We start from the raw sequence: 140,687 nt of genomic DNA, 5'->3' as shown, positions 1-140,687 counted from the left end.
ACCTTTGCTACTTGCTGGTTAAAAAGCAGTTTCTGTCTGCAGCCTAATCAGTAGGACAGATGTTGGCCAATCTCTGAGAGTCCCGCTGCCTTTTCCATAGTGACTGTATCGCTATCACTGCCATGAAAGAGACACAGTCAGTCACGTGTGAAGCAACAAAACATATCAAATACCATTTTAAAAACTAAAGGAAACATGTATCAGTTAATGTTTAATAGTTAAACTATATGTATTTTCAACTTTGATCACATGTTTTCTATATTGTTGTCCAGTTAAATTAGCAGATTCTGGTTGTTGTTTTTATGGCTTTCCTTAACATTACAAGATAGGAGTTTTGGAGAGTTTCCCAGTTTCTGAGGAAACATCTTGATAAAACCAAAATCCGACAGCCTTTCTGCAGCTATTCCAGCTTTTCTTTGTATTATTAATGAGATGCTCAATTGAGAGACTATGACAGTTTCCCAAAGCTTGAGGGGACATCTGATGTGTGGCAGCTTTTCTTGATTGACTAATCATTGAAGCTCTTATTCATTTTGTTCGCTGGGAATTAGAATCCCACTGAAACACACATGAACAGTTCATCCCCCGCAGGAGCAGGAACAAGATACAACTTTATACATGATAAATAAATCAAGTGATCAATCGATCCTCAAATAGGTTTTCACTTAATTTGAATCTATCAGTGCTTGTCACAGTGTTTTAAAGATATTTATCATTATTACCAGTTCAGATTCCCTGAGGTAACTAATGTGTTAGAGAGTCGTATTAACCAGTTGGCGGCTGGATTATTAATAGAACTGATAAATCTTTTCTTTCGAGAGCGGTTGTTTGTTTATTACCGAACACCAGGAGGGAAGTGGTTCAAAGAGCTGCAGCTAATTGAAAAAGACTAAACGCAAAGAATCGCGTCCTTCTGGGGGCTGCTGAGTCTCCACAGAGTATCAGCCACGAAGCTGTGAGCGCTGACCGGAGGGGGGGTGCAGCAGGAAGTCTCATTGTTAGCAGAGCACTGATACGACCGTGGTCCACAGAGGCTTGTCTGTCGAGTGACTCAGCCTCTTCTCGAAACGCACACGGACACAACTCCCCCAGATTTAAAAAACGTGACCCAGCCGGCCATGAACTCGCAGAACGAAGCTGCTGCAGGTGACCCCGAAGATTTGGCTCATTATTACACGGTATTACACTGCTTTTACTGCTGCTTTTGGTTTGGGCAACAGAAAAAGAGTTGAGGCTTTATATTCACTTTGGTTTTTGTCTTTTGTTTTCCTTCATTTTCATTGGCCCATACTTACTTTATCATTAGCCCATATCTACGTCAAGGCAACACAGTCCCCTCAGTCCCCTCATATTCAATCAAACTGCACCGAATATCACACACTCACAGATGTCAGTTCCCTAAACATGCTTGTTTTATAAAAAAATCCAGATTCTGAGAAATTTCTGATTCAGTTGATCAATTTGTCAGTTTTGGAAAGAACGATCGGATGTGATTTGTCATGTTGTGTTTTTCGGAACAGGAGCTGGAGAACCTGAGGAAGCAGGCAGAGATCATCCCTCAGCTCATGGCAGAGTGCGAGAGCATCACTGAGAAACTGCAGGTATGTTCAAAGCACGCAGACAATCCACATTTCTCTCTGGTGAGATCCACAGCAGAGCATTAAAGCACAGAGCGGAACAGACCCGGAGCCTAGAGCCCGCAGGAGGACGTGATGACACCACTGTCACATGAAGGTAGAGCCAGTGTTCCTTTTCATGGCTGTGCCCGGGGGCTGGTGATACAACATTCCTATCACGTGTCTCACTAACGCACATTGTGGTGACTGTATCTATTAGTAAAGGTCCACCCCTGTACAATGCTGAGTGGATTATTGCCTCTGTGAAAAGGGTTTCATTTCCTCGTGATGCAGAGATACTACATCTCTGTCGCGGCTTATTAGGTTTCGAGCGACACAGATTTTATCTGTTTTGCTGACGCTGAAAAAAAACATCTTAAGTTTGTTTTGCTTTGCCGATGGCTCCAGTGAATAAGTCTCAAAGTTTGACTTTAGGTGTATGAGATATGTCTGTGACGTTAACGTGGGCGTGAGAATCTATTGATGCCAAGAATCCTTGAACACGATGGATTCCCGCCCATCTCCTCCCAGCTCCCCCGTAACAAAGAGCTCCCGTTCTTCAAGGATGATTCCTCATTGTGTAACGTTTCAGTGAAACCACACAAGTGCCAATCCCAGCGAATGACTGTGCACCCCATTAGAGCCAAGTCTGTCATGAGGTGCATCGACAGTGACGCTCATCTCGCCCCGTTCTGACTGACTCAGAGCAAGATGGTATCATCCGAGCTGTCATGCATGTGCTGCCTTTCAAGCTGGGCAGGGCGAGCGGGGGGGGGGGGGGGGGGGGTTATAAAACCAACAGTGGCATGCCTGAAGTTCTTGTGCTTCTCAAAGCTCGGATGAATGACAGCGTGAACAGAACCGGCTGCAGCAGGAGTTTATGCAACCAGCTGTCTGAGCTGAGGAGAAGCACAGAGAACAGGATATCTGACAATGTGAAGAGGCCCGACACCAAAACTGACCCAGAGTCTGTTTAACAGGTCGTTATTTAAAGTTAGAAGTTAAGAAAATAGTTTTAATGACAGTTTTTCCTGCAGTTAGAGCTTTTGAACAACATCGACCCCCCCCCCCACCTCAGCTGGTGGTGCCCGCTCTCCTCTATTTAGAGACGACGGCACATGTGGAGCTCAGGTTTCCGACGTCAGCTGGACGACACAGTCACGCAGGCACAACACCTTTTTAGCACTCCTATTTTAAACCCCTCCCTACCGTGGCATCTTTGGTATTAACGTGTCACTTGTGTCGCCTGCAAGTCTGGATATGTTTCTTTACCGCCCCCCCACACACACACACATGAAAAAATATCATTCCTCGCTTGACATTTTATTTTCTTGCTGCACTTTGAAAGAACTTGATCATTTTTTTTATCGAAATGCTTAAACGAAGTGAAATGCATAAATCATTTTGTTTGTGAGAAGCTTTTGGTAAAAGAGTACTTTCTTTCTTTTGGCATCCCTGCTGAGATCAAGGCAAAAGATCTTAGCTGTTCTACAAGATGTCGATTTTAATATTCCTGAAACCACCATTTGATTTATTTTGTGCCCTGTAATCACTTTCCTCCCCCCCAATGTGTGTCCGCAGGCTGCAGAGACGAGGAACAAGGAGCTGGAGGGCCGGATAGAGGGTCTGCAGCTGGACATAGACGACAGTCGACAGAAGCAGGGCAACATGAAGGGCGAGCTGAAGAAGTTCATGGACATTCTGGACGGAAAGATCGACGAGCTGCACGAGGTCCGGCAGGGGCTCTCCAAGCTCGGCGTCGATAATTGAGAAAATGTGGCACGGAGCTGAAAGGGTCAGAGGTCAGGTACGAATGAGTCACTACAGTACGTCTTCAGGCCAGAAACTATGTGGCACCTCCCCCCCACCCCCCCCAAAAGGTGACGTCCACTCAGACGCTATCAGCTTTGGCTTCTTATAAACACTCCCATGTGAGAGAGAGACTGGCCGAGTGGAAGGAGGGGGGCCGGCTTGCTCCAACAAATGGCTCCATTTTGTGTGCTGGCAGAAACTCAATCAAGAGTCTCACTTACTTATCTGTTTCTTTGGGGGGGGGGGGGGTTTGGCTTTAAGAAGCTGGTGGAGGGTTCTTCGACTCTTAGGGCAGCAGAGGGGACTTAAAGGGCTAAAACATGACTGTGTTCAGTGTCACTGGTGTAATAATTGGTATTAATCCCTGTGCCCCCCCCCCCAGAGAATTTGACATGGAATCTTTCTACAGACTGTCTGTTGCCTCTCGTCTATCTCAGGTGTGTTGGAAGACAAATTGTACTCGGGAGATGATATGCACATATATAAATATATATATAAATATATAAATACACAATGGCCGTGACACAAAGTGCCTCCAGGTGAGTGTAGATCCGCCTGGCGAGGAGAAATGGCCAAAGTGATGACCATCACCATAATAATAACTTTATGATTCATGTGAGGGAAACCAAACCTCACGACTATGAAGAGATGAAAACTGCAGGCAGATGTGCCCCCCCACCCCGAGGACGTTAATGGACGTTAATCCGTTCATTAATGAAGTCAAACGACAAAACAGGAGTTTGCACAAAACTCTGGTCTGAGCAGCAGGAATCCATCATGTTTTCATAAAGAGGGAAATCTCTGTAGTTTCAGGATCCCCGTCCTGCTGTGAGTGTAGTGTAGTGTTCAAATGACTTTGTGTGTGCAGGTGTATTGTTGTCAGTTTGTAGAGCAAAGGTCTTTGTCTCCAAGGTTGTTGATGTGCTTCCTACACACTGGTTATGGTTATGGTGGTGGTTATATCTGGGTGAGGGGACTTGGTGGTGTGGACTGGGTGAACACTTAGACGGCGTGGGGGCTTTTCACTAAAACCCTGTCGAGGTTTTTGTTTTACGTATTTATTTATTTTTGGTGCCTCTCTGCAACTAGTGTTTCTAAAACAAACCAAGTAAATCAGCGTCACCTTAATCTCCACACATGTACAATATTATGTGAAACACACCAAACTGTCAGGATCCAGAGGTTTTCACAGTGGAGGGGTCGAGAGTCACAGCTGCTTCTGGGACGTTCATCTTGAAACACGTTGCGTTTGAGATCAAAAGCACAAGTTGTGGTGACATATTTAATACTGGGTAATACTATGATGTTTTTGTTTGTTTCTGAGATATTTACAAAGGGACTTTTTGCTTATTTCTCTCTGTTTGACTTTACTGTTCCTAACTCACCAGAACCCGGATGACACAACGTATGATCCTTCCTTTCTGAACCAATGCCTCTTGTGCACTTTTGTGACTCCTGTTCAATATTGTACAATAGAACTGACAATTGTTAAAATCTAGTTTAATTACAATGCTGCTGTGTGTGTGTGTGAGTTATTTCTTTTTATTAGGAATAATGTTTATCAGTCAATATCTCAAGAACTGGTACAAACATTCACATGAACTCAGAGATGAATGATTTGATTTTGGTGTTTAAAGGTCACAGGGGTCTTGTAAAAAAACTTTTATCTCATTAACAAGTAACATGTCAAACAAATCTCCAAGACTCACAGATTAATTGATGAGGTCAAATGTCAAGGTCATGTTGGAACATGATTTCTCAACTCTGTGCTTTTTATAAGACTGATGAGATTTCAGTGGTCAAAATTCCCCGTGTCTGAAACAATCATTTATATACTGAGCCTGCAGCGGTTGGTGAAGAAATAAAACCACAGCGCCGTAGTTCCGGTTCTTTTGAGTTCAAGTCTCGGGCGACAGTTTGACACGAGCTCCGCAGAGAGGAGATGGGTGGTTTCCTCTAAGCCCCATTTAGCTGCCAATCATTATTGTAGGAAACTGAGAATTTGTTCAAGCTGACAAATAAGCTGCCTGACAAGGTGACAGTCTTCAGGCGTTCTTTCCCTGGATGAGAAGCTAAGTGAGGTGGAATGATCCTGCGGCGCCAGAGCTGCGTCCCGTCGAGCCTGAAGTACAGAAGCTCCACCAGCGCACGTCTTCGCCTCTGATGTTGATTTGCATAGCACTAAATATAGCTGTAATCCTCACAGAGACGCACAGAACCAGAGCCAACGAGGTGGGACTTAATCACAGAGGCTGACGCGGATCAGTTTTAGTAAGATTAAAACAAATGAGACGATATGAGCTTGTTTGAAGGATGGAGAAACTCCTCAACTCCAACGTTCTAAGAACAATGAGAATGTAATTTTCACTTTCAGGGACCATCTGTGTGGCGCAAGGAAATTAATCAATGTCCTTTATAGACTGATTATTGGTTAATTGGCCAATTAAGTGAGTTTGATTGAAAATTAACTGTAATTGAAAAGGTCTCCAGGGTTAATGTGATGGTTTTTTCCAAATTCAACAGATTCCAAAGACATTTATTGTGAAAATCAAACAAAACGAGAGACACAGAAAGTTCCAGCTTTTTAAAATCACAGATCCATTATGAAAATCAGTAGAAATTCATTTTGAGGATATTCTCTGGTTCCAGCTTCTTTGATTAGTTGATTAATTCATTGGTACATGCGTCAATCACTTTTGAGTAAGGCTTTTCTAAGACTGATCTACAAAAATAAAGAAAATAAAAAATGTACATAAAAACAAACGCTCATCTTTTCCTTATTGTTTATTCTGTAAATAGTTTTCTAATCTGTGTAAATTTGGTCACTAAACACTGAGGGTGACGTCGGTGAAAGTCTCATATTGGCTGATATGTATTGATCACCTGATTGGTCGGGCTCGGCTCTATTATAGAGTGACAGTATATAACATTTTCAGTGTCTTGTTTGACTCGTATTCAGACAACAGAAAAGTCAATGTGTTTCCTTTAAATATCATAAATTATCAATGTATTAAATGAAAACTATTAGTGAAGCGATCATTTGCATAATCTGTATCTGGCTTTGATCAATTATTCATCTCGCTCAAATGGCAGCGGTGCAGCATTTCCTCTCTCTCTCTCTCTACTTCTTTCCGCCACACTCATTGTGTGACTGGTGATGAGTGGGCGAGTTGGTGAAACATCATTAAGAGACTATGCTGCTCTGTACGTGTGTCAGAGGGAGAAAGAGAGAAAGAGAGAAAGAGAGAGAGAGATGACACTGCAGGCCACTACCACCGAGGCTCCCTGTTACCATAGTAACTCACTGCGGAATTTCACATTGTCGCTCGACAGGTTTGTCTAAAGAGACGTGTGTGTGTGTCTTCCCTAAGGTGCATGAACCGTCCTCCGTCTGAATCACCTGGATGTTACCCAGTGATTACATCCCCGCCCCCCCGCCCCCAAACAAGAAGCAGGGGGGACGTGTGCACACACAGGAGCGGTCGAATCTTCCTCCGTTTTCCAAGTACACACAGTGAATCTGAGGTCTGAGCTAAGGTCTGATCTGAGGTCTGAGCTAAGGTCTGACCTGAGGTCTCAGGTGACACTGCAGGAGACACGTGTGAGTCATAGTGTGGGTCATGTCATCCCCCTGAGAGATGAGGGCTCAGGGGCAGTGGAGATCAGGGAACAGCAAAGACGACACGTTAATGAATGAAAAAGGAAATTCAAGTTCATGATCTTTCGTGTCTTGGTTTATTATTTAAACTCAGCAGAACAAGTGGGTTTCAGCCTCGGCCGTCATTCACCCGGAGTCGGTCTGCAACTCGCAGGGGGAGTTTCATGTCTTTGCAGAATCACATGCTTCAAATCAAAGTGCAGCGATTATTGTCATTTCCTCTTTCACCTATTTAACGCTGTTTACTGTTCAGTGTTGTATCGTGTGGGTGATACAGAGAGATGTTTGAAAAGATGGACGACGGGTCTCCACTTCCTCCCGATGTCAGGAAATTAAGCTAAAATACAAACACTGACATCTTCCACATTTGGTGTGTGATCGTCAATCCTAACATTTCATCCTGTCATTAAAAACAAACTTAGCAAAAAAACAAACACTTGAACAAACAGTGTGATTAGAACTACAGTAAATGACAGAAACCGTAAAAACATTTTTTGACGTGTATTTGGACTTTGTTTAGTCCATGACCCGGAGTCGGGGTTGATGACCTATACTGCAGCCAGCCACCAGAGGGCGATTGAGACTTTTTGGCTTCACCTTTTAGGAGCGGTCACGTCGTCCATCCTTATTTACAGTCTGTGGTGATACAGTAGAACCTGGTCCGGTAAGTCACAGGTTCAAAGTCAATAAGGTCAACAACCTGTTGAGGAAGTATCTGTCACTAAAAACATGGCTAAGCATCATCTCTCAATCTGTTCTGGCATCAGAGAGGAAGAAATAAAACATCATGTACAAATTGCAAGGAAATAAAACTGAAAACATTCATTCGGTTCTTACACAAAAAGAAAAACAGGGATAAGTGCATCAAACAGACTCAAGGAAAAACAATAACAGACTTTTAGACATTTGGGCTGTAAATAATTATCACTTCACAACATTACTCTTCTATTGTTTAGTCATAAAATGCAAAGAAAAGATACAAAGCCAGTCAGTCGAAGCCCTTGTTGTGGTAAAGTTTAAATCAACAAAACAATTGTTCGGATTTAATTACATTCAAAGTAATGAGTTTAGACTCAGCGATGAGAGACGACTGAGTTCTCGTGATAGTGGAGTCGAGGGCGATAGTGTGTTTATCTCTGCCTGCAGCACAGACCTCCCCTGCTGTGATACAGTCTCACAAAAGGCCTTCACACACTGCGCCGGGAGACACACAATCATTTCACACACCGCACCGCCGCCTGGTTTTTCTCCTTAACGAGCGTTGAGGCTCAACACCTCATTCGCACAGTTTGAGATTTCTGCAAACCAAACTGCTTTATGGGAGATTAAATTCTGATTGGCTCCCGGTTTAAGCCGTTTTAAACGTATTTTAACATCTCAGAGCGGTTTTAAAAAGACAAATGCAAATAAAACTTCAACAGACATCTGTGTTCAGGCCAGAAGAATTAAAAAGCAAGTTGAAAGAAAAGTCAAACTTTCAGTTCACACACAACACGTGACCTGATGCGAGCGCAGCCAGGACATCAGGGTTAAAGGGACCGGAACGATCCGGATTCATGATCTGACATCATCGATAATAACTAAATAAATGTGTTGCTTTTGAATACGCCAGTTTGTGCGAAGCGCCACAATGACGACGAGCCCCCCACACACACACACAAACACACACACACACTCCTACAGACAGGAGAGAAGATCTTCCCCCAGATTATGACACAGTGCAGTGTTTTCACTTCATTGTTGCAGAAGAAGCGACGCCCCCTTTATCCAGGAGCATAAATAATAATAATATAATTCAGGAGGTTTTCATAAAGATGAAAATTTGGCCGCGACACAAGGTGGATCAACAGAATCAGTAAGAGAAGAGCTTCATCAGTTCAGACCTGATATTAACATCCTGACTGATCTGATCACTAGTGCTCAGCTTTAAGATCTCAGATCAGTCCTGGGCCACATATGAAGGACCAACTACTCACATCACGTCCTCTGACCTGCAACAGTCCCACAACAAATCAAATGAATGTCTACACTTCTCAGTGATGACGCACCACAAAATCAACACTAACCATCATATGATTATTGATTCAGATCAAATCTTTCTTCACAGCAGAGCTGCATGTTCATTAATTTAACCCCTCCCTCTCTCTCTCTTTCTCTCTCTCCACCTATTTCTTGCACCAGCACACACAAACTTCATCTGTGAACTCACTCAGTAAGAACATTGTTAATCGTAAGCAGAAACGAAGTATATGTTTATTTGCATATAGAGCGAAGTGGAAGTGATCACAGGAGGTGTTTTCATCTCAGGTGTGTCCACTTGTGATCAGATCTGTGAGGACGGATGTCAACACCAGGTCTGAACAGGGCCAGTGTGTCTGTCTTTATGTGTGTGTGTGTGTGTGTGTGTTCTCAGCTGTCCCATTCTATACTCTGTGTGTCCTCTTCTCTGTCGTCCTCATCGGAGTCGGCTGCTACATTCTTCATCCTCATCATGGCGGCTTTGATGCTGCGCTCCAGCTCGTTGTCTCCGCTGCTCGGGGCCTCAGCACGTGCAGGATCCACCTACAGCACGACAAGGGGCCAGTTAATCCAGGTTTCACTCCTGTCACATGTTGGTGGGTCTCTGCCGTGTTCACCAAACATAGTGTTTTTGCAGTAAACAAACATTGGTCAGTATTGGTCTGTTTGGTTTATCAGATTTGGTCTGGGCTGTGCTCCATGTTCTCACCTTCTTCAGGGTGACGCCGTGTCGGATGGCCAACATCAGACTGTTCCTCGGGTCATCAGCAGAGGGCGCTGTCTTGCGATCAGGGACTTTTCGAAGCCGTGTCTGTCCACGCTGCAGTGAGGCCAACACTTCATCCATTGTTCCTGTAGTAAAACAACAGCGAACGAGAGAAGACACTTGAGGTGCGATGGAAGTGAATTGACTTTTGACGTCGATGCTGATGCAGCCTGCACAGAGGACTCTCCTTGTTCTCACTGGTGATGAATCTCTATTTATTTTTAACAACAAGCTTCATCCATTTCACAAAAGCTCAGAAACATGAAGTGATGGTGTATGTTTGTCTCTGGAGCCGAGTGTGTGCATCAGCAGGACAAACACTGAGGTAAATGGTAAATGGATTTGTATTTATATAGCGCTTTTCTGGGCTCGATGAGCACTCAAAGCGCTTTACAGTACAGTTCTACATTCACCCATTCACACACACATTCATACAGTGCATCTACTTGCAGCACATCGAACCGCCGACCTTCAGGTTGGAGGACGACCACTCTACCCCTCAGCCACAGCCGCAGGTAAAGTTGGGAATTTAGGACAGAACACTACGTGTACAAAGACACACACACACACACACCAAACACACACACACTCTTTCCTGTAGTCTGACAAATTCTCCACCATCTGGATTTAAAATTGACATCATCAAGTTTTTATGTACAAACACATTTGACTCTCACCTATGTTTTGCTTGAGCGTGTTCTTTGCTGGGAAAGGCGGCTCCTCGTTTTCGCTGAGAGGCTTCGGTGTGTCCTCAGGAGAAGCCTGGGCTGGAGGAGGAGGGAAGGCAGGGGGCAGTGGTGGGGGAGGTGGAGGAGGTGGCGGGGGCGGAGGCGCAGAAGGGATATTTGTTGACGGAGGCGGCGGAGCACAGTAGATTTGGACGGGCACGTCTTTCTGCTGCCGTTTCTTGGAGGCTCGATTGCGTCTGGGCTCAGGACCGACGGAGAGGGAGGGAAACTCGGACGAGGGGCCGAGGCTGATGATGGAAAGCGGCTGGGAGGGACACGGGACGAGATCTGAAGGAGACATCCTGGAGTGAGGAGTTTTCAGGATGTACTGGCCATGTCGCTTCTGGAAGAAGATGGTGACAGAGCAGAGAAAGTGGTTGTAGAGACGGTCGGATGTTTTAAACAGGTCTCACAGTCACTGAAGTGAACTGAGGTGACAGAGGCAACGTGCACAAAGAACATTAAAAACCATGATGCTGCAGAGACAGTAAATCCTCCCGAGCTGCTCCACTGGGATGTTTTAAATCAAGACACTAGTTGGTTGATCAACTTGACTTCAATATCCTTCAGTTTCTTAGAAAGATGAACATGACAGAGTCAACCTGACCGGACTCTTTCAGCAGAATGATATGACTGAAGTCTTTGACATTAAATTTGAGGAATCCTTTCACAAAATGTTAGGTGTCTAATATCAATCCATGTATTAAAGATAGCTGGTGCAAAAAAATAAATAAAAAGAGCATCTCTGAGAAAATAAACAGAGCCTCCAGATCAGACTCCCTTCAAAGAGCTAAACAGAAATTATAAATATGTGTAATTAAATATATAAATATGAATTATATCTTTAATAATGAGGTGAACGACTGTCCTGGGGTAAATCAGGAGCCTCTGGGGTAAAAGGAGGAGAAGCTGCAGGGGGGGGGACCAGGAGAAGATGAGAGAGCTTTACCTGTCTGAAGGATCGTAATCTGCTCAGAGTCTTCTCTCGCTCCTGGTCCACCCACGTCTTCCTCCTGTCCTCCTCCTCTTTCTTCTTCTCTCGTTTCTGCAGACAACAGAGGGAGACAGTGAGAGGTGTTGGAGAGAAAAGACCAGACACAGTTAATTTTGCAGCTTTTTGCGGCAGCGTCCCTGTGACGTACCAGACGGACATGATGATGCTGGTTGAAGACTTCGGAGCTCTGCTTGGCCGCGTGATGCTTCTGCCCTTGGGCATCCATGCACTGATCCTAAAACACACAGGAAGATAAACATAATATTCATATAAAAAAGGGAATTCGAATTTAGTAGGTGTTCCCACGTCCTTCGCAGTTGAGTTGTTTTTAATTTACAGTAAGAGTTTTCATTTTTTTTGCAGCATTGTTAAATAACCGGGCCTGTGACTCTTGCTCCCTGTGGATTACTGGATGGGATTGCAGGAGCTTTTAAATCAGGAAATTCTTCCGAGTTTTTTTAATCAAACAAATGAGCAGCCGGGAGAGGGAGCAGACAACTGTCAAATATTCCTAGATTACTCTGCAAGCTAAAAATAAAACCATGCCGATATTTTAAGAAAAAAAGAAATCAGAAATTTGAGCAGAGAGCAGATAAAGAGTAGGTGAAAAAAGCCCCATATTTTGTAATTGACGTTTCCCATTATTTCCTGTCTGCTTCTCACAGATCGATATGTTTGCCTTTGAAAAGCAGCAAAATGTCACTAAAAATCGATTTTAATGGGGTAGAGAATGTCTGCTGAAAAGAGAGTGAATGTCAGCGCTGCTTGTCGGTACCTTCTTGTTGCGGAGGTAAGCTCGCCGGGCGCAGATGTGGCCTCTCTTGGCCTCCAGGGTCTGTAGGCGTCTTTTGAGGGGAGTGGCAGCGGGTGGGTCTGATTGGTGGATCCCTGTGTGGACCAAGCTCTGCAGCTCCTCTGGATCCTCACACACGTCGTAGTAAACCACCTCCTCCTTCAGCTCTGAAACACGAATGCAGTCCAGTCACTCTGACAGCTCCTCAACGGGTACTCGTACAAGTAAACTGTGTTTTTATTGTCCATGAAATATGGAACACCTACACTCATGTGCCAGACAACCAAGCCAAGGAGTTGTGGCACAACAACAAAACAGAAGTCGGCACTCATCATGTTGTGTCTTGGTTTTATTGTCAAGAGGATGAGGCAAAAACTACTAAAACGTTTTCCACAGAACTTGGTAGCAGGATGGGACACAGGCCAAGAAAGAAGCCACTAAGATTTGGCTCAGATCTGGATAAACAACCGGATCAAAGGATTTTTTTCCCACTTTCCTAAACATAGCTAGATAGGCTGTTTTTTATGTTTTCAGATTTAAAAGGGAATAATTTATGAATCTTAATGGGAATAAAAATATATACGATTATTTCCTGTTGTTACTTAAAAGCTTTCTTCCCGAAACGACATCTCAACGAGGAAACTAGTGTCTTTTATCTAATCTCTGTGAATGCAGGTAACTAAGATACAAAGCTTATGGGAAGGTAGGAAGGTATTGGATCTAAACTGCACAAACTCCTAAATATCAGTCCCCTAAAGATGCCTGATTGCTTCATCAAAATGCAAAATTGTGCAAAAACAAAGGCTGGGCCTAGTTTTCAACGCCCTTATGAAACGCTGACCCCGGGCCAAGGGGCAGATGATTTATGGAATTACTAATAATTACTCACTTTGAAATATGCCACAAACTCCTCCTTTCATTCACCTCTCTTTTTTTTTCCTTTACTGGTAGAGGGCACCTGCTTTCAGTCTGGGAAATAAACCCGACACCACTCATTGCAGTGACACACACCACAGACAGGTACACACAGGTACACACAGCATGTACACAACACAGCACACAAACATCATATGTCCCATAAGGAGCAATTAGAGAAATATATACAGCAACAAAATATTTCCCCATAGTAAAACCCATGACCAGACAAACAAAAGCCCCTGAACATGATGTGATCCGACGCATCACTACTGTAATGACTCTGTGTAACTTTGAATCATGTCACTGTGTCAGAAAGCTGCTGATTCAGCTCTGCTGCACTGAAGCATTATTCTGCAAGATGTGTTTAGTATTTCTGCTTAACTGAAGCTAACAGTCACAAACTTAAAGAGATAAAAACACACAGGCATTTATAAAGGAGCAGTCCACCCAATAAAAATTCAACACACTTCCTAGAGACAGTTGCCGGGTCATGGAAGTGGAGATGTGTGTAAGAGGTGAAGGAGAGAGATGCATGTCGACTAATTTCAACAGGAAATGATTGTACTTTGGTCCAGAAATAAATAAATCCACCTGAATCATAAATAGTAATGTATAGATGAAGTGATTTACACTTTGAGGATATCATTATCCTAAGGGAACATCTAAGGGAACATCCATAAATTAAATTATTTATTTTTTAAGTGCTTATGATCATATTTATCATTTCACTTAGATTCACGGTGCAATATTCCTTTGATCTATATTGTAAATCAATAAAATCACAAAAAGACGTTGTCGTCTTTTAAAGAGATTAAAAGTTCTCTACAGGTGTAAAGTTTCAGACTTCTCCCTCCTCCTGTTCAGCAGTGAGCTACATGTGTTACCTTTGATCTGCCGTCGCACTGTGTCTATCTGAGCCATCAGCAGCTGCTCCTCATTCTTTAGGATCTCAAACTTGGTGTCGTACAGTTCTAGTTGAGTTTCGTAGAACTGCAGCTCCAGCTGGTCCACGCTGTCCGGCTGCTGGCCATCGTCAGACGCAGACCTGGAGTCAGCTCGGTGCTCTCTTCCGGACAGGCTGCTCAGCTGCAACACAAAAACAGAAAAATATCAAGTTACAGGTGGAAGTCTGTTATGTACATACTGTGAATACCCATTTGATCATCATTGAAACCTTCATACGTTTTGATCTATCTTCTGGTTTCCATTCTTTGCTTCTGCCAGTAGAATTTGTTTACACTTTGCGAGAGGGTTTGTTTTGACTGATTTCCCAGAGAATAATTCATGGATCTTGATGACAAAAATCTGACATGACAAGTGGACTGATATTTAGGAGTGTGAGACATTTGGTGCAGAGCCAAATAAATATCCAGGTTTGGCAGATTTTAATGTGAGACCTAAAGATCTCATTCTTCACAGTGGTCCTTCAAATAATCTCTGTTACACCAGAGATTATTCTATTATATCATCAGTTGTAAAGAAAATGCGCAAAAAGCCAAATTTGAGAAATATAAAGCAGAGGGTCTATGATTGAAACTTGATCTCAAACCAGCCTTAACTCTGCATGTTGATTCTCACACTGGTGGAATGAGCAACAGCTACTTATAAAGTAGAGCATTAATGTTTAATATGTAATTAATGAGCTGCGACACTCAAAGCATGTGTTATGACCATAAATGCTTTGAGTTGGGTCAAATATTAACACACACACTGTTTGAAGATGACTCAAGAGCTGCAGTGATTGGATTCCTTGGGGATTATTCAAGTATGCAGCTCATTTCAAACAAACATCATCACACACAGTAAACATAAAGGCTGTGACCTCTGCAGGCGCTAAACTCTGCTACAGAGCTCTGCAGCTACAGGAATCTGAGTCGGTGTAGTTTACTGATCTCATCATAAACACTCAGTAGATGTCAGTGAGCTGCACATGCTGATTTCACGCTGTTAGATTCTGGCAGCATCCTGAAACCTGATTCTTTAAAACGCTTAATCGGATGAATCATGCAGCCACGTGGAGGTGAAGGTGCTGAGGGTTTTTCTCTTTTCTTCACAGCAGGACACCCTACGACAGTGAGTACATTCACTACAGCTTCCCCAAAATACTGTGATCCTGACATTAGAAGTATATACACCCCTGTAGTCACAGATATGTATATGACTGGCACATTCTGAGTACAGACACACTCACTTATTCATGCATGCAGGTTTTGGGGGTGTATCAAGGGGATTCTGTGTTTTAGGAGAGAGGCTTTATAAATAGATCAAAAGGCTCCAGAAGCGAGAGATTCACATCAGGCTGGAATACCAAGTGAGCGACACACTGGGGCAAGTGCACACGTCAGACTCACAACCACTACAAGAGCAGCGCTGCCACTGGAAATAAAAGACCTGAATGACAACTCAAGCCTGGAACAGCCACAACTACGTCCAACACAACGGTCTGGAGTGCGATGACTAACAACAGCACCACAGGAGAAACTCATGTTGAAGAAAAGGAAAACTAAAATGTAAGACACACACACCCTTTCTCTGATGCCGTCTTTCTTGCGGTTGAGGCACATCTCTGTGGCTCTCATGTGCTGCAGCGTTTCTTTGGCAAAGAGGAAGCGTAGTTTCTCCAGTCGGGGAACCGCGGACGCCCAGGCAGCAGCTCCAAAACGAGACTTGTCCTCCTGCATCTGCTTTAACATCCCTGCACATGAGGGGACACAAGGGTCAGACAGGTAGGTCGGCAATCAGACAAAATCACAGACCTAAGGTTACTAGTAGTTAAATTAAAGACCCTTGTAAGATGAGTTTAATCTTAAATTGAAGTGACATGCTTTGTACGACACATATTGGAGCCACAGTTACTTACACTTCCCCATAATTGAAGATAAAGTGAAGAAGCATAAGAGAGAATAACCCTCAAAGTAGTTTATTGTCTTACAAACCACAGGCAGTGGCAATCGGTATCTTTAGTCTTCTACAGATAATCAGTAATTAGTTAAGAATTTAGGGTAATTTTTATATAAATAAGGGAAGAAAAAAAAATTACTGGGTAGAAAAAGGGTGTAAGAATGTGTATTTTGTTCTGGCTTTTTAAAAAGATGAGTATAAGATCACATATATCATTAACATGTTATCTGTCTGCAGCTCCAACACAACTTGTGACCCTCCACCACATTTCATTCCTCCTGTGCTCCGAGGAATGACAAAAAGAAAGTCATTCATAATTCATCCACACACACAAATAAGAGAAGTAAACCACTTGTACCAGCCAGTGCCTTTGAAGTCTGTGCAAAGTAGGTGACAGTGATGTCCTGGATCGAGGCAACGGCGTCTTCTGCTTTGGTCCTCCACTCCTCCGCCTCTGCCTCCAGAGCTGCAATTCTCTTAGGACCCAAGTCCTCAAACTCCAAAGTCTTCTGCCAGGAGCAAATATGTGGACGACTTTACACTCGGTGATTTAATGCACTCTTCTTACAGATAGTTGGCCCACATGCACAGAAACTTTGAATGCACACGTGTTTTAAACATTGATGCACGCCTCCATCGATGTTAGACAGCGTCTTTTCTCATGAATGTTTCAGATGTTTTTGTTGACGTCCTGGGAGAGAGGATCTCAAACTTGATTTCATTTAATTTTAACTTGATAACTATAACACTGTATCAATCACTCAGCCACCATGTGAGTGTGTCTATAGGTTTGTTTCCAGCTGCAGAGACCTTTGATTGGTGATTTTTTTAAGTGGAAGTGATCTACTGATCTATCTATCTCTAGTGTACATCAGTTATGGGAATTTCTCTTTGCAGGCAGTCCGATCTTATAGCTCTGTTCCTTTCCGAGAGCCAATCAGAAGCCACTCATTATTTCTTTATTGGGGGATGGAGTTTACTCGATTTATGTGGGAAATTATCACACATATATTATATGATAGAGTGAGATTTAGTTGAAAATCCAACTTGGACATGGCACTTATTTCTATTTGCATGTGTGGAGTAGGTTTAACAGAACTAAAGTAGTGAGTAATTATCAGCGTTTCTTTAGGGCGGTGAAAACTAGGCCCAACCAAAAAGGAATGGCTCAAGTAGCAACAACTTGGTTCCCCTGAAAAGACCTGGATCGTTTGCGAGTGTCACTGTTGTTAGATTATCACAGACGATGAAGGCACGAGTTAGAGGTTAATGTGAGAGGGAGACAGTGTATACTGTGAGCATATAAAAAAAAGAAATGGCATCCTGTAGCATTAAACAAGTTTAAAATATGTTCAGGGGCTGTAAATATGTATTTGCATAAGTCATGAGTGCCTGATGAGAATTATTCAGGATTATGATTTCAAAACAACATCATTTATCACATCCCACAAAGAAGCGTGAATAGAAGGCTGCATTTACCAGGATCTCCATCTTGTAGAGGCAGGCCAGCTCTCTCATGTCCCTGAAAGGCTGCAGCAGGTAATGGAAGAAGGTGGTGGCCACAGTGACCAGGTCCTGGTAGGCCGCGTCCTCTTCGTCATAGATGTCGAGCAGAGCCACCATTCTGTCGGCGCTGCCGTGACTCTGCAGCAGCTGTGAAAATGAAAAACACCATTACCTCGTTTCACTCTGAGCACACAGCTTCAAGCCTTTCTCTCTGCTGGAGATGATCTTTTTATATCTCAGAGGACTCTGGGAGGTAAAATACACTTTGCACTGAATTGTTTTTCATATCAATAACAGCAGATAAAATGACAATCGATACAACTTCCAAAAGCATGTTGGGCTGACGGATGACTGGTGAGCCAGAGGTTTGTGTTTCAATACAACTTAATACTGGAATCATTTCTCTGACACTCGGCCACTGAATTCAAACTATTTTGTTTCCTCACATCAACAAACCATGTTAAATCAGAGGGTTTGAAGCCCCTGCACACCTCAGACGCTGTGTGCAGCTTGTGCACGGAGTAAAGTGTTGCTCTAGGGCCCAGGGCAGAACGGGCGGAGGTAATGTCGGTTAATATGTCATGTGATCTCATCCTGTTAATGCAAAGACCCACGGGCCCATACAGTACAGACAATATCAGCTATACCTGCTCTGTCACATTCTCAAGAAAAACATTATATGATCTTAATAAAGATGTATTTTACTGTCGGTGTGTTGAATTGGATTGTGGATATGTTGCTAATGCTCTGTACACAAACTTCCAGGAATTGATTCTTCTAGCATCCTCTCAAATACCTCCTCACTCAACCCTTGTTTACTTAGTTTAACTTTTCTTGATAACTTTGATTGTGGTATTTGAATATATAGACACACACAGCAGTTAAGCAGAGTTAACCAAATACTGATGTCTGAAATTGAGTCACAACACAACAAATACAAAAAAAGTTTTTTCCTGAGGCCTTATTAGTTTCTGACTCTGAGAAAGAAGGGAAACCAGTTCAATTCCCCAAAACTACTGAACCAGATCCCACACAGGCACATATCTAATTCTATTCAATCTCCTTCTGATGACTAGTGTTCACTTCAGTTCACAGAGCAACCTCCCATTGTGACGTGAGCACTGGTTGAGCACGAGTTTGCTGTGTCATGGTTAAGTCTGGTTTCACATTTGTAACACCACTGTGTGGTGCTACTCCTGCACGGCAACTTTAAAAAGCTTACAGAGATTTCACAAGCTTTAATAAATCAAATAAATCCCTCTGCTTTTGATTAGGTGAAATATATGTTCAAGATGCTATACATTTTAAATGACAAAACAAATATCTCTATTAACTTGTGCTATGCTGTGATAAAATCAGCTGATAAAAGCCTGACATATACATATCAGTATCTTTGTTTGTTTTCTGATATGCATATAATCGATATAACTCAGGCACGTGGTTATTGATTTACTGTTTTTCCCGATTATCGAAATTTGCAACGTGACCGACCAGACCGGATTATTTCAAAATGACAAATTCAATCGTATAAACATGGCCCGGGCTCGGGTCTCCACACTTTAGTATAATGTCGATATTGATCAGGGTATAACAAGTATTTAAAGAGATTTACTTGTATACATGTACTCAGTCAACTTCCCCCGAATGGAAACTATTGTTGTTATATTTGATATGAATGAGGATTAGGAACAGAGGATGTGGCACATGTACAGATGGTTGAGCCCTAGGAGGAAAACTATCACTAGTTCTATAACTATAACATTAACTGTGATTTGATTAGATTTGATAAACACTGAACACAAGAACGAACGTGATGTGGGTTATTAGAGGATAACTGATTGAGCAGTTGTGTGTCTGTATACAAACACACGTGACCCCTGCATGTGTGTCCTCCAGCTGTGAAGCCTCTGTGGCCCACTGACCTGTCGCACTTGACCTTTGACCCGGGACATCTCCTCCTGCATAGTCTTCCTCTTGAACTCCTGCATGTTTTCGAAGTACTCGTCCACGTCCTTCTCGTCCTGGGTGAACAGCGTGTCGAGGACTATTTTCCGGCCGCAGATGTCGATGGCGGCGCTGAAATACTTCTCCAGCTTCCGACACGGGCTGTCGAAGTCCCGGCCGTCGTCCTCCTCCTCCTCGGCCCCGGACCTTCTCCGGCTGCTGAGGAGGAGCAGGTCCCAGATGTTGCCCTCCTCGAAGTCGGCCAGGTCCGGGAAGCAGGCGCCCAGGACGTCCGCCACGCAGGTGAAGTGCTGGTGGATGTGCCGGAGGTCGCTGACGGAGAAGAGTCCGGCCCAGCTCACCTCATGGTCCCCGGACACCGGGACTCTCCGCCGCTGCCGCTGGAGCGTCCGGTTGTGGCAGGTGACGGCGAACTTGGACTCGATGACGCTCCACTGGACGATGAAGCCCAGTTTGAAGGTCTCGGTCTCCTCGAAGATGTTGCTCCGGACGGCCACCCATCCCTCCAGGCTGTCCAGCCGCTCGCACTCCGCGTTGTTCATCTTAAAATCGGTTGTTTGTCACCTCGGCCTCCGAGAAGCTGTTGTTTACACCGTCCGCCATTTGTGTGACGCCTGCTGCCTTCAGGGACCGGAGGAGACATCCGGATATTCCCTAGAAGCGAAACATAAAACCACTAGACCTGAAGCTAAACTGCAATTTAAACCACTTTTAATGAAAGTAAAATGTTATATAGGTTTTCAATACTAAACAAGTATATTTACTTTAGTAACGTTACACCTGCTCGTAATCCTGCTCTTTCATATTTGTTGTTATCACTTCCTTTCTTTTCTGTTTTTAAAGCATTTTCTTATTTAATGATATGTCATTCCTTCTTTATTTCCTTTTCATTTAAAGGTCATTTTAACATGTTCTTATGTCACTTAAAATCTGTTCTCTCATTTGAATTAGATTTTTAACATGATTTAATTTGTATCTGTATTGTATTAAAAGCACTTTCAGGTGCATTACTTGAAGAGGTGCATTACTTGAAGAGGTGCTATACAAATAAAGTTTATTATTATTATGTTATTATTGTTTTTATTATTACTTAAGTGGTTGAAAGCTTATCCAGTGTGTGACCAATCTCGGTTGATTTAAGTAGCCTGAGCTTTATGTGTTGTTTTTTTATGTCCTGTTTTCAAACGTGATGTGTTCTTAGTAAATATCGACAAACTGCCATTTTTCATTTACACTGATGTATTTAGTGAACGAGCAAATACGTAGACAATCCCCGTTCAAAAGGGTTTGAATTACCGAAATGGGAATTTACGAGGAATTACGAAGGCATCATGATGGCAGTGTGTTGAACTTTAACCTTTGAGTCAGTCACGTGTACGGGGGTTTCCAGCTCCTAACAGTGAAGTAATCAACAAACAGACTTTTTTTATTCATTTTAATTTACTTTAATTTACTTTTTAAACAATTGTATCAAAACAAAACAAAAACCTCTCACTGGTGCAACGTTTTACTGAATAACTGATAATTCCCTGTGTGGATGTTTGACATTCCTGTGACAGTAATCTGAGTCCCTCCTATTTCTGTCTCTGGTCGAGGGCTGAACTCCACCGAGCAGCTGGACAGTCATGGTTGTTCACAACAGACTGGAGCGGTGAGCTGTTCAGGTAAATCCACTTGTGTTCCAGTGAATGAAGAATGTAGGTTTAGAGAAAAACTCAAGCTGTTGTTTTAAATATCTGCTGCAGTTGTTTTTACAGTATTCTGAAGAATTAAATGAGTTGTAAACTTCTGTAGTCCCACAGCCATTCTCCTCATGGACCTGTGTGAGATCCGTGGAGGACGACTGGACGTGATCACAGAGGAGGCTGAGCACCAGGAGGTGTTGAGCCGCGGGCCGAGCACCATGGATCCCCACAGTGGGGTATCAGACAGAGGAAGGAGGGCGACCCGGGACATCTCCACCTTCCAGAGGTTCTCCGTCGACACAGACGACTCCCTTCGGTTCGAGCCCTGTGAGGACAGTCCTTCTACCACCGGGGCGGAAGACGGACTCGATGATGATGATGATGATGTGTTTAAGGAGGGAGAAACCGAGGTAGGGACACTGACACTGATTTGGCCTTTTTATGAATGAATCGTGACATTTCCTTAATTTATCTGACTTCTGTCAAACCAAAACACTGAGGAGAGGTAATTCAGGTGCAACATGCAATCTCACCACTGGATGTCACTAAATTCTACACGGTGAACCTTTAAGAACTGTGGACAAACACATGCTGAGAAATGGTTTGTGTTACTGGCTCGAATGTAAAAGGGAGAGAAAAGTGGAGGTGTGACTTTGAGTTGTTTTCAGACAGAGATCGTCACGACCAGGAATCAGTTGCAGGGGAAGGTTGTGGAGATGGAGAACTTCGCAGGTCATCTGGAGGAAATCTTTCTCACTGTGGAGGTAACACATTTAACGTCCTTTTAGATTTTTCTATTTGTGCATGATGTTTTTGGAGCACTTACTTTGTTTGATTCATTGATGACAGATTAAAGATGTCAGATCTTATTTTTTGTTTCTTGACCCAAAGAATGAAACACATCAGATTCGTTCAATGCCCTCCTCGATCTCTCGCCCCCTCTTCTGCTTTACACATGACAAATGATCTAAATCTATCCACGGTGCCACTCTGATCATATGAATGTGTGTACAGGAGAACTTTGGCCGTAAGGAGCAGCACTTGGAGCAGCACTACAACGATGTGCTGCTGACGTTGTCTCAGCGATATGACGAGCGGGCGGCTGGACTGGAGGAGGAGAAGAAGAGCAAACTGGAGGCTCTGTACAAGCAGCTGCTCGCTTGTGGCCGAGCGCTGGACGCCTCCAAGGAGCTCATTGAGGCGGCCCAGGAGGTGCACCGCAGCCGGGACAAAAGGCTTTTTCTCCAGGTGTGTGTGTGTGTGTGTGTGAGTGTGTGTGTGTGTGTGCGTTTTTACCTCATGATGTCCTGTTTAATGTTAGAGATAAGTTTTGGTTAGACTGTCTATGATGAATGGAAGTGAATTACAGTTGCATACATGATGATAAATGGCCCCAGTCAAGGTTTCTTTTTTAATTAGTGATTATGGAAATGAAATATTGATGACTTTACCCACTAAGATAAGATAGGATCAGTTAATCCTTTTTAATCACACTATGGGGAAATATGCAGCAGCGAAGGGGAAAGTGAAAATAGACACTCAGTCAATATAATAAATAAGTTCATGTACACACTATAGAAAATGATAAATACAATGTAAACAGTATATATATCGTATATTGCACATATATGAAAGTGCAGAAATTGATAGAAATAGTTTATTGCACAGTTAAATGAGTGGAGATCGTCAGGTGCATTTATTGACTCTGTTGTTTAGTTGCTTTATTTTCACCTTTCTTGACAGACGGTCATGCCCACCATGAAAAGGTAATGTGATGCTGCTCAGTGAGTATTCTACATGGTGTGACACTGCAGGCTAATGTCAAATCTATAAGAAGCACAATATGTATTATTGTTTGATGGTGTTTTTTGCCTGTAGCTTCAGACTAATGGTGTGTAATGACACACATTTTAAGTGTGAAAGTGAAGTCTTCACTTTGCAAAAATCTGTTTGACATAAACTTGTTAGCTTTTTGACAAATCTCTGTTTCCATGACTACTGAGCAAGTTCCACTTACAGCGGAAGATTAGAAAATGTGTCTGAAAGCTCAAAGAAAAAGTTGATAAGTGGATCTTGAGCATTTGAGCCGAGTGCAAGCATCATTCCACGACACAAGCTTCTCTGCAACTCAGTTCAATCTTGTTTCTTGATCCTTGACCAGAATGGAGGAGTTTGCCAAAGACGAGGTTGACCTCACGTTGTCGACACGTCTCGAGTTCGACACGCCGATCGCCGACCTGTCAGACGTGAAAACCATGATGGACTCCATCAATGTTGTTCCAGGTCTGATTTACAAAGAGAAGAAGCTCAGTTTTATTATGGATAACATTGGACACGTTGGACAGTCTGTGATTACAACATAGAGGAATCTGTGGTGGTCTGCACAGGGACCAGTGAGCACCAGTGTCAATTATCTAAGTGTTGAGTGTAGAGATGAGACGATGTTGATTAGGCCCCAACAATTTAAACATCAACACTTAGACCCAGGTGACGATAGGAGATAGGACAGGACCGACTAGAATCCATATCACTGGTGGTGTTGGAGTAAATCTGGCCGGTGGATGAAGGAAACTCTCAGGAGGTAATCGTGGGGATGGGAGGTGGTGGGTTTAGCAAGCAGAAAGGTGTGTGGTCAGAAAAGATGAAATCAGAGTCATAAAGTAGGGACGTGCAGAAAATGGGGAAAGCAAAAGTGGTGCTGAAGATTAAAGCAAGAGGAAACCGCACAAATTCCACTTTAGAGGAATAATGGAGGAAAAAAAGTTATTTTGGACCTTTTGTTCGATCTCATAATTTCATAGAAATCTTGTGAGGACTTTTCTGAGTAAAATAAATACATAAATTCCTCTTTTGAGTCACATAATCGAAAGTCTTATCCTCTCATCCCTCCTCTTTAAAAATTCCAGTATTTGCACCCAAGTTGAATCAGTTCTTTCTTGACCTCTGTTCCATTTATACTCTCAAGTTTCGTGGAAATCCAATAGTTTGTTGCGTAATCCTGTTTACCCAAAACAAACTAAACACAAACCAGTGGACAGGGGTGAAGAGATGAGCTGCTTGGCTGAGGTAACACAAACACAGACGTGTCAGCGTTGAGCTCCAACTATAGCACAAGATGTAACAAATTGCTCCTCCACTCTCCTCTTACAGCTGGTTAACAATGTGTCCAATGTGCAAACAGCTCCATCCGCCCCGGTGATCAACCCCCAGACGCCCGGCTCCGCCACCCAGACGTCCCTGCGCGTCTGCTGGAGCCTGTTCTCCGACGACACAGTGGAGTACTACGAGCTGTACTACAGACCGGTGCTGGAGGACAGCACCTGTGCACCACACGGTACAACACGTGACACACACGTCTGCAGGTTGCACGTTTACACCATCTACTGCTGGAAAGGGAACCTCGTTGATGTGCCCTATGAGACATATTGTGAATATGGGCTATACAAATTGTGATGGAAATCTGGAGACACAAGAGGCTGGAAACAACAAAGTTATATACGTGTATTTAATAAGGGGCTTTCTGCAGAAGGGATCAACACACTGAGAATCCTAAGGATCTCAGAGTGAAGATAGAGAACAGTCAAATACAAGGGTTTTATTTTGGAGGACAAGGAAGTTTGCCTGAGCCATTTCAGACGGGTCCTGTAGGGTAGTTTAAGACAGGAACTAAAGCACAGTAACAAATGATTTACATACATTTCAAATGGGTTCCTTCGAAAGTCATAAATAATGGAAAGGTCAAACAGGTATATAGAAAGCTCAGTCAGGTTTCAGGTCATAAACATTTAATGTCATGGAGTCTTACACAGGTCTGCAAAAAATTACTCTTCAACTACTCTTAGTTAATTTTTCCAAAACAAGATACAATTTGATTGATTGATTGATCAATGTGGGAATCTGATTGACTGATTGATTAGTAACAGGTCCAATGAAATCTGTGCTTCCCTCCCAGTGAGCAAAGTAAAGGTGAAGGAAACTCACTGCACTGTGACAGGTCTGCTGCCCGATGCCCAGTACGAGCTGTGGGTGACGGCGACCAACACCACAGGCATCAGCCCGGCCAGCGAGAAGGCCTTATACATGACAGGTAATAGATGACCCCCCCCCCCCCCCCCCCGCACCTCAACATGAACCTGTGACAGCTGAAATAAATGCTCTGTTATCCGCACGACATCTTCCCATGTATTTCTCTCCATTCTCTCAATACCCCGGCCTCAAATGATTGATGGTGTTGAGAATAAAGTCTGAATCCTCACTGCCCCTTAGTGCCGTCTCCTCCAGTGATCAAGCAGAGGGAGTGCAGCAGCTGCCCGGAGGCGGCCATGCTCCGCTGGGAGTCAGGGAACACTAACCCTGTGGACTCCTACACCGTGGAGCTCAGTGAGATGGGGGCTGACGGCACAGAGAGCGGCGTCACCGAGTAAGAACCTTTGATTCCACACAGAAACAAAAAATCTCAAGATTGAATTGTTCTTTCGCTGACGTGAAAGCTCCAGTGGACACTTAGATGAGTCTCACAGGCCAGTGACGTTATTAGTCCCTCGCTGTCCTTTTAAAAGTGCGTTTGTGCTTCGGTGCGTCCATGAACAAAAGCCTGTGTCAGTGAATTGCTTGGGATTTTTGAAGCCCCGTGGTTTTTAAGAGCTGCTGAATCAAGACACACTCTGTCCCAGAAAGAATCTATTCTTAGCTCCGGCCCCGGCAGCACTTTGGGCCTCAGCTCAAACTCTGTCCTAACGTTTGGGGTCATGGAGTCATTCCACTGAAGAGTCAAACCATTTATTTGAAAAGATCTGTACATGTGTTTTTGCACAGAGTCATAATTGAAATTATTCCATGGTCTAAATATGACAAAGGGCCTTTGATTGTCATTATTGTGCATTTCAAGTGTTTCAAAATGGAAGTGATGTCAGCCCCTGGTCTTGTTGGTTACCCCTGCAGGTCGATAGTGGCTGTGCCCACCTGTCAGTGTCTCATCCAGCTGCAGGCAGGATGCGGTTACTTCATCTCTGTGCGAGCAGTCAACATCGGCGGCCCCAGCGACAGGAGTGACGTCATCACCGTCTCCACAACAGGTGAGAGGCAACGTGGATCAGCCTGGTCATGGTGGATTTGGTCAAAAAGTTTTCATATCCTTAGCTGGAGGAAAGAAGCCGCACGTAGCAAGTAAAAGTCCTGCATTTCATATGCGGAGGCTTGTCCTATCCTGCAGCTGATGCAGGTTCAATTCCCTCCTGGCACTTTGCTGCAAGTCTTCCCCACTCTCTCAGCCCATTTCACACCAGTGCTGTAAAGACATGCCCTAAAATGTATATATATACATGAAGATATATAAATAGTAAAAAGTAGTATCTAATTCTTACAATGACCTTTTACCTGGGCAGGTACATTCTTCCGTCTCCTGGAAGACACTGCTCACCCCTGCCTGTCCCTCTCTGAGGACGGCTTCACCATGTTCTATGGAGACGAGGAACTCCCCATCGGTGCAATGGCCTTAGACGACCGAACCTTCACCAGGTAAATGAGAGTTGTGAGATCTCCTTTTTTTAATGATTAAACATTGTGTGTGACATCATGATGTGTGTGTGTGTGTGTGCAGGTGTGTGGCTGTGATGGGAGATCTGATTCCAGTACGAGGGAGACACTACTGGGAGGTCGAGGTGGACGATGGGACGGAGTTCCGGATCGGAGTTGCATACGAGGACACAGATAGGAGCTCGTACCTCGGAGCCAACAACACGTCCTGGTGCATGAGACACATCGTCACTCCGTCCAGGTAACAGATCAACATCTGTGGACGTTCAGGACGTTCTCAGAGAAGCCAGCTTTAAAATCAGCTCGACAAAATTCAGTTTCATAATTTATGAATAAGGTCTTATGAGTTTTTCATTAATCAGTTATAAAACATGCAGTTTGTACTTTTCTTTGAATCCCTTTTTATTTGTGGAAAACACAAGGATTAAATGTTTTCCCACAAACCAACATGACTTCAAACCCATGACATTTTTCCGTAATATTGTTTTTTGGTCAATTTCATTTATCAAGAGTTTGTGGAAAACGGAAATTAGAACCACAATACTTTTCTCCAAATTGGATTTCTTGAAAGAATAAAAGATACATTTAATTAAATACTTTTTACAATAATATAACTCCACGTTAAATGGCAACAGTTTGTCGAGAACTAAAGATGTATTAAGTTCAGAACACTATTTCAACAATTGTTTATTCTTGTTTGTTTTGCTGAGAAAGACAAACTGGTAAGTCTCTTTTTCACAGAACTGCATAAACCCAGTAGGTGCAGAGTTTTCAGTCAAACTGAATTAGCTGAGTGACGCTCTCAGGGACGACGACTTCACAGAAACTGGGCCAAGACGGTATTTTTAGCCGGAAGGAAATTATTCCTTTCCTCAATAAAAAAATCTAAGCCCGTCTGAGACAGACACACCCAGAGTTAAGAATACTTTACCTTTAGTGTTGCTATGACAACTCTTCTTGGAAAAAAACAGGACATATGAATCGCCACATTTAGTAAACCATGTTGAGAAGCCGATCACACAAGCCCTGACCGTCCTGACCCACCTTCTTTCCCCTTTAGGCACAAATATGAGTTTCTGCACAACGGCTGGAGTCCTGACCTGAGGATCACAGTGAACCCGGAGCGGATAGGGGTGGCGCTGGACTACGAGACGGGGACTCTGTCCTTTTTCAACGTGGCTCTGGAACAACACCTACACACCTTCAACTGTCACTTCCAAACTTATGTCCAGCCTTGTTTTAGCCTGGACAACCCAGGAGCGCTCACCGTCCACAACAGCATAGAGGCTCCCCAGTACATGTTCACCTGACACAAGCCATCTTAGCTAGACCCATGATGAAATGAAAGCCTGGAAGGAAGTGCAATAACTCTGGTGATATATTTAAAAATAAAATTGTGACATCCCCAATAAAGAAAAGCCGACAGTTCATTAAATCAGCTTTTCATCTGCAGCAGAAATGGTGTGTGATCCAGAATAAAGGGTTTTCAGTTTTTATTATATTCCATGGGAACAGGCAAACACCATTTTCCAAGATAAGAAAAAGTCTCACTGAATTTTACAATATGCTCTTATATCATCAGTAACTCTGCAGCAAGTGTCTAAAGGAGGAAATAAGGTGCTGGCTTAACAAGATGCAATGAAAAATAAAAAAGATGTTTTAAGAGAAAATAAAGTTTAATATTTAAAAAGGAAAAATCCACCATGAATAGTTCCACTGTTGGCTTCTGATGATGTGCTTCTCTGGACCCATTTGTTTAACGGAGTGGCGAAAACATCAAGACAGGAACACAGAGGGGATTTGTATTCTCTAAAAGCAAATCCTCAAGCTCCTACACGACATTCAGCCACAATGTGTGCCATTTGGCCACAAAAAAAAAAAAAATGCACATAACAGCGTTGTAGTTTACAGGGCATCTATATTTACATTTGCTATGTGGGTGGATATTTAAAAACAACTTTTGGCTAAAACTTGTTCACACCAAATGTGTTAGGGATCAAAGAGGCATTCTGAGAAGCTAGGAGAAAACAAATTTAACAATGTGCACAAAGGAAATACAGGACAAGAAAAGTAAAAGCCTTATGAGTCCAGGAAAGCAGCAAACATCAAAAGCTGTTGCCAATGTGTATTTGTAAGTATCTTCAAACAGCATACAAGTAATTTAAAACTGAACTGGAACAGTACATAATCATCTATCAACCACATGCCGGTCTGTTTTCATCCATCCACGATCACCATCAATCAGGATCAGGCACTCTGTTCCTTTATTTGAAAATGATGTTTGTGTTCACTTTTCCATGTGTAGGATTGAAGCGTGTCTTTCTTTGCAAGTCGGGTCCATTATCAGGCACACATTTTCAGCTGAAGCCATAAATTCAGTCAATGTTTGAAACGGTAGAAGTGAGTTTTCCATAAGTGAAGGGAAATTCGTGAGAAAGTGCGCCTACACCACCAAGTGAGGGAGAGAGTAACTTATTGTCGTCATCACCATGTTAACGATTATTATTTTGGTGATTGTGTCATGCATCTGTGATGAATCATCTCAGAATTTGCCAAATCCTGATCTATGCCATATTTGCAGCTTTAACCTCACAAAGCGTCTTCATTGATGTCTGTGGACAAAGTCACACCATACATTGCAAACAAGTGGGGTTTAATACTTTAGAGAGAAGAATGAACCGTTATCTGCTTGGATGGAAGAAAATAACATTTTACCCAAAGAATAAAAGCAAGCCCCCAATTTGTTGTAAATATGAAAATATACTGGTGTAGTCTTAAAACAGAGCATGATAACACAAAGGTGGATTTTTCCTTTAATGGGGTCTGGGTTCGAGAACTGCAGACACATACTGACTGTAGAGTTTGTCTGAGAGTATCCTGGACTGTGGGGATGGGGCAGGGTAAGTGTTAGGAGTTATCACTCTTACTGCTTTGTGTCCTCTCCTCCTCTTCATCAGAGGAGTCGCCTCCATAGGGCACAAGCCCAGACGCATCTGTGTCCACTTTTGACTTCTTCTCACACACATCCTCTTGAACACCTGTAGGGGCACAATAAAAAGAGAAAGAAGAGACGAGTAGAAAGGAGACATGGGAGAGACACAGGGAGGGAGAGACAGAGCAATGGAACCAAAAGGAAACCATTGAGGAGCCCCATGTTAGCGGTGGTTTTTGAGTTCGTTTGATCCACAGCCAGGGGAGAGAAGATATCAAATCAAACGGCAGCACAGCACACATCCAAAACAGGCACGTCCGGGGACACATGTTGAGAGAGAAAACAAGGGAAAGACAAAAAACATATACAAGAAGACTGTGTTAGAGGGTTCCACCAGCGGAGAGATTCACACAGGTCTCCCACTCCTCCCCCATCCTCCACATGGGGGGGAGATACCATTTTATGCAACAGACACCAGTAATCAGGCTCAAAATATTAGGACATAAACAAATGCATACCCATCGGCGCGGTGTTGCCGGGCAGAATGGCTTGATGGTCTGTCTCTCTCTGCCTTTTGCGTTCAACGGGGGCAGGAGCCACAAAGACCGGTGGTGGCGGCGGCATCAGAATTCTGAAGAGAGAAGAATGTCAGAAAGAACACGACGCAAGATCTGTGAACATACAAAAGGGAAATTAGATCTATTAACAGACCTTTCTACAGCTTTTTCCTGTCGAGCACTGGAGGCAGGAAGTGCAGGCTCCTGAGCAGGACCCTCTACAGGGCGGCTGGTGGGCTGAAATGAAAAGTAAACTTTTAACTTCAGCATGTGAAAACTCCAGTTTCAAACCTCAAATGCTTCCAATTATTTGAAAGGCTGGGTTATATTATGTCTATTTTCCATTTATCCTCATCAAAACCATATTCTCAACTTTGTTCGCTGAAAACCCTGTTTGAACTGTAGTCAATGTCCTCTTGCATGTGTGGGGACAATAAAAACTGAAGAAATGAACCAGTTGGAACCAATGTTCCTTTTACTCCATTTAAACTCGGTTTCTGTTTGGAGTCCCAAAATAAGTAGCAGCCAAATAACGAATAACTCTCAAACTACATATATAGATAATTTGTGTGGTGGAGCTTGTATTAATTAATGTATCAGGGACTTTTAAAGACAACGGTTAAGTTACAAGCAAATTAATTATAAAAAGATAAATGTAGATAATTTTGGGCTAAACCATCAAAAATGTGTCTTCTCAGAGACAGGACAGAGTGGTGATGTTTTGAACTGAGCCTGAATCCATGTCCGTGGTCCCAAAAAAAAAAAACTGAGACATTAAACAAAGACTTGTTTAATGTGCTTTTGCATTATGGACAGTAATTTGATGGTATGACCTTTATGTAATTTGAGACTCAACTACTCTAATATAAGTTAGAACGAGAAAATGCATGTATGACAGACAAACTGATAACCTTCAGTCAGGTGTGCGAGTGTTACTCTTAAGCTTACATGCTCCTCCTCAGCTGCCTCATGGAACTGACGTTTGGGACTCTCCGAGTCAGGCGGTGTCTTTAAAGGTTCTTCGGGCTCCACTGTCTCACTGCTGCCAGGATCCTGAAGTAGATCAAATCCAACAAACACATACACTGATGCAGGGTTGTGAAAAACCTGTGATATTTGTGCACAGATTTAAACTGCTCTCTATATTACGCGTGGCAGCTTTAAATCAATTACCTGGACGAGATAGGGATGTGGTTTCCTAGGACACACCGGATACTGAACCATTGCCTGAGAAGATGGAGGGTTTGTCGACATGTTAGAATGACTTGGTGGACCATTTGCATTACTCCAATAACCACGGTCTCCTGGATACGCTGAATAGCCACCAGCATACCCATTTGCTGGGTAGTTATACCAGGACCCTTGGCTAGAGTAATTGCTATTAGGGGGATATCCATGTGCTGGGTATGCTGAAATGAAAGTACAGAATGTGGCGTTAACAGCATGTATGCTCGATAACCGGGTGTTCTGAATAATTTGACCAACTATTGCAACCTATCATTGAGCCACTACTGATGTCAAAGTAGGGCTGGGCGATATATGTATAACGATATTTTTTAATCTCCTTTAAGTAACTAAAATGTGATATTCATAATCAAAAGTCCCCAGGAAGTGGCTAAGCTACCGTACTTTTAAGCTTGTAACACGATGTAAAGGACCTTATTTCAAGTCAATTAATGTCGGGGCTTGCCTCCCGATCATTGAGCATCGGTGGATCATAGCGGGAGCTCTGTTTGCACTGTTCTTCAACAAAGTCACTGACTGGCTGCTTCACGTAGCCGCACCTCACCCACACTGCCACTCTCGCTGGAGTGAATACCGGTCATGTTCATTTGTAAACTGATGTGTTCGGTTCAGCATTCAAAGAATATGAACAAACTGTCAATCACCGTCTCTGAATGCTTGTCAACTCGCTGGGGCTTGTCTGATCATAGGTGCGTGAGAAGAAAAACTCTAAGAGCATTTCATGCTTCTTAAAAACAGTCACTTGAAAATGTATACTCAATGGTCACGGTAGTCATTTTATACATGGCACGTGGTAAAAGTAGTGATACATAGAGTGTATTTGATATATCGCCCACCCCTACGTCAAAAGTTTGAATCACCACAGGAAGAATGCAGTCTGTTAGTACCTGGTTAACTGGGCACCCTGTTGGAATTTGCCTGTTCAGATACAGTGTATGACAGAATACTCACATTGTGTTGAGCCGGTGGCCGTGTACATCGACACCATTCGGGTATGGTCGTCTCTCACCTGAGGGGAATACCAAAAAATGTTTAAATACCTTGATGAAATCCAAAAAGACTTAGTGAAACGCCTTAAATTATTGAATTGTGGGTAGGTGCAGAGCACGCAAAACCTATCTCTGAAGATCAGGTGGTTCACGCTACCACTTTCTTTTGGAGGTGGGTATCAGTGAAAACTACACACTTCAACAGCTTCACTTTCTTTCACCTCCCATTAGACTTTGATTAAATGCCAATCAACTCCACAAATTTATGATGACAGTTATCAGAAACTTACAGTTTCCAGAAGACTTTCAGTGAGTTTCTTGGCTGCGTCCAATCCAGTTGCATTTGGGTGACTGGAAAACAAGTTAAATTTGATGAAATACATTCAGCAAAGGTCACAGAGACTATCAAGCTTGAGCATTTAGGTTACTTCTTCAAATCACCCATGATTCAAATCATTTTCTGCAATGAATGTCATGAGGATATTCACAAAATAATTAATTCATGGCACATCTTTTTTTTTTAGCTCTATTCCATATATTGTTCAGGTTGGCCCTGTGAGCAAAGTCTTATTATGGTTGTGATTTAAACACGTTATCTAAGCCTCACCAGCTGCTCGATTTAAATTTATACTGAACATCTAAAAAAATAACTGGATTAATTTACAATAATTTTAATGATAAATTTCCCCTGAAGGAGGAAAATTTGGGTAAGGGTTAGATCAAAACTTAAATCTTAACTAGTTTTAAATGATCATAACAAGGAACCTGAAACATTTGCAAAAGGAGAGTATTTAAAATGTACAAACCTGATGTAAACATAAAGAGGCTCAAAAGACTCTCGTTTAGATGCTTGTTCAATGTAGCCAGATCCTTTTCCCCTAAGGAAGACTCGAGCCCCCGTCTCTGTCTGGATGTGACTCAGGTAGGAACCTCCCGGACCTTCCACCTTCTCATTCACATTAAATGAAGGCAACGTCTGGTCCAGACCCACAAAGATCTTTGTATGCACAAAACTCTGGATGATAAGAAAAAAATGTTTTTATTTACTAACAGATCCTGCATGTTTTTGAATTAAAATCTAAGGTTAGCTATTAGTAAAACTATTTGTGAGCAGATGCAGTTATCCAAGGATTTTCACTATAGACCAGGGATGTTCTATCTGCTCTTTAATGTGGGAGGTGGGTATCAGTGATGGCAACATGGTCTTCACTCGCCTCACTTTCTTTACCTCCACTTGTAAACTGTAATGCAATTATAAACCCTGTGGAACTGATATTAAACATGAGACCCCACTATATGCGCGTTACTTTGAGTAATTATTTTATGTGGGAATGTTTCAAATCCTGATAAGAGCTTAACATATGTTAACTTGTATCCCTGGTGAATTCTGCGACTACCTTACAATACACTGAGAGCAATGAGGAAATCACCCACTCAAACAAATTCCCATTTATAGGGCCGGCCTACAATTCTGCGTAGGAGCCTTCACCTACCCCCGAATAAGGAGCTGAAGGCCGATGTCCTGGCACTGAGTTGGCGTTTGGCATCCGTGGTGAAGAGGAGATAACCGGCCGAGGGGGCTGAGGGTAGAGTGTGAGCGCAGGCATTACCGGCACCGTTCGTCCACCTGATGCTGCTGATGCTCTCAACAGGTCCTCAGAGATGATCTCCTTTATCCTTATCACAGCCTCTGATTTTAAGAAAACTCAACTCAGATGTCTGATACGTAAATTTGAACAATGACAGATTCTGCATATTTAACATTAAAAAACTACGCCACTTACTATTAACGTTATCTTGGGTCCTTCCCTGGACATGCAAATACAAGGGTCTGTGTCTAAAAGAAAGCAAATCAGAAAATGCACACATTTTTTTTCCATTACAATGTTGTCCCATACGAACATGCATTTTATTTGATGACATTGCATTTCTAGTAAATTGTTTGGAATTTCTTGGCAAGAAAGTAAGCAACAACACATTCTTGTATAGCTATAACTAATCCAAACAATAACATACGTTACTTTACAACAGGTCTCTAGTCTATTATCTAGTGATGTGACATTTAAATTTTGGATAACTACTTTTGCAAGGACAAGATCATGTCTTAATACATACCCTACTCCGTGTCCCTTTTCAGTATCACTCATGAAATGGCCTTTTGTTGAAACGACTGCTCCACTACACTTCCGGATCTGAAAAGGGTGATAGAAACAATAAGCAGTTTTCTCCAGTAATGTGGTGTTTTAAATAATACACTGCCATGTTAATTTCTCACTTACCTCCTCTTGTGTTTTGCCTTTAGTAAGAAGGTCGCGACAATTTATCGGTACATCATTTATGTCGACTTCTGTGACTACCATCTCTTCTGTGTGGGTTGACACAGGCACTTTTCGAGACATCTAAACATGGGAAATTATAAGGGACACTGTGAGTACTCTAATCAATGTAATGCATAACCAAGACTTTGCTGTTATCTGTAACACATGTTCAAATCTTGGGCACCTTTGCAAGTAATGGAGGAGGAGTCAGTAGCTTTCCTTTTGCCATTAACATGGCATTTATCTTAGCAGCCATGGCTGCAGCCATCTCCACCCCTCCCTGAGGCGCAGGGTTTTCTCCCGTTTGTTGGGAAAGTGTCGTAGTTGAACCAGCGGTGCTGACAACTCCAGATAATGAGACTGGGTGGGCTGCATTTTCACTGCTTCTCACGTCTACACTCTGTTTAGGTACTGTCGTCTGATCCCATCTACTTAGGCACCTGAAAATAAAACATTTCACATGAGCACATTACACAAATTTGATTTACTAGCAGTTCCTGCACATTTTTGAACTAACATTTAATACGGTTAGCTAGTAGTAAAAACAGATTTGTGAGCAGATGCAGTTATCCAAGGCCTTTTACTGTAGACCATGGATGTTCTATCTGCTATTTAATGTAGGAGGTGGGTATCAGTGATGGCAACATGGTCTTCACTCGCCTCACATTCTTTACCTCCACTTGTAAACTCTAATGCAATTATTACACAATTACTACACTCAACATTTATGAGTTTAGTATCTTGCCAAGGACACTTCGGCATGCAGATGGGAAAGAGCGGGGATTGAACCCCGAACCTTCTTGTTTGCTAATGACCACTCTACCCCCTAGGCCACACCGCCTAATTATAAACCCTGTAAAACTGATATTCAACACGAAACCCCACTATATGCATGCTACTTTGAGTAATTATTTAATGTGGGAATGTTTCAAATCCTGATAAATAATGCTTTACATGTGTTAACTTGTATCACTGGTGAATATGCAACTACCTACCAATCGATTTGAGTGTAATGATGAAGTCACAAGCTCAATAACTTAAAGACAACTGACCAGTCCTTAAGATGATTAGTTGAATCTTATTGAAAACGTAGGACAACTTTCTCATGTCTCAACTTTCCTCAGTAACCGCTGAAGCACTAAACTGTCGTGATAATGGAAGTGGGGCTACAGATGTCACGTGTTGAGCTAGTTTTACAAGCTGATGTTCCCAAACAAGAACATTTGAGGAAACAGACAACCCTGCTCACGTTGTGTAGATGTTTTACTAAACAGTGCGCCATTTTACATGGGAACCACGGGTACACGCTGTAGTTTTTTTATTTCATTAAATCTCTATATCAAAGACAACATCCTAAGTTGTTCCCTCAATCACCAGGGATAACGGTTAACGGTTGATTAGTTATTCTTAGCTAAGAGAGTTAGCCTGTTCAGATAGCTGCCGCTGCACAACACTAAGCTAATGTAGCTAGCCTAGCAAGTTACAATCTAGCTTGAGACTTTCCTGTTTACGGCATTTTTAGGGTTAATCTTATGTTTACTCAAGTGTCGGGTTATTCTGATGACACAACCATATTACACAACTGTTGTTGACTTTGAGGTGCAAAACTCACAACACGCGGGCTAACATATTTATTAGCAGGCCGCGGCAGTGTGTGCTAGCTGCTGCTAAAGCTCCACTGAGGCTAGCATTAGCTTAGCCGGCCCGTAAAAGCAGCAATCGCGTTACCGAGCTAAATTGAAAACAGACAACAGTTAAATGACACTTACGGTGTTTGACCAGTCATTCCCGAAGACATAGCACCACTCTAGCGGTTCTGCAGGGACATAAAAAACGTTTCTAGTGGAGTTGACGGTGGTGGACGACGGCCGCCATAAGTCTAGTGCTCTCCGGCGACTTCTTGTGACGAGTTGTCGCGATGTGTGACCCTACGGAAGTGACGTACTTTCCCTCCTTTTATGTAACACTGCGCCTCAGCGTCACCCGTGTGGGTCGTTAGGAAATAGACGAACTCAGTGTAAACAACATGGAACTTAAAGCGATGCAGGATTTCAAGTTATCAGCAGGGAAATACAATGAGTTCATGGGCATGACCTTAAAGCTACAGACAGAACTAGTTCATGAAACAAAGATGTCTGTAATTCAGAATGAAAACACACATCCACACAAATGTGGCTTTTTAAAATAGTTTTAAAAACCGACCACTTTCTTGCAACATTTTCAAGCTGAAATAATAATGCACTTAGAACCTCACTGTTTTAGTTCTGTTAATCTTAAATAAAGTATTATAGAAGTCCATCACATATTTTGTATATAAAAACCTTCATTTTCAATATAACCAAGCATTCTGTGACATGAATCAACATCTGACATGTTTAATAAAGCAAACGAATGAAAAAGAGTTATGAAACATTTTTAATTATGGAGAGACCTCCTTCCTCACATGTGCATTAGAAGAGGCAGCTACACGTACCCAGGTGGCCTGTGTTTGATTCAAGAGTCAAATGTGATGCTAAACACACACAGTTCAGTCAGATTTAATGTAAATGTGTTTTATTCTAGTAGTAGAATTAAATTGACACGTACTTTTTAGATAAACTGTTGTCAATGATATTGAGGTGGAACAACTCTCTGGTCCAGACCACATGTCCCTCACCTAGGAACTCAGTACGTGTGAAATGCCACTTAATGCGTCATTATGAACTGGTTTGGCTAACAATGGCTTGCTGGCTAACGTCAACAATGATCCTGTTAAACTGGAACATTATCAACTCAGATTACTAGGGTGTGACGTCATTCCGAGTGCCGAGCCCTAACACGTAATGATACGCGTATTTAAAGATGGATGATGAGTGTTCACTTTCTCCCAATGTACAGAAATAAAGTGGAAATATCCTGGATACGAACGCTTCCATCTTGTGCATTTGGAGCCAGAGTCTGTGCAGTAGCGATGAAGGTGTCAAGGTATCGTTGACACACGGGGCAGACCAATCTTGAGTGAGTCTCAACTGTCAATCATGACGTTTGACCTGTTTTTATGGCATCAAATAACATTATGATGACGATGATATATCAGTATGATAAGAGCTTCCTAAAATGAGAAGCCATCTTTGAGAAAAATGTATTTGTTTTGGTCCATTTCAAATCCATTAACATGGAGGAGGCGGCCTTTATAACCAATACTGCAGCCAAAACCACTCGCTCATTAACTCCTCCCAATTCACTCTATGGAGCGTTCTATGTAATTAGAAAAAAAATAACTGGGGTCATTTCCTCTGTGTCGATCTTTGTTGACGCACAATTTAAACATCCCACATCAACATCAATTGGTTCATATCACACTGGGCCTACTTTTCCACATGAATAAACAGAAAACATTCAGAGGCTGCAGCAGCTTTCAGTTCTTTTCAAACTAGGCTTCTGCCTTCCATCGAGTCCCATCAGAGGCTTTTCTGTCATAACCTCTCATCTTAGAACGTGAGTGCAACGTGTGATATGTGGCTCAGTTAGTGACCATTGGTTGAACACTAGTTTTAAATGAGGCACGGTTGGAAACAACGATCCCACTATAACAGGCATACATATTCTAATTTCACATTCAAAGAGCCTTACAAATGTCAAACTACTCACTATATAGAAAACTATAGAGTGAACTACAAAGTGAGAAGTGAGTGATTTCAGACACAGCCTTGGAAATTCTGACGTAAACAGCCATGTTCATTTCCTGATTGGTCCTTATCTGTCACACCATTTCCTTCCCTGGTTTTTCGTGCTCTTCTCTCTCTCTTATTTCGATGAAATTAATATTATCCGAATTTCCTTCAGGGGAAGTTCCAAATGGACTCAGGATTGTTTTAAAGATAGAAAATTCCCCAAAATTTGCACAACAGTTTGAAGAGCAGCATGACAATAGCTTTGTCTAACCACAGGCCTTGAGAATGCGTGGTGGGCTGGGGGGGTAGCAGCAGTCTGTGTATGCTTTAATTGTTTTCAATATGTTTAAATGATTAAGGCAGAGTGATCTGGAGGTGAGGAATAAGGCTTTTCTTATCCCCGTTTGGTATTATCTAGCATTCTACCACTGCCTGAAAAAGTTAGCAAGAGGAGTGGATTTGTTCAATGTTCAATATTGGTGATATTGAAATGTCCCATTTACAGTACGTACAGACAACAACGTAAAATAGATTCTAGGCTTGTAAAGAATGGGTGAGAAAGATAAAAATAAGAGGACAGACACAGACTTCTTGCAGGAAATAGACAGCAAACTTATAATTGACATTATTTTTATTTTTCATTGAATAGTTTCTAATTTTTCCGTGCCTTCAGACCAAGATGTGAATCAGAAGGAACAAACAAATCCCCTGATCGAGTGTACAATTCTGTCATAAGAGAGAAACAAAAGATAACCATGGTCTATACAGCTCATTAACCATCATTTTCTTAGCTGTTATGGCATTTATATACTGTTTTAAAGAGGACATATTCTTAATAAGCAACAATCTTTAACATATATTAGTATCCTAATCTGAAACCAAACTTGAACAAAAAGCTGTTCCCTGGGTTTGTGCATAAGGGCGTTGGACAAGTGGCCAAAGTAGAATGATGTTTGATCAGAAATCAATGCAAGCTGGCCTCCAGGAGACTGCTTGAAGACAGTGATAGACAACTCTGCGATCCACATCCTTCCTAACCATTCAGTTCTCTGTGTACTCGCTGTGTGGCCATCCAATTCACAGGTACTCAGATAGCTAGAGTGGCTGATCTCATTTGCTGCAAATCCAGTGTAAAATTCATTGTCTATAAAAATATTGAGATTTACTTGAACATAACCTTCTGACTACGTTATAATAAAACTCCAGATGTCCGTTGCGGTTGCACAGTGGGATGTACTGTATAAATATTGTATAAAATAAGGCAGTCTTTTCAGTAGGATAAACCAGATACAAAAATTTCTGGGAGAAAAATTGTTCAAGTCCAAAATGTTTTCACATATTTCTGCTGTTGTCAAATGTCAAGCGGTTTACAGCATTAAACCAAGAGTAAGGGATTGTTGCCACACACACACACACACACACACACACACACACACACACACACACACACACACACACACACACACACACACACACACACACACACACACACACACACACACACACACACACACACACACACACACACACACACACACACACACACACACACACACACACACACACACACACACACACACACACACACACACACACACACACACACACACGATGATCAACAATAACAGCTTATTCTCCAATGCAACATCCCATCCCTGGACAAATCACTGAGACTTAGACATTTCTAATATTGTTTACAGTGCAATACAAAAGTGTTCATTCAAACTGGTACTGTACTTTTGATAAGAAAATAATGTTTAATATGGTAATGCTTCATATGAATAATAATTGTAAATTTTTGATAGTTATAGTAGTATTTGTCTTTGTCATCAGCTTTGGCTTCTCTTTCTCTTTTTTAAATTCATGTTTTGTTCTTATTTATTTATCAACTAATTCATTTATGAATTTTAATATAGAAAATATGGAACATCTACGAAAAATTAACATACCAAATCATCTGTAATTAGTTACCTATGATCATGATGTTGAGGTTTTCGTCTCTCACCAGTGGCCCAAAGTTAAGATCCACTCCCTGACACAGAAAGAAAGCATCCCCCCCATATGTCTGTGATGACAGCTACATGTCAACTTAAATGTGTTTCTGAAGGACACGTGAAAATATTGCCCAAAACAAGCATTGGAGTGTTCTTTCATGGTGTGGCCTCCAGGGGCAGAAGGAGCAGTCCTGCCTTGCTGCGAGCACAGGGATGAGATCACATGTGATGATATGGCCTGACAAGGACTGGACACAATATCCAGATCAAGCTTCCATCCGCTCTCCCCTTCTTCTTCTTAAACAAACAGTTTTTACTTAACAGCAACTTCACAGGCAAAGAGGAGAGCCCACTTGGTGATTATGGGGACGGATGCTTTGCCAAAAGGTCTATAAAGGACCCTCTCTCAGTTATGTCTCTTGAACAGCTACACTGTGAATGCCTGAGAGGCACAAGAAGTTCATAAGGATGCTGTTTGTGTCCGTGTCTGTTTGTCACAGTTCTCATCTGACAGGGCCGTAAAGCCAGCAACGTTTACTGCTGCAACTGCCCGTAAGGAAGTCCTTCTGTGGTTTTTCTGCATCGACGGATGTGTGGACGCTTGGCGTGCTACAGAAGCAGGAGAGTGAAGGCGAGGAGGCCCTTTTGGCTGGCCGGGCTGGCAGGGGGAGAGAAGCCCCAGCAGGAGAGAGGACAGCTGCCCCGGACCGCAGCGTCCCAGGGCTGAACACTGCTGCGCCTACTCTGGAGGCGGTCGTAGGCTGTGCAGCTTTCTGTCGTCCAGGCCTTTCCAGTACTTGAAATTGTTGTCCAAGTGCTGCATTAGATTGGGGAGGTCTGCAAAAGCTGAGGAGAAGAGATAAGAAGTTCAATATGAGATTTATCACTTGTTTTAAAAATGTTCGAAGGACATTATGTTTTAGTCTGTTTGTTTATTGGTCAGTTAGTTAGCAGGATCCCCCAAAATCTACTGAGTGGATGACCACCGAAACCCGATGGAAGGATGTGGTGTGGGTGCATCAGTCAAAAGTCTCTCTTTGAAATGCGTAATAACATAATAACATTTCCTCTTTCAAAAATGGAGGAAGTAAAAACTAATAATTGTTGTTGCAGTGTGCACTTCTCTGCTGTGTGGTCTTACCGTCCCATGCATCGAACATGTCCGTAATGAAGTAGTCTATGAAGGAAATCTGGGACTTCGGGATGCTACAGGTGTTTCGGTCAAACACTGGCATAACCACTGGTAAACCTTGTCTCTTCTCTTCGTCCGTCTGTAGCAGAGACGTAAGGCACGAGTGATCATCATGCACAGTAATACATGCAATAATAAAGGACAAAGAAACACAGTGAGGCTGCTTGACCTTTCTCCTCTCACAACAAGCAACTACATTCTTTCTCCGTACCTGTGCAAAATACTCCTCTGAGATGCGTCCAGCCCACTCTATGCAGAGCTCCTGAGGCCTGCATGGATTAGAGATGTCCGCACACTTGATCAGCATCCGCTTGATAAGGATACGATTCTCGGGAGTTGTCAGAACGCCCTTGACAGATTCCTCGTCACTGTTTGCCTTAAAAAAAAAAGAAGAAGAGAAGTAAAGTTCTGCCTATTAGTGGCAATAGACAGCTCTTTATTGGAAAAAATCAGCTGAATAGGTTTAAAAATAACTGAGCGTGTCTGTGCATGAACCCAAATGGGGGGGGAAAGCTTGCCACCGGCATTAGATAATGTCTTAGTTTCTTAATGTCAAAGGAGAGTCTGTCTTCAGTGTGTGATAGATATTAGTTACACATGTAAAAGAGTCGAGCATGCGTCATGCAGTCACATGATTTGAAGGCTATAAGAGAGAGACACTTTAAGTGAAAAAAGAAAATCTGAGATTTCAAATAAATAATTTTAGGCTATGTGTCGTCTTAGAGGAAGAAAATCATCTGATCAGCCTGTCGTCTGCGTTAACAACAGGAAACATTATTACATTATCATAATTATCAGGACTTGAGCATGAAACTGTCTACTTGCCGGTTATTTCCTTTTTTTTCTTGACATATTGTGACTGTTTCTGAAATAAATTATTTCTCGTACTATTATTCGTTTATTTTCATTATTTTATGACTTCTTTCTCATTAAATTACAACTTCTCATACATTCTATAAACAAACAACCTAATCATGTGTTGTAAAAAGGACAGAAGTAAGATTCCATGTGCCAACGTGACTGAAGTTAACTACACAATTACACCAGATATGTGACAAAAAAAAGCTACAACTCTTTATCAAAGCTTTTACCTTCTTTTATTGACCTTATATCAAACTCATACACACGTGAATGTTTAAGGCAGTGATTGCACTCAATATAAAAACGTAGGGATACATCATCATCGGGGTAATTTATTTGTATTATTCCTGCCTTTAAGAGGCAAGAGCAATTTTAAATGCCTGTGTTGAGAATTCCTCACAGAGATGAGAAAGATGTTACCAGGTTGTAAAATTCTCTCCCTGCAAAGTTATTTGTGCCCAGGCAACAACAGACCACAAGTCCCCTGCACCGGTATCCCCATCTCCAGAGCTCAAACACTATTGTTGCACGTGAAGTGTGAAGTAAGTGTGATTCAACAGCACGTGACACCAATGACAAGACAATGTTTATATAAATGTGTTTATATGAATTATCTAAATGCTCCGGTGTTTCCTTCTTGCTCTGACTCAACACTGATCTGTTTGCAGACATTTATAAATACTATTTCTACACAGTTAGAAACATTAAAACAGTTGAATTTTCATTTAGTTTGTAATCTCACCCCGTTCTCATCCAGAGCAGCCAGTGGCTTGTTGATGCTGTTGACAAATTTGTTAACATGTTCAAAATGTTTTGTCATCTCCGTGGCGAGCACCATATCAATGATGGCCTGTCGTAGTGTTCGATATTCATTCCTAAAGAGAGAGAGAGAGAGATTGACAGACATCAGATGAAAGAAGGGAGTAAAGGCAGGCGAGAGAGAAGAGAAGAAAGAGGGAACAGAGAGATGACAGGGTGGTAAATAGCACAGAAACCCGTGTGAACAGTTTTCCTCCTCTGACTGCCATGACAGTAGCGATGAATGGAAGCTTTGTTCACCTTCCCCCTCTAAGGGGACCAGCACATGTGAGCTTTTCTGCTTTGGGACTCAAATCACATTACTACCCAGCCACTGTCAACACAAACAACACACAAACAACACAGTATTTACGTGCTGTCTGTATCATAAACTATTTATCATAAGAATTGCAATACTTTAAAACAATTCCAAATAGAATATGGAGCTGCAATGATTAATAGTAAGAAAACTGATTAGGTAAAACAATGTTGATAACAGTTGTTATTATTATTATTATTAATAACAATAATAGCATTATTCAGCTACACTGAGGCAACAGATCAAGCAAAACAATACTTTCAATCTGCTGAATGTGTTTGTAAACTTTTGAAGAAGCTTTGGAGACCATTGGTTTAGATTGTTACTTCAAATATGCACATCTGTACAATAGTATTTATTTCAGACTTGAAGCCACACACTAGAACTGCTTTCACCTAGTTTACAGTTAAATTTGACTCCTGATTCCGTGATCTTCAGTTGGGCAGATAACAGAAAATGACAACTCTCAGCTTTTTTCCAGGAGACCAGAAGTCGCAAATCTCCCACCTTTCAATGTTCTTGAAGATGTTGCACTTATCGTCTCTTGTGGTGATCTGGAAGGCCAGTGCTGCATGGTGGCTCTCTAACACAGCTGTGTCATTGTAGAGGATGGCGAGCTCGCTCCCCGCGTTGCACAGGAAGCTGTTGGTGCGGCCCGGGTGGTCCACATCGTGCACAGTAGCAGCGATCAGGGCAGCCACCTCGTCAATGGGATCCAAACTTTGCTGTAGGTGCAGATGACATGAAAAACAGTGAGACAGAGAGGATGTTGGGGAAGAAGAAGCAGTGGCTCTGTCTTGTGAAAGAGAGTTGTTATTAAATAATACGATAGTCCAAAAAAAATGTTGCCCTTATTTTAGCTGCATTTGCAAGAGATGCGGATTTCCTTCAATTTCCAAAAGTATGGAACTAATTCAATTGGCTGATAATAAATGGTTACATATCATTATACGTTAACATTGCAAAACACTTGCATAGAGAGCAAAAAGATTTGCAATTGCAATTGTAGGCATCATGATCATAGATTAGGTAATTTATTGCACGCTGGATAGTTGTGTCACAGGGGTGTAAAAAGTACAAACATATTAGCAAAGGAAACCAAAATAAATAAAATAAAGATCATACAAAATTATTAATAATTCAAATTATCTCCAGCAACTGTTTGCTGTCTGCAGAGTTCAGGGATCCATTAACCTTGGGTGATGTAACTTCACAGTTCGCTGGCTAGGCCAATGAAAGATCCCTACACTGAGATCAGAAATAGACAGTTTGGTAATCAGCTTAGCATGTGTAGGCCCTCAACTGCTTGTTGAGCCACTGACACACTTGGGAAAAGATCACGACTCTCAGGACAAAGTCAACTCAGACAGGACACCTGACAAGTCAAGACAGAGCAGGGAGCCACGCTCCATAGATAATCGATAGAAATCCAAACAACAAAACACTGTATGTGTTTGGACCCTCAAAATGTTCAATGCCACGTACTAACCCATATAACAGCCAAGCTAACTTTTTAAACCGCTCTTAAAAAAGCTAATAATGAGAAGTAAGCGACAACATCATAAATATTGTGGAGTCATTTCTTGACATTTTCTCAATAATTAATCCCAGATCTAGGGAATACATTTTCAGCAATAAAATTGAATTATCAACACAAAATATCCTGGAAACCATAAAAGACCAGTAAACATAATAAAAAAATCATAAAAAACATGAATAATCTTTTATCAATTTCATTTCTGTCCATCAGCTAATTTTTCTTTTAAAAAAAGCAAGATTTATTTTGTATTATTAGTGTTGGTGAATTTACCTTGACCCTCTCCTTGCTGAGGAAATAGGCTGTTGCGTGCAGGACATCAGCTGCATGACTGGAGTTGTGGTAGGAGTTACTGGAGTGGTAGTTAGCTTCAATCAATTGTAGCCAGGAGCGCAGTGTTGCTTCAGGGCAGTTTAGGAATTCACAGACCCCAAAGCGGGAGAAGATCTTCAGGCCCAAGTAGGTCAAAGGCCTGCGGGAGGATCCAGCACAGTAGTTTAATATAAACTCTCATACCAAGCGCTCCCTCCATGCAAAATAAAATTTGACACAGTCCCTCTGGTCTGGCCATAACAGTGTTGTTGCCTCACCGTTTCATGGTTGCGGCCTCCAAGTTGAAGACGTCAAAGTCCCAAGAGTCCTCAATCTCCATGGTTTTGGCGATGCGAGGGGGGATGTCATTTATGGACAGAGGAGTTGTCAGCTGGCTGGGGATATGGTGGGCATCTGTGACCAAAGGAAGAGACAAGAGGAGGCGTTCACATAAGAGGGGGAAGTTAAAAAATAGTTGTTCCCTGACTCTGGATGAATTATACAAGGAGAAAAAAACAAACCGAGCACTTCATATCATCATGCTTTATGTAAACTTACGTTTTGTGGAAAGTATGTATTCGTTTCCTGACAATCTGCGTAAACCATCCTGTGAACATGGAAGAAAGAAAAAAAGAGTGAGGGAAGGAGGAAGCAAGTGTAGAAAACTGACTGACCACATACAGTTCATTAGTTCACCATTATCCAACACATGTTGGTGTTAGGAGCACGGACCAAAACAAACACAGATTTAGTCACAAGTCAGGGGGGAATTCCAACAGAGAAGTACTAAATAAAACATTACTTAGAATCCACTTCTTAAACATTTAAAATTGGACTTGTGGGGGTCAATGACGTCCCAAAAGCTATAACTTGAATCTAGAAAGCTTACTTTGTAATGATTTTCCCATAAAACACAGCCATTCTGACCTGGGTTTTAAATATATGAATTGGATTTTGGATCTCTGAATGCATCTGTGCATTTTGACAAAGTCACACAAGGAAATTCGTTTGGACAGAGGCAAGAGCGGAACAAATCACAACAGAATAAATAAAAAATAAATGTTCCTTTTATTCGAGATGTGGCAATATTTTGGTGGCTCTGTTGACACCACATTTCGTTGCCCCACAACAGAAGGAGTTTAACACATTATAACCATATTTATGAACGGCAATGGATGAGTCATGAGTGAATCCAGAATACAGGCACATCTGTCAGATAATCTTAAATGTAATTTGTCTCTGGGCATCTCAACACCCCAGTAGTTAAACAACACTTCTCACTGCGATCAGTCGTATTTAACAGCGAATAAAGAAATGGGATAGTAATGGGCTGAACTTTAGCCACACTAGCACTTTGGCTAGCAATGTCATGATCCTCGGAGGACCATTCTTCCTCTAGCGCCACCATGAGGCAGTTGTGGTTTTGAAATATGGCATTATTCACATTTATAAATTAATTCTCCTCATAGGATGAATCAATGACCTCGGTGACCTTAGTCTTCGTGCGATTATCATTATCCGTGAGCTATTATCCCTGTAATTATGTTACCATATAACTAGCTTTTGTCCCTGTGCGTATGTTAGCATGTAACTAGCTGTTGTCCCTGTGCGTATGTTAGCATATAACTATTTTTGTCACTGTACGAATGTTAGCATTATACTAGCTATTATCCCTGTAATTATGTTAGCATATAACTAGCTTTTGTCCCTGTGCGTATGTTAGCATATAACTATTTTTGTTGCTGTAAGCATGTTAGCATTATACTAGCTTTTGTCACTGTAAGCCTGTTAGCATATAACTAGCTTTTGTCCCTGTGCGTACGTTAGCATATAACTCTTTTTTGTCACTGTAAGCATGTTAGCATTAGACTATCTTTGTCACTGTAAGCATGTTAGCATTAGACTAGCTTTTGTCAAAGTGAGCATGTTAGCATTAAACAAGCTTTTGTCACTGTAAGCATGTTAGCATATATGTAGCATAAATCTGTCTCTGTAAATAAAATGTTAGAAGCCCACAAACATGGAAACATAGTGCGCATTGGAACCTCCACTTCTCCCAAACATTTTTGCCATTCGACAGCTCAGCTACTGACAGACCCATATCATGCAGCCATTTGTATTTTGGGCGTCAGCGGCACATGGGTGTGTGTTGCGAGCGGGTGAAATGTTTACCTCACAAGTGAAAAAGGAAGAGCAGACGGGCTCATCTTTGACCCGAGCATTGTCTCATGATGGCGCTGCTTCTGTACACACTGGCTATTTTAAGACTTTCTCCCCAGAAAGATGACAGCTCCTCTCCTAACGCCGACCGACTCTTCGGAGTTCAGAGCTCGCACACCTCACACCACGAGCCGAGAAATAACAAATGCAAGCAGGCACCTCATACACCAATTTGATCGTACGTAAATAATCCTCTAACCCCAAAAAGGAAACCTCATGGTTTGTCCCGTTTCATCAGCCTCTACCACTAGAATTACATGTGACACCTCTGTGTCTCAAGAGAGCGCATGTATAAGTGAAGCCGTGCTTATTCATCTGATCCAAAGAACAGGATGTTTCCAGGCCCGCGGAGCCGAGAGGAAGAGGTTCATGTGAGTGTGAGTGTGTGCAGGGTGAGGGGGGGAGAGAGGGGGGGGGGGGGGGGAGAGGGGGGAGTCGGGGAGGGCGGGGTGGGTTTTCCTCTCCAGCCTACAGGAGCACAAAGAACAATCTAACACTTCCTTTGGGGTCGTTGCCAAGACTGCCAACTTGGCACTCTTTCTACTTCTCTACTTCACCATTGCTGTCTGTTAATCCCTCTCTGTCTCTATCTCTCTCTCTCCCTCTGAAATAATCCTCACTAAAAAAGATACACACATTACAGCATCTCCGTTTTCTTTCACGGGAGTCCATGTAGACCCTCGTGTTATCAGCCCCCCCTGAAAATGCTCCCCATGCGAGTTATCACATGGGAGTCGCTTCCGGAAGCTGTTTGGGTGTTTCAGACCCAGGCCAAGGACCCCTGTGCTCTCAGGGACCCGCCGCTTACCGTCATCAGCCCGCCCACGAGGTCGTTCGTGTGGGGGTCTTCATCCTTGGTGCCGAACTGCGGGGAGTAGAGCTCAGTGGTCCTCAGGATCTCCAGCACTCGGTCCAAGGCTTCTGCTACGGGCATGGGGCTGCTTTCCTGCGCTGCATTGATGATGTTGATTACCTTGAAAGGGAAAAAAACAAACTTAATATTTATTTGCACTTTTTCAAAAACACCAACAAGTGATAGACATATAAGGGTGAAGCATTTACTGAACCAACGAAGAGACCGTTAGCATAGTAATGAAAACTCGAAAATGGCGGCAACAATAGACTGTATAAAAAAATGAATGATCTTAACCATCTTGATTGCCCACTGGTGGCTGAATGAAGTATGGGTCATAAACCCTGCCTCCTCCGTGTTAGCGGAGGGGACAAGGAACCAACTAAATAGTCACATTTTTCTCAAAGATGGTTTCTGTCGTTCTAGGCATCAGGATGTTCAAGTGTTCATGTCTGTAATGCGTTTGGTTTGAATTATGTATTTGATGTCATGCACACCGGGTGAAACGTTACGATCGACTGCTGAGTCTAACTCACGATTGGTCATTAACATGTATCGACAGGACCTTGATTCCAAGGCTGTTTATCTCCATAATTACTGCACAGACTCCAGCTACAAATGATGGGAGGAAGTGGGAATCTATCAGAATATCCTCAATAATTTACAATCTGTTTAATCTGTGGTTTGTCAAAGTGATGTCACTGCAACAGACCCTCAGAAAATTACTGCTCCTGGTTAAGAAATAGTAATATATTGAAACCATGAATCGTAGTTTGAACACTTTCATTTTTGTACGAGGTAAAAGATGAGATAGCATGTGGTCATTGTTGAGCATTAAAATGTGTTGGTTTGAAATTTTATATATCCAAACTTTCAAATGATTTGTTGAAAGAAGTGGCAGTTGAATTAACTGAGATAAAAGCATATTACATACTCTGTCTCTAAAAATAAAAATATATTTATTATCTTAAAATATTTCTCTCAATGTGAACTTGGTAGTGTTAACAATGGGCACCTATGGCGAGGTCATCAAGCATGTGCAAGAAAACAAGTTCTATGCAACTCATTTCCACACAAACAGTACCAGCAGTTCTATCAGTGCTTTATTCTAGAGAGGATGACGCCTCCAGGGACTGACTACACAGTCAAATGATAGAACAGAGGAACTGCAGTGTGTCATATGACCCGTCCCTGGGGACTTTCTCTGTTTCCGACTATCCACGCTGCAGACTGCATTTAACCAGTGAAACAGCAGGTTATTCTGGTGCAGCTTGCTTTCCTGTCTTGTTGCATGAAATCTGGCGTTTTATCAGCTGGTCTCCTCTGGACATGGTCTGCGTGGCCTGTGACTCTGCACTCGTAGCTGTACAAAAAGAGCTCATGGCGATTTGTGGCAGGTTTATAACCCAGAGAGTTTGGTCATGAGACACAGAGCATCAGTACAAAGAGCCGATCACATGATGGAGGATGATATGGAAGGAGATGAACCAACCTTGGTGATGGGAGCTTCTATAGTCATGGAGTGGATGCGGGCCATTGAGGAGTGTCGTCGCTGTGAGCTCCCTGAAAACAAGACGTGTTATAAACTCAAACTTTGACAACAACAAATTAAGCCTTTAGTTTCCAAAGAGTTTGTTGTGTGTGTGTTTGTGTCCAATCAACACTTAAGGCAAACAGACTACTGGGAAGGTTTCACAAACTGGAAAGAACCACCAAGACTTTCCATCATCTATCTCCCCTAACTCTCACCATCGCTCCCCCGAGACGTTGTGGACCTCACGTCCAGAGAGCCTTTCCTCCTGTCTTTGTGCTTACTGGATTGGATGTCTGGGGAGAAGAAGACGATTTCCATTAAGACATACAAACACAAACACAGTTCAAGTTTAGTGACCGGCTGTCACTGGCTCCGCCCCCACACTCTTGTACTTGGAGGAATGGGAACAGCAATTTAAATCTATCTATTTCCTTTCTATTACTTAGACATGTTGTGGGCTTTTAAAGCATAATGCAGGTGTTTTACTCAAATTTTTTTTATCTCAACAAATTCCATATTAAAAAGTGTATAGCCTCACCAATAACTAACCATCCGTGCAGCATGAGGAACAAAGAATCTTCTGTGGATTATAAATCAACCATAATTTTCTTGACTTTCTCTGCCTTAATTTAGACTTTAGATCACATATGGCTCCGACCAAGACAACTAATTCCATGTGTGTGATTTGATTTGAAGGGGATTTAATGTTGTAAAGGGATTAACATAAAGTCATGAAACGGTTCTCTTATTAATTCTTTATCTGAGGAAGCACACAGCTTGGGACAGTCTGTACATTGTACAGTTCAAAATTACACAAACAGGGTTATTTCTGTTTTCTTTCCAATTTCTGACTCTGCTTGTAATAAAGTAAACTTAAAACTTGCAATATAGAGACAAATTCAATTAAGAAATAAAACCAATTAAAACACCAGTCACTTTGTCTGGCCAGAGGCAAGTAATATAAAGCTGGTGATACAGTCTTATAAACCAAAAACAATGTTTAAAAGTGATTTTAATAAGCTCAGGAAAGGACACGGTCACAGCAGAGTTATGATCCCTGTTGTAGAGGTATGTACTCTATCGAGTGTGTTATTCTAATCTATAGGCGAGGAAATACTGGACAATCTTTGCCTTTATATGGACCAGAGAGAATTTCAGGTTGAATCTTACCTGTCTGAGACTCTGCCTGCACACGTTCACCGGGTTTTTCACTCTGTGTGAATAGAGAGGAAAAGCAAAAATTCATGTATTCAGGCCAGAAAGCTCAAACAACTCCATCTAGACCTGGTGTTAACATCAGACCTGAGTGATCCCATCACTACAATTTCTTTATAAATACATTTTAATGTTTCTCAGTATCCAGACATAGAATTATCTGTGGACACAAACAATACAATATATCTTCCCTCTCTCCAACCAGTCAAACATCTGGTTAAGATCTATATCCTGCAAAGTTCATATAATATGATACCATCCTTTACCATTTAAAATAAGGTAAGAGTATTGACAATTCCTTATGAGTAAAGTCTAAGTTCATCGTAAAGCTACGTGCATAGAGTTGCTGAGCCTGTCCCATCTTCTCACAGGAGACACATTCGGGACGTATTTTGTGAACAGACAAGCTTAAAGCTGTTGTGATGGGAACGCACAGGACCAGGTCAGAACAGGGCAATTATCAAATCAGCAAAAATTGAAAACATGTCTCACCTTATTATTATCATTTAAAGGCCTGTTGAAAGACACATAGTGTCTGATTTTTCTGTGAAAAACAGAGAAGCTTATTAGTAACCATGACAAAATAAAGGGATATAAACAACCAAAAGAGTTCCTTAGTTCTTTACTGTGACTCACCCTCCCTGTCCAATTACAGGTGTGATCTTCACATTTTGTTGAATGCTGTCTCCATTCTTCTTTTTGGCATAATAAATCCCCTGCCACTCCTGCAACCATAACAAGACAGAACCACAGGGGAGGAAACATCATGTAAAGATCAGGAACATATTTATAAAAATCAACAAAATAAAAGTTCTTAAATTGTCCTAAAACTCGGTGTGGACGCAAATCAAATCAAACTTTATATTGTAAGGCACATATACACAAATAGTAGTGGACTGGCTGTAGCGTGGCAGCGTCTGTGGTGCAGGTCAGACCCTGAGTGTTTCATAGAGCACCAAGCAGCTTCAATGTGAAGGGGGAGCGCTCCTGGAGTCCGGTGCCCTTGTTTCATGTCCCCCCCCCCCCCCACCTACAGACTGCTATGGCAGCTTAAAAAGAACCTTCCTGCTGTTCAACCGACTGGGACTGACCTTCGCTCTCTCTGTGTAGTAAGATTACAGTGCTGCCATCAACCGCTGTTCTCATTCACATGAAACAGAGCTGCCGGACGGCCGCTGGTGCAGAGTGACAGCACACATGGATGCACGTGCTTGCATGCAGGCACAGACACAAAGGCAGCAGCAATTTTCCACCAGGCTTACAAGACTGATCTGATTGTGAAGCGGTAGACTACAGAGACAGCTCTGTTATTTGTCCAGATTGTGTTTGTAAGGAGATCTTTTACCATCTCCGCCAAGGAGGTTATGTTTTCCTCAGGATCCGTCTGATCATTAGCAGGATTATACAAAAACCATTGGAGTGGATTAGCACATAACCGGGTGGAAGGATGTGGCAGGGGTCGGGGAAAGAACCCATTCAATTTTAGTGCAGATCTGGATAAGGGGGCATATCCAGGATGTTTCTTTTACTTTATTTAACATTGCAAGATTGCATTTTGCAACATTTTGTATGATTCCTCGAAGAATAATCAATGCATCTTGACATGTTTAGGGGATTGGTATTGTGTATGTGTTCAATATGGTGGAGATCCAAATCAAAATCCAGAATTTAAAATGTGGTTTCATGAAGAGCATGTTGGGCCTTTGTAGAGTTATTGGGCTTTTTGAGTTCAAGTTCTTAAATCATATAATTACCTGTATGAGATGATTTAATGAATGTTTATTACCTTTCCTTTCTGTATGCAGGAGTTTATTGTTTCAAGGAGATCAGGCTTATTCTTCTCACTTTTAGGCACTTCTATAATTTCCTTCCCTATTAGCTCGCCTTGTTGGTAGCCCATTATGGACTCGTAGGCAGGGTTCACGTACTGTGGAGGAGAGGCAAGGAGAGAGTTCAGGCACTGAAGGGTTAATCTGCTGTTGAGAAAATCTATACTCAAGAGTTCAGACACAGATAAGGCGATGACCTCTTGCCGACCAAGAAACTGTTTTCAAAGAAACGGATACATTTTTAGCACATTTCATTTTTACATGAAAACATAACATGATAAAGACAAGCTACAGGGGATTTAACAAAAGGAGCCATTCAGAGGGACGGAGACCGAAACTATCAATTCTTGAGATCTGGGGTCACAAGACATGAATGAACAGAGGGAGGAGGGGGAAGGGTGGTGGTGGTGGGGGGAGATAACTGTACACTACAATAAACTCTACAAGAAGTATGAAAATCTGTAATGAAACCTACTTGAATTACTTGATCTTCAGAAGTGATCTCTATGGCCTCCTGGCTTTGTTCTAGAGCTGTGAAAATAGCATTTCCAGCCCTTATGCACGTGGCGAGAGAACAGAAAAAAAAATTAAACTTTGCAACAGTGTCCAGCATCGATTTATTTACATACAGTATATAAGGTGAGCTTATATATATCCATCTAACAACTCCAGAAGCCCTTGTCTCTCTGTGGCTTCTCAAGAACTGTTCATCTTATCAGTTTTGCACTTGACATTGTATTTCTAAAGGCCCAAGGAAGTGCAGCGTCGTATTAACTGTGATTTGTGATACATACAATAGAAATAACAACAACTGATTCTCCAGTTCTGGGCCTGTGTACTGAGTCGAGCTCCATTGATCTTTGAATAAACAGCTGAATCGGCTCTTTGTGCAGCAGTGGAGGCGAAGCGTCAGGGTTTTGCGGACTCACTCTCGCAACCGCTCTTTATTGACTGTATACCTCAATTACTGCAGGTCATTTTGACAGTTTCAGAAAGAAATGTGCAACCAGCATCCCCACAGGCCAAGCAAACAGTCCCGTTCAGAGAATGAACACTGCACTAGAACTTCTTTTTACAACAGCCAGTATCATCGATACAGCACGACTCACCTCAGTTTGAACTGCGCCCGCACCTCACCGTGCTCCAGCTGTAGCAGCTCGTTGTAGCAGGCCATCATATTTGCATTCTCCACATATCTCTGAGGGTCAGAGGGCAAAACCAAACAACCGGGGTCAATCAACGACTCGACTAAAGTAATTCACAATTTCAAATCAGTGCCATGACAGGATAGGTTAAAACACAATAAGTAACATGGCCAATGCAACGGCCTCCTGAGGAAATCTGTTGTCCTGCGTTACTTTTCGTGACGATAGTCAGGATAAAATAAAATGTACGCAGGAACGCAGGATACACACACACACTGTTTCTCACCCTATTAAAGCCAGCATTGATCAGGGGCATCACAGAGGCTTCTTCTCTGTCTGGCCTTAAAAAGAGAAAACATGTTAGCACCCAAACACTGACATGACTAATTGTTTGGAGAACATCAGCGGGTTAGACCATATGACATGCTGCAGGCCTACAGAGCTCTTAGTCATGCATTTAAAATTCTAACAATACTCCAAACCCTTAAGCTACTGAAAAAGAAAAGAAAAAGGCAGTGATGTAGAAGGGGGGGGGGGGGGGGTCGGCGAATTGCACATACCTTTTCACAACGGCGACTATCACAGTGTTTTCTGAAGAGTTGACCGCTCTAATTGACCTGAATGTAAACAGAGGGAGCCTTTTAGCCAGTGTGCGGGCCGGTGGAAAAGCCCGTAGCATCAAATCAATGTATTTTTCAGTTTTTCACGCTTGGATTCTCCCAGGCAGGCAGAGCCCAGTGGTGCAGCTCTGTGAGGAGGCCTAGACCTCTGAAAGAATGCTGTGTACAGGGCCACTCATCCGCCTGTGGTTTTCCCCAGCCAGTGGTCATAAAGGGCCTTTAGTTCCCCATCTGAGCTTGTGCGTGTACATTGAACATATGGATTGGCCAAAATGAATGGGGTTAACATACGCACTGGGCAGGGCAAATGAATGTTTGTAAATGTGTTTTTGGTTTGGGCAGACGCTAAAGATAGAGTTGGTACGGGCAGGCACCCGCTCGTTTCTCATTGACGTGACTTTACGATGGAAGCGAGGCAGCCCGAAGTGAGGCGGCCATTTAGCCCCACCGTGTCATAATCACACGTGTTTCCAGATATAATGAAACGCATGAAAAGCAGGGCTATAATCAGTCCTATCGAGATCATCTGGTTCGGATTATGTCATCAGCCTTTAATAACAGTCTCTACCAGAAATTCAAATTCAATTTAACTGTGTCCGTTACATTAGTGACTCCAAACCAGGGGCACTTAGAGACGCAGCCGCAAGGAGCTCCATACAAAGACAGTGGAGCAGTGAAACTCATTTGAAAATGTCATTAAATAAATATATCCAAGTTTTGAGTCAGCTGCACAGATAGATAGTTAAAAGTAATGTATCAATAATAAATAGTTAAATAGTTAGAATAAAAGCAATTGATCGTTTGTTAAAAAAGTTACAAATAAGCCTGGTGGACAAAGGCATATATAACAAATAGTAATATTAGTAGATAAAATAGTTGAAATAGTTACTTTCATCCAGTTTAACTATCTCACTCAAGTAGTTTGTAAAGTTAAAGTAAAGTTTAATGGATGAAAGTTAAAATTGTAAAAAGCTACTTTAATGGATAGAATAGTTCAAGTAGTTAAAAGTTATGTTAGTGGATAACATAGCTAAAAGTAATATATTGCTCTAAAGACATTGTTTATGTAGTAAAATCACTGATATAAATTGTTAAACTTTATGGACAAATGGCCATAGCGTTCAGCCTTGGCTCATCCAGGTTTGTAGCATGAAACCTGACCCCACTGACCTCCAAGCAGGACACTGACACACTTACAGTACATTTCAGCCATATGAACTATATTTAATTGGACACAAACACTTGTAAACCTCTACACTACTTCATTCCAGAGGTACAACTTGAAGTGCGAGTACATTGATGGTGAGAGAAGTCACTTACCGGCATAGTGCTTCAGCGTCAAAGTGTCTGGAATGTCTGTGGTCAATGATGACAAGGTCATGATGCTTCTCCAAGAAGCATTCAAGAGCCGACTCGGGTGTTCGCGCCATGCTGCACCTGAAGTTCGCCTTCTCACATGCCCAGCAGAAGCCATTACTCTGACTGTCCTCTTTGGCAAAAACTAAAAGTACCTGCAAAGACAAGAAGTGGATAAGCACACATACAGTATATATTTATATATCAGTCTATATCAGCAGATTTATATTTTGAATTTCCTCTTCCAATGTCTTACTATTATTACTACTGATAAGTAAGTCATCTAAATATTAGTTAAAAAGATCTTTACCAAGAGTCACAATATCCAAGTGGACAAAATACACTTAAAACAAATGAAAGAACAAACTGAAGTTATATGTCATTTATTTCCATTGCTTGACTAAGGCAAAAATACGCTTATCTGCCACAAGAATAAAACCAATCCAATTTAAATATGAAAACAATCCATCAGCATTTCCCAGAATCCAAAGTGAAATCAAACTCATATGATATACACAGAAGAACCAGCAACGTCCGAATGAAATTCAATTTTGATATTTGTGGTTATTTTCTTTTAACGTAAATGCAACTAATGTTATTATTGCATAGATAATTGGTTCATCCACAAACTGTGCACTAATTACATGATTGTTGCAGGGGCAAAACCTGCAAAGCCCCTTGTAGATGTACAATAATTTTGTATTTCTTAAGATTTTGTGAACATCTACCTGCCAGAGAAATTATGAATGAATTTATGACTCGTGGGTCTGGGTTTGCAGGAAATCATTTAATGCACAACATACGAGAACTATGAGGCTGATATGTTACTTTAATCTGATTTGGAAAACCGACAAAACAAAAAAAAAGCCACACCCACTTTAAAATTAGAAAAACAGAGGAACGAACCACTTTTGACATTTCTGTAGATAGATTACTTTAAAAACATATGTTCCTTTATGTAATATGTCAGTGGCAAAACCTGCATGTATATAAGGACTCATTGTTTGTATCTGTGGAGACTCTCAGTCCTCCAGGTCATGGAATCTTCAGAAGTTGTACATAAGCACACATCATGTGTTACTAGAAAAAGTTTCAGGCTTTTGTACTAGAGGTGAAACTTCTTCAAGAAACACAAGCCACAGGCGTGTGTCTATGTTCACTTCTTATTTAAAACTTCTTAAGACACATTGAAATGTGTTTCTGTACAACATATGAAAACTATGAGGCCGATACGTCGCTGTAACCCGAGTAGTGACACTGGTATAGCCTCCAGTCTGTGCTATAAAATGAGCGAAAGACAAAAGAGAGCAACAGGAAAACATGACTTGGATTTGCCGGGTGAAGCTCGGAGTTGTCAGCACGTCATCTGTTCGTTCGTTCTCACTTGCGCCGGTCGTACTAATCCTCCCGCAGCGTGGGCTCCGCTGTGACCTCAGGGCTCCAGTGGACAGGCCCTGATTGATCAGGCTCGGCTCGCACACGGGGCGTGGCACCGATCTTATTGTCCGCAGCCGTGATCTATGACACGATTAGGTGAGGTGGCCTTGACTGGCCGGGGCCCCTCCCACCAGTCTGTGGTAGAAAGTGCTGCTCCTGCCATCAAACCAGCCATTGAGAGCAACATTCGCTCTCCCTCTCTTTCTCTCTGCCAGCACACTTTCATATAACCCCTCACTTGCGTAAACGCCGGACCAGAGATTTAGGCCCACCTCCAAGAGCTGTGCTGCACTGAGAGCAGATTCATGAGTCACCCTCAAACAGACGTCATCTCCCCGACGTTGGCAGGAGGCAGAATGAACGTAAAGAAGAAAAAGGTTGTTCCGCAGTTTAAAGTTTGCATCACACCTGTAAACTGGAGGAAACTAGAGCCACTGTCCCTCCACACAATCAGGGAATAGAGAGGATTGATTCATTCTGACGGTTGCTGTGGATTTATGAGAGAGGGGTCTTACTCATATTCCAACATTTTCCCTACAAGCTGCAATAAGTATCCCGGTCATAAATACATCACAGGTCAGACCTGCAGCTATGTTTGCTACGCACAGGGAATTAGATCAGAATTCCACATCGGGATGTTGGTAGAAAAGTCAACATTCCAGCGGAGGTGAGGGAACTGGGACATATAGGCTGAGATAAGGTCTTTACAGATGCCGGGTGCACAGACTGGACAGATCGCCATCACTCAGTTAAACCACATCCAGATGGAGCAGACAAAACATGGAAGATTTGAGATAATGTTTTCTAGGTGCAGATCTTCTAAAAACAACAAAGACAGAGGCAAAGTTTACAGGAGGGAAAAAAACACCTAGTTGGAGGGGGGGTAGTGAGCGTTTTTTGGCAGTGTGCGGTTGTTCTGTCTAGAAAACATCATTGTTGAAAACAGAGAAGGCCCGGCCAGATCCTGTGAGCCACGAGAAGAGAGGAGGAGCGGAGCGGAGGAGGGCACGACAGGATCAGCTGTGAGTGACAAAAACAGGAAGGGCATATCTCTCTACCTCGTTTTCCTACTGTGGTCACACTGGAGCGCATCAGACAATAAAGTCCACTCTCTGCGCTTATTATATGAGGCATTAACTTACAGGACGTCTGAAACAGTACTTTTCTCAGAGTCTCTCACCATTTATCATTAGTGTTATACTAACTATAGCAGTTTCTGAGGTTATATTTGAATAAAAAAGGAGCTTTAGGGACACCATGGACACAGGTATCACCAAGAATTGTACTCAAACAGCTCATACCTCCACCAAGGCCAAGCAGTTCTCTTAGATTCAAACATGCTGCGCTGAATTCTTATGGCACTTACGGATATCAGTGCCCTTAACGTGCCAGATTTTTAAAATCTACATCCACGAGTTACTCCCTGTGACATTTGAGGAAATGTCATGTTACAGAAACTGAAAAATAAATTCCTGGATCCGCTCGTTGATTTGGATCTGCACCAAATTGAATGGGTTCTTTCCAGACGTACCACATCATTCCACCAAGGCATCATCCATACGTTTTAACACTTTAACAAAATCTGTCCACACAAGCTTTTTTAAACCCCATCAATGCTAACACATCGGAAAACACAATAAAGCTGTCTGCCATAATTTCCAAAAATCTGTTTTTGCCCGTCCAGACTTCAACGCCGCCCCAGAATTTTCAAACTGAAACGAGGCCGGCAGCATTTCCAAACTTCTCCATATTTAGGGGCTTTACTTTATGTGTTTTCAAACGAAAAGTGTAACACAAGTTTCGTGGTAATCTGTCCAGTAGTTTTTGTATAAAGTAACACACGTGAAAGGACCAATGAAGGCAGATGAAAACACAACCTTCTTGGTGGAGTTACCAAGAAGATTGTTTGTTATTGATTGTGTCATCTGTAAAATAACGGACAATACATAAAAAATGCTGATCAGAATCTCTCAGAGTCAAAGATAGCGTCTTCGTTCTAGAACCAGATGAAACCAGCCAATGCTTTGTAAATTTTGTTTGGAAATATACAAACAAAAACTGATTCATTTGCAGTAGGGGATAACATCCTGGGAAATGAGATGAAGCCAAATTGTTGCACATACTCAAAATACTTTTAAACACTTTGCAAAGACTCCACGTTCTCACAGCAGCAGCGGATGCCAGAGGAACGAGCTCAGTACCAAACTGCATAATGAGCCATTGAACGTCAGAGAATGTCCTATTTGCAGTGACGAAACTGGTCCATGGATCCTCTGTGCACTTCTTCCATAACGTGCATTGTTCATTATGGTATGTTCTCGGTCATAAATGTTTTGCCCTGTTGCCTTGACAACCCGAGGCGGCATCGCACACAATGCGTCCATTAACAGTTTTTTTTATTTTTTCTCCTTTTCTTTGAATGTTTGCATGAAGCCCTTTTCCCCCTTTAATCTCTGTGCTAGGTGTGGTATCTCTGAGAAGTTCAAGATTAGGTCTGACTGCAAACAAAAGGAGGTGACGTTCTGAAACGCCAATGCGAGAGAAATGCCACCAAATATTGACAGTCACACCGAGTGTAGCTCCGGGGCTCAGCTAAAAGCCCTTCAATGACACGGACGAAAACATTTCACCGCGGCACTTCTGCTGCTCTGTGGAGAAAGTCTCATTGGCACCAGTCGGTCACATGCTCTGCATTGTTTTACCTGAAGTGGGTCTTTAAATAACTTCATTGGTCCAAATTGCACCTCCGTTAATGTGGTCTGAAAGATAAGAAGAAGAAAAAGGAGGATTAGATTAGAACAAAGCAAATTTCATGAACATGACATTTTATCACTTACTTCATGGTTTGTGTTTGCACCCTTGTGTTTTTAACACCTTGTGTTTTGTTGACAATACTTCTGCCAGCACACTTGATGAAAGTGACAACAGTAAAACGGATTATCAGGACCATAATGTTGTAATTAAACCAGAAATGGCTTTTAAGGAAATAGCTCTCTTGTTATATATTAAATCCCTGGTTCACTGCACCTTATGATAGTGATGCTACTCGTGTTAAGCATCGGTTTCACCCCGGAGAAACTTCTCATGATCAAACCGTGAAAACCTCCTATCAGAGAAATCTGAACAGACTCCAGTGGATTAGAGGTTCCTGCCATGTCAGAAAGACTATCAGTGCACAAAAAGAACCTCTGTATTCAACCAGGTTTCCCATCTGGAGTGTCTGAGACCCCAAACTGAGGTAAACACATTGTTTTCTGAAAAGTGTCATCAGTTTAAAATAAAGTTTATAAGTAATTCTCAGAAAATGTACAAATGTCACCACGCTGATGAAGAGTAGAACCGCAGAACTAGATCCTCTTGCTATGTATTGAACCAAGAATTAAATAGAACTTTAATTTTCTCCAGAACTGTGACTTCAACTCCACAACAATCAAAATCAAAACATTATTATATTGTACTCCACTACATTTATTCAGGAACTTTAACATACATACTATGTATTATTTCACCATTCCAGATTAATAATACAAACTGGAATCAACTAATAAATGATTGGAAGATAGTGTCACATCATTTCTCAGTTGAACAACCTGGACAAACCGCAACCACCTAAATGTGCTTATATTGAAATATGTGAATTATATGAATTATACGGTGAACATTATTTAACATTACTGATGTTGTTTCATTTCCCAGGCAGAAATTTACAAACTACACAGAATAAATGAATGAAAATCCCCCTAAATACTCATCAGCTTAAAAACTTAACAATGTTGCTTTCAAATGATCACAATCAGATTATATAACATACATGTGAGTTAACCCTCTGATGTCTAATTCAACCACACAGTAGTATAGTGGACAGGTTTTCGGCTGATTACACTTTCCCTCCATGAGCTTACTCTTCTCTGTCTGCAAATAATTTAGCTTCCTTCCTGCTAAATGCAACCCAGCTCAGGGGTTAGTCACCATAGCAACCCAGTCCCCTTGCGGACCGCCATCCCTCCAGAATTCCTCTTCTCCGTAAACAATCTACACATGTGAGGAGGAATACAGGGAGGAATTTCAGAGCGTGCCAGGCGGGAGTAAATCACTTCTTGCTAAATTGTAAGCCTTTTAAAAGCTCCATAGAAAAAACAAAGGGGTGGTGGAGAAAAAGAAAAAAGCTGATTAGCCCTCTGCCGCGGACGAATTGACGTCATCATGACACTAGGCCGTTTGTTGTAGTCGTCCGCACACAAGGAGCGGGGCATCGGGAGGGCCACAAGCTGATGCTCTGTGATCATCTGATCTTCCCCAGACACGAGGACCTGGTCGCATGATAGGCTCATGTCCACTGGAGAGACAGTAAGCATGTGTTTGTGTGTGTCTGTGTGTCTGTGTGTCTGTGTGTGTGTGTGTGTGTGTGTGTAGCTCTATAGAAGGGACTAACATATGCCGCACACTAACGCTCTTCCAAGACTCAACAGGGCCTAGTTTTTTTTTTCCTGTTGTCAAACCTGATTTCAGTTACTTTGACCACATGTGCCAGAACAAATAACTGAGCTTTATGAATTTTGAATCGGGCGTCAAACCATCCCGTGTATTTTTCTGTGGCAGGGAAACAAAACATTCTCTCTTCTATAGACGACTGCTGAGTAAATATCATACTTATATATATATACACATTTTTAAAAGTGCTGTTTCCACTGTGAAGCCAACGTGCTGCTGAACTAGCTGAGGTCAGGGTCTAAGCGTATGGAGTTTGGCCGCAGAGCAATGGAAGCTCGCTGAGGGCTACAGCACGGAATCCATCCTCCCTCTCTACCTGACACTGACACAACCAATGCAACTGCAGCTAAGATTGTGTAACTCAAATAACCACACACACACACTGATACGAACACACACAGGGCTGAACCAGTTTGCCAGCATCTTAGGGCAACGTACTCTTCTTGTACAGTACGCGCATGCACACACCGCAATGAATCACTCAGCCGAGCATTTGCATCCCACAAACATCACGCTGGCACTGAACCAGAGGCAAACAAAGCAGGGGAAGTGAGTGAGCATGTAGGCCAGGCAGGCGGGCAGCACTGACAGGGTGTGTGCGTGTGTTGTGTGTGTGTGTGTGTGCCTACGTAATCTGCATCCCGCCCTCTTGCTCTGCGCTGCCGTGTTGTACCAGTCACACTGGGATCTCTCTCTCTGTCTCCTTCCACCAGCACAGGGCCACTTGTTAATCGGACGACAGGTTCACCCAGTGCAGACACTCTGCGTAGAGGTCGGAGGTGAAGGGCGTGAATTCAGTGAAGGCGGGGCAATAAAGCTAAATCAATGATTATCGTGATTATTATTATTTCTTCAATTGAGACAGCAAACATTACATCAACATGTTTATGCATTGTGGACAGTGAGGAGGTATGAGACATAATTGATCTGCCTCAGAATTATAAAATGTTCTCTGCTCAAAAAGAAGTGTTAAAAGCCAAAACCTTCACTCGGGGGGGAAATCTATCGTCTTTAAACACAAAATAATAATCATAATAATAGTATTATTTTGATTATTATTATTATCGCCAGCTCATCTTGATGTCACTTTTTGGCCTACGTCATTTATTTGTTGGTTTTATTTTGAATTATTTATCTAGATTGGAAAAGTAATATACTGTATGTCGCTAAAAGTTCTCAATTACTTATATGTATAATTTTTGGTCATATCGCCTCGTGATGAATCAATGTAAAACAACTAGTGAAGTTTCACACCCTCTGTGTATTGTGTACATTAACTCCAGTGTCAGTTTATTAGGTACACTGAGCTAAAAACAGTGAAACAGTTCTCCAATGAATTCAAACCTTCATGAAGGTTACGGTGTTCAGTTTGTAAATGGATTTACGCTGATTCTACTTTATGTTAATTTCAGAAGATGGGGTTTGTGGTGCTGCTAAATTGTGTTGCCTGAACCATTTGATCTAAGGGGCGGGGTCAATAATATAAACACCTCTCAGTATAACACAATGCTGGTTACAAAATGCCTGGAGCCTTCGTGCTCAATGCGAAAGACGCTATGATGTAAGTTCTGACGTGAGCATCCATCAGCCTGTGACAGAACGGTGACTATAAACCGGCCTTCAGGGTCTGAGGGCCCAGGAGCTGCTTGTTTGATACTTAGTATGTTGCTGTTATGAAGGAATTTTAAATCAAAAGTTTGAGCATCATTTCCTTAAAATAACCTCTGAAATCAATCTCTCGACATGAAGTGACAGCCTCCAGGCCGACAGCTTCAAACTCTCCACTGACACGTCTTCCATGTGTCTTCGTGGTGTCTTCAGTCATCTCAAGTCGGGTCCAGGACAGCCTGCAGGCAATACAACCAATGTATTTACATAGCAGAGTTGCCTCTGACCCTGTATCCTGCTTCCAGTGTATCCGGCCCTATAGATCTCCTCCTCCTCCTCTTCTCCAGCCCACCAGCTTCTCTGTCTCACACTCATTGGCACAAACACGCACACACACATGTACACTGGGAGAGTGGCTTTCCACTAAAGTGAAAAACAGGAAATTGGATGACATTGTTCGGTGCGCCGACGTCAGCAGAGAGAGATAGAAAGAGTAAACAGCTTCCTCCACCCCAGAGCTGGGACCAGGATGCGGAGAATCTTGGGAGGCCTGCCCTGCCCATGCTTCTTAGGAGAACGTGCACGGCTGCCCCCATTCACTAACAATCCACCACATCACTCACTTTGACACAGCTCTCCGGCTGACGTGCGCTCTCCCTTCCTCCCGTGCTCAGATCCCACTCCTCCTTCAGCTGCCCAATATCACTTTATTCCTACTGTAAAACTTTCTCCACAAGCTCTCAAGGAGAATATTGAGAGATGTAGAGCTGATCAGGTGACAGCAACATGAGCCACGGTGAGCACGTCTTCCTGAGAAGAAGCCAAAGTGTTCTTCTCACTACTAGTTGGTGTTGTGTGTTTGTACGTGTGTGTGTGCGTTCCTTCTAAAAGTGTGAATCAAATGGAGATGAATCAATGTTCTTCATTAGGTCTGATTAAGGGCAGCCGTCCCATCCACATTATGTACCAGACAGACAGACAGACAGACGGACGGAGGTACAGACAGGAAGACGGACAGACTCTAAACTCTCACACACACTGGGCTAAGTGACGGACTAAATGGCACAGTGACACATCAGCCTCGCCACACGCTGGGGCCTCACAGATCGCCGGGCTCACTGCCCATGCTGTGTGTGTTACCTCCAAGAGAATAACTCACTTTCATGTGTGGCCACTTACATTCGCTGCCCATAGATCTGCACCGAGGCCCTCATCGATAACAATGGGGTTTCAAACCTGCGACGGCTTCTAACGCCGACGGAATCGATGAGCAGTCTGGCACCTCACCCAATCCAGTTAGAGTCTAACGCTTTCTTCTTTTAAAAAGCTCTGCATATTATTTATTGGGGTGAATCAAGTGCATCATTATATCATAATCTTGGAAATCTCTTCGTTCACGGGCCCAGTGTGAAGGTTATTATGGAAAAGGGACAAAGTGTTGATTATGTGTTAGAATTCAGATCCTAATGCGTTGGTGTTTTCTATTTTATTTATTTATTTGAGTTATATCTCAACAGGGATTTCATAACACAACTTATTTTACATAAAATTGAAATAGTTTATTTGTAAGGGCATGAAATTATAATTAATGGTCTATAAAATAACATGAACCATAACTGTAGGCGCACAAACACACACACATGCACACACGCACACAATTAATCTCAAACGACAGAAATCTACAGTAACTCATTCATCTAAATGCTGAGGCTCACACACTTCAACGCTCTGCCCTTGTTACATTAACTTTGTTATGTGCATGTTTTATCTGATGCTCACCATATCAGTGTCTTTCACGCACTGTGGAAATAAACAGTGTTTAAAGCGGTTTCTGAATTAAAAACGAGAAATAAATGCTGTGAATTCTGCAGATAAAAAGACAACACATCGTTTCCCCCCCCACCCACCACCATCCAAATGAAACACATGAGAGAAAAAAAGTCTGATTGCAGTCTTTCCATTTAGAGAAATAACTGCAGCCATGTGTGTTCTGGCTCTGTCCACATGTCTTATCCATGGTGACCAAGCCTGCAGTCAGTCAGGCAGAAGACTTTAGTTGAGTCACTGGCATGGCTGAGAGAAACTAGGCCACCGTGGATCGGTTTGTCCCAGGACATCCTTGCTTTCGCTGCATTTCTACCTCTCCCTCCCTCTGTGTGTGTGTGTGTGTGTGTGTGTGTGTGTGTGTGTGTGTGTGTGTGTGTGTGTGTGTGTGTGTGTGTCTGGTGAAATGCACCACGAAGGAAACACCAGCCCCCATGCAACAAAAACTACGATGTCCTCCAAAAAGCTACAACCAATGTTGACTGAATGTTCTCATTGTTTAACGAAAATCAGTTTGACAGTATATTTTGAAAGTTGTGTAACATCAATTATAGTTTATTGTTGTTGTCCAGTGTGTTTGTGTCAGATGCAAAGTCACAAGATAAACAATGGGCCTCCTTTGACTTATAATTGTTCCATAACCCTCAGATTTGAAGAGGCTTTGAAATCAGCCACACAAATGGTTATATTTATATTGTAATATATTAAACCAATAAAGTTTAACAGAGTGGTGGACAATAATATTCTAGCAATGTGGATTTCCTACAAGCTAGTGAACGATGTTATATCTATATATGATCTCAACTGCTTTTCAGAAAAATGTGTTTTATTCACAAAATCAAGTAGAAGAACTAAACGACCCACAATCCTCAGGTGTAATAGTGACGGCTGTGATTGGTGGAGCTCGCTGTTACCATGGAACCGTTTACCTCAACCGCGAAAATCAATGCCCGCTACGATTGGATAAGCATTACATTACATTAGAGCGACTATGATTTCTCTTTCTAACATACTGTTAGAATTTATTGTCTTTCCAGCGGAGCTTCCAGAGAACGCCCTGACCTTTATCTCTCCTACCTCACCGGCGGAAACGCAAGCCAACGGGTACGCACAGACACACACACACACACACACACACGCATTTTGTTAGACATGATGAAAAGAAATTCACTACAACAAGGTTTAGTTTAGGAATCGTTGGAAGTCATGGAAAAGAAACGTGTGCACAGTCTTCTTCCTTTACCCTTTCTTTCATTTTCCAGAGGTTATTTTTGCTCTGGATCTTTTTGTTATGGTAACAATTGATCTGGTAACTGGTCGCTCTGGTTCCAGCCTCAAAACTATTCTCACAAAGATTTTCTGATTTTTTCATCACCTTGTTCTCTCAAATGTCCACCATGCCAAGGTTTCCTTATTTCATTTCAACCCCCAAATGGCAAAAATCAGCCCTTTTTTAAAACCAAATTTAGAAGATTTACAAGAAAATCCAGAGCATGAATATCCCTGCTGATGAGGACACCAGGCAAATACAACAACAACAACAAACCCAGGGAATAATCACACAAGTTGCCACACATTGGTGGTCTTGATGTTCCTCCTGGGCAATAAACTCAAGATGAGTGAGATAAATCAAAGACGGAACAACAAATTTATAAAAATATCCTCCAAGGCTGCACAAACAATTATTTTCATCAATTAATTTGTCGGAAAAATATCAAATACTGCCCAAAAAAATTCCAGAGAGCTCAAGGTGACAGCAGCGAATCCTCCCATGAGAGAATTATATTATAAGTTTATTTTCAGACCTTATTTCATCAAATCCTGCAAAAAAAACTGAGGTGGTAGATGAACACTCGGTGCCTGAACCCACCAAGGCCTCGTCTCTTCACTGCGCTTAAACCAAGATTGTCGCCACACTATATCGACTGAAAATTAAGTCACATTATTTAAATTGCTTTGAACTACCTCTTATACGCGCCGCCCTAAATACATCAATTTCTAATCAGCATAAAAGTGCATGCACATGCACACATACGCATTTATTGTCTTTCGAGCAGAGCTTCCAGAGAACGCCCTGACCTTTATTCTGTCTGCAGTGACATCTCTCCTACCTCACCAGATAGTGCGGAAACGCAAGCCAACGGGAATGCACACACACACACCCGCACACACACGCAGAGGGAAGGCACCGAGCAACTCACAGGAGACTGAACTTGTCCTGGAATTCAGGCCCAAACGCCCTTGAATGACGTCCGTGGTTTAAAAATACAGAGTTTGCAGAAAACGGAGAGGTTACTCCATCCTTGGTGACCTGTCCCTGTTTCTCACTGGTGCTCTGCACCTTGCGAGCATCGTCTCAGACGTCACACAAGAACCATCAGGTGTGCGGCCTCTCTGTCTTTTACAGCTCAACACCGACAAACAAAAAAACATGTTTTTGATACCTAAGCCTTTACATTCATGACAACACACACTCAAAGGAGCCGAGTATGGCCCAATAATTTATTCTGCTCCTTCAGAAAAAAACTCTGAATGACGTGTTCAGAATTCGGAGAAATAAATCCATGCGTTTGGATTACATGTACAAGCGTGTGACATTGGAGTACATGCTGAATTCCCTCAGCTCCTGACACTGCCTGCCTGCCTGCCTGCCTGCATACCCTGTGTCCATAGTGGCGCGAGTGTGTATGTGATCTGTGCGTCACTGTGCCAGTGAGAGTAACTGAAGCCCGGCAGTGAAGAGGCTCCTGCCAACAGGCCGAGTGCTGAGGGCTAGCGACTGTGCTTAGAGCCCTCGCCTGCTGGCCTGCAGGGACAGGAGATGAAGAGCAGGGGCAGGAGATGAAGAGCAGGGGAAGGAGATGAAGAGCAGGGGCAGGAGATGAAGAGCAGGGGCAGGAGATGAAGAGCAGGGGAAGGAGATGAAGGGAAGGGGCAGAAGAGCCATGCCCTCATTAAACGTGGAGGGAACCCACAAGTCTGGTCGCTACATTGAGCATATAAACTAACCCCCAAATGTGCATGTGTAGTTTAAGATTAAGATTAAAATGCATTTGTCCCAAACACATGTACAGACATGCAAAGGCACACTCATGCAGGTAGGGAAAATTAACCTCTGCTTTTGACCCATCTGGTGCAGGACACACAGAGCAGTGAGCGACCATGTACGGCGCTCGGGGAGCAGATGTTGGGGGAGTAAGGTGCCTTGCTCAGGGGCACTAGACAGGGTAGGGAGACTCTTGGATTTTTGGACAGATCAATCCAGGTTCGTCTTTAGTTGTCTCTCCGTGGAGTCGAACCAGAGACCTTCTCTGCCCATAGTCCAAGTTTCTGCCACTAGACCACCGCCTCTCCGCCTCTTTAAATTGAAGTTAGTACACAAAAACGTTTACGTGCTCTAATGTTGAGAAAACACATCACTCTCCTCGGACTGTTCATTGCTGTAGCTTCTCTTTTCAGCCTCTGTCTGAAACACTTGGTTGTAGCTCCCGTCTCTTTAAGACCACCCTCACAATAAAACAGGCTGCTCTGATTGGCCAGCTGAGTCACTCAGAAATGCTATCTTTGACTTTGTTGACCTGACTTTGTTAGGAGGCCTCTCTAGACAAGCCGTGTCGTGGATTATTTCAAATGTGGGCCACCGTGACGTCACATGACATCATAATGGTATGGAAGGATTTCTGACTGTTTCAGGAGCAGTGTCTTCTGGGGAGAGGAGCTGCCTTTAATGCAGATTTTGGGCTTTTTGACTTTACCAAACTTTTATCAAAAGTAAAAAAAAATTTAAAAGAAGGACAGAGATACTGAAAATAAGTCTCCCCCGATGAAATCACACTTTTGGCATCGCTCCAGAGGCTGAACTGAGAAAAGTTTGTATTTTACCACAGACGCAGATAACCATCTTTTCAAATTGGTTATTTGCATACGGTCACCAGCTACAGCGACCTCAATATGACCATGAATCTAGTTTTGACTTTTGAATCTGTGACCTCCTGAGCCTGGTGATGTACGGCAGCATCCACAAACTGCAGATTAGAAAATCGGCAAAGTTAAAGAGCTAATCCACGTATTTTGTGTTGAATTGGGAGTACGAAACTCCAGAAGGCTCCTTCCAGGCATGCTGACCAACCCATATAATCATTTTCAGTGGCCGTTCTCCGTAACTAGCACTAATGTGAGTAAATTAATTAAAGACAGATCCACAAGAAGCTGAGCACTTTCTCCAATGTTCACCTTCAAGGTATTTCTGTCCTTATCCAGATTACCCTGAAATCCCCATAAGACCTGGACAATCCTAAGCTATCCAGGGCTACGGAGCAGCCCCTCACTAAAACCTCCTCCTCTTCCTCGGCCCGCAGCAGCCTTTGTCAAACACCCCTGCTACTGTACTCCTACTTATTTGACTGCTCCATTTTATTCACACCTGTTCCTCTCCCATTTTACTGTACCAAAGCAAACCAAAGAAAATTTGAATTACGTTCAATAAATGCTTCAAACCTGTTTATTTCTGACAGTGTCACTTTCACTGTGAGGGAAGGGGCAGTTGATCGGGTGACTGCGGCTCAATTCCTCCTTCCTCTCTTAGCTCAGTCATTCCAGGTACAATCAAAGGCCAATAAAGCAAAAGGAACAAGCTAAAGGAGCTTGGGAAGTCTGACAAGGACACTGCCTGCTGGTCCAGTGACACTGCAGTGCACTGTAATCTTACCAGGAACCCTTCCACTGCAGTCACCTCTCCTCCCGAGTCCAGCCAAATACAACAGAACAACAAACTACACAAGACGACTGTCTGGCTTGAATAAGAGATCATTAGTTGACACTAAATTTGTTGCCAGAGCCACACACACACATCTGAACAATCTTAATTACCTCACCAGCTCTGAGGCCTAAAGAAAGGATTAGAATTAGCAATATTCGACCACTACGGCCACACAAGCCCGGCTCTATCTGCGAGGCTCCACCCCTTCACACGGCAGCTTAGATGTTTTTGAGAATATCAGAGGGCGGTTCTCAGGGGCTCTTCAGATGGGCTGTGAGGGCATTAGATAATAACACTCTCCCCCCCCCTCACCTGCTATAACAGGAGCACTGATGTCACCGTGGCGTGAGGGATCAGTGAGTGACACGAGCTGGAGCACCGGGACGGAGCTTGGCACACAACTATACTCTATTTAAACACACACGCAGACACAGACACACCAGTAAACAAACACACACACACACAGAATGAAGAATGGGGATTTGATGACTACATGTAAACACCTTCAGGAAAATTTGAAAACAGATTTATCCTGAATATTTGGCGAAATATCCTGTTGCATTATTAAAATAAACAGATTATGGGCATCAAATAAATACTTACAGTAGTAAGCAAAACAGTAATAATAATAATAATAATAATAATTTGAAAAAAGTCACATGACCATTAAATGATGTCATAAATTATATATATTTTTTTACTATAATTACATTTATTGATGTTTTAACCTTTTGTGACTCACGTCGTGACTGTTAATAAAAATGCTATACAAATGAAGCACATCATCATTAATATCATCACCTTACCACCTTAACATAAAATTGAAATTATTTTAAAATTTAATTAATTTAAACACTCATAGATGTTATTCCCCTTAACATCCCAGATTTCTTTTTCATTTGGCTGAGATCAACAACCTTTAAGATGTCATACCTCACAGAAGAGGAACAGTGGCTTGTCATGAAGACAAGAACCCTGTGGAATCTTTTTGTAGAAGTCTTCTAGCATAACTCCCTATCAAGACTACTGGTGGAGCCTGTTTAAACTTGGACAGAATTAAAATCCAAGTGATCGATTTAAACTTTTATGGAAGTATTTTTGTTTTTAAGGTTCTGGTTGGAGCCAGAAGCAAACTACAGATTCATCTAGACCTGTGGATCTCAGTCGGGGGGAAAAGGTGGTTAGAATATATCAAAGGTCCAAGTGTTACCGGCCAATACATACACATGTTCATTTAGACTTGAATTTCATGCTCGAGTTACGCAATTCAGACTGGCCCACTTCCTGGTTCTTCATCTAAGCTACAAAGACCATTTGCATGTCACAGCCAAACGGTCTGGACTCCTGCTGCAGTCCTGTTACAGCTCAGTTTGCTTATGATTATTTACTTATTGGATATGATGAAGCCTGGATCGAACATCACAACTCGGCAAAATCTCAAAATAGCTGAACAATAGGGGAACAAGTCAGACTTTATTATAATAATTATTATTTTTAGGTGAAAATGTCAAAACCTGAGTTGCTGCACCCACACACACTCCTCACACTACAAAAACAACGAGCACCATCTGCCTCTGTGAAGATCTTAAGGGACGTATCAGCTGAGGGTACAGTGGATCTTCAAAGCAAGAGGTAAGACACACTCCAGAGAGTTGTGCGTCATCGCCGTGTCCATTAAAACAAGGAAGGAGACAAGCACGGCTGGCTTAATGCGTTGTTCAGCAGGTGAATGAGTGTCTGGCGTGTTTACTACAGCCAATAAGCTGCAGGCCTGTTCACTTAAATCCAGCGAGGCTCGTGTCTGTGCTGTGCTTCTTTAGCGAAACACAAGAAGAGGCATTCAAATGTAGAGGAGTCGGAAAAAGATCAGCTGACAGTGAAATACCATGGGGTTTATATCTTAACACTCATCTATCACTTTTTGGTTCTTTTGTAAGTCTTGCCCCCAGACGGGGGGGTCTTTCAACATGCTGAACTGTACAGCGTGACGGAGCGTGAAAATGGCCAAAGTACCGCAGTAACCAGATGCTGGCAACATGGCTGTTAGCATTGTTAACAGTGAACCGTGCACGGCGGCTAGGAGCTGTCCACAGCCAACATGATGCCTATTGACACATCAACACGAGAGGGGGAATGACTCTCAGATGAACTCTGAACAATGACGGTGTGTTCTGTACATGATGTTCTTTTCAACAACCACTCCTTAAGTGTAGCATTAATACCTAAAGAAGTCTTAGCGTAGAGGGTATGATATCGCTGCATTCACATGGAGAATTCATTTGAAAGTCCCACTCTGGGGAAAATCACATTTTGTGATATCAGCAGGATATGTTAACATGTCCCCCTTGTTCCTTTTATATGATAAAAGACATAAATTGAGTGAAATGAGCACTGGTTCTAGTGTTTCCACCTTAACCAATGCCAGTCTGTAAAAACTGAATCCGATAGCCAGGGTTTGTGATGTCACAAACCTAAGAAACCAATCCTGTCAACTCTTGGGTGTGGCTCAGCAGCTGGAGGTTCCCCAGCCGCAGGTGAGCTGTGAGGGTGAGGAGACGGGGAGCAGGAGAAGCAGGAGCGCGGGGGGGGGAGGAGGAGGAGATGGGGAGCAGGAGGAGCAGGAGACGGGGAGCAGGAGGAGGAGGAGACGGGGAGCAGGAGGAGGAGGAGACGGGGAGCAGGAGGAGCAGGAGACGGGGAGCAGGAGGAGCAGGAACCCAAACTGAATTAGCATATTCATAGATCTCAGTCACGACGCAAGGAAGGTGTAGAGTTACATTTAAGCCATAAGGAGTATTTTTTCCTGAAAAACCTTTTGAATGTGTAATTTTGAGGAACGAAGAAGGGTTTTACAGGGTGTAATAATAAACTACTTTAAATTGTAAGGGTTCCAATTGGAGCAAAACTGTAAATCAGAGTATTTTCAGACTACAGTGACTAGGTTTCCATGGACACCGATATTCAGACTGTTGACCTTATCCAGAGTAAGACGTACTTTGATAATGCTGTTAACATGAGTTGCTGTTAGAATATTCCATTCATCTTCCTGTTTACATATTACAGATCATAGTCTGTTTATGACGCACATCGTTAGGAACAGTCCACACTCACTATTTCTATTATTGCTTATTCTGAGTAGCTCCATATTCAGGTTAGGATAATAAGATAAGTTAGGAATAAGTTATTTAGACTATTGCTTAAATCAGATTAACATTAGGATAGTCAGTGACTCCTTGTTTAAGGAATAGTTAGAAATTAAGCTCCAAATTACTTTGGTTTCTTCCTGAATATCGGATTGAAAATATGACATTACACAATAATACACAGACAGAGCAATGCTTTACTTCAATGGCACTCAGCTTTAATGTAAAACCACGTTGAAACCACTCACAAAGACCAGTCCCCTAAGCATGGCTGATTGGTTTCCATCAAGATCTATGAATTATTTTCCAAGAAATCAATGAAAATGTTGAAAAATGCAATGTTAAAGAAAGCGGAGAAAGGAATTCCTGGATCTGCCCCCTGATCCAGATCCACACCAAAATTCAAAGGATTCATCCCTGACACGCACCACACCCTTCCACCAAGTTTCATGGAAATCCATCCAGTCAATTTTTTCTTGTCTAATCTTGCTTACAAAAAAAACAAAAGGAAAAATTTATTAATTGATGATTGGCAAGACGGGGCCGCCTTTTACATAAGACCGATCTCTATGAATTATCACCTCCCTGTTTCTAGTCCAGTCAGATTTTAAAAGTCTGTGCTGCACGGAGCAGGAAGCTGCACTCGCACACACACACACACACACACACATCAGTAGCATAACACAACATAACACAACCCTGTGACGCAACCTCTCCCCCCTGCAGATTCTCACAGTTTAGAGACCACAGAGAATTGGGAGAGACAGTCGAGGAGCTTAAAAGGCCACCGGTGGACCTGGGCCCACTCACATCTACATTCCTGTGAGCTTCTGAGACAGAACAGAGAGCCGCGGCAGCAAAGTAAACACTTGTAGCTCCTCGTTTCGGGAAGAATACAATTTCCATAATCTCATGAAACTATCACATGCCGACCTTATGACATTAGATTCTCAACCTGAAGGGGGAGCGGAACAAGCTTTGGATGTGGCCCTATTTGTTAAGACCATTTCAAAAACAATGGGAGTGTCTGTCCCACAAGCACATGCCCCCCCGACTGACAGCCCATAAGGGAGAAAGCTCTCGGGGATGAAGACACCCGCTGTATCTGCACGCAAGGTGACAAAGGGATTTCTTATATTATCCTAATTTGATTTCTAGCTTGATGCTCAAGAACAAGATGATCCTCAGAACAAATAAGTAAAAGGCAAATAGAAATGTGTATAAGCCACGTTAACACATGACACCATGAACTCCAGGACATCAATAAGTGGTGTGTGGCTGATCCGCCGGCCCCCTCTCGCTTCCGCTCCTCTCCTTCTGCTTATGTGCCGACGGAGATAAATGACATGGCAAAAAAAAAATTACCCCTTAACTGCCCCTGCAGACACTCCAGACAGGAAGAGAAAACACGGGGTCACGCTGCAGCTGACGTTTTGTATAAATAAAATATAACAAACAGCTAAAGTCACATTTAAAGCCTAAATCCAAGTGGTTATTTTCATTGTCAATGAAACGTATCCGTATTTTAATCATTGTTTGACAGTTTGGGGGACAGTTTTCTTATCCACTCTTTTGACAAGAGTGAGATTAGAGGATCAATGCCACCTTCCATTAAATTATGAAGCAGAAGATATCTTAGCTTAGCACCAAGACTTGAAACAGAGGGAAACGGTTAGCCTGGATTTCCTGTGGTGTAAAAAACAGCCACATTTCGTTCAGCTAGTAAAATAAGCAGGTAAACACACTACAACTTTAATATAAGCCCATGTGCCGTTTGTGTGCACGTCCACAGAACCAAAACTTTGCCCCGGTGGGAATTAAACTACCAACTACGACACTGTTCCAGGGGTTGGTGCCATTCTTTGAGCCATAAAAGGCCCTTGTACGTACAGACATGACATCCTGAACAGATAAGAAGAGTGCGTCAATTGATGCAGAGGCAGCTGTAAAGACAAAGACAACAGCCAAGCCATTTGAGTCGTCTCACTGAATGTTGCACAGACGGAGACGGCTCCTATTGTGTATTAAATCATATATGTGATTATTTGTTTAAAGAAACGCACGTCAGATCAGTGGAGACAAATGGACAAACTTCACAGAGGAATATCCAAGTTTTTATAGAATAGAAACAGAAGGTTAAGAGCAAAGAATATCTGATAGGTCAAATGAAAGAAAGTGAAAGATAGAGAGAGAAAGAAAAAGGGCCAATATCAGTGGGGCTGCTCTCAGCCAGCAGGAAAAAAGCACAGTGGATTAATTCATCACCATGCTAAGCCTTTGCCCTCCTCTGGAATAAATTACCCAATGACTCTCAAGTTAGACTAAACACACAAACACACACACACACAACTGACCACAGAGTGTGCACAAAACGGTGGGAGACAGTAAAAAGACAAATTGTGGGGGGGTTGCTGCCCAGGTCATCGGTGTATCATATCTTACTATGGACAAAAAGCAAGATGGACTCAGCAGATGAGTTGTGTGTTCGGTTCGGAGACAGTTAGGACGAGTGTTTCCCGACTGAGGCTTCGGTCTAGAACAGCAACCTTGTGTACCCCCGTCACTGCTGGGGAGGGGAGGGTTTAACGTGTGTGTGTGTGTGTGGGGGGGGGGGGCATGAGGTGTACGGCTGGGTGATTCCACTACTTGTCTCAATGCATGCAGAGGCTGGAATTAGGCAGCGTGATGATACGAGTCTCCAGATACTTATGAGCTTAGCACCTTTTATTGCCCCTTTTCCACTCAAGAGTAAAAAAAAAAAAAAAAAGAAGGTAAAACTGATTCTGCATTTGCGCTTCAGGAGGCGCTGGTGCTGGTAATGTGTGTGTGGGGGGGGGCTACTTGGTTTCCTTGAGTGGGGGGCAGTCAGACGGGGAAAAGTCAAGGACAGATAAATGCTGTTGTGTTTGGCTGAGGTCTTTCTCTGTCTCTTTGGACATACACACACACACAAACACACACTGACACACACACACACACACTGACACACTATCGCAGGACCTTGTACTTGAGCTTTATCATCCCCAGAGCAGCCCAGATGGTAACGCACCCTTGACAGAGACTCACATCACACTCCCAAACTCAGAATCCCCAATCTTTCTCACAGTGTAGACGCCTGCACATGTTCGATTCCCGTCTCACTCTCTGTCCGAGTGTGAAACAAAAGGACGTAAAGATACAGCACGCCTTTTTGTTTTAAGGTTTGCTTGACGCTAAACTTGTGCAGTTTGCTGTAGCTGCCTGTTGTGTGTAGATGTGGGTGAGGGTTATTTTTATCCTTCAGGGAATGAATGTGTGTGTGTGTGTGTTTGCTTCAGAATCACAATGACACAGGCCTGGGCACATACATGCACAAAAAGACTAAAAAACAACTGGAGTAGCACCAACAGACCCCTCATGAAACTAAAATTGAATTCACTAGGTCCAGATTGTTATTTGGATCTGCACCAAATTGCAGACACTCATAAATACAAGTCAGATTTTTTTAAATCAAGATCCATGAACTATTCTCTGAGAAAATCAAAGAAATTGTTTTCACAAAGTTAAAGAATGTGATCAAAGATTCCTGGATCCGACCTCTGATCTGGATCAACACCAGAATGCAATGAATTATTTCCTGACCCATACCACACTCTGCTGACAATCAGAGGTAGGGGTAATTAGACACACACACACACACACAAACACACTACTTGAGATGATCTCAATGATTATTTTCATTATTGATTAATCTGTCATATATGTCCTCATTTTCTGGTTGAAAAACTGTTTTTTATTTGTGAATTTCAGACATGATTTCCTGAAGCCCAGATTGAAATCCTCAATTGTCTAAAACTCAAAAAAATATAAAATTTATAAATCATAAAATGCAGCGAATCCTCACAGTTACAAATCTGGAGCCTGAGAACGACTGGAATTAATACTTAAAAATGAAATACTTTAAAATAAAAGATTCCTTTTCTGTTTATCAACTCATCGATTAATCAAGTCATAGTTTCAGGTCTACTTTCTGGTGAGACTGACGTGGGGGGGGGGGGGGGGGGGCAGTCGCAGCTCTGCTCATCAAAGAAAACAGTGACGTCTTTCAAAGTCTCTCATAATCTAAATGAAATGAGACATTGGAGCTTTCATCTACGACATGTTCCTACGCGGTGTAAACACACGATTCCAGATCGAATCCAGACACGGCTCAACGAGTCTCCGACGCATCGCCACAAGCTGACGTACTAACGATTTTTCTTTGCCTCACAGAAAGCCCGGCCCCTCTCGCTGCGGACGACCACAGAGGATGTTAAAGATGACACCTTACGGAACAGGGATTAACCATTTCCAGCTGAAGGGAGACCATTAGTCTAACTCAATCAGGGGACTAATTCAATCAAAGGCACAGTGGGCGTCTTGACATGGGGGCATCTGTCACGCTGACTTCTCACTGCATCCTGCGGTGACGTTCGGCCACAAAATCCAGACTGACAGAGGCCGTCGGATCGCCTGCGGTGTGTCGGACGCGCGCTCGAAAAACATACACAAAACATGCAGACGCACACTAATACACTACTGAATTCACAAGATCACAATTTTTGTCGTGCGTTTTCTGTGTCTATGAAGATCTTCGTGCCAACATTGCAGGACCGGCTCCCTTTGTTTTTTTATTATCAATGAGATTTCCACTCCATTATTCTTCATTTAAATATGAACTGATCTCAAATCAGCGTGGCTAAATAAAATAAACGTCTGTTAGTCTGAATAACAGTGACAGGTAGTTTTGATGTGCATGTGTGTGTGCAGCTTCTTACACGACACCTACATGAATAATCATCATCTTGATTAGAAACACAAATTTAGCTGCTGCACAAAAGAGGGAGCAGCACATTTTGTTATCCTCCGTTGGCGTCACTGTTTCTGGTCAAATACACAAATGGAACCATCTTTTTTTATGCCATGATGCCACAAACTTTTCCTCTTTAAAAGTCCTTCTCCATAACTACTCATATGTCTCATAGCACTGCAGGTTAAATGTTTCTGTAAATCCCTATGTCTAAATTTATGCACGAGGCCTCGATAAGAATCCCGCAGGACAGGACATCCTATTGAACAGCGTAAGTGGTGGAGAGGTGAAGCAGAGGCCAGAGCATGAGTGAGCCGAAAAGGAATCGCGCCCGACAACAGATGTCTGTGCTTCATGCTGAGATCTTGGCTTCTATAAAAGTGCACGGCTCCAGCGGCAAGATCGCACACAATGACACACACACACACACACACACAACGAAGCTGAAAAGTGGGTTAAAATGTTTGTCTCGTCCCGACGCTTACGTAAAAAAAATCGCAGGTAGAGCAATACCTGAGGTTAGCGTGGAGGCCCTTGACCCCGTGACCTTCCACTGAGAGTGTGTAGCATGGCCTAGTTCCTCTAACAGAAGAAAAGCAGGAGAGCCGTCCTTGCAAGCAAAGTTAAAATGAAAGTAAAGCATTGATTTAAATCGACTTGCCTCTGGAATTAAATACTCCGATCTACAGACCGCCGATTCTTGGGTCTCTAATTTTCCGATTAAATGTGACACACAGCTTACACACACACACACACATCTTTGTGTTCTTTGTCTTTTGCTTGCATGCAACTCAAACACCTCACACACATATATACACCGTTTTGTTCCCGTGTGTCTGTGAATGCAATCAATGTGTAGGTTCGCTCACCTTGCAGCTCGGGGGTTTCAGGGGTAGTCCCGAGGCAGGATTTCCTTGATGCTGAGTGGTATTGGTCTGCTGGGGTGAGTGGGAATCCTCGGACTCTTTTCCACTGTGGTAGACCACCCTATCAGAGATATGAATACTTGAAGCACAGCCCATGCTTCAACCCACTTCAGCCTTTTTTGTTTTTTTCTTTTGCTTCGCTCTGCAAGTGCTTGTCTTTGAGTGTCGTTGGCCTCTCCCCCCCGCCCCCCTAGCCCAACACTTTCCTGTGCAGTTAGGGTCCAGTCAAGGGTTCATATCGTTCCGTATATACATGTATAAATATGTGTCATCTAGGCCACAGCAAAGCCGGTTCTCCAAACGCTCCAACACAAGGCATGAATAATATATCTATCTATCCCCCACCCGCCCCCCCCCCCTCAACACCAGGAAGCTGATTTCCTCCCTCTTGTTTTTTTTTTTTTCTCCTTCTTCCTTTTCTTCACATGAAGTTAATTGGAGGCTCTCTAATCACAGCGGCTCCCCTTCTCCTGGAAAAACTTGGATCCTTCAGCTCAGATCCCCCACGGACGACTTCATCCCTCACTCCGGCCTTCTTCGTACCACATCACCGTTTTCTCCTCAACTTATCAAGTACAGGCCTTAAAGCACACACACCCACACACACACATGCATACGTCTACACACATGCACACACACACTCACTCACACACACACACCATGCAATCCACCCCCCTCCTGCTCCAGCCTCATGCAATAGTTTTATCCATTTTTTGTGTCCATGAAGGCTTCATGTGTAGTCGTCCTCCCCCACCACCCTGGAGCCATCAAATATGATGCTTCTTTCCCCTCTTTATTTCTCTCTCTCCCTCTCTATCAATCTTTTCTTTCTTTCTTCTTCTTCTTCTTTTCCTGACAATGTGTGTGTCCACTTCAGCTGCAGACACGGGCCACAGACCGGCTCTCACCACACTTCAGCTCCAGGTTCATCATCAACAGGGTGAAATATTGGCACCGCAGAGACACAGTGGGATTATTCCTCTGAGGAGCATACTGCCGCGTGTAGTCCGACGGTGCTGCCCGGGGATCAGGCCACATTCACCGGTGTAAAGCAGCGGTGGTGCTGGTGGTGCTGGTGAGATCCTGCAGGCTCCATTCAGGCATCCGCTGACCGGTGGAGGATGATCCGCCTGATATAAGAGCTCCAGACCCCGGGGTGCGTCACTAGACTCCACGGTTCCCTCTCATCGCTGCTGGGAACACTGGGAGCATGAGGGATGTAGCGGCTGTGGCGTGTGGAGGTGCCACCTCTGGACAGCGAGAGGAAAATCTACAAGACAGAGAAAAGGGGGAAAACCAGACCCGCTCCGTGTCCGCAAGTTTCGGCTCCGGAGCCGGGGACGGCCGGCTGCTTCGAGGCTGACGAGGGCGGAGGTGTAGCGAGGCAGAGCCCGGCTACATAATGCAGATTCTCGGATGTTTGTCTCTTCTCTGCCTTTTTCTGGCGTCTGCTCCTCCGGTTCTTCAGCGCTGCTTGACAGCGGCACATCCAATAAAAGCACCCGCAAGGATTGACCTACAGCCTCTACTGACGTCAATGCAAACGAGCTGCCGGCAGCCAATCAGGGCCGCGCCCGCCGCCGCTGGGCGGTACCCGGGTTTCCGTGGGAACTTTGAAAACAGGAATAATAAAAAAAAAAAAGAGAGAGAGAAACAGGACAGGGGGGGGGGGAGACAGACAGACAGACAGACAGACAGACAGACGGAGGAAGGGAGGGAGAGATGGAGAAAGGGAGAGACAGACAGACAGGTAGAGAGAGAGAGAGAGAGGGAGGGAGGGAGACAGAGGGAGACAGACAGATAGAGAGACAGAGTGAGATAGATAGAGAGAGTGAGAGAGAGAGAGAGACAGACAGACTGAGAGAATAGAGTGAGAGAGAAAGACAGACAGACCAACACAGAGAGAGAGAGACAGAGTACTTTTATGATATATCAAAGGGTTTGATTAAAAAAAGGTTTAGAAAATGATTTTAAAAATTAAGATACATAAAAAGATATAGGAGATCAAAAAATAATAATAATAATGAAAAAAAATTGAATCAGCCGATACTGACAATTATCACAAATAGATATCAGACACATTTTCCCAAGGTTCAATGTGTTGCTTTCAAATATGTTGTCAACCAACTTAGTTTGTGTGTTCAGCATCTTACTTTATACTTATTTGTAAAGGGACTGATTGGAGTATGAAACAACTCAATACAACAAAGTATATAACTGAAATTAGTACTTATATTATATAAGTGTGTATGTGTGAACAGTAAAACCCATTATCGCACTTCAGCCATGTATCTCACCTTGTGTAGTGTCATGAGCTTGTGTGCACACTGTGTTGTGGCTCACAACTCGTTCAGCTGACTCAGGGAGTCTGCTAACAGCTCAATGCACGTCAGGTTCAGTCCGAGCCTCAGATCCGGGCTGTAAACTGTCCTGACTTCAGTTGTAGAGGGTAAACAAAGCTTTCTGTATCCACCATAGCCTGTGGTCCTGTTCTGTGCAGTTATTAATGTACAGCGGGAACACGCAACTCCCGGAGATATACCTCGAAAACAGTGTTTCTGTTGTTTTCCATCATATGATCAAGTAAAGAGACAAAAAATAAACTCTATATGCTCCCAACACGTCACTCACACCATGTGCACTATAGATCCCATGACCTCCACTGCCTACACTGTCTTCTTGTACTGGTTCAAGTGGATTGTCCCCCCAAAAAAAGCAGAATTAACCCATCTGGCACTTATACCAACATTTAAAATGATGAAATACACATAAAAACATCCAAGTGTCTTAATCATAGTTAAATCACCCTTTTCCTTGAGCCCTGTGTTTGTTTATGACTCTTCCCAGATTTGTTTTGAGTCCTCAGCCGGTCAGAGACTTTTGTCAGATGAAAACAAGTCCTGTTTTAAAAGTCACTTTTCAGGTTTCTACTCACTTAAACTACACGATTTCCCTCAGCTCCCATTTTCACTTGTTCAGGAAACATCTTGCCTCAGAAATCACTCCCAACAAACACGGAGGATTTCAGGAACAGCCAGTGTTTAGATCCTGGCTGAGATTTGATTTAAGGGTAAATGCAATTCACAAGTAAAACACCTTCGATAAAGATCCTTTTAATCTGAATATTGAGACCAAGGTACTTACTGAGCACAACGTTAGTGGGAAAACAAGCCTGTCATTGTCTCCTGGTGGACACATTGTGTCATGTTGTTTCCAAAATAGCACAAACTTAACACATGTTGTTGTTACCAATCAGCCGACCTGATGTATCTGCTGGAGGCCAGTACCAGCCCATGATGTTGCCCTGGAGGATTGACCATACAGTGCATGTGTGGTGGAAGTGCAGCACACGCTGGCGGCGTTGTGTCACCTGACGCCGGGGGGGCAGTTCAGTAGTTGAGAGGAGATGCACAGATGCGGGGAGCGGATGTCTTCACATGCTTCCATGAGCAAGAGGGACAGACATGATTGTTTTCATAGAAAGAAGAGACGTTGGTGTTTTTAAAAGGGATAATCCGGCATTTTGCACTTTATACAAAGACAATAATGTGTGGTGTAGACTTTATCATGTCCAGAACTGCTGCATCATACATTTACCAAGATGCAGCGGTCATATCCTTTCATTCTCGGTTAAACACCCATATTGTAATTCAATGCCCCAAGTTCATAAGGCAGGCGCTCTGTCCAACTTCTGATGTCCTCCTTCTCAAAGGGACAACGTCAGGGTTGTTTTCTTAGACCTAACAAAGGTCCTCACAGGCGGAGAAGTCCTCCCATGTCAACTGACCTTTCTGTGTAAAGCTGGTGGAGTTCCCCTTTAATGTGTGTCAAATGAAGCCGGTGTGTGTGTGTGTGTGTGTGTGTGTGTGTGTGTGTGTGTGTTACCTTTGAGAACAACAAGCTTCAACACGGCTGCAGAATTAGCCGTTCATATTGCATGTGAACCAGCAACCTTTTCCCATTAAAGACCATTATTGATTTAATACATCAACACTGATAATATCACAATGCTTTGTTGATTTACCGCCGACAATAATCTATAAATCACAGCCTCAAATCTCTTTTCATTAGAACTAGAACAAAAATAGTTGAACACAAAAGAATCTCTAATTGTTGCGTCAGTGACGTGACAGATGATGGATCACCCTCAGGTATTTTTCCAGTGACGCTCGCTGCATTATTCATGACACACGTTTACAGTTTGCCTTATTTGCACTTCTGTCGATTACGTGTGTTTGATTATCACTGTACTTTGTGCTGCCACGCTCTTCAGCTCCTCCCGTGCAGGTAATACGCTCAGTCGACTGTCTTATCTGTGCCATGTGTAAACTTGTCTTATGTCAGTAGGGCGTTTCGCATCTGTGTTGTCTTTACTAATACGGTTCATTTATAAGTGCTGCTTAAGTCAATAGGTCCCGTCTGAATTCTCTTTGGAGAGAGACTATACTGACAGAAATGTCGGGTCGGGCGTCGGCAGGTACACAGATCCATGTACCGATCCGATACCGCGTCTTTAAAGTCAATTGTTTTCCACCCAGATAAAAAACTGTCTATCCCCAGATATCACGTCTTTGTATCTCTAGAACAGCAGCAGCCTGGCACCAGTTCAAGGGCCATGTCCTTCGGAGGACGGCCCTACGGAGAACACCTCCTTCGTGGGCCTGGTAGACTGCCAAGGCAGAACCGGAACCGTTTGATCTAAAGATGGTTTCTGTGGCACCTCTCTGTTGCCCTCAGTCCTGTGAACTGCAATTTTATTAATTTGGTCATTGAGCTTTTAATGAGTAGAAGGTTTTAAGGCAATATGCAAAAGAGGAAACACACATCCGCCTTTCTTTGCAACATTTTCACATCAGCAGGTAATTCACCAAAACAACAGGATAATACAAATTCAAACCTATTTTCTCAGCACATTGTTTCAATGTCAGGGATTCTGAAGCTTCTCTCACACCTCAGTGTAAACGGATAACTGGTACCGATGCATCCTGGGAGTAGTTGCCTGTTTTAAGCAGCCGAGTTAGGATATGGTCAGAGTGTATGAAGCTTAGGTTCACTGATGAGAGTTCAGCCCTGGTTAATCTTCCCATCCTGGTTCACCTTCCTCTTCGGACACATGCACCACCATCCTGTCTGTCTGTGGCCGTCACAGGAAACCGTGGAGTCCTGGAGAGAGAGTCTTTTGAAAGGAGCTGCTGGAGAAAGGCAGCACGATGGAGCATTTGGCGGCTGGAACGCACAACTTTGGTCAAGGTCTTCTTCCATGTAGAAGGTGATCGTTTTAATTTGAGAACAGCAGGAGGGTTCACAGCAGAAAGAAAACGACTATTAATCCAACTGTTATAGATGAATAGAAACTGAATCAAGGAATAAACTATGCTGCTGGAGGTCAGATGCATTTTTTTTATTTTATTTCATTTCTGGAAATCACATTGCTACCCCCCCTCTCAGTGTCTCATGACCCCCTGGAGGGTCGCTGCCCTGAGCTTGGGAACCAGTGTCAGAGCTGCACTCAGCACTCTCACTCTAATACAGTGGTTTGTGTGCGTTGCCTCCAACAGGAGGCGCCAAATAAACAATTATCAGAATCAGAATCCAATTTAACACCAAAAAGGGTTTTCTACATACAAAGAGTTTGCTTGGATGCTTTGATGGATAACAAAGCTGCAAAAAATAAAGTAAATCAAGAAGCAAGTACTGTCGACCAAAAACTATACATTAAAATGTAATATATTAAAGTAAGTATAAAAATATATCAAACAAATATAAAGATGTACACCTATATGTTACATTTTATGACAATATTTGTTAGAGTTTAAAAATCTGGAGTCCGAAAAATATGTTAGAATCTTCACAGGAGACAATGTATAACTTTGGGGGGTTAATACAAATGTTTAATGAAGTGTTTGTAATGGTGATGTTTCATTGTCACAACCAAATAAGTTTAGTGGTATGAGGTATTGTGTTACTCTTAACTGTCAACTGTTATAAAATCATATACAAAAACGTATTCGTAAAATATATTGGTGTGAAAATAGAAAGTCAAGTTGTTTGGAAACTGTCAAAAGGCAGCAAATTATTAGATTATGTGAAATTTTAAGAAAAATATTACAATCAATACATTTAAACTTTTAAAAACTTTTAAAACAGTCTGGATCCTACATGATGTCCCTGGTGTCAGTTAAACCTGTGAGTTGTCGACAGCTCAGCGTCTCCTGACACAAGCCAGAAAACCCAAACTGTTTCCAGCCTCTATCAGGAAGTGTCTGCACACACTGTGCTCACAGTATCTCAGATCATGGCCATGATCCAGTGCAGCGCCTCCAGTCAGGTAACAGTAGAAGAGTTCAGTGTTCACAGCATTTAAAGGAAGACTGAGAGTGAAACCTTTACTGGACTTAATCATCCCATAATCAATATGTTTCCTTGTTTTAGTCATGTTTACTGCTTTACATCTTATGTGGCCAGTGTGTTGTTTAGCACTTTGTAACATTGTTAAGAAAGTGTGACATCAATAAAGTTTATATTCTATTTCTTACTATGTTCTTATAGCTTCTAAACATCAGAAACCAGATTTTACAGTCAGATTTCAGTCAGACAACTCACGTCGAAACAATTACCGCAGCAGTAGAACGGGTTTAGTGTTTGACGTCTAGGCTCCAACTTAATCACTCCAACGTATGATTACACAGGAATGATGAGAGTGATGAGCAACTACTTGTAATGGTTATGGAGAGCGAGGTCGGTCACATGATTGGAGCAGCGCAGCCCGAGTTGTCCTCCTGAACTAGCTGAGAGGCGTCGCTCCATTTGTTTCTCACTTCGTGGTGCGTTTTATTTATTGATCCTAAATGTTCTCAGCAGAGGATAAACAAACAGCACTGACATAAACATTATTCCAGTCTTGTGATGTTACTTATCTCGCAGTCCGTTCTTGTACTTTGTGCCTTGATGCTTTAGCAATTTCCAATGTCCCTACATGAGATCAATATAATTTATCTGATCTTCTATTTCTCATTGACTTTATTACCATCACAAAACAAAATCAACATATTTGCAAAGTCCTTGAGACACTTTTATTTAGAGTCTTGTGTGCACCCTCTGAGGGTCCAGTAGCATGTGATCATGTGATCTGCTCTGTGATGCAAAAGTAGGCCTCTGTGCAAACCAGGGATCAGTGAGGAGAAGAAAGAGTGAGGTGCAAGCCAGCAGCTGGGGAGAGGAGCGACTTTAGGTGAAGTTTTCCTTCGATTCACAGTGTGATTCTGAATTCTGTGATCAACACACAGGCCTCAGCTACAGCTACACAGGCAGAACAACGTGGTTAGGAAGTGGCTCGTGGGACCAGTCAGACAGTTTTTGTCCCATTGAAGTCACACGGGTTTGAAAGAGGTTCATCAGGATGTGGACATTGTGAATTCAGACAGATGCTTCAAATGTCCTCAAGTTTCTAGGACATAGATGTCTACTATTGGTCGAACTGCAGGTCGCTGCAGTAAAATGCTTAAATTTGAAATCTATAATCACAGCAGTCCGACAGTCTCCTTAAATTTAATCAAGCTGCGACCGATTTAACACACTTGTAGATATTGGTTCACTAAATGTGCCTCTTTGTTTTCATCAAGATCCATTATTTCAATCATAATAATCCCTTCTTATTTCTCTGCTAAATTTAATTAACCAGCAAAATCATTATTTGATTGGTAAAGATCAATACATTTCAGGGTGCTGTTTGTTGATTCGACCACTAGATGGCAGCAGTCAGTAGTTTTTTTGCACTACCTCACTCATTTTATTTCTAAGCATTTTCCAATGTCACTTATTTCTTCAATCCTTATATTGTTTTGTTTTGACGATTGAATAATAACAACAACAACAATAATAACAACAATAATAATAACAATACTACTACTACTGCAACTACTATTAATAATAATGCTACAAAGGGCTTCACAACACAAAACAAATAGTTAAAATACATATTGAAGTACCTACATAATTATGGTAATAATAATAATAATATTCATATTAATAAAGAGGAAATTATAATTATAACCTGGCCCCACAAGTTAATTCAGGACTATGCGATTTACTATTAAATATATTGAAAATATTAAAATACTAAGAAAGTAACATATAGTAGAATAAGTTGAAGGCACAGACAGTAAAGCGGGTCAAACAGGGATGTGAACTGTGTGGGAAGATAATCTGAAGATTCTATAGTGAGTGGTTACTTATCAGCGATATAAGGTTTCGAGTTAAACTATTTTATCACAATGTTTTAAATTGAAGACTATTCACCTGACTGACCTTTCACCTCCACCACAGTGGAAGTGAAGTTCACACAGTATTGATAAAGATGATTTGGGGATTTGATTGAGTGAAAATAGCCAAATTAGCCACAAACCAGACATTCCATTTTTACAGATAAGATCCTCGTGGAAATTCCTTATTCGCCTGAAACACAAGTAATACATTAACAAAGCAGTTCTTTTTATCTTAACAGTTGAGTCAGTATTTGCATTAGTCTGGTTTACATAATAGCATATGAGCTAAGGTTCCTCCCACTGACACATCAGCCTGGTTAATGTTTTGCAGACACAAGGTGTGACGGTAAATCTGGTGCCAGGTGAACAGATCTCAGCTTCCCATGCTGGTGTGACCCTCTGTCTATTGTACAACAGCATCCCATCATGCATTACTGCTCCACCTGTGTCTTTAACATGCTCTCACCATATAAAATCAACACACGCTGCTAAAATAACTAGTCTTCTTACACCTAAACCCTCAGAACTCAATTCTAAGGCCACATGGTAAAAAAGAGCACATAACTCATCCATTGAAGGACACAGGTACAGGTCAAACAGATGCACCCGGGCCTGTTTCTCCAAAGGCCACATACCTACAGCCGCAGCAGCATTGCATACGACATGTTCCTGCAGCTAACCCAACTTTTCCCTGTCAATACAAGTTATATACTGGGGGTACAAGTATTTGCTCATCACTATCATCATTCCTGTGCAATTATATCGCGAAATGTTTGAAAAAGTATTTTTGTATCGTACATTGTCATATTGACCCTGAGATAAATAGGCGACCTGTCTAGAATGTACCCTGCTTCTCACCGGGGGGGATTGCTGCTCTGCCGAGACCCTCAAAGGATGAGTGGTAGAGATGACAGATGGATTTTGTTATATTGAGATGTAGTGCCATGGATCTCACTACTACACTTGAGATATTCATAAACTGTGAAGATATGCAATTTGTGCTTTACAACGTAAATTAATCAAATATAACAATTAACATTTACAAAGACAAATTCACAACCACAAAAAATATGTTCCCAGACACAACTGTTTTTTAATAACATTTAATAATGTTGCATAATACAAAACATGACTTTCGTTCCCCTGCTGAGCCGCTAGCGTCCCTTGAATTTGTGGTTTTAACATAAATCTCAAGGCAGACTTCAAGAGGCCAACATCTACACCCGACTGTATATACAGCAAAATTAATCATCAAACATTCACCTTCACAACAAAACCTTTTTCACTCTTTTAGGCGTTTTTTTGCTTTGCACACACAAGCAGCCAACCAGTTCAGTGAGAAAGACTGTCAGCATATAACTGGCCCAGATTTGTAATAGGAGAAAACAGCAGAGGCAAAAGGTATACAACATCTGATATGGACCGCATACTTTTTAAGTAAATATATAAAAACACCAATTGTTGGGACATCCAATAAAGAGTATGAAAAATATAAATAGAACTTTGTCCGTTCAATCAATTCAAATCTTTACAAAATAATATACCAGCGATAAGAAATCAAAATTGTTTCATGACCTACAGAACAACTTTTACACATTTCTTCAAATAAAAATAAAATACTTTGGAAGAATTAAGATGTCCGAGTTTTGGAGAGGAGGCAGCGTCTCTCCTCCTGTGCCCAAGTTCGATGACATTCACATACCAAGTTGTACCTTGTCCTCAAAGTTGTGACTTCACAATAGCCAGGCCAGAAATGCAGTTAATATTGAGGTTACTGACTGAAGTATTCGTTACTGTTGAGCATATATTGAATATATCTGAACAAAGCTGTTTGCAAAGGCATTTGTGATGCACAGCGATGTCAACTCAAAACAATTCCTACACGTTCATTTGGGACGTTACGAGCCCGTCAGGGGCCACCTGCCAGGATGAGATGCTAACGTTTTCAGCTGGATTCATTCATGTGTGGACGAATATTAGTCTTTGAGTTGCAGCAGGTGACACCCCCGAACATACACATTTTAAATGTTTGAAGGCAGGGGTGTGGGATTTGGAAACAGTGGTTTGTTGTATCGCAGAGCGGGATACAGAACAACGATAGCCTGACATTAACTTCGACATTGAGTTTAAAAGTCCGAACAGAGGCTTTAATCTTTAAAGCTCAATAGAAACTGCCTATTTCTGGCAAGGCTAGTGGAAGTAGGACTGCAGGGTACCACGGCGGCGGACATCGGTTGTCCAGCAGTGGAAGCCACCACCCAGGGAGTTGGCATGGCGAATGTTCACCTTTATGGTCTTGATACCTGCAACAACAACAACAAAAAACATGGAGTAGTCGTTCATCAGAAAACGTCCTTCAAAACACAGAGAACATCTTCCTACTGATGAATAAACTCACCAAGATTCTCAAACATTTTCTGAATGGTGGTTTCATGTTTGTCAACCATCACACGCTTCTCGTCCAACATCAGGACATTCATGGACAGCCATTTGGAGGACATCCACAGTGGGTGGTCTGCACAGACAGGGGGGGGGGGATCTCTGTGTTAGGAAGACTTCTTGATATAGGAGAGGAGGAGTTTCAGTGTCATTTACTCACCATCAGGCATCAGAGGCGTTGGAGGTTTCACAACATTCCAGCCGGCCTTCTTGAACATCTCAATCTGAGAAGAGAGAGCGGTGGTTGAACAGGAGATAAGATAATGGGTCATCCCGCTCGGGGGCAGCACCTGAGGTGAGGAGTGGGCTTTGTACCTGGTGACACGGGCGATCCGGGTTGGACAGCACCAGTCCAGGCCCGATGATGTTGAAGGTGGCGTCGATGTGCATGGGGTTGGGATCTTTGAATGAGATGATGTGGATCTTGTAGTCTGATCCCAGGTGACGACGCATCCATTCGATTCCCATATAATTTGTAACCTAGGAAATTTACAAAAATAGATGAAGTTAAACATGCTCTGTGTGTTTTGACGCAAATACTTCAAGTAGGTCGACTTCATACCTGACTCCTCTGCACAAAAATGTCTGTCCCGGCTCGAATGAAATCAGCAGCGTCGAAGCAGGGCTCGAACTCAGTGGTTACAAACTTCCCCTGGGCGGCCAGCTTGTGTCTGTCCTCCACCGTGCGAATAGGGTAGTCCTGAACAACACCCGTAATAAGGATTTACACCATAGCAAATAGTATATATGTTTTGATGCGGGTTGACCGAAGTTACATTGAGGCCTTACCTGATCGTACAGCTCGTCAGACATGGTGGGTTTGGGAGCAGTGGTCCATTTAGCACCTTTACTGAAGTATTCCTTCATCAGAGGTCTGTAGGCCCGGTACTCGAAGAAGCGAGATCTCCAGGCCATAGGAGCCTCGATGATCTCATTACCCACAACCAGGAGGATGTCTCTGGGCATGGCAGCGTACAAGCCTGCAGCAAGGAACAGGATTAGTTCACACAGAGTATCTCATTGAACACAAAGTCGAGGAATAACACTGATAAAAGTGAGACCAGCAGTGGAAGAAATAGTAAAAGTAAAAGTATCAGTATACAATATAGTAATGGACCATTACTATAGATGTATTCACAAGTTAATGTTAATTTATGCTACTGAATATTTATATTGTGTTTTTTTTCCATTATTTATGTTACTAAATGGTATTTTTGTGATTTTACCTTTCGTGACAAACCTCACTCTCCACAAACATCTATAATACACACGTCTTTTAAAGCAGCAACAGGTGGAAAAAGTGCAACAGGGCCTCTTTTACCAAAAGCGACATACCTGCAAGTATTTGCTCATCACTCTCATCAATTCAGTGCATTTATATCACGGAATGTTTAAGTTGGAGCCTAGAGGCCAAAACACGAACCCTGTTTACTGCTGCAGTATCTGTTTCAATGTGACTTGTCTGACTGAACTTAACACGATGAAAGAAGACACTCTTTTGATATAAAAACGATTGAAGTCAACTAAACTAAACCAAACCACACTTCTTTTATGCTTTTGTTGGTTGAGCGGAAAATGGAGTAAGTACAATACTGATTGATAAGATGTGGAATTGAAGTTTTAAATGTAAAGTAAGTAAGTAAAGTACTAAGCACAGAACTTTTGACTTGTGACTTCATGGGATACTGGTTTTGAGTTGAGAGATACATTTTGATAGTAAAAGTATACTTAAAATAACCACTGAGTAACAGTTCTGATTTGTGTATAAATGTGTTTTTACCGGAGGATGAGAAATCGGGGGTGGTGTAGTTCATGGACCAGTCGATGGGCTCCGGCCTCCTCACATTGACGCCTTCATGACGCAGAATATTGCACATTTCTTCAATCTCAGCATGAGCTTTTTTCAAGTGGTCCGCAGGAAAAGGTTGGCCCCCATACTTCTGGAAGAAGGGCCAGTTCTTCTCATATGTGTTAGCCTGTGGAGAGGGTTGCAACACTGCGTCATTCACATTGTGCTGTTAAAAAATATATGAAATAATGTGCTAGTAATTTTTAACACTGGTGCTTACTTTCACTTCCACAGTGAAGGGAGGGACATTGGCATTTTCAGCACGACCCACAATCACCTCCTCCAGGGGGTCCCATTCATTGAAGCAGCTGACGGGACAGTCCTGAGGCACAAGCTCAGTAACATGCTCCTCTTCTGCTGCCGCGTGGGACTGAACAGCTGCTGCACTTGAGGTGCTCTGGAACGCTCTCTGCACCCATCCAGTCACAGAGCGGCCGAGCTGAGCAGGAAGAGGAGACATGGATCAGAACTTTTAGTTTTAAAAGTATTCTGGAGCAGGAAAAAGACTCAAAGGAAGAGTAACATAACACATATCTGAACAACAGCTGTAACTTGAAACATGAGAATTATTTAGATTTTAAAAAAATCATCTTTTAGCATTTTAAAGTCTGTTTACAAACACATGTGACAACATGTAATTGCTGGATGTTGCATGCAGTATTTTTCCTTTTAGTGGCAGAGATTGAAATTCAAAGTGATAATGGGACAAGGCTGTGTGACCTGACAGGACAGCTCCCACCATAAAAGGCTAATTCGAGTAACAAAAAGCTCAGTGATCTTAGTTTCTAGGCTTGGTGCCAAAGTACACGTGTAATTAAGAAGCAGTGTTATCTGCAGAGATACAGGCGCTGCAGTGCCTGAGTATTCTGCTGTGCTCAGGAGCAGCTCCAGTGTCGCTGGGTCTGGGAGAGCATCTGTGCAGAACAGCTGTTCACTGTCACTCAAGGACCACAGCACCAAAAAAAACTCTCTGCAATTAGAATCCCAGCAAACGTTGCAGCAATTTGACAGAATCCATGTTTTAAAGTGTCTGTCATTTCTCTTTTCCCTCAGCCCAGACAAAGATTTTTCTTTTTTGCATTCTCCTCAGTTTAGAATCTAAATCACACAAACAATAAAGAAATAAATGAATTGAATATATCTAAAGTGGAAGAAGCAGCTTTAGATGTAGATATTTTCTTTATTCACCTTCTCTGACATGTGCTTTTTTTAAACCACGAACTAACCAAAACTTCTAAATGAAATAAAAATAACGAAGAGATTTAAATGTTAATCCAACATAATACCAACCATGGCTCCAATCAGATGGGCAGCCTCGGCCCCCCTGCTACCTCCTCTCAGACACCTGACTCGCAGCATTGTCCGATGTAAAGGTGATGATGGTGATGTTCAGTGAAATCAAACGGCGGCGTAGGACCTTCGTTTTTACGCACGAATGTAGCCGCCGGCTGAGCGGAGCCTCCTTTATAGGCGCTGCTCTACGTGCCTCGGAGATCATTGGTCGGGCCCAGGTTGTGGGGCAACGTGACTGGAGGAAAAAGCGATTCTGAAACACAATCCCTTACGCCAGCAAATTCTTATCAGCTGGGCTGTAAGGCCTTGAGAGATTTTACCGAGGAGAAAAATGTGTCAGGAGCTGGGAACATTTATATTCGACAAAAGACATCAAATAAAATGACAGAATATAATATATAGCCTACACACATACAATGGAAAAATATAAACAATATTTTTTATGTTTTATCTGTTTGTACTGTCGTTAAAAGTCTCTTTACTGTGACAGTATAAAGAGATAAACGATGACAAATATTGGAAATGGATTTTCTTTGGTTTGCTGCAGCAAATAGGATGAATTTGTAAAAGTATGTAGTCATTTCATTTACATATTTGAGTCTATGGCTTGCACATATCTTTTAGGGTATATTATGTTCTATATATTTTATTTTTATACTTTTGTATTTATTCTCAGCACAAACATACCAGCGCAAATAGCCTAACGTACAAGGTATTAAAACCTTTCTAAATAATATTTCACAATAAAAGGCCAAGAATAAAATGTATATTAAGAAAAAAAAGGAAGCTACTGAAATAAAGCTAAATAAGTGGCAGCTCTGCAGACTTATCTGTGTCTTGATTCTTGCTCACCCGATGTTTTCCAACACAACATCATTATCAGTACAATATTGACATCAGCGTGTTAGGGGAAGAGTGAACGTTGCTAAAGGAGTTGACCTAATCAAAGAGATAGGTGGCGTGTCTGCAGGCTGTAACCACATGCTCCGCTGGACTGTGCTCGCAAGTGTTTCACAACCCAGGAGACCTCAGTGACCCCTGACGTTTGCCCTTTTCAGAATCAGAATCAGGTTTATTGGCCAAATAAGTTTGCACAAACAGGGAATTTGACTCGGTAAAGTGGCTCTCAGTTACTTACAAAGAACACACATAGCAAAACAAAACAAAGCAAAACAAAACAAAACAATGCAACAGTCCGAACATTGCGACGGTCTAAGAAAAGAAGTGCAGGTGTGCATATTACAATTTTCCAGTGAGTGTGAAATAAGTAAACATGATTAAATATAATTATATATATAATATAATATAATATCATTTCGGGAGTAACTGTACAGTGGTTATTATAAGGATCCTGAGTTATTGCACAGTGCCACAGTGGGTTGGCTGTTCAGAAGGGAGACGGCGAGGGGGAAGAAACTGTTTTTGTGTCTGGTGGTTTTGGTGAACAGATTCTCTGGCTAATACCCCAGGTTCCACACGTCCAGAGGATGCCTTCAGCTCCCTGCAGCATCATTTACAGGCCTGACAATCACTTTATGGTTCCAAGGAAGGAGACAGAGCCGACTAGTGCTTCTGATGTAACTTTGGAGAGGGAGTGGGGCCAGCTGTTTCACCTTGATTCCAAGCTTCATGCTAAGCTAAGCTAACCCTCTGCTGACATCAGACGTCAAGCTTCTGGTCAAACCCTCGGCAAGAGGAACTGAGCGACTTCCCAAAAATGATTCAAGGCCCTTTATCATGTCAGTTGATATCGAGCTGCAGTGGTTCAGCTGATTGTGGAGCTGAAAGAGCTGCAGACTCAAGTATTAGTTCCCAACACTTGTAGATTTCAATCCAAAGGGGAAAGTTTGGTGACTTTAAGTGACTTGAGATGTGTTGAATTAACGTCCCTTTTTACATGTTCACTAAATAAAATAAGTTGTGCATAATAGCAAACTTTGCAGCGTGTGTTTTATTTGGTCTTTCATATCTGCACACGCAAGATGTAGAACTTCACATTTGGACGAACCTCATATTTGGTCCAATACAACCAGGTCTGCAGGGACTAACAATGAAATGACCATTCAAACTCCTTCAAACTGAGAGGCGAGGAAAACGAAGCTGAGTCAAAAAACTTGTCAGCCTGAGTTGAGAAAATAAATGTCCTAACCTTGTTTTATTAAGTTTGACAAAATAATTGTATTTTATCTTATGTTCAGATTTTAACAATTTATTCCGCTAGGGTTGAGTTAACTAAAGCAGGAAATTGTTTTAAAACGCACTAATGTACTAATGTATTCTGTACCTGCACTGATTCTGAAACTGACACCAACACAAAATAAGCTGCTGTATCTTCTGTGCAATTTCTACAAGTAACGCAGACAAGTAAATGTTGTTCAGAAGCCACAGAAAGTTTCATAAACGCTAAAATAATGACCTTCAGATACTTTTATCAGTGACAGTCAGTTTCGTTTTAAACGAAACACATTTCATGAGAAACTGAGGTGATGGACTTTGAATAGAGACAAAGAAAAGAGTGCCACCTGCAGGAATATGAAGCTGCTTCAAAAGAACAGTCAGAGAGAAAAAGATAAAGAAATAAATAAATATAAATAAAAAACAAAGAAATGGGCATACACTGTGTGCAAGTGTTTCTATTTGTATGTATTTATGCAAATATAGTCAATTATAAGAATTGTCCTGTTTGTAAACAGTGTGTGTTCCCAAGAACATTCACTCAAGCTCAGTTGAACTTTGACGAACTACCCTTAAGTTACGCCACGGTGGACCACGGTGAAGATTTAGCAATAAAGACATAAAGTAGTAATAGAAAATTGAAAAACATTATTGTGGAGGAAACCAGTGATTCCCCATCTTGTTTGGCTCTTGACCCCTTCACAACAAAGTGATGTCTCGCTGGGACCCGTCATCATGTTTCAGCAGATCGACCAAAGGGACATTCCCCCCTCTGAACTTCTCACATGGCTTCATTTTGTTTGGGGCCCAAACAGGTCGTATTATGCAACCATTCATAAAAACGTATTCTTGATATTCTTCCAAACTAAACCAAACTAAACTGCCACGATAACCCACATTTTATTAATGGATCCTCATAACCCTGCAGGAGCTGGGGACAAATGGTTCAGATTTGAGAACATGGGAATACAAGTGTTTTCCACAGAGAGGGAAGGCTTATATTAAAGGTCTATAAATAGGTGAATAAGACTCTTGTTACATTGATTCTGTCATTCTAACTTTTTGGAGAGATGACTCTTCTGTAGACGAATAAAAAGGGTTGCAGAGCAATAACCCAGTTTTTTGGCCTCATGCACAAAACTGGCCATGTATATTGAATGGTTCACCTCATTTACCCCTGAGATTTATCTTGCACCTGGACTGAATCACGTACGTAAGCTGTGCGTGCCTAGCAATGATAAGAGAACCTCAAAATGCTATTTATGTCAGCTTTATTGGTGAAACTCTTTTGGTTATCTGGTCGTCGACGAACAGCGGCTCCGCCTACTGCACCAACTGACCCCGGACCAGCTGCAGAGTTACACCATCATTCATCTTAACTGCCTTTTGCAGCTGACTCGGACACTGTAGATCTCAGTGTGGCTGAAATGGTTCTCAGGTTTTCTTACATCTTCCAACTACGTTTCGCTGTAAAAACCCGTTTTTGATCACTGAGCAATTACAGATTTGATTCAAACCCAAATCACAGGTCCACCTTTATTCAACTCGACAATCGTCAGATCTTTATCCCTCTCTGGCAGAGGTCAGCCGGTTCAGGGGAGCTGGATTATGGGATGGCTTCTAAGAGGTGGCACAGAACTGTTCTTCTATCAAATGTTGCAACAGCTGTCATTCATGAAAAATCATTCATGTGCTGCTCTTAAGCTGTTCTTCTCCATGTATGGTAGTTGTTTTTAACTATTGATTATATACTATTGACCCAACACTTGGGTTTGCACATGTTGTTATTTGTTGACTGATCTGGGTGTAGTCATAGTCCACACTCACCAATGCTGGATTTACACTTTAAACTTTCACTTTTTAAACGGTGCAATATCTATTTCTGCCGGTGCAAATCATGGCTAATGTACAATACGTTCACACTGTTTATATTCTGTTTACAATGTATATATTACATCTGCTACATTTATATTTTTCAGATTTCCTTGCATATATAAGTATTGCTTTGACTGTTCTCATTGATGCTGTAATACAGATCAGTTCCCTGTTGTGGGACTGTCTTACTTTATCTTGTCATTTTCTGCATGTACTTGTACTGTCTAATAAAGTGAACATATTTAGAAGGAGGCCTCCCCTTGCATTATATGTTATTATATTGTTATTTGAACATTTTCAATGATTTTTTTTTTTTATCTCTGCAAAATAAATCATAACTAAAAAACAAAATCTTCTTCCAGAACAAAACAAAACCTTCTTCAGTGTCTTCATCAGTACAGAGGTACTGTAGGCTACTGTCTCCTCAGCTGCTCAGCTCCAAAACAAACTCCTCCACCCGAACCTCCACTTTTTCCTGTGACTTCTGTTACTCCGGAGGAAAATGCTCCGCCCCACTCAACGAAATCCTTATGTGCAACATTCCCCATTTTGCAGCAGCGTGGGCTTCACTTTATTTGGACGGGATCTGCAGCTTTTAAAGGGGGAACCGGGATGGATTTGTACGTCGCTTCTGTTTTATTTGCAAGTGTCCTCATCGGGCCGCTCGCCATCAGGACTTTCTGCCCGTATCTGTGGAAGGATGTGCAGTATTTCGGGGTTTTGCTGCGGATCTTGGTGAAGTTCGCCTCCAGGCGCAGGAGGAGACCTCTCTTCTCTGTCTTGGACCGTTTCTTGGAGCAGAGCGCGGCGCGCGGGGACAAACCCTTCATTGTGTTCGGGGAGGACACTTTGTCTTACTCGGTCACGGACGCACGGAGCAACAAAGTGGCCAACGCTCTGCGGGCCCACCCCGGGTTCAAGGCCGGAGACACCGTGGCTCTGTTCATGGGGAACGAACCCGCCTTCCTGATCACCTGGCTGGCGTTGGCTAAGCTCGGATCCCCCGTGGCTCTGCTCAACCACAACATCCGCACCAAGTCCCTGCTGCACTGCTTCAGCTGCTGCGGGGCCAAGGTGCTGATATCTGCCCCGGGTATGAAGATCAGTGCTGAGCTATTTACTTTAGAGATTCAAACTTTACATGAGGTCCCCAGGGAGCTGTTACTACACTCACACCGAGGTTTACACTGATTTACACTGCAAAACTAAAACTCTAGGTGTCTCAGTCAGTTTGACCCCAGTCCTGCCTAAACAACTGTTTAACAGGGAAGAGGAGTCAGGCCACTTTGAGAATAAGTTCAAAAGTAGACAATAAAGTTCAAGAGTCAACAACGAGGTATCAATTTATCGAGAATGAAGTCGTAGAGTTAAGAAATATGGTAAAAATGTCAATAATAAAGTTGAACTGTTGAGAATAAACTTGAAGAGTCGAAAATAAAGTGAAAATTCAAAAACATATCCTTATTAAATATATTTTATATCTCGACATTCCAACTTTACTCTGGACATTCCAACTTTATTTTCAGCATATTGACTTAATTCACGACTTATTACGTTATTCTAAAAATAACGCCTGATCCTACTTAAACTAATAAGTCATACTAATAATTTCTCACGACTGACCCTAATAGTCTTCAGTAGTTTTAGATGCAGTCACACAAGTTTCTTACTTACTTACTGTCCCTGCCCACACTAGTAACATAACAACTTGCAAGGTTTTGATTTGCTTCCCTGTGACTTCCTCTTTTTCATATTTCACTGCCAACATTGTGTTCTGCTGTGTGTCCCCCCCCCCCTCCCCCTCCAGAGCTGAAGGAGGCGGTGGAGGATGTGCTGCCCACGTTGATGGAGCAGGGCGTCACCGTCCTCCTGATGACCAGACACTGTGACACGCCTGGAATCGAGAGCTTCTCTGACAAAGTGGAAGAGGCGTCGGACGACCCGCTCCCTCGATCCCTCCGATCTCACATCACCTTCAAGAGTCCTGCAGTCTATATCTACACCTCTGGAACCACAGGTACCTGAGTGGTTGTGTGTTCGCTTTTCACTTTCACACGACAAATCTCCTTCAGTTTTCATTAGGTGATCTTTGTGGATTCCAGGTCTCCCGAAGGCGGCTGTGGTCAATCAGAACCGTCTCCTGATAGCTCTGGCGATTCTGTCTTCAAACGGCGTAACGTCCAGGGATGTCATCTACGTCAACCTGCCTCTGTACCACACAGCTGGCTTTCTAATCGGCTTCATTGGCTCCATTGAGACAGGTGAGACGACTGAGTTGTAGCTTAAGCTGTTATCTCCAACCGGAATTCCTCCATCCATCCATCCATCCATCAATCCATCCCCATCATTCGGTTGTGAACTTAAAGGGATAATTCACCAAAAAATGAAAATTCCCTCATCATCTACTCACAACTATGCCGATAGGGGGTGTGTGAAGTGTTTGAGTCCACAAAACACAGTTGGGTTCTCAAGGGTCAACAGTGTTGCAGCCAAATCAAACACAATTGAAGTCAATCGCTCCTTCAGAGATAATAAAACAACAGCAAAAACATAACATGCCTCCCCACTGCTTGTGTGGTGTCATCCAAGTGTCTGCAAAACCCCGCCCTTCATATTCGACTCTTAACAAGGTCATTCACACCATGTATTAAGCCTCAAAGTCCAGAAGTGGCTAAGCTAGCGGAGGTAGCCACAAGATGAGGCACCAGAGGGTCAGTGAAGGCACCTCGTTTGAAGATATCAGAGGACATTTAGGGTTTAAAATAATTTCTTACAAACAAACAGATTTTCTTATCATGTGTAAAACGTAAGTATTCCCATATTTGATGTACAATTAATAATCTGACTGGATTTGAATCAGCTATTAAACATTTTTAGTGATGATGAGAAAATTAAACTATTAAATAACCCCCTGTTACAAGTGCTTCTAGAGGTTCTCACACATAAACTGCAAAACATATAAAAACAAAGTCTTCTTCACTCGTCATGTTGTGACGTCCCTGCTCCTCTTCTCCCTCTGGTTTCCTCTCCCTGGGAAACTGAGAGAAAGAGTCTTTTGTCAGTTTGAAGCAGGACTCTGAACAGAGCCTCGTCAAACAAGCCCAGATTACCTCCACTTTCTGAATGCTTCAAATTAGGTCGAAGTTCACCCTGCTTTAATGGGTCTGTGTAAGCAGCCTGACCCGCACACACACACACATGTTGAGATATCCAACACAGCACCAACACAATCACAGTGCTGTTGTGTAGCACATGTAAGTGAATTACTTTTGGTTTAAAATACTAATGCAGCGCCCGTTCTCTCTGTAACAGGCAGTTTGCTTTTCTCGTGGTGACCTGCAGTAACTGAGCTTACATATTAATCCCCTAACAAACAATGCCGTCTACGACTCGCTCACTTAAAAGCCATCAAATTCAAACAGAATTTTTCACAATCACCTTCCTTTGTTCTTTAGCCCCTAATCACACCGTCTGTTTGTTATTGTCTTATTTTGAAGGATCAACCATCGTCCTGAAGAGGAAGTTCTCTACCTCTCAGTTTTGGGACGACTGCAGGAAACACGGTGTGACCGTCGTCCAGTACATCGGAGAGGTGATGCGTTACCTCTGCAGCACAGCAAAGGTAACATTATTCCAACTGGCCTCAGTGCTGCAAAGCCTAAATCTGAGCAGTTGTACAATATAACAGAGCAGGGAAAGTAGGAATAACATTCGTTTATCAGATTTTGCTCCCATTGTGCTACAGCAAAGCTTCAGCAGCTGCATGTTTGTCATGTGACGGCTACAAGTCTCAACTGAAACCCAAACCAGGGTCAGTGGTTTATGGTTCGCAGGAGGTTAATGTGACTCCCCCCCATTACAGGGCCAGGGATTTGCAGTTGTTAGTTGTGAAGGAGCTGTTGAACCTGGTGCCTCATATTTAATGATGTTGACATTCTTATTTACTGACCTTTATCTATTCATTTAATACCAGGGTTGTTAATCACCTCTGCCAAGGAGGTTATTTTTTTTCCCTTCTGTTTCTCTGTTGGTTGATTTGTTTGTTTGTTAGCACGATTAATCAAAAACTACAGAGTGGTTTTGCATGAAACTTGGTGGAAGGATGTGTTTGTTTGTTTTTGGGGTGTGGATCCCTTAATTCAATCTTTATTTTAACTTTGTAAATGACGTAGGGACCTTATTTACAATAAAGCAGTGAACAGAAAGTAAACAAAACATTCCAAGAAAACACAAATAAACAGTCAAACTTGCCAAATAGTTCAATCAAGAGCAAAAGTCCTTTGGAAAAGTTCATAAAATGTATTTTAAAGGTAGAAGACAGTAAAGGAAATCTATTAAAACAAATGAATGAACCAAAACAAGAACAGCTTGATGTAGAATAAGGTGAGATTCAGAGAGAGGTCCAGATCTTGGTGCAAATCCAGGAATTCAATTTTCACTTTCACAAATCAGGCCTATTTAAAGGGACTGATTAAATTAAAGAGGACTACTGGGCCTTGGCCAAGGTACGGACTGTGCTCTAGTGAGTGCCCTTTCAGTTACAAGAAATATTGAAGCTCAAACATGGTCACACAGGATCTCTGGCAGGGGGCTGGAGTCACTGTTCCTCCTCTTTTGCCGTCCAAACTTCTGTAAAACCTCTCGGCCGGGGCGGCGGCACCGGGAACCGGCTGCAGCGAGCTCCCCTCGACACAGATCATCTTTGCAGTTATCTCCTGTACATTCCCACATTGCTGCACAGCTGGCTCACCAAAATAGAAAAAAATCTCAACTATCATGTTCCAGCCTTCTGCGTCAGTCTCTGCAGGGGTTTGCACACGGAGGAAACAGGGCTGCGGACACGTGGGAACATCAGCCGTCAAACTTAAAAATATTCCAGGTTACGAGACAGACTCCGAACTCGTGACGGCTCTTGAAAACGCGCCAGCCAGATTTGGGAGTACCGTAGACATGCTGTCGACATGTATGGCCATTCAGAGTTTCCAGTTGCATCACATGAAGTGGGTCTCAATTTACTGCGTGACCCTACACCGGCCGGAGGAGGTGGCCCGTCTGTATCTGGTCACCTCTAGGAATAGATGCTGGCCTTTACTTAGGAAGACCATATTGAGTAACTTGGCAACTAAACGTCCCTGGAACTAGTATTTTACTTTATGGCCACATTCATTACATCAGAATGTACGTGTTACAGCATTTGTATGGTTTTTCGAGGGATGAGTGTTTTTAAGAAAGTACCATCGTTTGAATGAGCTAATCATTACATATACAGTAGACAGGGGTTAATCGTCCTAATATTCCATTTATCAAATTAGGTTACTGATGTCTCTTATACAAACCTTGTGTGTTTACGTTAGTGTGATTTAAAGCAAGCACTGTATTTCTCAAGGTACAATGTTTGATACATGAATATTTTTCTTTTTTTATATGAAAATGCAGAAAGACAACGACAAGGACCATAAAGTCCGACTGGCCATCGGTAATGGAATCAGGGCTGACATATGGAGAGAGTTTCTCAGCCGCTTTGGCAACATCGAGGTCCAGGAGTTTTACGCCTCCACTGAGGGAAATGTGGGATTTGTCAACTATGCGGGGAAAATTGGAGCCATCGGACGTGTCAACTACTTCCATCGGGTAAGACTGAGATCATCCAGATACAAGAAGAAAAGCATGTACTTTCTGTGTGAATAGATTTACCACCTTTTTTATGAAGCTGTGTGTCCAAGTGATGTCAACTCAGCTTCCAGCTTTTTTCCCCTGAGCTTCCAACGGCATCTAATGGTGGAGCAGGGAACAGCTTCATCCATGAGATGTGATGGAATGCTCTGAAGAAGCCTTGAGTCCAGACTACTTTACAGCTTGTACCAGGAAATACATTCTGCATTGTGCTTGTTCATATCAACAATATTATAACAATATGCAGAGATTCTCTTATCACTGATGTTGTACTTCCTCCTGTAGAAGCTGTTTCCCTTCACCATTATCAAATACGACACAGAGCGAGATGAAATCGTCCGAGATGCTAATGGCCTCTGTGTGGAGTCGCCCAGAGGTGAGGAAACAACAGTTAATAAGAAGCATAAGACTATAAATAAAGATGGACGACATGTATCCAGTTATATCCCGGTTACAAGCGCTGCCATCTTGTGCATTTAGATCTGTGCAGTAGCGATCGGGCAATGGAGCCAAATCAGCGAAGTACCGCCTACATAAGCGCTCGACCAATCCCGAGGCAGTCTAGGCTGTCAATCATGATGTTTAGCCCCACTTTAATTGCATCAAATAACTAATTAAGACCAAACTTACCTCGAAAAAATAACTACTGAACATACGAGTATGATAAGAACGAACTACAATGATAGAACCGTCTTTGAGAAACACTTATGTGACGTATATCTCGACTGTTCAGACTAGTCCAATCCACTAACATGGAAAAGGATTATCACCTATACTGCTGCCAGCCACCAGGGTGCGATCAAGGTGCTTTGGTTTCACTTCTCGGGAGCTGTCATGTCGTCCATCTTTATATGCTTGTTGTTTGTCACCATGACAATTATATTGGGCATTGCATCATGTGGGCGGGGTCTATTTACCAACCAATCCATGGAGTCCATTGATAGCTACTGTCAGTAATGTCTGTGACTTTTTCTTCAAGGTGAGACAGGACTGCTGGTGTCGAAGATCACAGACATCGCTCCTTTCGTCGGCTACGCTCAGAACAAAGACCAAACGGAGCGGAAGAAGCTTCGGGATGTTCTGAAGAAGGGAGATCTGTACTTCAACAGTGGAGACCTCATGAGAATCGATGAGGAGAACTTCATTTACTTCCAGGATCGTGTGGGCGACACGTTCAGGTACAGAGCGTCTGTGGAGTTCGTTTTATACAGAATAATCACATATAATTTTACACAGAGACTCTTTGGCTATGAGTGGTCCTGGCTCTTATTTTACCACATAGTGTGTTCAATATATTAATAATAGTTGTTTTTTTTGTCACAGTTTTTCCTTTTTATTTCCTTCATATTTGATGAATAACCTCTTGCTGTTAAAGACACAGTCCATTATTGTTGTATAGACAAAACATCTGCACTTTTCTTTTAATATTTTCTAAAAAGCTCTATATTTTTGGTTTATTTGATTTATTATTGGGATTGGACATTTTTTAATCACTAATATATATTGTCTCTTTTGTTACACAACACTGAATAATTTTCCTAGAGCTTTCAATAGGAGGAGTTTTATTATTCTAAAAAGTGCAGATCTCAGACATTCTTATTAACACGGATCTAAATCTGCAGCAGTAAACACTTTATACACAAGAGTCCTTTGTAAAAAAAACTTGTAGTTATGGGCAAACTTGTACTTGTTGCACAGTCATGCTTTTCTCTTGTACATAAACAGCTTTTGTTTCCCGACTTGCCCTGAGCTGCAAAATGTACTTTACCCTCACGTTCCAAAACCCCCAAACCGATACAGAGTTGTGACCTTCGTGCACCCACAGGTGGAAAGGTGAGAATGTCGCCACGACCGAGGTGTCAGACATCTTGACCATCAGTGACTGTCTCACAGAAGCCAACGTTTATGGAGTCCAAGTGCCAGGTGACGGTCATCTCCTCTCTACCCTTCACCACACGGGGCTTTTAAAACGAATATCCTGACTTCTCATTGGCAGATCATTAAATGTGGTGATAAATCGGTTTATTATAACAAGTGCTTTGTCTTTTTGTTTGGCCATGTAGGGCATGAGGGGCGGGTAGGTATGGCAGCTGCTACTTTGATGGAAGGCACAGAGTTTGATGGAAGTAAAATATACAACCACGTGGTCAGCTACCTGCCCTCATACGCCCGACCTCGCTTCATAAGGATTCAGGTAATTTAACTGGGGCAGGCCAGGGGCATCAGATTGAAATCCACTAGAGAAGTGCTCATTCTAAACATGCCTGTATTTATTTTCATACTTTGTCATAACTTCAACATAAAAGCATTGCAATTCAGCTAGATTTTTTTCAATTAGATAAATTTGCTAAAGAGGAAGGGATTCTTTGAATTTTTGTTGTTATGACAGAGATCAGCTGCTATGACACCCATGAATGTATTAGTTGTTATTGCTGTTGCCGCTGCTGTAGTTAAACAAAGGATATAGAAGTTACTGAGGAATTTGTACTTTTCTCTCATCTAGAACGCCGTGGAGGTCACAAGCACCTTCAAGCAGCTGAAGGTGCAGTTAGTGGAGGAGAGTTTCGATCCAGGACGTATCCGGGACCCTCTTTATATCCTCGATGATAAAGAGAAGAGCTACGTTCCGCTGACAGAGCAGATCTACAGCTCCATCACATCAGGAGACATCAAACTATGAGCAGATGTGGTCACTAACCGACTTTTCCGACTAAAAAACTCAATGCCACTCATTGAGTTTTTTATAATGAACTTACAACTCAGGGAACAAACCTCAAACTATGTGTATATGTGAAAAATATCAAGATATAAAGACCATGTTTAAAAACAGTACACGAGAACCAGGCGTTGAGGGTGGATTTGTTAGGGGTCAGTCTCCAGGAGGAGGAGGGAGTTTGATATAATAATAATAAAAATAATAACATTATTTGTATAGCACTTATCTAAACAAGGTTACAAAGGGCTTCACAAAAACGTCCATGGCAAAATTAAAATGAATTTGTAATAAATGATATTCTGTCACAACTAAATGGGCCTAGCTGTTTTAAAAAGGTGCTTCCCTTGGTCCAGTTAAAGACCATTAGACCTTCTCTCACAGAAGAGTACTTGCTTTTGAGGAAAGATGTGAGTGACATGTGATTCCCGGGTGGAGAACCGTTTTCGTATTTTTAGAACATCTCTCAGGGGCCAAAGATTACTGAACAATAATCACCTACAATAATAACCTGCTTACACACACTAACATCTGGTGTTTGCCTGTAATGGGAATTAATACAATCAGAATTCACTCCCGGATCGATTGACTCTGCAGTAAAAGTGGATTTTTATCAGCTCTTTTCTTTATTGTGGCTCCGTTAATTTCAGCAGATTTTTGTTTTGTAATCAGAAAACCAAAATGAGGAAGTGAGCTGTTTCCAACTGTTTCAACTCTGAACAGCGTTAGATTCATCCTCGGTTATTTTGTTTTTGCAAATCATCCCTATTTCTTTTATGCTGAATAGGATTAACGGCTGTCATGATCCTGTTTATTGTTTCTGAGTTATTTCTATGTCTGTTATGAATTTGCCAGAGGCCAGATGTAGTGGACTTAGGTTACAAAGACCAAACATTTATGGGGAGAGCGTGGTTTAGGGGATAGAGCGGGTGTTCTGCAACAAGAGTGTTGCTGGTTCGAATCCCACTCTTTCCCATCTGAAAGCCTAAGCATGCCTAAGTTTCTTTGGCAAGATACTGAACCCCTAAATGGCCCCTCATAAATGTTGAGTGTACTAAAAATGTAAGTCGCTTTGGACAAAAGCGTCAGCTAAATTACATTTAATGTAATGTAATATTCCTGTGCCACTATTTGTACATAGGAATTACTCTCATGAACATTAGAGTGTTTCCGGTTGTAAAAAAGTTTTCTTGTGTTTAGTATTCTCATTTTATTCATCATATAAACAATACAGAGACACAATTTCAGGTTTGACAATTGTATAAAAAAAAACACTAGATGGAGACACATGCCATCCGAAACTCTGTCCCTAGGGGAGCTGGAATAAACAGCTACAAACGTTACACTGGCAAACATGTGGAACAAATTAATGTGGACACTCTAACATTTAGTTTAACATCAAACTGATTGAATGATCTTGACAGATTAGTCTCCACTCCACACATTTTTTTTATGTGACAGCTGGGACCTGCTTCCATTCCTCCTCAAGATCCCAGTTGCTGAACCCACAGCTGCTTGATGAGATCAGGACTGAGTCAGACACGGTTTTCACAGAAGACTGAAAGTATTTCTTAGTTGGAAGCATATTGTCTAAAAGAAATATCTCTTTGGTGACAGACTAAGATTGGAAACTGAGATGCTCAAACTTTAAGAAAGAGAACCAGACCAAAAGTACACAGAGGAAGTTTGCATGTGCTAACATGGATGGCAGAGCCTTCAATGATTAAAACGTCTGGTTGTTCAGAGTTCATTCAGGGGAACAAAGTCCTCATAAACTGCCGCAGTTACAGCAGGTGAGGTGCTGTGAGGATCAGTCCGTTCTAATAAGTTACAAACAAATGTCACTTTTTCATTCAGTAAATAATTATGAAGAAATCCCAAGAAATTATGACGCACAGCATAACAAGACAAAAACTGGCTCAGCAGTCTGCTCCAGTCTACTCCCCTATTATTCATTGTTGTTAGTGAGTCCTCCTCAAAACCTGTCACTTTTATATTGTTTGTGTGCAGAGCTTTTTATAAACAGTCCTTGGTGCAGAGTGAAGTTAGAAAACGTTGTGTTCATCCTACCGGGTTTATCTGCAATAAAGAGTTCTATAGTCAACGTTTTTAATAAAATAAAACTATATTTTATTTTTTAAAGGTTGTGTGTGTGGCTTAAGTTTGCATCGCTTAACTAACTGGTGATATATATAATTTTTTATGCATTACAATTTGGCTATACCAGAGGTCTATTTAGCAATTGACGCAAATCTGCTGACCCAATCTTTTCAAAATAAAAGCTTTGCAATTCAGCTCCATATAAAGCTTAAAACCCCCAAAACAAGCGTTGTGCTTTTACCCTGAAGACAAATTGATGAGAACAAGATGCGATTCTAGGAATATTACGCAATGGCAGAGGGGAGCACACACTGCACCCGGGACTGTCTGCGTGTGTGTGTCAGTCCAATACAGTGAATACATTTCAACTTTTTTCTAATTCCTGTGAAACTGCTTAGAAACTTTGAGTCCAAGTGATTTGGGTTCCTCTTACGACACACCCTTCTCTTGTTACTCCCCTGCAGAAGAAATCAGCCCAAAGTTCAATAGTTGTAAACCGTAAAACCAGATCCAGCTGATCTTTGCGCAAGCTTTCCAGGACTCTTTGTGGAAGAGGGGGGAACGACGCGTTCCTGCAGAAAACTAAAAATGCTTTTATACGCCATTTTTACGTTTTTGGCAATTTGGCCCTTTTTGCTTTTCGCGAGGAACCGATACATTTGGGCAGATCTGTGTTTCGCGGTCACCTCGCTCCAGATCGCGTTACGCATGAGTCGGATCAAGAAGCAGAAACCTTTCCACAGCGTTTTGGACCGTTTTCTGGACAAAGTGGCGACGCAGCCGCAGAAGAGCTTCATCGTTTTCGAGGGGAGCTCGTACACGTACCGTGAGGCCGACAGGGAGAGCAACAGGCTGGCCAGGGCTCTGCAGGAGCACGCCGGCCTGAAGGAGGGGGACACGGTGGCTCTGTTCGCGGGCAACGAGCCGCACTTCATCTGGACCTGGTTGGCTGTGACCAAACTGGGCTGCACGGCCTCTCTGCTCAACTGCAACATCAGGTCCAAGTCCCTGCTGCACTGCTTCTCCTGCTGCGGGGCCAAGGTCCTGGTGGCTGCTGCTGGTGAGACGCACCGACCCCCGTGAGCTGAGGACATCTGTGCCACTCTCTCTTCTCTTGTTTGTCTGCTGCTTGCACTGAGAGGAAAACGTGTCATGCAAGCTTATGATGGCATTTAAAAGGGATAGTTCTCCCCCAGAAAAGGAAAATGCACTGGTTATCTACTCACTGGTATGCTGATTGGGGGATGGGTGAAGTATTTGAGTCCCTAAACCACTTTTGGAGTTTCAGGGTAGAAAGCTTTTCAGCCAAGTACATGCAGCACAGTTGAAGTAAATGGTGACACCTTTTCAAAATGTTAAATGCATCCATACTGCTCCTGTGGTGTCGTCCACAATTCTCCAATGCTCGAAACAAGGTCATTTACACCATGTGTTAACCCTAAATGTCATCTGTTTGAAGAAGTGGTCACCAGAGACTTCAATTGTATTGGATTAGGATTTAGATGAAACATTTGAAATAGAGATCCAATGTGCTTGAAGACAGTGCTGTTGTTGTTGCGCCCATAAAGAGACAAACAATGTGCTCCGTCAAATCTGTGAACCAGTGGAGCCAGTTTAATCATATGTTTCGTCATCCATGATTTGAGCTGAGTGTTTTATCTGAGTCATGCCTGACACTTCAGTGAAATCAGTTGAGTACTTTTTGCGTTATCCTGCCACCAAACAACAAAGACGAGAACATAACGTCCTCTGTGGAGGTTACTCTACAGTATTGTAGCAAAATGTTAATTGATGAGCTGAATCGATAAATCCAATATATCTGCAATAAGCTGATCTCAGTGGATGTGTTCTTCATCGATCCAGGTGAAGTTTATGAAGAGCAACTGAGAAGCAGCTGAACTCCTTGTTACTCTCACTCAGTCGATTTCCTCTCACTCCCTTTGCATTCTGTGTCTCAGACCTACGAGGGGCCGTGGAGGAGGTGCTGCCCACCCTAAACCAGCAGGGGGTCCGTGTGTTCATCTTAAGTGAGGAGTGCGATGTGGAGGGCATCGAAAGCCTCTTGGATAAAATCCAGCAGGCCTCAGACCAGCCTCTGTCCCCTCAGCTGAGGGCCAACGTTACCCTCAAGAGTCCTGCGCTGTATATCTACACCTCAGGAACCACAGGTGATCTGAGGGATTTATCTCACCTTGAAACCTTATCTGTGTTAAAAGCTTAGGCCTTGAATGATCCAATCACGACAATAAAACTACAGTGCTTGTCTTTTAGGGCTTCCCAAGGCTGCTGTGATCAACCACGATAGACTATGGATGACAGCTTTCATTCACACTATTTCTGGCGTTCGCCCGGACGATATCATCTACATATACCTGCCCCTCTACCACAGCGCGGGCTTTCTGATGGGACTGTGTGGAGCCATAGACCAAGGTAATCCAGTTTTTCCCATAAAACACTTAACAGAGTGCTGCGCAGAATATTCATAGAGCTACACAACATGGTTTATAGGCCACGTCCTGTTGATGGCGTTGAGGTTGTTTTAGGTTAAACTAACAAGTACATGACCTGAAGTACGCTCTGACTTTTACCCTCTTTGTATTTCAAAGGTCACAGGTTTGCAGCCCTCACTGAGCCCTCAGCCAGTGTTTAATAGGTCATATACTGAAGTCTGTGTCTCCTTGTTTTCCAGGGATCACTGTTGTTTTGAGACGTAAATTCTCCGCCTCCCAGTTCTGGAACGACTGTAGAAAGTACAACGTGACCGTCATTCAGTACATAGGAGAGATTATGCGCTACCTGTGCAACACACCGAAGGTAAATATCACACAATAAGTTGTGTTGCTAATAGTATACAACTGAAGCATACAGCCAGACTCCCTGTTCTCCTTCACTCCTCTCCTCTAGAAAGACGTTGACAGGGATCATAAAGTCCGATTGGCCATGGGGAACGGGATAAGGGCAGACACCTGGGAAGAGTTCCTGCAGAGATTTGGGAACATTAGTATCATAGAATGCTACGGAGCGACCGAGGGAAACGCTGGGTTTGTCAACTACATTGGAAAAATTGGAGCTATTGGCAAGGAGAATTTTCTACACAAGGTAAAAAAATAATATTATTTTATTAACACAGTAAGGTGAATGAGTAAATTCAATTTGTCAATGCCCTACGTTAAAGAAAGAGAAGAAAGATGTTTGGATCTGCTCTCTGATCCCGATCCAAATGTTAATGGGATCTACGCTGACCAATATTAAAGGGAGAGGGGTGATAGAGGTAAACATATTCATTTTGAAACTGTTTTTCAGATGGGATATAAATATAAACTCATAAGGTACGATACAGAGAAGGAGGAGCCTGTCCGAGACGCCAGAGGATTCTGTATTGACGTCCCCAAAGGTGAGCCAATCCTCTCCAAGCACATATGGACCTTTTTCTGACCCTTTACCCTTTTCGACCTTTTTCACCTATACGTATTCTGAGCTTGATGTTTTCTTCCCCCGCAGGAGAGACCGGTTTATTCGTGGTGAAGATTGGAGAAAAAACGCCTTTCATCGGCTACGCCAAGAACACGCAGCAGACAGAGAAGAAGAAGCTGAGGGACGTCTTTGTGAAGGGCGACCTCTACTTTAACAGCGGCGACCTGCTGAAGATCGACAACGAGGGATTTGTCTTCTTTCAAGATCGTATTGGAGACACTTTCAGGTCTGTGGATTAAATGAACTGAACTGAAGGGCACCCAGAGGAGCACACACCTCTGCCAAGGCCCAGCAGTCCACTTAAATTCAGACGGCACCATATTTCACTTACTCATATAAACTACCAAACCATCCATCCTTTATCTTTACCGCTCATCCTTTAACGTACAGTCAATTTAGAGTCTCAGATGAACCTAAATGCAATCTGTATGATTTTAAACTTAAATTAAATCAAGCTGAATCAAAATACGCACAATCATAAGTGTCAGTTGTATCTAAGTACCTGTACCTGATTATCTTCATCAAGATTAAGGATTTATGATCCAGGAAAAATAGCAGGGAAAAAAGGTTTAATAAAAATCCTGGATTGCGCCACCCTGATCCAGATCCTCACAAAAATGCAATGGCTTGTTTCCTGACCGATACCACATCCTTCCACCAAGTTCTGTGATAATCCGTCCTGCTTGGGCTCTTTAACTTTGGAATTATAGTTCTCACGTGTCTGTTTGGACTGACTTCCTTTTTTGTTTTATGTCCTACTTATTCATTTGGCCTGGTTTGTGTTCATGTCCTTGTGTTTCCACTTCTCGTTTGCCTGGATGTTCTATTATTTTCTGTTTGCTTTCTTTACTTTAGTTAGATTTCCCCTCTGTCTGTTTGTCTCTTGCCTGCCTCCAGCCATGTTCTTTTTTGTTTACTGAACTGAATAGGCTCTGTCTGATTGACTGAATTTCGGTGGGTCTCTCAGTGTCTGTTGCACAAAGATGCAAAACACATAGCCCACATTATACAAAAGGCAAAGCAGTGTAAATCCAGGAACTGATTACCCTTCTTACACTGCTGTACTAGTTTTCAATATTTGATTCCCTTGTCTACTCTTCAGTTGTTAAAATTATGATTCTTCATTATAAATCTTTATTTCACTGTTTTTTACAAATGAAAAAAAGTATATTTCCTGCTTGTATCTAATTAATCTCTGTTCCAGTTCCAAAGCAAAACACCAATTATTCTAAGAAGTAAAACATACGATATATAATGTGCTGTCATCTCGTACAGGTGGAAAGGAGAAAATGTGGCGACCACAGAGGTGGCAGATCATCTGCTCATGGTGGACTGCATTGAGGAGGCTAATGTCTATGGTGTGAAGGTGCCAGGTAATAACTACATCATTAGATTTATAAAGGACATAATCATTATACCTGATAGTGTGAAAACAGGGATCTCAAAAATACAAATGTGTAAAAGCATCAGGATAATGATCCTTTTAATCTTTTACATGTCTATTAATCAACTACTGCAATCTTTTTTTGAATTGACTTTGCCACATTACGAAATACAGAGGTATTTATACTCTCATCCTCTTTTTTTCCTTTGACCTTGACTGATAAGGACATGAGGGAAGAATTGGAATGGCTGCACTAAAGCTGAAGGAAAACATGGACTTTGACAGCAAAGCCACATATCAACACGTCAAAAACTTCCTCCCAAGCTACGCAAGGCCGCGCTTCATTCGCATACAGGTGAGCTGCTGCTGGATTTAGTCTTAAGGTTATAATAAAACAAATAACTGTGTAACATCATTTGACCTTTTATTTTTGCTCCGGCAGAATGCACTGGTAGTGACTGGGACATTTAAGCAAATGAAGGTGAAGCTTGGGGAGGAGGGCTTCAACCCCGCCCTCATCAGCGATCCTTTGTTCTTCCTAGAGGACAGTGAAGGCTACGTACCCATGACTCAGGAGATGTACAGTTCCATCGCAGAGGGAAGAAACCGGCTCTGATGACCTCCAGCTTTGTTATTTGACTATTGACTGTCAACATCAAATGGCACGTTTGATCGTTTTACTTTTTGTAGGAGGCCAAATAATGCTAAATAACCTGTTTGTGAGCAATACTGTGACATATGAAAATTGAGTTCTTGAAACATTTCTAGAGACATGTTTGTGTAAATTTTAATAAAGATTTTGAAAACACAAGGGACAATGTAAGGTAGTGATCGTGCATTTACCGAGAAGCAACTGCACCGAAACAGCGCTGAGTTGCTAGGTTATAAACACAGGATCTGAGCTGCTGTAAACTGAGGACCCTTACAGGAGCTCGGGGGCTGAGGCGGTTTCCAGTGGATTCGGAGAGGGAGCTGTGATGGCTACGGGAGAAATACAGTTCATTCTCCTGCAGCTCGAGGAGAAGTGTTTTTGAGCGACTTGTGAAACCTTCAAGGGGCAGCACAGCTGGTGCCGACCGCACTGCACCCACGGGTTGCAGAAACTGGGCACGCTGTAGAACTTTGTCAGCTTCTTCAGGACTTGTTTACCCACAAGATTTGAAGGCATCTCTGGGATCTTGTACATGGCACCGGATCCTGTTGTGGCTGGCGTGAGGGGGCCCCCAACATCTTTAAGACCGGGCCGAGTGTCGAAGTCACAGCCAGACACTGTGCAGGTGTACGGCAGAGGCTCGCTGCTGCAGCTGAGAGAACGCATGGTTCTCCTGGGTCGGTTCCAAGCCTTGTCAATCCACAGCTCCACTTGAGCTTTGTCCAGCCTGGACGCGGCGTCCTCCTTCTCATCAGACCTGGTGGCCGTGTCTGGGTCCTGGTTCGCTTCGGCCGCAATCACCTCGTCTTCCCCTGTCTTTGGTTGGTCTGTGTTATTCAGACCCTGCTTCTCCGCCAGAAGGGTGGAGGCCATTTTGGAGATGACACCCCAGTCCTTCAGGATGTCCTCTGCGGTAGTGAACTGTGAGGTCACTGTGAAGCGGATGATGCGTTTGGTGTGAATGTCTGCGGGGATGAGGTACATGCTGCCTGACCGGGTCAGTCTCCTCAGCAGCTCCTGGGTCAGGGCATTTCCTCCCTTGAAAAAGAAATTCACAATATATTGCAGGGCCAAACAAACCAAAGCTATTTCAGTGGAATCAAGGTTAAACCTATTCAAGTAATTCACCTTTGAACAAGGTGTGACTGGACCATTTGTAATGATAAGCCAGTGAAAGATATGTTGCTCAACAAAGAGAAAACGTTTTCATAGCTCACTACATTGATATTTCAAAATGGTTTTAAATACTTTCAGACAGAAGACGACCAGACCAAGGTGCCTCTCAGCCGGAACCTCGAAATGTGGGTCACTCCTGATGTGAGACTCTAAGAGCTTTGCCATCTCAATCCCCTGAAACAACACAGAGAAAACACACATGTAAATTCTGAAACTTCTGAAACACAGGATTTATGAACTTAGGGTATTAACATAATTTCTCTACAGTAAACAAACTTTGTAATAATTCCCTTGTTTGAAGATGTTGGACTTCTGCCATAAAACACTGTGAATAGAACTGAGCACCACTCACATGTCTGATATGAGCCTGCAGGTTTTTCAGGCCGAAGGAGCGCATGACAAACCAGAGTTTGAGGGAACGGAAACGTCGACTGAGGGGAATTTGCCAATGCTGAACAACAGAGAACAACAGAGAATGTGAAGCGGTATGAAATCGAAACATTTATAAATAGCTTCATGTTTAATTTGGTGAAGACTTGCACCATGAAGTCAGTGGCTGCCAGGGAGTTTTCATGTCTGAGATAAACTGGATCAACACTGAAGGTCTGCTGCAGCTTGAATTTATCTTTCACCCTGAGAAAACAAAGTTCAACCATATTATTAACCAACAGAGATTTATCCATTACTGATTTCACATCTACGCTCATAGATAATGTTTATTTGTTACCGGCCATTTTCAAGACACAGATTTGGACCTGTTCCTACTCACCAAAAAGCCGTGCAGTCGAAATGGACCATCATCCACTTGGAGGGGTTAAAGACAAACGAGTGAGCAAACTCGATTCCCTCCAGCGACCAGCGCAGCTCGGGACAGAAGTACGCTGAGCCGGCATACGCAGCATCAACGTGGAGCCACAGAGCCTCTTCTGCACCTGGATAAAGGGTTTAATAATGCTGTGTTACTCACAGAACATGTCAATGGAAGATAAACAATGTTTTACTTTAAATTTGAAGACGTACACACTGGTCCCAGTTCAGACAGCTTGTCGAAGGCGCACACTCCTGTACTTCCCAAAGTTGCACACAGCTGAACAGGACAGAAAAATGGTTTTAATAAGTATTTGAAAACATACACTAATGATGCCTTTTTTTAGTTGTTTTCGTGGTTTTGCTTTTTCCTTGCAGTGGTTGATCAACAAAAAGGGCTCGTACGTTAATGTTAAAAGTCATTGCATATATTCCCCTTTTAGATTTTTAATAAAGTTTACATTTATTGTTAGGATAAATCCATCAGGATAAGACAAATGTGCAAAAATTACAGAAACAAACTCGTAAATATTCAAACCAGGACGGGCCACACCCAGTCACATCCACAAGTTCCCCACTGATGTCAAGTTATATACAGTAAACACTAGCAAAAGGTATACACCTACCCATGTAAAGCTTCACACATTTACGTTAACACGCCCATACACCTACACATAAGTTATAAATAAGTTCCTAACACACAAAATAGAAGTATTCGGTTATCAGTTTGAAGCAGTAGCAGGTTGTTACAAGATGAATAAAAAGAAGTAATAGATCTGAGAGAGCTGGACAGTTTATTCTAATCGGAAAATATGACTTTAAATTTAAAGGCATATTCTCAGATATTCCGGCCCGCCGGCCTCATGATACCCATCCATCCTTCAGCGTCACTTACGCACCATGAAAGGGACCAGTCCCATCCTCCTGTCTTCCTGTATGGCTTGTTTCAGGACGTCTCCTCTCAGAGACAACTGCTCATCCGTGGGCAGGAACCTGATCTTCACCAGAGTGATCAGACCGGCCTTCTCCACGGAGGAATGGGCCTGAAAAAGCAGTCAAATCAATCAATCAGTTCCACTTCATCGGACTGACAGGAAGTTATTGTAAAAGAGGCGGTGGCACTGACCTGATCTGAAGCGTAAGCCACCAGTCGGGCGTTCAGGACCGAGTCGTCCACGTCCTGGTCAAGCTCAGACTGCAGTTGCAACAGTTTGTCCTTCCTGGCAGCCAGCAGAGCGACGAGGGTGCTCTCACTTACTGTGCTCTACGCAGAGGAGGAAGATAATGAGCTCCCAGTAACCACAGACACTACAGTATGAAGGTTTCTAAAAAAGAGATGAAGGTGTCAGGAACCTGCAGTATGCCTCCACCTCTGCTGTCAGGATGGTGATGCAGGAAGAAGGAGGGGAGCCCCAGTGCTTTACACAACCAGTCCATCACATGCATTTCCAACTCTGTGCACGCTGGGCTGGAGGCCTGTGCAAAACCAGCACACACACACACACACTCATCATTTATACAAATCAATTCACTTTTTATTTGTTTAGTGAATCGTCTGTGTCAAGGCACATTGCATAGTGAGGATAAGCCCTTTCAAAATTACAGATAATTTCAACCCAACAGTTTCAACAACGAGGGAAACACACAAAAAAACTATTTTTATAGGAAGAAGCTTCGAGCAGGGCCAGACTCAACGTGAAACCAGGGAGAGAGGAAAGGTGGATGGAAAAGAGGGCAGGAGAAGATACAGATAGAGATATATGTTCTTACTTATGGCAGTATATAATAATTATTATTTAAGAACAAGAACAAGAATAGTTTGATTATAGTGTTAGATGATCTGGATCCTGCAGGTCTGGAGTCAAAGAGACAGAGAAACAGAGAGAAAGGGGGAGAGAGAGAGAGAGAGAGAGAGAGAGAGAGAGAGAGAGAGATGTGCGTGATTTGTGTGATTTGGGAAAGTCTCCTCACCCAGGTGAATCCCACACAGTTGATGGCGTCGGCCAGCATGTCCCCGAGCATCGAGGGCCACGAGGTCAGACTTGGGTAGTAGGCGTGCATTTGAGGGCTCTGCCAGTGAACCACCTGCAGGGGAATAAAAAGATAAGTAAATAGATTGCTTGCTTGCTATAGATTAAAAATGGCTGATGATAGAAACTTACCCCCGGCATGATGACTTTCTCGATGTCGTTGAAGATGCTCTCCCAGTCCTCGGGCTCTGAAGGCGCCGCGTCAGGGAGGAGCTCCCTCATGTAGCCGGGCTTCACATCTGGAATCACCCTCCTCTCCCGGATGGAGCCCAGGTACTGTGTGATGTAGTCCACCAGCTCCTTACCTGGTCACAAACAGACACTAGAGCAGCTCAGATGACAAATGAGAAACTGAGTCAATGAAGTCAAACAGAAATCTGGAAGGTTACCTCTGCGATTGTATTCCTCAGCCTGCATTTTGTTTGTAAGGATGAGAGCTTGTGGCCGCAGAGATGCTTCGTGTGTTCAGAGGCATAGATCACAGACCTATATAGACCCTGTTGAGTGGAACACGCCCTGAAGTGCTGACGCATTTGAACCTCTGAAGAAATGCCCCCCCTCATGTCCTTTCCGTCATTTGAATTGTTCACCCACTCATTTCACATTTGTTGTAAATATTTACTTGCCTTCGTTGGTAATGGTTTATTAACTCATATCTCAGTGGTATTCTTCTGTGTATACCATTACAGGTGTAAGTGTTTGTGTATCAGTTCCCCTGCACATGAGACAAATACTTTTGAGGCTGGAAAATAAAGATTTATGTATGTATGTGGTATACATGTAATAAATATGTGTATATTGATATTTTGATATGAGACTATGATGTGTATTTAATATGTTTTGTGTGATTATGATATTTTGTATATTTAGATATGTGACTATGATGTGGATTTTGTATTTAATTTGTTTTATGTTTATTGTTGCTTCTACTTAAACATAAAACAAATTATGTTTACAGAAATGTTATTAACATGTACTGTCCCTGTCAAATAAAGTAATAAAGTAAGAGTGTCTTTCAGGATTGTTAAAAGCTCTTTATGAATTAAAATGTGTTATTATTGTTATTATCACAACATAATGCAGCAACTCATCATTTATTTCTCAAATGCAAAACAATATTTTACAATATAAACTTGCATATAAGATGTACAGTCATATTTTGTAATATTTTTTGCTATGTTTCGTCAATTTCTTAGATAATTATACTGTGCTGCTGTAATAAAGGCCTATTGATGCATTATAGGTCATTATAGTATCCAGGCCTCAGGCCCACCGCAAAGCAATACAGGGGTGGGGGTGGGCAGGGGTAACTTTAAATGTAACTTTACACTTCAAAACAAATACTAACGCAATCTGTACTTTTAGACCAAGGATGTAATGTAATTGCGGTCCCACTCCTTGTTTGGGAATCGACTGGATTAAACCACAAACCTGGATTAAAGAGCATAAAGCTCTCGCTCCAATTCAAAAACAAAAATTCTAAAACACTGATGCAATATACAAAGTGTGATTTTAAATGTGTGACTTTTATTAATATTTAATAGGAGTACCTGCTTCACTATCACTAAAAGATATTGAGTTAATTAGTGAGCGTAGGGATGAACAAACCTAATTTTGGGACTTTCCTCAAATCTTTCTGTGTAATTTTAGATGTAATGATTAAGTGACCTCTCTGGGTGTCATACAGATATTTAAATTAAAAAGTAAAAGTAGAAATCACTCTTTGCCGGGATGAAAATGTGGAAATCACACTTGCTTTTCGAGGTAGACATGTCTCGGTCTCCCTCTCATCCTGCCTCCATGCTTTACAGAGGGTGACTGTTAAACCAGTATTTGCATTGGCTGAAGACTCTTTACTAAACAAATGAACACACAGTCAAAGGTAAGAGGATGATGAGGACAAACACATCTATGTGACGGCTTATCTCTGCCTTTCAAAGCCCAACAATAACAGGAGCAGCACCTGGACTGTTCACACACTCTGCTCTTTGCCGTGCATTGTGCTCGACGTGTGCTGAATCCCCTCCGGTCCTCTGGGGGAAGCCAGTGGTTGGACGGAGAAAATCCAAGGTTAGTTCAAACACGCTGAGCACACAGCGGTGCCGAGAGAGATTTAGAGATATCGATTCAGTGAAAGTAATAAAGTTTAAGACATTTGAAACATGGATTCCTATTCATTATTATTAAGAATTCAGATAATAAACGTAGAAGTTATTACCTCCACCACAGTGGTTATGTCTTCGGCCATCCTCTGTTTGTCTGAGCATATTTCCATGAAACTTGGAGGACGAATGCTGTGAGGGTCAGAGAAGAACCCGTTTATATCGGTTTAGTTCATGATCAGAATTTTTTTTCACTTTCTTAAAAGAAATTCTGTCACAGTTTTTTCCAAGAAATAGTTCTTGGAGCTTGATGACAAATTTCAGGTTCATTTATGACACTGATATGTGGGTGTGTGAAGTTTGGTTCAGCTTGATTGAGTTAAAGGGCTGATTGGCCTTGGCGGAGGTGTTTGCTCTGCTGAGTGATAATCTGGTTTATAGGAAGGTTATAAAGTAGTAAATGTGTGTTACTGCAGTTGAATTGATTCATTGATATACACATTCATTCACCACCGTATCACATCGTGTTCCTTTCATTGAGTTCAAACTGTGACACGCAGACTTTTGATGAAACTGAAGGCAGGAAGCCTAATGAGTAATGGTACGTTTGTGTGTATGTGTGTGTGTGTGTGTATGGTCTATTACACACAAGCGTTACGTGACGTGGAGCAGAACACACAGTGGCTATTGTGCTCCTTCTGTGCCATTACGTCTTAGAGTCAGATGAAAGGAGGCTTAACGGTAATTTGTGCATTTGGAGCTTGTGACATCAAAGTCCGAGTGCTTCATGATGGATCGTGTTCTGTTGCTTTTATTCAAATGAGCTCAGGATATCAAAATCACATCAGCGTATCACAAAGAAAAGCCCTTGGGCTTGATAGTTGAAGCCAAGAGTCAGAAACAAAGAGGATTTGGACAATTAGTTTGACATGACAGGAGCAAAGAGACACACTCAATAAAATTTTATTTGTATAGCCCATATTCACAAATCACTGGTTATGAGACTTTCTGTAAATCAATGTCATTTACAATGTCAAAAGTTATATCACTGAGAACAACTGCCAGCTCTTTTGGTGTGGTTATGCACTTTGTCCACATTGTGCGTTTGAAAGAGTTATAAACAAAAAAGATGATAATTAACATATCTATGCAATTTTAAACAGATTTTTCTGGATACTGTTCAAAATGTTCTGTGGTTTGTGCACACTTTGAGACTTTTGTGTGTGACTGGGCATGTACTTTCCGTGTCTACATGGGTTTTTATCTGGGTATTCTGGCTTTCTACCCACACAGTCCAAGGATTTGGTTAATTAGAGCCTCTAAATTGGTCGGGTTATGAATTTAAGTGTGAATATTGCATGATACGGTGGTGACCTTAACCCAATCTCTCACCCAATATCAGCTAGAATTTGCTCCAGACCCACTGCAACCCTCAAGAGGATAAAGAGAATAGAAATACTTCATTACAGATGAACACACGGATAAACACGCAACATCTGGACAACAAACAGCATCAGAATGACACTCGAGACAAAGACTTGGAACAGGACAAAACTATATTTATGCACCACATTCAGTGGTATTGAGTAAACAATGTAAAGAACTGTCAACAACATGCAGGTACAGCATAAAGGAGATATGTGCCATAGGAAGTGGGCAAGGCCATAAAAAAGATAGGGGTGATATTGTTTGTATAGCAAAAGCAATAAAGACCCTGTTTAATTTTTTAATGAAAGACGTTGAGTCTAATTTGCAAATCATCCAAAAAAAAGGCTGTTAAAACTTTGAATGTCTTTAAATTCTACAGGATATTTATATGATTATATGGATAAAGTACAACACCCCTGGCTTGTATTTTTCTGTATGGTATTGTATGCAAACCCAAGTTTTATTGTCTATTGTTCTGTTCCTCTTTTAAAATCAATTTAAATAGTAATCAAAAAAGAAAATAAGACCATTTTGAAAAAAGGAGTCAAGGTGGAAGAAATCGACATCCAGTAGGTTGCGGTGTTTCAACACGAAGGACAGCTGCAGCCGAAGCTTAGGAAAGAAGAAGAGGAAGGAGGAATCAGGAAGTAGCTGTCAAAAAGTAGCTTAAGGGTCAGCAACGCATCAGTAAAAGGTATTTTACGGTGGTGTCGTTATTGCGTTAAGCAGGTGACCTGTACACGCATGACTACGCGTTATTTCTGGATGATATCTCTCCTGGTGAACGCAATTAGAACCGCGACTACCTGTGCTGTTGTTAAATAGCCCACAGGAGCTAACTGTGACGTTTAACTGCGTGAGAACCTAGCATGCTAACTTACCGAGCTTGTTAGCTACAACGCTAACATTTGATTCGCTGTATTGTGTTTATGTGAGTATATTATGGTTTGACCTGTCACTGGAGTCTGTTGCTATTAAAAGGTTTAATTTAGTTTTCCTAATGTTGTTGACATGTCCTGCTAAGGCTAACTGCAGCCACAAGCTAACTGGCGTTGGCTAATGTGCTAACAGTCAGAGCTACTTGGTTAAATCTGCCTTATTATCGCTGTCATGTTTTCATCTGAACGTGTATCATTCCTGGTCTTTTCTATTTCGATGCTGCCTGACAGTGAACCTCTCTTTTCCTTAACGCAGAGACTTGGTTGATGATGTTATGAGCTAAACACTAACTCAATGCTAATGCTAATCACTGGTGGATGGGATTTACAGCAGGACTACATGGATTGTGTTTGTTTACCTCATCGTTTCCAGAGATGTCCGGAGCTGCCGCACATCACTGACCTGTTGCCCGCCTGTGACCGAACACAACCGCCAAGATGCCTGCCGTGTCCAACGGGGTCAGAGACCTGTACCTGTCCACGTCTCTGGGAGACCTCAACAAAAAGGCAGAGATCAAGCCGGACAAGACGAGCACCAGGAGGTAACGCTGGGTCTGGGTCTATACAGCTGGGCGATGTTGCTAATACTGATATCAGGATAAAAGATATTTACTCAATTGATAATTTTCATGTGAAAGACAAACTTATTTAGTCTAAATTAACAGATTAACTGCTGCTCCGGAGTGAAGGTTGTCGTTTAAACGCTTCCTTATTATCAGCCTCCCTCTTGGCATGTGGAATGTTAAGAGCTCAAGAAAGTACAGAGTCGAATATTGTGCAATTAAGGCACATGATATGTTCAATATTGAATAAACATGCAACCAGCGCACCAAAGGCCAAATGCACAGTGCACTAGCTTGACAAATCGGAGGTTCTGTGTTTTACTTCCTCACTATGCTCGCTCAACGCATAAACTTTATACCCGTATATATACATGAGTCTTTGTTATATGGCCATTGATAAAAATTATATTGTTATAATTATTGATATTATTTTATTGCCCAGTCCTCTGGTAACATCAGTGTCGCTGCTTTTCTAGCATTATTAAGTGAAGGGAAAGAGATTGTCCAGTCAAACTTGAACAACCTCATTGTTATGGAAGTTTATTTTTAATTATCTGTGTTGCAGCTATGTTCAGAGTGCCTGCAAAATCTTCAAGGCGGCGGAGGAGTGCCGCCTGAACCGAGATGAGGAGAAAGCTTATGTGATGTACATGAAGTATTTAACAGTATATGACATCATCAAGAAACGACCAGACTTCAAGGAGCAGCCGGTATAGTATTTAATAATTGTGAAATTGAAATTTCTTCAGCAGTATTTCTATTGATGCAAGTTATTTCTAAGAACTTTTTTCTATTCCACAGGACTATTTCATGACCATGCTTGGGCAAAACAGCTTCAAGAAAGCCATCGAAGAAGCTGAGAAGCTAGCTGATAGTCTTAAACTCAGGTTAGAGGCTCTGGTTATGCACCTCATTCATGTATGAGTAGCAAGATAATCAGAACATAAGTGTGTATCTTTTTAACTCATCAAATCCATAAATCTCTAAATAGGTATGAGGAAGTGGAGGTTCGTAAAAAACTGGAGGAGAAGGAGAGACAAGAGGAAAAGAAAAGAAAAGAGGAAATGATGGAGAAAGATGGTGGTCGAGGGTCTCTGAAAGCATCATCAGCAAACAAGAAGGACAGCAAAAAGGTAGCAACATCCTATCAGGAATAAATGGTCATGGTTTGTGAGTAATAAAACAATTTTTTTTCAATTTAAAGGAGGTTTACTTTAATTTAGTTGTATATTATTTATATATAATAATTTGACTAGTTGATTTGAATTTCAGCCAAGTGTTGTGATTATCAGGCTTTTTCAATTGAGACACAGTTAAACCACGAAGCCCATTTGAAAGTCACATAGTACTGTCAGGATTATATAAACGTCATCATAATAATGTGTTTTATGCAAGTGAAAATTATGCCAAGTAGAATCAATCAAATCAATATTGATTATGTATTAAAAAAATTGTTTGAGCATCTATTTCTCATGTCTTTACATCAGATAAAAGGAGAGAAGAATGAGCTGAAGAATGCAACCTCAAAGGGTAAGCAGTATAAGAAACAAAAAGTTTGGTAAACATACTTCTGACATATTGGGGAAAATCATCCTAAAATCAGAGAAATCTCAAACCATTGGAGTCTGTTTTGTATGGTGTAATATTTTGAAATTATCCGACAGCTGCGGTGCCAGCTGGTGGGATCACAGCTGAGAAACTGTTCCACATGATGAAGGATCAGACGATTACAATAATCGTGATGGATGCTCGCAGTCACACAAACTATGAGGAGTCCCACATTCAAGTCCCAGTGCAGACCTGCATCAGCGTGCCTGAGGAGGCCATTAGCCCAGGGTGAGGATGGGGTTTGGAGAATTGGTTTCATGATTGTTTCACCTGACACTTGCTCTGTAATTTCTGAATTTCGCTTTTGGCTGATAATAGTTGTTTATGTCTTATCTCTTTTCCTTTCATAAATGGTTTGAACGTCTAAACCTGACCTTCTGAGCTGCATTCATGACTTTTCAGAATCACAGTGACTCAGATTGAGACAAAGCTACCGGATGTGTCCAAAGAGCTTTGGAGGCAGCGAGGATTTGTGGATTATATTGTCCTGCTGGACTGGTTCAGTTCTGTCACTGACCTTAAACTTGGCACCACCTTGAAGAGCCTCAAAGATGCACTCTACAAGGTCTGTGTGTGTGGTGTTTTTTTGTTGTGTGTGTGGTTTGACATTTGTGGACTTGCGACTTTCGTGTGACTTTCCCTCAGGATCCACTAATGTGTTTGTGCACTCAACAGTGGGACAGCAGGACCATCCTGCGTAGTGAACCACTGGTGTTGGAGGGCGGCTACGAGAACTGGCTGCTGTTTTATCCCATGTACACAACCAACGCTAAAGTTCGGCCCCCCAGACAGAATATCCCCAGCACCCTCCCTCAGTGTGAGTATCACAATCTTTATTGACCCTGGTCAGAAGTAGGACTGATGTAGTTTCTGTGAATAAACATGTGTTTGCTGGTATTGACTGTATTTCTGAACCCGATGTCCTACACTATGCTTGTGTTTTGAAACTGATCCCCTTGCTTCCTGTCAGTGACGCATCAACAATCAGCTGAGATCTGTTGGCAGCATTTCAGAGAAAAAGGCTTTGGCTCACACTTTTGAGTCTTTATTTTTTCGAAGTACTACATGTTATTTTCATTTTTGTATTTTATTTGATGTGTAAACAGTGAACTTCAGCTACCCGTCCCTAGAGGAACCAAAGCCTCCATCCCCGACTCCACCAGAGCCTGAAGTCATACACAGGCCTCCGGAAGCCACAGGTCCTGTGTTGGTGAATGGTGTGACACCAGCAGATCCCCCAACATCTAAAACCTCCATGGTTATCGACGCATTACCGGACATTGTCGATTCTCATGTCAATGCGTCCACTGATTCTGGTCTGGACCTTAATAAAAAGGGCCCATCTAGCCAGTCACCTGCATCAGCCAAAGCCTTTCCACAGGTATCTTATCAACATTGATGACTAAACCTTTTGAATCATACAAAACGTACTCAAAGAGTGTCTAAACATCACTCATGTTATCGTTTACCCTCTCATTCTCTTTTCCCTAGTTTGACCGTGCCAAGAAACCCTTTGTCCAGGTGTCAGACGAGCCTAAGCCCAGCCAGAACGGTTCAGCGAAGGACTCCAGCCTGAATGGCCCAGTTGTCCCTGACCGCACAGTCAAACCATCCTTCATGCCTAACAACTCTCTGTCTAAGGAGGAGCAAAGTCAAATTCACTCGGACGTGGTGGCAGTGATGGAGAAGGCAAAGCAAGAGCAGGAGAAACGCAACCAGGTGCGGCGTTTAGAGGAAGAGAGGCGGGAGAAGGAACAGAAAGAGAAGGAGCTGAAAGAAAGAGAGGAGAGTGAGACGATGAAAAAGGAAGAAGATGAGACGAAGCATCAGGAGAAGAAGAAACTGGAAAGGCAAAAGGCAGAAGAAGAGGAAGACAAAGAGAACAGGACCTGGGCAAAGGAACCGAACTCTGACACACCCTCGAAGAGTATGTCTCTGGATTCACCTGCTCCCAACCACCTTGTTAGTGAAATTAAGGTGAGTCCTGGTTTCTGTCAATTATGGTTCACCACAGAGTCTTAAAGGCAGCTTAAGCATTTAACTTAATCATGCAACAGGGATAATATGAAACCCCTAATTTCCATACGTAGTGTTTTAGTTCTGTGGCAAAAAGTAAACACATGAAATCCTTTTGACGTCATGTAAACAATAAGACCACATAATCACATCTTGTATAATCAACATCCATCGAAATTATCTCAGGAACTGAAATAACTTTTTCTTAGTTCTCCTTTATTTAGAAGAGGCAGAGGACAATTCTTTATCAGACCGTATGATGTAACAATCTCTTTATACCAGACATTTGCATGTTGTGTGTTTACATAATATAATAGTTCATTTTATTACATCACATGACTTTCAGTGGCTCTCTCATCAGCCCATGTTGTCCCGCTGCTTCATCCTCTCTCTCTGTCTTCTCCTCTGGGAGTCATTAAAACGACATTAGCAGTTTTCATCACTAACATAAATGCACGTTGAATGCGGTATAGGCCAATATTAGTTTATATTTAACTTTAAATAGAGTGTGTTTGTGTGTTTGTTCCACAGAGGGAGCTCCTGACTAGAGCACGGAGTGAAGAGATGGGCAGGAGTGTACCAGGCCTTCCAGATGGCTGGATGAAGGTACCACATGTTTAAATTGAGAAATAATAATTTCCCTCTGATTGTTAGTTTCCACCTAATGTTCCGTTGTTTTGTTTTTCTTCACAGTTCCTTGACACTGTTACTGGAACATACCGATACTACCATTCTCCAACCAACCGCGTGCACCTGTACCCTCCTGAGGTCAACGTTCCACAGACCCCACCCTCCACTCCGCCAACAGCTAAACAGAAACCGCCACGACTAGCTGAGCAGGATGCCAAAACTGACGGCGAGCGGGAACAGTCGAAACTGAAACGCTCCTACTCCTCCCCTGACATCAGCCAGGACCTGAGAGAGGAGGCCCAGAAGAAGGCCTCCGCCCCGACCGTCGCTGCGGTCATACCCACCATCAACAGAGAAACCAAGTAAGGCCCATGTGTGACTTCTCTATCCCATCAGACGCTGCACTGATTGACCATAATAATAATAAACCTCTGTACATTATGTTATTATGAATCTAAAAAGACCTCTGTAAAAATATATGATTGACAGATGATTCAACTTTTTTTTTAATTATTTAATTGATGTATTATATTTGTTTCTGAATTATAATTTATTCAAAATATGTAGTGTATTTGTTTGTCAGGTACATTTTGTATTACAGAAAAAGAAATGCATTAGTTTGTTGTTTGCAAAAGTGAATGGTTGGGAATTTGTAAAACTTATTTTGTTGGTTAAGTTTTGTTGTGAATTTATCTCCATAGAGGAGCAGGTACAGCTCACAACATAATCATAAATGAGTCATTTATTTCAGGATTTTTTTTTCTTTTTATTGGGGTCGATTTTTAATCTTCTTCTCACTGTGCTAATCTTTGGCATTATAGGTCGCTCTCACTGTTGGGATTGTTTGCAGGTTAATGATTTATGATAGATGTCTAGATGGTGAGGACAAATCTGGACTCTTGGGTCGTCATACAGGCGTTAAACTACTGTATTTCAAAGTATAGTTAGAGTCTGTATTTCGATGCAGGTTAAACGAGAGTAATATGTTATCTAAGCGCCAAATTTAGATTTGCAAACATATACTAATGTGCACTTTGATCGGCACTTTATAGATTCAGCCTTAAGTCTATCTGGGATTTTCCAGCCACTCTGATACCTAGACAATGTCCTATTTCTGAAATCCATTGGAACATCCAGTGCTGTAGTCTTTTCATAATTAATCCTAAAGTGGTCGGGTATTCTCTCTCATTGTTCTGTTCTTTTCTCTAGACCTGTCAATGCTAAAGTCTATTCTAAAGTGGAGATAACGCGGCCGTCAGCTGCCAAAATTCGCAGCCTGAATCCTACTTTTGGAGGTCAGGGCACGTCACTGACTGGCCTTCGCAACCTTGGAAACACCTGCTACATGAACTCCATCCTGCAGTGTCTGTGTAACACCCCGGCCATGGCTGAGTACTTCAACAACAATTACTACATGGAGGACATCAACAGGTCAGGGCCCAGAGAGGTTTGAATTACTTTCCAATAAAGAATTATCTGTGAGGGGAGATGTTCAACATATCTTGCTCTGATGTTTTCCTCTGCCAGGTACAACATCCTTGGTCATAAAGGGGAGGTGGCAGAGGAGTTTGGCGTGATCATGAAGGCGCTGTGGTCCGGTCTGTACAAGTGCATCAGTCCGCGTGACTTCAAGATCACCATAGGGAAGATCAACGACCAGTTTGCTGGCTACGACCAGCAGGACTCCCAGGAGCTGCTGCTGTTCCTCATGGACGGGCTGCACGAGGACCTGAACAAGGTAGCGTGCACACTGGTTTCTAAAGTAACTAAAGTCCCCATAATATCTGCTTGGAGCTAAGTAAACTAATACTCACCCTGTATTAAAAATAAAATGTTACTGTAAATATGAAGTAATTCAGTCCTCGACTATGGCTTTTTTGCCTTCTACCACTTCTGTATGTTGTTGCACATTTGCCTGTTAACATTAAGGACTTAGTATTATTTTCCCTCTTTCTGTTTTTCGCTGGGTTTCATTTTGATGGCAAATTAGAGAGTAAGTAAATAGCTGTGTGTCCTTGGTCCTCCTGCAGCAGTGTGGTGTGTCTGCATCTGTCTGGTCTGCTGCTCCGTCAGAGCCTCTGTGCATGTAGACCCAAGACGTGCCTCATCGCCTGTATCGACTGATCGTAACCGGCTTCATGTGCATCTGAATGGGGGAAAGGACTTTATTCTATGATTTTAAAAAACACTTTACTAGCTTAATATTTCCTTTTTTCTAACTTTCAAAGACATTTTTCACAGGGAAGGCAGTTAAGCTGTTAGATAATTATTCTAAGACCAATTTGTTTTGCACACTTTCAAACATAAGGTTGAGGTGTGTAACAGCCATTGATGTGCATTTGCCATGACACTCTCTCCATCTCATCGCGTCCCTTCTGTGTGATGTTCAGACCATCAGGCTGCTCCCCCCCCCATCTCTGCCCATTTTCTGTCCTCTTCAGGCTATTTGATAATTAATGAGATATTAATTAGCTGCTGTCTTTTCATATCTCCCTGCCTCTTATACTGAGAGTGAACTGACTGGACTGCATGTTAATGAAAGGAAACAAGATTAGATGGATGTTGAATACAAATTTGTTAAACACACATTATAGCACTACAGTTATGAGCAGTTTATTCTGTATCTGCCGTCACTCGTTAACAGAGGCTTAGCTCTCACCTAAAGCTGCACCTGTTCCTGTTTACCATCTTGTTGTCTTTCCGTCTCTGGGTTCAGGCGGACAACAGGAAGCGGTACAAGGAGGAGGAAAACGACCATCTGGACGATCAGGCGGCAGCAGACATGGCCTGGGGCAAACACAAGCTGCTGAACGAGTCCATCATCGTAGCGCTGTTCCAGGGGCAGTTCAAGTCCACCGTGCAGTGTCTGACCTGCCATCGCAAGTCACGGACATTTGAGACCTTCATGTACCTCTCGCTGCCTCTGGCCTCCACCAGCAAGTGCTCCCTGCAGGTCAGACAGTCATTAACCATGTGCATCACAGAGTGTGGCAGGAGCGTTCTGTTTTGAAGTTTCTGAAAAGCTTTGAACTTGTAAGAAGATCGTCATTTTCTGACGACACTTGAAATGAAACTGTACAATCTGAACATTGTTATAATGAAATGTTTGCTGCTTCTTGGCAGGATTGTCTGAGGCTGTTCTCTAAGGAAGAGAAGCTGACGGACAACAACAAGGTGTTCTGCAGACACTGCAAGGCCCACAGAGATTCCACCAAGAAACTGGAGATCTGGAAAGTCCCACCCATTCTCCTGGTGCACTTAAAACGGTCTGTTTAACTTTTTTAAATCCATGTCTGCAATTTTCAGATAAAATGTTGAGACTGAAAGATCCAAACTTTAATCCTGACTTATATCTGTGATCTCCTCCTTTGTGTCCCTGCAGATTCTCATATGAGGGGAGATGGAAGCAGAAGCTGCAGACAACCGTTGACTTTTCTCTCGACAGTCTGGACCTGTCTCAGTATGTTATTGGACCCAAACAAACCCTGAAGAGATACGGCCTCTATGGAGTTTCTGTAAGTAAAAGGGAAATTGTTTTTTTTATATATAGAATTTTATTTTTTTATAAAGAGAACAATGAAATGGGATCTGGGGCTAAATCATCTTCCATGAAACAAAATGTAAAAGTAATAAAGTATTTTCTAGTTCTTTACTTTCTTCTTTTCCTCTGCCAGAACCACTACGGGGGATTAGATGGCGGCCATTACACCGGGTACTGTAAGAATGCCACCAAGCAGCGCTGGTACAAGTTTGACGACCACGAGGTGGCAGAAATCTCCACCTCCTCTGTCAAGTCGTCCGCAGCTTACATCCTGTTTTACTCCGCCCTGTGATGAAGCTGTGGGACATGAAGACAGAAAACTGAAGCCAGATCAGCGATGCTCAAGCCTAGAGGTTGTTAACTTTTTTCGTTTTAAAATCACAGCTATGAGAACCTGGTGCACGTAGCTGCGGGTTACCTCGTCATGCGTGTGAGCGCAAAGACGAACTCGAGCGAGTGGCCTTGAGATGCCGTCTGATCGGAGAGCGGCGTGGTCACACGGTGCAATGCTTCAGCTACTAATGGACCTTTATAGCTGTTTAAAATGTGCTATCTGCTCATATTACTGATCATCTAGAGACTAAACAGATGCGCCCATACTTTGGTAGTGTTGTTGTAGCACTGACATCGGGATCAGGTGCTCCTCAGTCTCATTTGCGTTGCACAGTGTGGAGGGACGGATCACAGAACGGATCCTCAGCTTGTTCTGTGAATCCAGTAGGGCTACAGTTAGATGGCATGTGTAAAACCTGACAATGCTGATCTTGCACATTCGAATAATGTAAATACTACTTGAGGGTGAGGTGAATATTTGTTAAGTGACCAAATTATGATTTCTTCTTGAAAGTAGCAGCCATTATAGTATCAGCTTATTCATACAGACAACCCACGTGTTTTAGGGGTTTAACTCCATAGCCTTCTGATGCTTAACTTCATCTTGAACTGTAAAAGACTGTGAGAGTTGAATTTTGCATTTTTTCCTAAAGAGAGGAGGGAACTGAGATTGTTGCTTATTCATATTTCTCCCCATTTTGCATTTACACATTATGCACTCAGTTTTAAGTTGTTCATGTAGAACAAACTGTTTAACATGTGAAAATAAACCCCTGACCCAGAATGCTTTAAGCCACACTGATGCCGAGGCCTTGTCCGTCTCGCTCGGTGCAGCCAGTGACGGAAAAAAACCACCTGCTGTGAAGTTTGTTGTTAAATTTATTCTCTGTTTAAACACACTTATCTCTTTACATAATTATAATCAAACACAAAAAACATATAGAGGAACTATTACTAGGATAAGTCGGAATCTTCCTTGGCTAGTTTTAAAATAACACTTTTGTAGGAGGCTGGATTTTGATTCATCTGATTGTCTGTGTTTAGTACAGACTCTGGAGAATATGAAGACTTGAGGCTTTCATTCACTAATATTCATACGTTTTTAAGTATCAACATTAACTGACAAACAAGATTAAGCACAGATTATATTCTTCTTTTTTTTATTTCCTTTTCTTTTTGGACCGGAGATCTGAATTGTCAGGATTTGACTCGACTTCCTGACCGACCGTATTGTTGCCTAGCATGAGATCATAATGTTTTTATTTGTACATGTTGATTTTATTTCTCGATGCTCATAAAACATTTGTTTCAGATATAACGATTATATTAATCTCATATGACTATTTATTAAAACTGCTTCAAATTAATGTTTGTGTGTGTGTCAATGCATGTCAGGTTGTTTTCATAAAAGTATGTGTTGAACGGCAGAAGACGAACCCTGATTCTCATCTTGTTTTCCTGCTGTTAGACATTACTGAACAAAGAATAATGGCAGAACACAAGTCGATGTAAGATCTTCTTTATTTGATGTACAAGGCAGGCAAGTGGACACTGAGTTGAAGTTTATTGATGAGGAGTGGACTGAGAGGTTAAAATCTTAAATGATAAAAAAAAATGTATAAGTCCTCTACTGGATGTCGGCCTAATAGAGTCCATGGATCTTTGGATTGTGGAAAGGCTTGCGACTGTAGAAGAGCAGGTATGCATTTGGAGACTGTAGGAATCCGTCCTGGACCTCTCGGACCGCTGAGTCGTCAAAACAGTGCCAGCTCCGGGTCAGGGTGCTGTGGCACAGGGCCGTGTAGTGACCCATGTTCAGGTGACCTGCGTGGTTCTGGAGAAGGAGAGGAGGAAACCACGGAGAGTTCGAACAAGCTCAAACACATTGCTTCGCAGACAATTTCATACAAATATTATATATTGCTGTATTTATTCATAATTCGAATTACTTCACTCAAGTTTTCATTTTTGGTCATTTCATTTTAAGCACAGTATCATTGACAAGGCACAAATTCCATTGCAGACAAGATGTTGTGTTACAAACTGTAACACAACACCATCCTACTACTGGAAGGAACACCCTGGGGTTGTGCGCCTCTACCAACCAGTGCAGTTTCCCACACTCATGATGTCACTGTTTGAGTCCAAGTAACATCTGGTCATAATTTGAAGACATTCTATAAAGGCAGACTTGAGATTTCATGTTCAAGAGGTCAAACGCATATTTGTGAGATCAACGTGACCTTTTACCTCCAAAGTCCAAGTGAAGATTTGGACCAAAGTTGAAAGTAGACTTTGAAAGGGTTTCTGAGATATTGCAATTGCAAAGCAGAAAGCTGTGTTTTGTGAGGTCACAACGACCGTTGTCAAGATGTTGTTTAAATATCGAGTTCACAACAATGGGATGGACAGACAACCTGAAAACATGAGGCCTCCAGCCACTGACTTTAACCAACATGGCAGCTAAAAAATATGACAACACTGTGGATGGGGGTTCTACACAAACAAACCAAAATGAGAACCATTGACAATAAACTAAAACAATTGTGCTAATGTATCTGACCAAGTTACTTTAGGACTGAGGCTGTAACATATTGCAAAACTACTCCTTCAAGATTCCTTCCAGACGTTATTGGTTAATTGACGTTAATGCTGTTCAATTAACAGCCAAGTACTATTTCAGCTTTTAAATGTTTTAATAAGCTGGTAGGGTTCTCTGTGTGTGTCTGCATGCGTCCGTGTGTGTTAACTCACCACGACAGCATAGAGGTGGTATGAAGAGCATGAGGTGTGTTGTACTGAGCTGGACAGAAACTGAGTGAGATCGAGCTTCGTGGGGAAAACAACATTCGTCCTCAGCTTCACTTGGTTCTTCCCTTTACACCCGAACCTACAGAGAAGAAACACATCACGCTGATTTTCAGTGGGTGTTACAGCCAATAATACACACAACTTTATCACAACTTTATCACAATTCATGTTAGTGCATTAGAAGTGCATGACTGTTGTTGACTGAGGGTTAGTTACTGTGAAGGTCTCTTACTTGATATTCATACGTACTAAAGTAAGTTGATGTGCTTGGCAGTTCAAGGGCCAACACTTCAACTCTCATTTAAAGATGTGTGATTAAAAATTAAATCAGATAAGTGCCTTCATTTTGTTTTTATTTATTTCTCACCTCCTGTTCTCTAGATAACTGTTTGATTTTATTTTAATATGTAAACATATCAACTCAATCGTTGCACATTATCAATATTTACAAAGACAATATAGTTCACAGTAACAATGAGTATATCAATTCAAAATAAATGAAGATCCCTTGATGTTCCTTTGAACCCACCGTTTCAGGTGGAGCATCAGGATCTCGGGCGGTTTGTCCAAACACGTCAGCACCTCCGTTTCTCTCCTGAGTCCACACGCGGAGCACAGCATGGTCTCTCGTCCGCTCAGGACAGTCTGCTCGAAGAACAGGGACAGGCAGTCCTGCTCAACACGGAGGCAGAGGGAGGGTGATGGAAACCACAGAACAACAAGGCCAAGACCAGTTAGAATGTGACATGGACCCAGTGATGTTTTAAAGAGGAGAACTGATGTTGAAAGGCACCTGAATGGAGCACCTGAGGACGTCCGTGGGGATGGCTAAGGACAGGACGGTGAAGGCCTGTGTGCTGTGAGCCTGCAGGTTGCAGTGCGTGCAGAGGGTGGTGTAGCTCAGCTGACCCTCGAACAGATGTGACACGATGGTGGAGTCATCGGCTGCAGTGGTGCATCTTCTGCTCTGGTCTTTTTTCATCCGTCGTTTGTGGCGCTTTGCCACCTTGTAAACCAACACAAACAAACACCGATTTATTACCTGCGTCAAAGAGGTTAGGTTATCTATGTTTGTTTGTTAGTTTACAGATTTACACTAATCAACAACCCGATTTCAATGAAATGTTGGTGCCGATCCCGGAAATATTTACTTTTAATTGCAGGATATTTTTTTACATTTTCCATGATATCTCAGAGAAAAATTCATGGAACTTGATTTAAAAAATCTGATATTCAAACCAATGCAGAATTGTATCATTACCCTAGACAAAGAAGACACGCATCTTGTTCTAGGTATTTACTTCTGTCTGAAGTGATAATAATAATATATTTTATTTCACAGTGCCTTTCTAGACACCCAAGGATACCTCACAATATACCATAAACAAACAAATTAATGAGTAAAGTAAAAACCAACATCAGATTTGGAGACAATACAATATATGTGACACAAGAACAGTTCAAAGTAAAACCAGGGATGGAAGACACCACACAGTACAAGAGTCTGATTAGTGAGGGATAGATAAGATGTGATACATGGTGACGGTGCAGATGAGATGGAGGTCCCTGCACCTTTTTCAGGTTGTCGTGGAGCGCGTTGAGGAGAAAGAGCAGCAGTTCCTGGGCGTCTTGCTGGGAGTGGTTGTTGAACTGGGGGAGGATGGAGCACAGCACAGATCGGGCCTCCACCGGGGCACAGGTGGAGCCCCGTCCCAGCCACATCTCTTCCAGTAGGCTCACAAACACCTCGGCCACTCGGCACTTGGACCTGCAAGAGCAGAGATTAAACCAGGGGGAAAACATGGCTGGCAACATTCAACCAATGAGAGATGGTGTGTGACATCAACCTTGCCAGCTCTTTGCGGTTGTCCTGGTTGAGGAGGTGCTCCACCAGCGGCACAGTGGAGCACAGGCACTGCAGCACCGCGTTCAAGTAGCAGGAGTTTCCAAAGTTGTCTAAACCACACACTCCAGGTGTGTCCCACCTCTTTCTCTCATTTCCCATTTGATCAGCACAGCTGGTGGTGTTTACTCTGGAGGGAGAGTGAAGGAACAGAACACATAACAATCCCAGTGTCTATGCATGTGCAACTTTTAAATAAAAAAAATATGTTTTCTATGGCTGAAAAGTCTCGTTCTTCACCAGAGACTTGAGCCAAAACTATTTAAATCGATTTAAATGGTGAAGTGATTTATTGAGAAAATAATTCTAAATTTTAATATTTACATCTTTGAAATTGTGGCAGGCTTTTCCACTTTTCCCTCAAACGTTTCTTTCCGAACAAAATGGCAGATAAACTCGACTGAGTGTTTTGCTTTACATAATGCATGCAAAGTCTACTCGTAGTGATCTGAGTAATATAATAATCTGCATAATATAATAATAATATAATCATTAAATCATTAAAACCTATATCAATAGAGAAACCGTATGGTGAATTAGTTCATGCACTTATTTAAATTTAAACAATGTTCATCTTCTTGAAAGAATGTTTAACTCCAGCTTCAATTCTTTTGATGTGGATGAACTCAAATAGACTTTTCTTAAACTTACACAAAAGTTCTAATTAATCGATAGAAATATTTTAAGAAATGTAAGTGTTTTCAAAAATACAAAGTTATCATTGCAAGATTAATTTGTTTGAGCTTTTTTCAAGAATCTTTATTCTAGTTTTGTATTAAGATGTAATGTTATGAATAGACAGTAAGCTCACCTTTGCTTGGACAGATTCATCAGGCTGGTCTCTCGGTGGGAGCTGCTGTGGAGCTGAGGTAAAAGAGGCACAGAGACGCTGCTGTCCGTGTTCAGCTGAGAGGCCAGAGTCCTGGTGAACTCTTTCAGGTGGACCTGTCTGCCGGAGCTCTGCAGCGTGTGCAGCACGAATGTGTTGATGCAGATCGTGTGCAGCGTCACCCAGAGGCCCGGGAGAAACACATCCAGCCCTGGTCCTTTCAGGTCCGACAGAGGAAGTAGGGCAGGGCCGGTCCAGCCCTGCAGGTGGGCTACAAGTTGAGAGAGTGAGTCCGTGACCGCTGGGTCCATGACTGGCCTTTTCACGGTGGGAACCAAATTAATATTGAGCCCGAGGCCAGAGAAGATGACCCTGCCCTCCATCCAGGCAGAGCTGTCCAGCTGAACAACATGTCTGTGGCTGCAGAACGGTCTCAGCAGGTGCTCCACCACCTGCTCAACCACTGGCTTCCTGCTCTGCCTCTGGAGCTGCTCTGGACGGTACAGATATAAGTTGCAGATGAACCCCGAGCTCAGGTCACAGAGGAGGGCAACATGGAGAGGGCAGGGACCCTGCTGGTAGAAGAGCTGGTACTTCTTCACGGCCAGGTTTTGACCAGGTGTGTAGAAGGCCTGGTAGCGCCTGGTCAAGTGGCTGCAGAAAGCAGTGAGGGCTTCCAGCTTGTCTACTTCCTCCAGTCTGCTCAGTGTCAGGACTTTTATCTGGAAGCTGTTTCTCTTCAGGACACTCTGCCATCCATCCAGCTTCAGGGTCAGCTCAGAGCCAAAGCTGCTGTCGTCCCCTACAGACAGGCCGCTCTGCAGGACAACAGAGAACCACGTCAACGCCTCGGCGTACTCCACCTGGGAGAGACCACCCCTCGGCTCTCTGCTCTGGGTGTAGAGGGGACGATTGGCTCCTGCCTTCACGCCGGCAGCTCTCCTGATCAGCTCCTGCACAGCTCCTCTGTCCAGCACCTCCAGCAGGAGCTCCCTGGCAGTGTAGTAAATCTGGTAAGTGGGGCCGCTGTGGCTTCTCCTGAGCGGCTTCACCTTTTTGCACTTGAAGATGTTTGGCAAACAGAGGATGTCATCGTTGGTTTCCCTGTTCAGCTCTTCCACTGGGTGGCACTCCTCTGACATCCAGGTGCACTCCTTCACTGACAGAGCCCTCGCCTTCATTTCTGCTTTCCCTGAGATTTAAGAACGTGATGATGGCTTCTCTCACGACGGAGTCATCGGATCTGTGACAAGACAAAGAGATGTCGCCTGTCTATGATGAGAAAAGATAAGCAGACTCAGGGCGCTGTGCACTAGAGGCGTCCCTCAGGGTATCTGTGTGGACTGTACATGTATCCATATATGGCTCTGTGTGTTTGTGTTTGTTTGTGTGTGTGTGTGTGTGTGTGTGTGTGTGTGTGTGTGTGTGTGTGTGTGTGTGTGTGTGTGTTGATCTGCTCCCACGTAAAGCTAACACACATGAGAATCTGTTGTTGAAGTTGATTCCCTGTAGCCAGACAACAGTGCCTTGGCAACCTCTCAACACAGCCCTTTGACCCAGTGCAGCTATCATGACATGTCGTCCTCTGTGTGCATGACTTCAGGCTCCTGCTTGACATTTAGAAGAAATGGAGAAAGCCCTGCATGTTATCCAGCACAAGAACAACTCCGGTACTGCAACGTTCTGCTAGTGACAATATATGACAACTCACAAATGCCTTACTTTCCCTTATTATCATTCCACCCATGATTTTTCTCCCTACAGTTCTCTTGTAGCACACTCCACACTCCTGGTGGACGGCTATATATAACTAGGGAGGTGGAGCGGGTGGTCCACTATAACACAAAGTCAGTGGTTTGATCCCTGGCTCTCCCAAGTGTCCCTTGACGAGACACTGAACCCCAAATTGACACTGACGGCTGTGCTGGCAGTGTTTGAATGATGTGTGATAGAGAAAGTGCAGCAGATGGACTGAGTGAATATGTGTGTGTGAATGGGTGAATGGCAAAACAGTACTGTAAAGCCCTTTGAGAGCCCCCCCTCACTCAATGCAGTTGTTCTGACCAGCCAGTAGGAGCAGGCACGTGAACAGATAGACCCCTAGTGGTGCTCAAGAACTGGCCCTTTTGCCCTGCTGAGAAAAGTGCCCTTCTGCTGGAGCCCAATTTTTTCTTCATTCATCAATATTTAGGAATAAAAATTACTCTCTCTTTCATCAATTGATGATTGCTGGTTGTATATCAAATTGCCCTTTAAGGATATTAAAGATTTTCTTTTATTGACAACTTTGGTTAATCAAAAGCTGCACAAACCAAGCCAGAGCAGCAGAGGAACCCAGCAGCCAGCAGGGGGCAGCCTCAGGACATCACAGCAGACAGTGATTCTTGTAAGGCGTCTGAAGACAAGGTTGGAAAAGTACTGGGTTATTCTCTAACAATAGGTTTTTAAAGTATGTTAAATCATCCAGTATCTTAAAGCCAAAAATATAAAAGTAACTTTTAAGGAAGGCTGTCAAATATGTGTCGTAAAGTAGAAAAAAAGAATTTGGCAATGTTATTATGATGCTTAATTCCTTGACAGATTCAACAGGCTGTTTGGCCTAGTCGGCAAGGCGTTCGCCCTCCAACCTCAGAGGCCCGGTTTGAATCCCAATCTTCTAGTTGCCAAAACAATTTGCTATTATAATTGGCAGGATTTCTCCTAATAATTGCAAAATATCTTACAAAATGCAAATTTTAATTAATTAAATATAAAAACAGGAAAAACAATTATAAAAAAAAAGAAGCTGCGCGCGCAATTCCTGCGCAGTTCGCTTCTGCGCAGGATGTGCGTAATGGGCTTCTCCGCAGGATGTGCGCGCGCAGTTTTTGTTTTTTTAATTTAATTTAATTTAATTTAATTTAAAAAAATTATATTTAATTTAATTTTTTTTTTTATATTTAATTTTATATATATTTTTTTTATATTTAATTTTTCATCATCATCATTATTTCTCCGCGCTTCAGGGGTAAATGATGCTGGTCTTCACAGGTGACTGACCTATGCAAGCCCGTAGCCGCCACCACCCCACAGGAGATCATGTGCTTGTGTGTGTGATTAGATTAGATTTCTTTATTTATCCACACAATGGGTGTGTGTGTGTGTGTGGCCGCGGCGCTTCCTGGTTCTTCCCGGCACTACGCTGCCGGTGTGAACAGCCCAAGTATTTAACATGGGCTAGGAAAGGAGGCAAACCGCTATTCACAGCGCTTCTACCTCCGGTGCGTCCCCAGGGTTAGAGGATGATGGTGTGACGTTACTGTATTGTTTTACATTGCATGTGTCACCATAGGTTTGTCACGTCTCCTATGTTGCCTGTACCAGGAGCCGCCCCTGTCACTGGTTATCTTGGCTCGCTGTCTGGCCGGTAACCAGCCGTCCGGACCGCTCCGTGAATAAGGAGGAGGAGATGTTTCTTTACTTGGAATGCGGCCACTTTATTTCTCAGATATACAGCAGGAGCAACACTCGCATCACCTCCAGTTGGTCCGTCAATTCTCGTTATATAAACACACTTTTAGCCTCTTTTCACACAATACCCTGGTGCACTACGTCACACGCTACAAACTTTCCTTAAAGGGGCAGGCCATACCTGCAACACAACAGCTCTCGGTCTCATCTACAGATGGCAAGAGAAAGCAGAAAGGGATTTTTACACACTGTGATAAAGATTCCGACAATAAAGGCAAGGAGTAATGATGAATAAGGTTTTCTTTAACAAGTTAAGTCTTTCATTCTCACTTTCCACCTTAAAACTATGACATGAACTGAACTTTGAACTGGTTCATGAGAGGTGTGAACTTGCACAACAATGCCCGCAGGATCAGACAAACAGGTAATGACGGTGTTTGTGCAATCCCCCGACGTTGTTTGGTGATAAATGGACCACAACATTAGCACGGCTGAAAACATTAAGTCTCAACTGGTCTGACGTTTCCTAAAAAATAAACAAAAACTCTGATTTCAAAGCCTTGTCCAGCTGTTTACTGACGTTTGTCATGTTGAATGAAGAGAGAGAGGGAGAGAGATACAGACAGACAGACAGACAGATAATTTAAAGGCAGTTTTACTGTTCTACAAATTAGACAAGTTCACTAGTTTTGTTTAATTTAAAATCGTAATTATTGAAATGATAGGTAGGTCATAAATTGAGCTACATGACAGTCTGCTACTTATGCTTCAACTCTGTCAGAAAACAGTAAAAAAAATGTGTGTGTACTGTGTTCTCAGCTTTATAGAGTTTATGTAAGTCACTCTTGATAATTATGCACAACATTGATTTATGTCATTAACAAAATTTGCAGCATAATGCCAAGAAAAGAGAGACTCCAAAAGCAGAAAGACAGGGAACTGCAGCAAGCAGCTCAGGGTAGCAGCTCTCTTTTATCTTGGATCAGGCCATCAACTTGTAAAACAGATGAGGGAGAATCAGTAACCCTACCTGGTCCAGAGGAGCCCATCACATCACTAACCCTAACCCTAACATATTATTTGGTTATTCAATATGGCCTTGTTTTGTCTGTTTTTGCCTGTTATTCATTTATTTATTAAAATTGGTAATTTGAGTTAGTTTGTTAACAAAAATAAATATATAAGTTGAAAATATCCTACGGTCTTCTTTATTTTTTTATTTTTTTATTTTTTTATTTCA

The 140,687-nt window shown here is 42.3% G+C and overlaps 11 protein-coding genes across 16 annotated transcripts in view; 5 read left to right on the top strand and 6 right to left on the bottom strand.

Annotated features, from left to right (window-relative positions):
• Positions 1 to 4,938, top strand: part of homer2 (homer scaffold protein 2) — a 35,705-nt gene extending 30,767 nt beyond the window's left edge. For both annotated transcript variants that reach the window (XM_062411253.1, XM_062411337.1), the window contains exons 8-9: positions 1,521 to 1,601; positions 3,198 to 4,938. In XM_062411253.1, the coding sequence (XP_062267237.1) occupies positions 1,521 to 1,601; positions 3,198 to 3,386 (270 nt within the window). In that variant the 3' untranslated portion in view covers positions 3,387 to 4,938. The remainder of the gene's footprint in view (positions 1 to 1,520; positions 1,602 to 3,197) is intronic.
• Positions 4,939 to 7,144: 2,206 nt separating this feature from the next.
• LOC133973318 (WASP homolog-associated protein with actin, membranes and microtubules) lies at positions 7,145 to 20,285 on the bottom strand. The gene is made up of 11 exons (XM_062411124.1): positions 19,634 to 20,285; positions 17,685 to 17,858; positions 16,564 to 16,714; positions 15,830 to 15,999; positions 14,189 to 14,390; positions 12,369 to 12,553; positions 11,742 to 11,828; positions 11,549 to 11,644; positions 10,549 to 10,942; positions 9,815 to 9,957; positions 7,145 to 9,648 (listed from the first exon to the last, which is right to left on the bottom strand). The coding sequence occupies exons 1-11, from the start codon at positions 20,216 to 20,218 to the stop codon at positions 9,496 to 9,498; spliced, it is 2,340 nt and encodes a 779-aa protein (XP_062267108.1). The 5' UTR covers positions 20,219 to 20,285; the 3' UTR covers positions 7,145 to 9,495.
• An 820-nt stretch (positions 20,286 to 21,105) lies between these two features.
• Positions 21,106 to 29,718, top strand: LOC133973117 (fibronectin type III and SPRY domain-containing protein 2). 2 transcript variants are annotated; one of them, XM_062410804.1, is made up of 13 exons: positions 21,106 to 21,340; positions 21,471 to 21,771; positions 22,030 to 22,125; positions 22,376 to 22,609; positions 23,105 to 23,127; positions 23,523 to 23,644; positions 24,543 to 24,695; positions 25,314 to 25,448; positions 25,628 to 25,781; positions 26,303 to 26,436; positions 26,746 to 26,878; positions 26,961 to 27,137; positions 27,957 to 29,718. In XM_062410804.1, the coding sequence occupies exons 2-13, from the start codon at positions 21,490 to 21,492 to the stop codon at positions 28,204 to 28,206; spliced, it is 1,893 nt and encodes a 630-aa protein (XP_062266788.1). In that variant the 5' UTR covers positions 21,106 to 21,340; positions 21,471 to 21,489; the 3' UTR covers positions 28,207 to 29,718. The 2 variants fall into 2 exon arrangements, with proteins under 2 accessions (XP_062266788.1, XP_062266871.1); XM_062410887.1 differs by lacking the exon at positions 21,106 to 21,340 and adding an exon at positions 21,353 to 21,373.
• On the bottom strand, positions 28,373 to 36,856 carry LOC133973235 (KH homology domain-containing protein 4-like). The gene is made up of 14 exons (XM_062411011.1): positions 36,707 to 36,856; positions 35,122 to 35,377; positions 34,899 to 35,018; positions 34,735 to 34,811; positions 34,404 to 34,456; positions 34,113 to 34,309; positions 33,426 to 33,634; positions 32,910 to 32,970; positions 32,582 to 32,639; positions 31,559 to 31,794; positions 31,334 to 31,438; positions 30,540 to 30,622; positions 30,347 to 30,459; positions 28,373 to 29,934 (listed from the first exon to the last, which is right to left on the bottom strand). The coding sequence occupies exons 1-14, from the start codon at positions 36,733 to 36,735 to the stop codon at positions 29,804 to 29,806; spliced, it is 1,728 nt and encodes a 575-aa protein (XP_062266995.1). The 5' UTR covers positions 36,736 to 36,856; the 3' UTR covers positions 28,373 to 29,803.
• A 2,347-nt stretch (positions 36,857 to 39,203) lies between these two features.
• On the bottom strand, positions 39,204 to 80,901 carry pde8a (phosphodiesterase 8A). The gene is made up of 22 exons (XM_062410691.1): positions 79,335 to 80,901; positions 60,515 to 60,571; positions 56,340 to 56,530; positions 54,960 to 55,016; positions 54,686 to 54,740; positions 54,364 to 54,452; positions 53,730 to 53,808; positions 53,212 to 53,352; positions 52,062 to 52,150; positions 51,918 to 51,969; positions 51,381 to 51,423; positions 50,426 to 50,503; positions 50,169 to 50,239; positions 48,632 to 48,796; positions 46,162 to 46,210; positions 45,882 to 46,017; positions 45,565 to 45,763; positions 44,262 to 44,479; positions 43,380 to 43,512; positions 41,988 to 42,152; positions 41,726 to 41,855; positions 39,204 to 41,430 (listed from the first exon to the last, which is right to left on the bottom strand). Exons 1-22 carry the CDS (start codon positions 79,485 to 79,487, stop codon positions 41,324 to 41,326), a joined length of 2,457 nt encoding a protein of 818 aa, XP_062266675.1. The 5' UTR covers positions 79,488 to 80,901; the 3' UTR covers positions 39,204 to 41,323.
• Positions 80,902 to 88,724: 7,823 nt separating this feature from the next.
• On the bottom strand, positions 88,725 to 93,372 carry gatm (glycine amidinotransferase (L-arginine:glycine amidinotransferase)). Its single transcript, XM_062410592.1, has 9 exons — positions 93,234 to 93,372; positions 92,164 to 92,382; positions 91,875 to 92,070; positions 90,884 to 91,074; positions 90,657 to 90,794; positions 90,410 to 90,574; positions 90,255 to 90,318; positions 90,054 to 90,170; positions 88,725 to 89,958 (listed from the first exon to the last, which is right to left on the bottom strand). The coding sequence occupies exons 1-9, from the start codon at positions 93,300 to 93,302 to the stop codon at positions 89,846 to 89,848; spliced, it is 1,272 nt and encodes a 423-aa protein (XP_062266576.1). The 5' UTR covers positions 93,303 to 93,372; the 3' UTR covers positions 88,725 to 89,845.
• Positions 93,373 to 97,816: 4,444 nt separating this feature from the next.
• On the top strand, positions 97,817 to 107,814 carry LOC133972760 (long-chain fatty acid transport protein 2-like). The gene is made up of 10 exons (XM_062410366.1): positions 97,817 to 98,379; positions 99,094 to 99,303; positions 99,389 to 99,547; positions 100,784 to 100,908; positions 102,723 to 102,917; positions 103,245 to 103,335; positions 103,939 to 104,137; positions 104,785 to 104,882; positions 105,023 to 105,153; positions 105,463 to 107,814. The coding sequence occupies exons 1-10, from the start codon at positions 97,899 to 97,901 to the stop codon at positions 105,637 to 105,639; spliced, it is 1,866 nt and encodes a 621-aa protein (XP_062266350.1). The 5' UTR covers positions 97,817 to 97,898; the 3' UTR covers positions 105,640 to 107,814.
• A 262-nt stretch (positions 107,815 to 108,076) lies between these two features.
• LOC133972849 (long-chain fatty acid transport protein 2-like) lies at positions 108,077 to 113,441 on the top strand. Its single transcript, XM_062410481.1, has 10 exons — positions 108,077 to 108,832; positions 109,731 to 109,940; positions 110,044 to 110,202; positions 110,462 to 110,586; positions 110,677 to 110,871; positions 111,076 to 111,166; positions 111,274 to 111,472; positions 112,522 to 112,619; positions 112,855 to 112,985; positions 113,073 to 113,441. The coding sequence occupies exons 1-10, from the start codon at positions 108,361 to 108,363 to the stop codon at positions 113,244 to 113,246; spliced, it is 1,854 nt and encodes a 617-aa protein (XP_062266465.1). The 5' UTR covers positions 108,077 to 108,360; the 3' UTR covers positions 113,247 to 113,441.
• hdc (histidine decarboxylase) lies at positions 113,401 to 117,712 on the bottom strand. The gene is made up of 12 exons (XM_062392934.1): positions 117,685 to 117,712; positions 117,428 to 117,600; positions 117,237 to 117,350; positions 116,619 to 116,741; positions 116,392 to 116,529; positions 116,165 to 116,308; positions 115,479 to 115,545; positions 115,228 to 115,390; positions 115,001 to 115,091; positions 114,811 to 114,909; positions 114,531 to 114,632; positions 113,401 to 114,320 (listed from the first exon to the last, which is right to left on the bottom strand). Exons 1-12 carry the CDS (start codon positions 117,710 to 117,712, stop codon positions 113,553 to 113,555), a joined length of 2,010 nt encoding a protein of 669 aa, XP_062248918.1. The 3' UTR covers positions 113,401 to 113,552.
• A 1,471-nt stretch (positions 117,713 to 119,183) lies between these two features.
• Positions 119,184 to 131,821, top strand: usp8 (ubiquitin specific peptidase 8). 4 transcript variants are annotated; one of them, XM_062410114.1, is made up of 19 exons: positions 119,184 to 119,365; positions 122,137 to 122,305; positions 122,892 to 123,036; positions 123,128 to 123,213; positions 123,318 to 123,459; positions 123,814 to 123,856; positions 123,991 to 124,162; positions 124,337 to 124,499; positions 124,610 to 124,751; positions 125,041 to 125,315; positions 125,426 to 125,911; positions 126,482 to 126,556; positions 126,644 to 126,942; positions 127,790 to 128,011; positions 128,108 to 128,318; positions 129,297 to 129,533; positions 129,704 to 129,846; positions 129,963 to 130,095; positions 130,255 to 131,821. In XM_062410114.1, the coding sequence occupies exons 2-19, from the start codon at positions 122,202 to 122,204 to the stop codon at positions 130,411 to 130,413; spliced, it is 3,237 nt and encodes a 1,078-aa protein (XP_062266098.1). In that variant the 5' UTR covers positions 119,184 to 119,365; positions 122,137 to 122,201; the 3' UTR covers positions 130,414 to 131,821. The 4 variants fall into 4 exon arrangements, with proteins under 4 accessions (XP_062266098.1, XP_062266019.1, XP_062266246.1 ...); XM_062410035.1 differs by lacking the exon at positions 119,184 to 119,365 and adding an exon at positions 121,426 to 121,519; XM_062410190.1 differs by lacking the exon at positions 119,184 to 119,365 and adding an exon at positions 121,552 to 121,756.
• Positions 131,822 to 132,066: 245 nt separating this feature from the next.
• On the bottom strand, positions 132,067 to 137,260 carry LOC133958367 (uncharacterized). Its single transcript, XM_062393120.1, has 7 exons — positions 135,980 to 137,260; positions 135,113 to 135,298; positions 134,838 to 135,033; positions 134,059 to 134,271; positions 133,795 to 133,937; positions 133,209 to 133,344; positions 132,067 to 132,288 (listed from the first exon to the last, which is right to left on the bottom strand). Exons 1-7 carry the CDS (start codon positions 137,176 to 137,178, stop codon positions 132,097 to 132,099), a joined length of 2,265 nt encoding a protein of 754 aa, XP_062249104.1. The 5' UTR covers positions 137,179 to 137,260; the 3' UTR covers positions 132,067 to 132,096.
• Positions 137,261 to 140,687: the final 3,427 nt, after the last annotated feature.

The sequence above is a fragment of the Platichthys flesus genome, chromosome 1 (genome assembly GCF_949316205.1).
Source record: "Platichthys flesus chromosome 1, fPlaFle2.1, whole genome shotgun sequence".
NCBI lineage: Eukaryota > Metazoa > Chordata > Actinopteri > Pleuronectiformes > Pleuronectidae > Platichthys > Platichthys flesus.
Note: the sequence above shows the minus strand (reverse complement) of the source record. Positions and strands in the feature narration are given on the sequence as shown.

Bases quoted from the DNA above. Each gene is read 5' to 3' on its own strand.
- LOC133973117 (XM_062410804.1), top strand. From the start codon at position 21,490: ATGGACCTGTGTGAGATCCGTGGAGGACGACTGGACGTGATCACAGAG. The intron at 22,610-23,104 runs GTGTGTGTGTGT...CTTTCTTGACAG, and splicing joins ACAAAAGGCTTTTTCTCCAG to ACGGTCATGCCCACCATGAA. The intron at 27,138-27,956 runs GTAACAGATCAA...TTTCCCCTTTAG, and splicing joins CACATCGTCACTCCGTCCAG to GCACAAATATGAGTTTCTGC.
- LOC133972760 (XM_062410366.1), top strand. From the start codon at position 97,899: ATGGATTTGTACGTCGCTTCTGTTTTATTTGCAAGTGTCCTCATCGGG. The intron at 98,380-99,093 runs GTATGAAGATCA...CTCCCCCTCCAG, and splicing joins GGTGCTGATATCTGCCCCGG to AGCTGAAGGAGGCGGTGGAG. The intron at 105,154-105,462 runs GTAATTTAACTG...TCTCTCATCTAG, and splicing joins CTCGCTTCATAAGGATTCAG to AACGCCGTGGAGGTCACAAG.
- LOC133973318 (XM_062411124.1), bottom strand. From the start codon at position 20,218: ATGAACAACGCGGAGTGCGAGCGGCTGGACAGCCTGGAGGGATGGGTG. The intron at 16,000-16,563 runs GTACAAGTGGTT...CCTCATGTGCAG, and splicing joins GACTTCAAAGGCACTGGCTG to GGATGTTAAAGCAGATGCAG. The intron at 14,391-15,829 runs GTGTGTGTGTCT...TTTGTGTTGCAG, and splicing joins AAGACGGCATCAGAGAAAGG to CTGAGCAGCCTGTCCGGAAG.
- pde8a (XM_062410691.1), bottom strand. From the start codon at position 79,487: ATGGGCTGTGCTTCAAGTATTCATATCTCTGATAGGGTGGTCTACCAC. The intron at 51,970-52,061 runs GTGAGTCACAGT...TGTTTTTCACAG, and splicing joins CCTGTAATTGGACAGGGAGG to AAAAATCAGACACTATGTGT. The intron at 41,856-41,987 runs GTACGGAGAAAG...TCTCTGCTACAG, and splicing joins CAGAGGAGTATTTTGCACAG to ACGGACGAAGAGAAGAGACA.
- LOC133958367 (XM_062393120.1), bottom strand. From the start codon at position 137,178: ATGAAGGCGAGGGCTCTGTCAGTGAAGGAGTGCACCTGGATGTCAGAG. The intron at 135,034-135,112 runs GTTGATGTCACA...CTGCTCTTGCAG, and splicing joins AACCGCAAAGAGCTGGCAAG to GTCCAAGTGCCGAGTGGCCG. The intron at 132,289-133,208 runs GTGAGTTAACAC...CTCCTTCTCCAG, and splicing joins ACCACCTCTATGCTGTCGTG to AACCACGCAGGTCACCTGAA.
- hdc (XM_062392934.1), bottom strand. From the start codon at position 117,712: ATGCAGGCTGAGGAATACAATCGCAGAG. The intron at 115,546-116,164 runs GTGCGTAAGTGA...TGTCCTGTTCAG, and splicing joins TGGGACTGGTCCCTTTCATG to CTGTGTGCAACTTTGGGAAG. The intron at 115,391-115,478 runs GTACGTCTTCAA...CCCTTTATCCAG, and splicing joins GTCTGAACTGGGACCAGTGT to GTGCAGAAGAGGCTCTGTGG.
- LOC133972849 (XM_062410481.1), top strand. From the start codon at position 108,361: ATGCTTTTATACGCCATTTTTACGTTTTTGGCAATTTGGCCCTTTTTG. The intron at 110,203-110,461 runs GTAATCCAGTTT...CTTGTTTTCCAG, and splicing joins GTGTGGAGCCATAGACCAAG to GGATCACTGTTGTTTTGAGA. The intron at 112,986-113,072 runs GTGAGCTGCTGC...TTGCTCCGGCAG, and splicing joins CGCGCTTCATTCGCATACAG to AATGCACTGGTAGTGACTGG.
- usp8 (XM_062410114.1), top strand. From the start codon at position 122,202: ATGCCTGCCGTGTCCAACGGGGTCAGAGACCTGTACCTGTCCACGTCT. The intron at 125,912-126,481 runs GTGAGTCCTGGT...TTTGTTCCACAG, and splicing joins ACCTTGTTAGTGAAATTAAG to AGGGAGCTCCTGACTAGAGC. The intron at 128,319-129,296 runs GTAGCGTGCACA...CTCTGGGTTCAG, and splicing joins TGCACGAGGACCTGAACAAG to GCGGACAACAGGAAGCGGTA.
- LOC133973235 (XM_062411011.1), bottom strand. From the start codon at position 36,735: ATGTCTTCGGGAATGACTGGTCAAACACC. The intron at 34,457-34,734 runs GTATGTATTAAG...GCTTTCTTTTAG, and splicing joins GAAAAGGGACACGGAGTAGG to ACACAGACCCTTGTATTTGC. The intron at 32,971-33,425 runs GTTTGTACATTT...CTTGTTTTCCAG, and splicing joins CCTCTTTATGTTTACATCAG to TCACCCAAATGCAACTGGAT.
- gatm (XM_062410592.1), bottom strand. From the start codon at position 93,302: ATGCTGCGAGTCAGGTGTCTGAGAGGAGGTAGCAGGGGGGCCGAGGCT. The intron at 92,071-92,163 runs GTAAGCACCAGT...CCCTCTCCACAG, and splicing joins CCTTCACTGTGGAAGTGAAA to GCTAACACATATGAGAAGAA. The intron at 90,171-90,254 runs GTGAGTAAATGA...CTGTCTGTGCAG, and splicing joins AACGCCTCTGATGCCTGATG to ACCACCCACTGTGGATGTCC.